This window comes from Macrotis lagotis, chromosome 2 (genome assembly GCF_037893015.1).
Source record: "Macrotis lagotis isolate mMagLag1 chromosome 2, bilby.v1.9.chrom.fasta, whole genome shotgun sequence".
Lineage (NCBI taxonomy): Eukaryota > Metazoa > Chordata > Mammalia > Peramelemorphia > Peramelidae > Macrotis > Macrotis lagotis.
The window spans coordinates 231,074,603-231,218,781 of NC_133659.1; the positions used below are offsets into that span (position 1 = coordinate 231,074,603).

At 35.4% G+C, this 144,179-nt stretch overlaps 3 protein-coding genes and 2 pseudogenes across 9 annotated transcripts; 3 read left to right on the forward strand and 2 right to left on the reverse strand.

Annotated features, from left to right (window-relative positions):
- Positions 1-16,484: 16,484 nt before the first annotated feature.
- On the forward strand, positions 16,485-18,925 carry LOC141511477 (ribonucleoside-diphosphate reductase large subunit pseudogene; annotated as a pseudogene).
- A 17,514-nt stretch (positions 18,926-36,439) lies between these two features.
- Positions 36,440-36,553, forward strand: LOC141515691 (U6 spliceosomal RNA; annotated as a pseudogene).
- A 13,384-nt stretch (positions 36,554-49,937) lies between these two features.
- SCO1 (synthesis of cytochrome C oxidase 1) lies at positions 49,938-76,534 on the reverse strand. Its single transcript, XM_074225127.1, has 6 exons — positions 76,147-76,534; positions 73,806-73,896; positions 71,540-71,737; positions 67,584-67,676; positions 61,628-61,743; positions 49,938-54,562 (listed from the first exon to the last, which is right to left on the reverse strand). Exons 1-6 carry the CDS (start codon positions 76,435-76,437, stop codon positions 54,428-54,430), a joined length of 924 nt encoding a protein of 307 aa, XP_074081228.1. The 5' UTR covers positions 76,438-76,534; the 3' UTR covers positions 49,938-54,427.
- Positions 75,710-113,419, forward strand: ADPRM (ADP-ribose/CDP-alcohol diphosphatase, manganese dependent). 7 transcript variants are annotated; one of them, XM_074225120.1, is made up of 6 exons: positions 75,710-75,842; positions 84,250-84,899; positions 85,222-85,338; positions 91,543-91,668; positions 100,656-100,808; positions 108,215-109,333. In XM_074225120.1, exons 1-6 carry the CDS (start codon positions 75,775-75,777, stop codon positions 108,337-108,339), a joined length of 1,239 nt encoding a protein of 412 aa, XP_074081221.1. In that variant the 5' UTR covers positions 75,710-75,774; the 3' UTR covers positions 108,340-109,333. The 7 variants fall into 7 exon arrangements, with proteins under 7 accessions (XP_074081221.1, XP_074081225.1, XP_074081227.1 ...); XM_074225124.1 differs by lacking the exon at positions 108,215-109,333 and adding an exon at positions 109,372-113,417 and having other exon boundaries at positions 75,711-75,842; XM_074225122.1 differs by lacking the exon at positions 75,710-75,842 and adding an exon at positions 75,863-76,638 and having other exon boundaries at positions 108,215-108,788.
- Positions 96,311-115,734, reverse strand: TMEM220 (transmembrane protein 220). The gene is made up of 6 exons (XM_074225128.1): positions 115,575-115,734; positions 114,249-114,278; positions 109,727-109,787; positions 100,102-100,225; positions 97,132-97,191; positions 96,311-96,855 (listed from the first exon to the last, which is right to left on the reverse strand). The coding sequence occupies exons 1-6, from the start codon at positions 115,662-115,664 to the stop codon at positions 96,720-96,722; spliced, it is 501 nt and encodes a 166-aa protein (XP_074081229.1). The 5' UTR covers positions 115,665-115,734; the 3' UTR covers positions 96,311-96,719.
- Positions 115,735-144,179: the final 28,445 nt, after the last annotated feature.

Sequence of the window (144,179 nt, forward strand, 5' to 3'; positions counted from 1 at the left end):
TTGCCCAAGGCCACACAGTTAAGTAATTATTAAATATCTGAAGCTGGATTTGAACTCAGGTACTCCTGACTTCAGAGCTGGTGCTCTATCCACTGTGCCACCTGGCCCCCCCCCCCCCCCGCCCCGATCTACTTAATTCTACCTTGTTCATAGAGCTCAGCATTTGCTCTGATGAGAGCACTCTATGCTGGTGGGTGCTGTGCCAGTGTCACTCTTGTCTTAAAATTAATTCTAAAGTTCTTAAGAGAAACCTTCAGGATACTCAGAATACTTAGAGGATCTCTATATAATTAAATCAGAAGTGACTTTACTTTACCAGATACCAAGAGGTTTGTAACACAATAGGAGCAGAGGGTGGGAGTATACTTAGAAGGGATAAACATAAAAAGATTAGGAAGTGATCTTCTCTTAATCCATAGTTTAGTTAACTAGGGATTTAGTACCTTGTCTGAGGTACTGAAGGGACAGTGGGAAAGATTGTACCTAATACTTTTATTGGGGAGGGCTATAGCTCTATGGATGGAATACTCTAGAGAATGAGGGAGAGAGTATACTTAGAAGGATTGGACTGAAAACATCATGAAGGGGGTTTTCAGTGAGGAGCCAAGATGGTGGTGTGAAGCCAACAGGCTCCTGGAGCTTTTCTCTATCAAAAACAAATGAAGCCTCTTCTTTGGCATTCAAACTACAGATTCCACCAAGAAAAGGAGAATATTCAAAGAAGTTTTCAATTGTAGACTTTGTGGAGGATCTTCTGTGAAAGGGGGAAAAGTGGAAGTAAAGTCCAGGAGACAGGAGAGCAGGAAAGTCAGCAGAGAGTGTTTAGCCAAGTGCAATCTAAATTCCCACAGTTTAACAACAGCAGAAGTCCTGGTAGCTAGATAGTAAGCCAGCAGGGAGGACTCCACCCCCAAATAAAGTCTGAACCCTGAGTACACTGGGGTAAAGGTTGGGAGCAAACCACTGTTAAATCAGAACCTGAACATTAAGGAATTAAAAAATAAAACCTCTGCAAAGGCAAGGCCTGGACTGCCCAGGTAAAATCTCGGCCAATGGCAAGCCAGGATCAGAACCCAGCCCCAGGAGAAAAAAAAAACAACTTGGATCTATACTTCCTGTACCCTAGGATAAGAGAAAAGATGAATGAAAAAGCTAAAAGAGTGCTCATTATAGAAAACTACAGACAAAGATGACAGCTCATTGAAGAGTTTAAAAAAGAATTTAAAAAAACCAAAGAAGAGAGGAAGAAGAAAAGAAAAAAAGAAATGAAAATCATGGAGGAAAATTATGAAAAACTGACCAAAGAAATCAACTCTATTAAAAGTAAAACTAACCAACTGGAAAAGGAAAAACAGACGATAATAGAAGGAAATAAAACCATAAAAATTAGAATTGATCAAATAGAAAGCAAAGAAACTACAAGACTACAAAATTCCATCAAACAAAATAAAAAACTGAAAAAAATTGAAGAAAATGTAGAGTACCTTTAAGGGAAAATGAATGCCCTAAAAAGTAGATCCAGGGGAGACAATGCATGAATCATTGGACCCAGAAAGCCTGGATTAAGAAAAGAACTTAAAGGGGCAGCTAGGTGGCAGTGGATAAAGCACTGGCCCTGGAGTCAGGAGTACCTGGGTTCAAATCTGGTCTCAGACACTTAATAATTACTTAGCTGTGTAGCCTTGGGCAAGCCACTTAACCCCATTGCCTTGCAAAAAACCTAAAAATAAAGAAAGAGAGAAAGAAAGAGAAGAATTTAGAAAACATCTTGCAGAAAATTTAAGGGAAAACTGTCCAAATCTACCAGAACAGGATAACAATATAACCATTGAAAGAAGCCACAAAACCCCTCCAGAAAGAGAATTTAGGATAAGAACTCCAAGGGCTCTAATACCCAAATTCCAGAACTTTCAAATAAAGGAGAGAATATTGCAAACAGCAAAAAGAAAACAATTCAAATATAAATAATTAAGACTTCCACAAAACCTATCAGCCTCAACACTGAAGGATAGGAAGACCTGAAATTGCACATTTACAAGATTAAAGACTTGGGATTACAATTCAGAATGTACTACCCTACAAAATTCAGCATATATTTTCAGTTAAAAAAGATGGCTGTTCGATGAAATAGAAGTCTTCCAGAATATTCTGACACAAAGACCAGAACTGAACAGCGAAATTCAATCACCAAATACACAACTCAAGAGTTCCATTAAAAAAAGGTAAAGGAAAAGTGGAAGGAAAAAACAAACAAAACAAAACAAAACAAATGTTGGTCAAGACTATCAAATTGTATACAACTCTAAAAGGGAAGATATAACACTTTCTTTTTTCGTTAGCAATTAAACAACAACTTCTATTAGATTACCATTATGAACTAGGCAATACAGTAGGCATAAGAGAATCAAATAACTAAAGGAAACAAACCCTGGGCTCAAGGGACTTGCATTTTTTTATCATGAAAATCAATGGAATATGAATGAAATAGAAATTAATGAAATTAACCAAACTTCCTTACTCACTGAACTTAAAGAGAAAACCAGATTATTAAAACTCAGAGATATTAATTTAAGTCTCAAATATTCTTTTTTTTCAAGGAGATGCCACTAAACAAGGAAATAAATAATCTGAATGGACAGCAGAGAAAGGGACTGGCTAAGCAACCAGAGAATTCATTATTATTTTTTATTTTTTCCTTTTAGTTCCAAATTCTTATCCTCCCTCCCTCCTTTTTTCCTTATCTATTGAGGAAGCAAGGAATAACTATACTTATTATTAGATATGTGACATCATGTAAGAGAACTTTCCATATTGGCTATACTGGGAAGAAAAAGAAAAACAAAGTGAAAAAATCTTCAAACTGCACCCAATCTTTGTCAGTTCTCTCTCTAGGTAGAGAGCATTTGTCATCATTTTTCATCCTAATAATTTGGAATATTTGTTTTTATCAGAGTAACTGTTTGTTTGGGTTTTTTTTTTTAGTTTTTTTCAAGGCAAATGGGGTTAAATGGTTTGCCCACAGCCACACAGCTAGGCAATTTTAAGTGTCTGAGGCTGGATTTGAACTCAGGTACTCCTGACTCCAGGGCTGGTGCTCTCTCCATTGTGCCACCTAGCCACCCCAGAATAACTGTCTTTTACAATTGATCATTGTTACATTATTACAAAGTTTATGCTCAATTGAGTTTATATTAATTCATGTGAATCTTCCCAGGTTTTTCTGAACCATCCTGCTCAGCATTTCTTATAGCACAGTAGTATACTATGCTTAGCATAAACCACCATTATTTCAGACATTCAAAGAATTCATTCTTTAAAAAATAAGACTTCCAAGTCTTCACAAATAGTCTATCTATGATTTGTCTCACTCTTGTCTTTACCCTGACTCTCTCTTCTCTCCTTGCCTACAATGTTCTTCCTCCTTCCTTCTTTCTCTTAGAACTAAACCTCCTCATCTCACTTACCTTTTTTTAGGTTATTTATTTTTTTTTGCAAGGCAAATGGAGTTAAGTGACTTGCCCAAGGCCTCACAGCTAGATAATTATTAAGGGTCTGAGCCCAGATTTGAACTCAGATACTCCTGACTCCAGGGCCAGTGCTCTATCCACTGTGTCACCTAGCTGCCCCTCACCTACCTTTTTTTAAAAAAAATAAAAGAAATATTTTATTTAGAGTTTTACAATTTTTCCCTTAATCTTGCTCCCCGCCCCCAAACACAGAAGGCAGTCTGTTAGTCTTTACATTGTTTCTATGGTATACATTGATCTAAACAATGTAATGAGAGAAATCATAATCTTAAGGAAAAATAAAAGCATTCAAGAGATAGCAAAATTGCATAACGAGATAATGGTTTATTTTTTTTTTAATTAAAGGTAATAGTCTTTGGTCTTTGTTCAAACTCCACAATTCTCTCTCTCTGGATACAGATGGTATTCTCCATTGCAGATACCCCAAAATTGTGGCCGATTGTTGCACTAATGGAATGAGCAAGTCCATTAAGGTTGATCATCAATCCCCATGTTGCTGTTAGGGTGTACAATGTTCTTCTGGTTCTGCTCATCTCTCTCAGCACCAGTTCATGCAAATCCTTCCAGGCTTCCCTGAATTGCCATCCCTCCTGGTTTCTAATAGAACAGTGGTGTTCCATGACTTACATAAACCACAATTTGTTAAACCAATCCTCAATTGAAGGACATTCACTTAATTTCCAATTCTTTGCCACCAAAAACAGGGCTGATATGAGTATTTTTGTACAAGTGATGTTTTTACCCTTTTTCATAATGTCTTTAAGGTATAAATCCAGTAGTGGTATTGCTATATCAAAGCTTATGCATATTTTTGCTGCCCTTTGGGCATAATTCCAAATTGCTCTCCAGAAAGGTTGGATGAGTTCACAGCTCCACCAATAATGTACCAGTGTCCCAAATTTTCCACATCCCTACCAACACTAAACATTGCCCTTTATGACCATATTGGCCAGTCTGAGAAGTATGAGGTGGTACCTCAGAGATGCTTTAATCTGCATTTCTCTAATAAGTAATGATTTAAAGCAATTTTTCATGCGACTATGGATGGCTTTGATTTCCTCATCTGTAAATTGCCTTTGAATATCCTTTGACAATTTGTCAATTGGTGAATGGCTTGTTTTTTTTTAGATCTGACTCAGTTCTCTGTATATTTTAGAAATGAGTCCTTTGTCAGAAATACTACTTGTAAAAATATTTCCTAATTTACAACATTTCTTATGATCTTGGTTACAGTGGTTTTGTCTGTGCAAAAGCTTTTTAATTTGATGTAATCAATTTAATGTTTGTTTTTTAATGATGTCTTCCATCTTTTCCTTGGTTATAAACTGCTTCCCTTTCCACAGATCTGACAAGTAAACATCCTTGATCTTCTAGTTTGTTTATAATATTATATAATATAATTATAATTATGTAATATAATATAATTATAATATTGTTTTTTATTTCTAAATCCAATATCCATTTTGATCTTATCTTGGTATAGGGTATGAGATGTTGGTCTAATACAAGTTTCTTCCATACTAACTTCCAATTTCCCAAACAGATTTTATCGAAGAGAGAGTTTTTATACCAAAATCTGGACTCTTTGGGTTTATCAAACAGCAGATTACTATAATCATTTTCTGCAATTCTATTCCACTGATCCACCATTCTAATGCTTAGCCAATACCATACAATTTTGATGACTGATGCTGACGGATATAATTTTAGGTCTGGTAAGGCTAAGCCACTTTCTTTTGCATTTTTTTCATTGAATCCCTGGAAATTCTTGACTTTTTTGTCTCCATATGAATTTACTTACAATTTTTTCCAACTCATTGAAGTAATTTTCTGGAATTTTGATTGGCAGGGCACTAAACAAGTAGTTTAATTTTGGTAGAACTGTAATTTTTATTATATTAGCTCAACCTATCCATGAGCAGTTGATATTTGCCCAGTTAATTAAATCTGATTATATTTGTGTGAGAAGTTTTTGAGTTTTCCTTGACAGGTAGACTCACAGGTATTTTATATTGTCTAAGGTTACTTTGAATGGGAGTTCTCTTTCTAGCTCTTTCTGTTGCATCTTGCTAGTCATATATAGAAATGTTGAGTATTTATGAGGGTTTATTTTATATCCTGCAACTTTGCTATGCTAATTATTTCTAGTTTTTAGATGATTTTTTTCGATTCTCTAGGTATGCCATCATATCATCTGCAAAGAGTAAGAGTTTTGTCTCTTCCTTCCCAATTCAAATTCCTTTGATTTATTTTTCTTCTCTTCTTGCTGAAATTAACATTTCTAATATGATACTGAATAGTAGTGGTGATAATGGAATCCTTGTTTCACCCCTATCTTATTAGGAAAGACTCTAGCCTATCCCCATTGCATATAATGTTTATTGATGGTTTCAGATAGATACTGCTTATTATTCTAAGGAAGAATCAATTTATTCCTATACTCTCTAGTGTTTTTAGTAGGAATGGGTGCTGTATTTTGTCAGCATTTATTGATATAATCATATTATTTCTGATATGTTTGTTATTGATATAATTAAATATACTAACAATTATCCAAATATTAAGCCAACCCTGCATTCCTGGGATAAAATCTACTTGGTCAAAATGTATTATCCTAGTGATAACTTATTGTAATCATTTTGCTAAAATTTTATTTAAGATTTTTGCATCTATATTCATCAGGGAGATAGGTCTATACTTTTCTTTCTCTGTTTTAACTCTTTCTGGTTTAGGTATCAGCACAATACTGGTGTCAGAGTTCCATCTTCACCTATTTTTCGAAAGAGTTTATGCAGAATTGGAACCAATTGTTCCTTAAATGCTTGATAGAATTCATTTGTGACTCCATCAGGCCCTGGAGAGTTTTCCTTAGGGAAGTCAATAATGGCTTGTTAAATTTCTTTTAATAAGATAGGGTTATTTAGGTATTTAATTTCCTTTTCATTTAACCTGGGCAACTTATGTTTTTGAAAATTTTCATCCATTTATTTTAGATTATCAAATTTATTGGCATAGAGTTGGGCAAAATAATTCTAAATTATTACTTTAATTTCATCCTCATTGGTGATGAGTTCACCTTTTTCATTTATGATACTAGCAATTTGGTTTTCTTCTTTTTTAAATCAAACTGACCAGAAATTTATCAATTTTATTGGTTTTTTCATAAATCCAACTCTTGGTTTTATTTATGAGTTCAATAATTTTCTTTCTTTCAATTTTATTAATTGTTCATTTAATTTTTAGAATTTCTAATTTGGTATTTTATTCTTTCTCTAATTTTTTTTAGTTGCATATTGAGTTCATTGATTTCCTCTTTCTCTAATTTGTTCATGTAAGCATTTAAAGATATAATATATCCCCTGACAGCAGCCTTGAGTGAATCCAATAGGTTCTGGTATGTTGTTTCATTACTGTCAATATCTAGGATAAATTAACTAATTCTTTCTATAATTTGTGGTTCGATCCACTTATTCTTTAAAATTGGGTTATTTAGTTTCAAATTAGTTTAGTGTCTATATCTCCCTGGCCCAATATTGCATATGATTCTTATTTCATTATCATCTAAGAAAGATGTATTCATTATTTCCGCCTTTCTGCAAATGATCATTAGGTTTTTATGCCCTTGGACATGGTCAATTTTTGTGTAAGTGTCATGTACTGCAGAAAACAAGTATATTCCTTTCTATACCCATTCAGTTTCCTCCATAAGTCTATCATACCTAGGTTTTCTAACAATCTACTTACCTCCTTAACTTCCCTCTTGTTTATCTCATGATTAGATTTAAATAAATCTGAAAGCAGGAGGTTGAGGTCTTCCACCAGTAAAGTTTTGCTGTCTATATTTTCCTGTAACTCCTTCAACTTCTCCTCTAATAATTTGGATACTATGCCATAGGGTACATATATTTAGTATTGAAATTACTTTTATTGTCTATAGTGCCTTTTAGGAGCATATAGTTTCCTTCCTTATTTCTTTTAAGGATATCTATTTTTGCAGCTGCTTTCTCTGAGATAAGGATTGCTACCCCTGCTTTTTTCACTTCAGCAGAAGCAAAATATATTTTGTTCCAACCTTTTACCTTTACTCTATATGTATCTCTCTGCTTCAAATGAGTTTCTTGTAAGCAACATATTGTATGATTCTGTTTTTTAATCCACTCTGCTATTCACTTATGTTTTAAGGGAGACTTCATCCCATTCACATTCAAAGTTATAATTACTGGGGCAGTTAGGTGGCACAGTGGATAGAGCACTGGCCCTGGAGTCAGGAGTACCTGGGTTCAAATCTGGCCTCAGACATTTAATAATTACCTAGCTGTGTGGCCTTGGACAAGCCACTTAGCCCCATTGCCTTGCAAAAACTAAAACTAATAAAATTATAATTACTAACTCTTTATTGCCCTCCATGCTATCTTCCTTCTGTTTGTATTTTCCCTCTTTTTTCACTTTATCCATATTCCCCAGTATTTTATTTCTGAATACCACCACCACCTTCAGTATGTTTTGCCCTCCTATATCTAGCCCCCTCCCCTTTTGTTCCCCTTTCCCTTTTCCCCTTCTTCCTTCCCTTGCTTCTCTTAGTTCCCCTTTTTTCTCTCCCCCCTCCCCTTTCCCCCTTTTAATATTTGAAAGGTAAAGTAAGTTTCTTAACTTAACTTAGTGTGTGTGTGTGTGTGTGTGTGTGTGTGTTAACTTTTAAGCCAAACTTGATAACATTAAGATTCAGACAGTTCTCAGCTCCTCCCTTCTTCCCCTCTATTGCAATAGTTCCTTTGTACCTCTTAATGTAATGAGATTTACCCCATTCAATCTCCTCCCTCCTCCCATCTCCTTACTGTCCCCCTTTTAAAGGAGGTATTGTTTATAAATCACTCTATCTGAGTCACAGAAAAGTAATGAGTGTCCAGCACTTCTGGCTAAGCATATTCTCTCTAATAGAGTTACAATTCTCAAGAGTTATGAGAATCTTTCTCCCAGGTGGGGATATATTGCCAACAATAACTCTGTGTGGATCTGAACATTGAAGACAGTCAGGTTGAATAGAGATGCTCAACACAAAAGGTCATGATACAAACTTTATTGCTTTATTCTTGGTTACTCAAACTTTTACCAATGCCAGGGTTACAGGATATATATAAATTTTCTTCTTAAATAACAAAAACTAAGGAAGCTACTTTGATCTTACATATAAATATTTCATTTAAAAAACCCTAGGTGCAAGAGTACAGCTTTTCAAAATCTCTCTGGGCCAAAAGATCTTGAAAGATATAAGCTGTTTTCTTATAACAAATCTTTATTTTTAGGTTTTTGTAAGGCAAATGGGGTTAAGTGGCTTGCCCAAGACCACACAGCTAGGTCATTATTAAATTTCTGAGGCCTAATTTGAATTCAGATACTCCTGACTCCAGGGCCAGTGCTGTATCCACTGCGCCACCTAGCGGCCACCTCTTATAACAAATTTTAAAGGTGATGGATGACACTTCAATGCATTTGTTATTTGTTATTGTAACACAATTTTAAATTTTCAAATTAATTGTTTGAATCTGTTCTTATACACAGTTTATTAATTATATGTAACACATTTCAATTTAATGTATATTCTCTTTACTCCCTAAAAACTCTGCAATACATAAAAAATTCTTGAGATCAGATTTTTTTTGTTGGGATCTAGATTTATTTATTTTGTACTATTATAATATTTTTGTTATAAGAGTAAACATAAACACCCCCAAGAATATGAGAAACAACACAAAGAGTGAGAGAATAAAAGAAAAAAATGTACTTCAGTCTGTGTTCAGATTCCAATGGCTCTGTCTCTGGAGTGAATTGCTTTCATTATCATAAGTCCACCAAAGAAGTTGCATCAATATTTTATCCACAGTTGCTATTACTAGCTGTATTTCCCTCCATTCTATTCTTCCCCACTCTCATTTATTATATTCTCTTTCTCCTCTCATCCTGATCCTATCCAAAAGTGTGTTATATCTGAGTATACTCCCCCTCAATCTTCCCTCTCTTCTATCACCTATTCCCCCCCTCCCCTCCTCTCATGCCCCCTTATCCCATCCCTTTCTTTTCATGTTTCTCTAGGGTAAGATAGATTTCTCTACCCTATTAAGTGTATATGTTATTTCTTCTCTGAGCCATTTCTGATGAGAATGAAAGCTCACTCATTCCCCCTTGCCTTCCCCCAGTCCATTCCACTGAAAAAGATTTTTCTTGACTCTTATGTGAAATTTCTTAGCTTCTTATTCATCTCCTTTCCCTTCCTCCCAGTACTTTCCTTTATCATCCATTGACTCGATCTTTTTACTTTATTATACCATTATATTCTGCTCCTTCCTGTGCCCTGTCTATATATGTTCCTTCTAACAGTTCTTATAAATGAGAAAGTTCATATGAGTTATCAATATCTTCTTTCCATGCAGGAATACAAACAGTTCAATATCATTAAGTTCCTCATAGTTAGTCCTTCTCTTCCACCCCCCTCTATGGTTCACCAAAGTCCTGTACTTGGAGATCAAATTTTCTGTTCAGCTCTGGTTGTTTCAATAGGAAAGTATGAAAGTCCCCTTTTTCACTGGAAGTCTATTTTTTTTTCCCTGAAAGAGGATGTTCAGTGTTGATGGGTAATTGATTTTCAGTTGTAAACCAAGATCTTTTGCCTTCCAGAATATCATATTCCAATCCCTATGAGCCCTTAATGTAGATGCTGCCAGATCCTGTATAATCCTGACTATGGAGCCTCAGTAGTTGTATTGTTTGTTTCTGGCACCTTTTAGAATTTTCTCTTTGATTTGGAAGTTTTGAAATTTGGCTATAATATTCCTGGAAGTTTTTCTTTTGGGATTTCTTTCAGGAAGTGATCAGTAAATTCCCTCAATTTCCATGTTATCCTCTTCTTCTAGGATCCCAGGGCAATTTTTCTGTATCATTTCTTTTTTGGGTTTTTTTTTTTTTGGAAAGGCAAATGGGGTTAAGTGGCTTGCCCAAGGCCACACAGCTAGGAATTATTAAGTGTCTGAGACCAAATTTGAACCCAGGTACTCCTGACTCCAGGGCCAGTGCTTTAGCCACTGAGCCACCTAGCCGCCCCTTGTATTATTTCTTGAAAAATGAAGTCCAGGCTGTTTTCCTGGTCATGACTTTTAGGTAGCCCAATAATTTTTAAATTATTTCTTCTGGATCTGTTTTCAAAGTTGGTTGTTTTTCCAATGAGATATTTCACATTTTCTTCTAATTTTTGGCTTTTTTTGAGAGAGTTTTATTTCTTCCTGATTTCTTGCAAAGTCATCGGCTTCCTTTAGTTCCATTCTGCATTTGAAGGAGTTATTTTCTTCAGAGTTTTTTTATCTCCTTTTCCAGTTGGCCAATTCTTCTTTTTAAGGTATTCTCATTTGCCTTTTGTTTTGCTTTTTCCATTTGTCCTAAACTAGTTTTTAACATTATTTTCTTCAGTATTTTTTTTTTGTATTTCTTTCACCAAGCTGCTGATTTGGTTTTCATGATTTTTCTGCATTGCTCTCGTTTCTCTTCCCAATTTCTCCTCCACCTCCTTTAATTGCTTTTCGAAGTCTTTTTTTTAGCTTATCCATAGTCTGAGCCCATTTTCTATTTCTCTTGGAGGTTTTGGATATGGAAACTTCGATTTTGTCATCATATGAGTATGTATTTTGATCTTCCATGGAACTAAAATAATTTTCTATGGTCAGATTCTTCTTTTTCTGTTGTTTACTGTCTTCCTCAGCCCAAGATAAGTTTACACCACTTCCAAGGCTTTGGGTTTTATTTTGTTTTGGGGGACACCCCACTGGGACCTTTATTCCTCCAAGGTCTTAGGCTCTCTTTCCTGTGTTTTGATATGTAGCTAACCACAGCATTCCCCTCTGCCCTGGAGTTATAAGAAGGGTCCCTGCTCTGGTATCTTAGTATGGAAGAGCAAACTGCAACCTGGATCTAAGTGTGGGCAAACAACAGAGTACTGCCCCCAGGAAGAGCAGAGATTTCTGCTCTGACTCTCCTGATCCCATTACGATGTGTGGGCTGTGCTCTGAAGGTGCAGGCTGATTCCTCCCCACCCCCACCCCTATTTGTGCTGTAGGTTCTGCAGCCTGTGCTCCTAACTCCACACTTATTCTGATGTAGCAGAATTCTCTCACTGCTCCTTCAAAATGTTCCTGGGCTGTGCTGCAACTGGAGCTTTTTCTAACTCCTGGTCCTGGTGAAACACACCTTTCCCATAGAACTTCTAAGTTATCTTAGACTGGGAAAATGTATCACTCAGTCTTTCTGTGGGTTATACCTCTCTAAATTTTCACTAGGGTCATAATTTGATGGTTTCTTAGAGCTTTGGGGGGAAGGAGTTCCCAGGAAATGCTACCTTCATGCTGCCATCTTGGCTCTACCCCACCCCAAGACCAGATGTTTCTAAAATCCTTTTTTTATGATTACAAGATTTTCTTTATAGTTCTCTTAATAATCTTGTAAATTCCAAACTCATATTCAAAATTACCTTAAATTATTTTCCTTTTCAAAATATAAAGATTTGCAAATTCTTATTTGTATCAGTGCTATTTTAACTTCTCAATACTCTAATTTATAAGAGCTTTTTATCATCACTGACACATTTTGAGATATCAAAGTAGTATGCACTAATTATTTACCATTACTGTATCTCATTCCTTGCTCACCCCCAATTTTTATCTATTTATTTTTATAATATATATGAACTAAAGCATATAAGTATATTTTGAATCTTTATAAAAATTATTTCCTCCCTTTTTAGAAAATGTAAAGCCTGATTAAGAGCACTTAACTCAGAAGTCTATGCTGACAATGGTTTTGGCAGACTCCCAGTCTCGATCTGCCCTTATCTATTTTAGCATATCATTCATACTTTTTGTTTTTAGTTTTGTTTTTAAAACTCTGGAGGAGCCATAAAAATTATAAGAAAAAACCCTCTTTTTTAAAATATGCTTATTATGACTAGTCCAAAAAATAATTTTAGAGACAATTTCAGTTTCTTCTAGGTCCCTCATAAGTATAATTTGCCAAATCAGTAAATAAAACTCTGTTAGTCAATCAGACCAGAAAAGAAGCAATAGAAAATAAAAGAAAATAATATAACCCCTAGGGGCAGCTAGGTGGCATAGTGGATAAAGCACTGGCCCTGGAGTCAGGAGTACCTAGGTTCAAATCCAGCCTCAGACACTTAATAATTACTTAGCTGTGTGGCTTTGGGCAAGCCACTTAACCCCATTTGCCTTGCAAAAAACCTAAAAAAAAAAATAATACAACCCCTTCTCCTCCCAAAACAACATGAATTCAGGAAAATTTCCCTTTTTTGCGCTAAATCATGAGTTTTTGGGAAAAAATAAGATTTAATTTTGAAAAGGGAGACTAGAAAGAAGATTGGCCAATCAGATGACAGAGAATAGCAGGCCTGACCATATAGAAACAGCTGAGAGCTTCCCTCTGCTTGTATTTTAAAACAAGCACATAAACAAAATTGGAGCATTTAGAACCAGCGAGGCCCCCAAAATCCAGGAAAACCCCACCTTGCTCTCACACTAGAGGATTCTCTAACCATTACACAAAGACAAAAGACAACAGGATACAAGATAAACACACAAGCTTCAGCTGGAAAACAAAAACAAACGCCACCAAAGGTGACAAATCTCCAAGAAACTGGAGGAAAAATGCAGAGAACATTCCATCTTTCACAATATGTTTTTCCATTCAAAGGTTTTAGTATTTAACACTTGTTAATTTTTAACTATAAATTACTATAACTTTTGAGAAGACAGTCACTCAAAAATCCCTAAGCCTAATTGGAGTATCCCCTGTCCCCCTTCAGTTTAGAGTAAAACCAAATAACTTCTTTTTGGGAACATCCCTAAATCTTTTCTGAGAGGGGAGCCTTCTGTTTTTAAATCCTCAGTTGTCCCATTATTTTCTGTAACAATCAAATCTTGTACTTCAAAATGGACCTGATTATCTTCTCTTCCTGAAATTTACTTCTTCAAAACTTTCTTCATGTCAAATAACATTTCTTTGGTGATTGTTTTTTTTAAACACATACCTTTCTCATCTGAGAATACTCACCGTCACTTTTCTGTTTCTACAACTTCAAATAAATTCCCTTTTTAACATTTTTTAACATTTTATTTTATCAAGTCTTCATGAAACAATTCTCCTTCTCCTAGCTAGTGCTTTTTCTTAATTCCTCTCTCAGTTAATTTCAAGATCTAGATAAATCAGTCATGAGCAAACAAGCTGTCTGATCTCTCACACCCCTTTGAACTGCCTGCTGCAGTATAGCAAGAAATTGTGAATTTTCTGGTGGAAGAGCAGTTTTTGTTATCATAGTCTAATTTTCTGAGGCTAATATTTTTCTGGCTAATATTTCTATCATAGTTAAAATGTATGGGCTAATATTGCTACATGTGCTTGTTGCTGATTTTAATTCTTTAAATGTTTTGAAATTTTTTTTACATTACCGTATTCTCTCAAAAAAATCCCTGGAATCTGTGTATCAGGTCTTTCAAGCATGGAAAAAGAGAACAATAAGTCTTTTATGTGCCATGGAATCTTCTCTCCTTTATTGCTTTTTTGAACAACTTTTTGAAAAACATTCATATGCCCTTTATCTTTGTTGACATTTTCTTCTTTAGATCATAAAGGAACAGAAGGTGGGTTGCTAAGGTTAGAAGGAGGTGGCATTGGAGGTAAAAGACACCATTCTTCTTCTATTCTTTTTTACTCTTATCTTCCTGCTGAATAGTTTGAACATCTACATCAACCTTTTTTAATATACTCTGAGTCAAAGAAACATCTTCAGGTGGAGTCAGACACATTTTTAAAATATTCCACAATGAAAAGACTCCTATAGAAAATGCCTCATGACCTTCCTGTTTAAAATGTTCACTCATCTGCTTCCCCACAGTTTCCCATTTGTCAGTACTTAGTACTCCTTCTCCTGGAATCCAAGGACAACATTTTTGTACACATTCAATAAATTTTTCCAGTTATTTTGTTGCTATTAACAACTTTAACTATCTGCTTTAGCACTTTCAAATAATGTCCTCTTACTTAGACTGTCCCTGTCCCATATTAATGCTCTCTGTTTTAGACCTGATAAAAATAAATAAAAATTACCTCCAATACCTGCTGTCTATGGAGAGTGCTCTTTCTTTGATCCACAGGATGTCCAGACAGTTTCTTTCCTTTCAAGACTGATTCCTCTCCAGACTATCCCTGCTTTGGGTTCCAGTTATTGCCTGCAATAATTCTGTGTGGATCTGAACACTGATAAGAGTCAGGCTGAATAGAGATGCCCATCATAAATGATCATGATAACAATTCTATTGCTTTATTCTTGGATACTAAGACTTTATTTTTAGGGGGATTTTTTTGCAAGGCAAATGGGGTTAAGTGACTTTCTCAAGGCCACACAGCTAGGTAATTATTAAATTTTGAGGCCAGATTTGAACTCAGGTACTCCTGACTCCTGGGCTGGTGCTCTATCCACTGCACCACCTAGCAACCCCAATACTAACACTTTTGGGTTTTTTTAGGTTTTTTTGCAAGGCAAATGGGGATAAGTAGCTTGTCCAAGGCCACACAGCTAGGTAATTATTAAGTGTCTGAGACCGGATTTGAACCCAGGTACTCCCGACTGGAAGGCCGGTGCTTTATCCACTACGCCACCTAGCCACCCCAATACTAAGACTTTTAAAACAAAACTTATCTCAGACATGACAGGTCTGCATAGCTTCCTCGATTGAATTTACAATATTTGTCCTTTGAAGTCTATAGATTTCCTTATCAGAAAGTTTCCTACACACCTCCAGCTCCTCAGATGTTTAGGTCAGGGTTCACTGGTGAGCCAACAAATCCATTTAATGAGTAAGACATGCATATCTCTGGTGGCCAAGGTCACCAAAAATATGTGTATATCACTCTTAGGAGGTGTCGCTTGACAGGAATATAACCCGTTTCATCTTATTGGATAGCAGTTTTTTCCTTTACCTTTTTTTTACCTTTTCAAGTGTCTCTCGAGTCTCTTGTTTGATGTCCAAATTTTCTATTTAGCTCTTGTATTTTCATCAGGAAACGTTGAAAGTCTCCCATTTCATTAAATGTCCATCTTTTTCCCTGGAAGAGAAGTCTTGCTTTGCTGGATGGTGGATTTTGGGCTGAATTCCAAGCTCCCTTGCTCTTCAGAATATCTCATTTCAGGCCCTTTGATCCTTTAATGTTGATGTATCCAGGTCCTGCATAATACTTACTGTGGCTCATGGTATTTAAATTGTTTCTTTCTGGCTGATTGCAGGATTTTCTCTTTTACCTAATAGTTCTGGGATTTGGCCACAACATTCCTTGGTGTTTTCATTTTGGGATCCCTTTCCAGAGGGGATCAATATATTCTTTCGATAGTTATTTTGCTATCTGGTTCCATGATATCAGGAAAGTTTTCAATCACTAAATCCTATAATATTAAGTCCAAGCTTTTTTCCCCTTCAATGTTTTCAAGAAGAGCAGTAATTCTTAGGTTATACCTCCTTCATCAATTCTCAAGGTCAGTGGTTTTGCTGATGTGGTATTTTACATTTTTTTCAATTTTTGATCTTTTATTGTTTTAACAGATTCTTGTTGTCTCATGAAGTCATCAGTTTCCACAGATTCCATTCTTTTTTGTAAGAGAAGAATTGGAAGAGGATTCGGATCCGTTGTCCCGCAGTGGCCTCAGCTGCTCCTGCTGCGCCCTGAAGCTTTCAGCTGCCCCAGCCCTGAGTCTCCGTCCTGCCCTGGCCCCGGCCCCGGCCAGGCCTGACCCCGCAGCCCAGCTCGCTCGCTGCCACACCCGGTCGGCACTGCGCGCCTCACTGCTTGGACTCTGCAGCCTAAGATTCCCTCCCGAGACTGCGCCCGGCCCTGGCAGCCGCCGCCACTGCCATGCACGTCATTAAGCGAGATGGCCGACAGGAGCAGGTCATGTTTGACAAGATTACTTCTAGGATCCAGAAACTTTGCTATGGACTCAACATGGAATTTGTTGATCCTGCCCAAATCACCATGAAAGTTATCCAAGGATTATACAGTGGGGTGACCACAGTGGAATTAGATACTTTGGCTGCTGAAACGGCTTCAACCTTGACCACCAAGCACCCAGACTATGCCATTTTAGCAGCCAGGATTACTGTTTCTAATTTGCATAAAGAAACAAAGAAAGTGTTCAGTGATGTGATGGAAGATCTTTATAACTATGTAAATCCTTCTAATGACAGGCATTCTCCAATGGTGGCAAAAACAACCCTAGACATTGTATTAGCCAATAAAGATTGACTCAACTCTGCCATTATTTATGATTGAGATTTTTCTTATAATTACTTTGGCTTTAAGACCTTAGAATGTTCCTATTTGTTGAAGATCAATGGAAAGGTGGCTGAACGACCTCAGCACATGCTAATGAGAGTGTCTGTGGGGATTCACAAAGAAGATATTGATGCTGCAATTGAAACCTACAATCTTCTCTCTGAGAGATGGTTCACTCATGCTTCTCCCACCCTCTTTAACGCAGGCACCAACCGTCCCCAGCTTTCTAGTTGCTTCCTTCTGAGTATGAAAGATGATAGTATTGAAGGCATTTATGATACTCTAAAGCAGTGTGCACTGATTTCCAAGTCAGCTGGTGGCATTGGAGCTGCTGTGAGTTGTATCAGAGCTACTGGAAGTTACATTGCTGGGACAAATGGAAATTCTAATGGCCTTGTTCCAATGCTTAGAGTGTACAACAATACAGCTCGCTATGTGGATCAAGGGGGTAACAAGTGGCCAGGGGCATTGCCATCTACTTGGAGCCTTGGCACTTAGACATATTTGAATTCCTTGATTTGAAGAAGAACACTGGGAAGGAAGAGCAGCGAGCCAGGGATCTTTTCTTTGCCCTCTGGATCCCAGATCTCCTTATGAAATGTGTGGAAAGCAATCAGGACTGGTCCCTAATGTGTCCTAATGAATGTCCTGGTTTGGATGAAGTTTGGGGAGAAGAATTTGAGAAGTTATATGAAAGTTATGAGAAACAAGGTCGTGTCTGTAGAGTTATAAAAGCCCAGAAGCTATGGTATGCCATCATTGAGTCTCAGACGGAGACAGGGACCCCTTATATGCTCTACAAAGACAGATGTAATCGGAAAAGTAATCAGCAGAACCTGGGGACCATCAAATGCAGCAATCTGTGCACAGAGATAGTAGAGTACACTAGTAAAGATGAGGTTGCAGTCTGTAACTTGGCTTCTTTGGTTGTGAATATGTTTGTCACTTTGGAGCACACATATGACTTCAAGAAACTGGCAGAGGTTACCAAAGTCATTGTTCGCAACTTAAATAAAATTATTGACATCAACTATTACCCAGTCCCAGAGGCAAGTTTATCAAATAAACATCATTGCCCCATTGGTATTGGAGTGCAGGGTCTAGCTGATGCTTTTATCCTGATGAGATACCCTTTTGAGAGTCCAGAGGCCCAGTTATTGAATAAACAGATCTTTGAAACCATTTATTATGGAGCCTTGGAAGCCAGCTGTGACTTGGCCAAGGAGTATGGCCCATATGAAACATATGAAGGCTCCCCAGTCAGCAAAGGAATTCTTCAGTATGATATGTGGAATGTCACTCCTACAGACCTGTGGGACTGGAAAGTTCTTAAGGAGAAGATTGAAAAGTATGGCATCAGAAATAGTTTACTGCTTGCCTCAATGCCAACTACCTCTACTGCTCAGATTTTGGGGAATAATGAATCCATTGAACCTTACACTAGCAACATTTATACTTGGAGAGTTCTATCAGGAGAATTTCAGATTGTCAATCCACACTGCTAAAAGATCTGACAGAGCGAAGCCTATGGAATGAAGAGATGAAAAACCAGATCATTGCATGTAACGGCTCTATCCAGAGTATCCCTGAAATTCCCGAAGACCTGAAGCAGCTCTATAAAACTGTGTGGGAAATCTCACAGAAAACTGTTCTCAAGATGGCAGCTGATAGAGGGGCATTCATTGATCAGAGTCAGTCTTTGAACATCCACATTGCTGAGCAAACTTACCAGTATGCACTTCTATGGTTGGAAGCAGGGCCTGAAGACTGGCATGTATTATTTGAGGACAAGACCAGCAGCTAACCCCATTCAGTTCACTCTGAATAAGGAAAAACTGAAGGAGAAGGAATGGTGTTGAAGGAAGAGGAAAAGGAGAGGAACACAGCAGCTATGGTTTGCTCTTTAGAAAACAGAGATGAGTGCCTGATGTGTGGATCCTGAGAAGGAAGATTCAGAAGAGGAGGCCAGCACTTCTTTGGAAGCCACACTGTCTCTTTCAGCATAGATAGATGTAGAGAATTTGCTTGAAGAGGTGAGGCTTTGCTGGACTTTAGTACAAGGAAATAAATGATCAATGCATATCAAATACTGTATCAATGCTGGATGAAAATATTTTTCTTCTGGTGTCTTGGGAGTGAAGAAGTCATCTTGGACTCAGTGAATGAGTAGGAAAGAGAAAGTGGGTACATGAGGCTTAGTTACTTTCCTGGGCCCTACCTTGACTGAATAGCCTCTGCAGATTGTCATCTCGCTAGACTGAGAGATCTCTTATTAGGCTGGTATGTCACCACTAGAGGTAAAACAGATTGCTATCTCATGAGAACTGTTGGTATACCCACCTCCACTGGCTAGCTTGGGTTTCTCTGCCTTATCAGTATTTAGCACTAAGCCACCCAGAAATGATTCTTTCTAAGATGTTTTGGATCTTATCCCTCTTCTGATTTGCTGTGGGATCATCATGTGGATTTGGGGCTGAAATAAAGATGCACACTTCTCTTAAAAAAAAAAGAAGAATTGTCTTCACTTACTATTGCAACTCCTTTTTCAGTTAGTCAGTTCTGTTTTTGAAGGAGTTTTCCATCTGCCCAAGTGTAGTTTTGAGAGTATTGATTTCTTTGCATTTGCTCAATTGAGGATCTGAGACAATTATTCTCATTTTGTATTTGTCCAATTGTATTTTCCAAGGATTCATTTGCTTGTTGAGAGATGTTAATTTTCTCTTGCAACATGTTAGTTTTCTCTTGAGTTTCTTTTCCCAATTTTTCCAATTGATTTTTAAATTCCCTCCTGATTTCTTCACGGAAGTCTTTCTGGGATGGAGACTAATTCATATTCTCCTCAGAAGTTCTAGATCTCTCTGGGTTAGGAACTATTACTTCTAAGTATTTCTCCATGGACCCCCCTTTCTACTGGCCTTTCTTCATTTTCCTAGGACCTTGTGTTGGAGGTGGGGCTGGCTCTCAGAGGTTTGCTTTTGAATACCCTAGAGACTTTGTTCACTTGGCTTAGTAGCTAGTAGGGGTTACTGGTTGCTTTGTCTGGAGTATTTGAGTCCCTCAGCAGCAGGGTCTGAATTGTCCTTGAACAATGGGCTGGGCCCTGAGGGAAGCTAGTTAATCTCCCTTTCAGTTGAGGGAGCTCTGCTGTCCACACCTGAGCCTGAAGGGGTGGAGGAGAAGCTGTTACTGTGTTTGTTCTGGGAAGAGGGCTGTGCTAAACATATGGAACTCAGGCCCCCAGCACCATGTCAATGCCTAGCCATGCTCTACAGTTCTCTGCACTGGAACTCACATTCCAGTCTGGCTGAGACTCACCCACTCCCCCAGCCAAAGTTTCCATGACTAAAGTTGGTCCTTGCACTGCCATGCACCAAAGCCTCCTCAGATAAGGTTGATCCTCTGCCTTCACCCCAACCCCTCCAACTCTGTTCTCCATTCCCGGTTCACCCATGGTGCCTTGAGACAGAACTTGAGGTAGATGTTCTTCTCCTAGCTTCTTTTTCTGGGTTTTGTCAATTGAATTTCTGTTAAAAGGTTTCTTTCATGTTGGTTTTGAGGGTAAACCAGAAGACCTTAGCATAGTGCCTGTTTTCCCTCTGTCATCTTGGCTCAAAGTCCTCCTCTAACACTTCTAATTCTTTAGAACTTTGCTTCTTTAAGAATAGATGGTAAAATATAATTGAAGAGAATGAACCTAAAGGATATGAGTTTAATTGGGTTTTATCTCTCAATTGAAGAGGTCCAAGATGACATCACTATGTTTTAGACAAAAAGACCTTAAAAAAAGCAGGGGCATTAACTTTAAACTCAAGTGTCTCATTATCCTTTGACTCACCTTAATTACCTGATGTTTAGCATCTCGTCTAATGAGCGCATCATAAATTGCAAGGACCTGACTCAATGTCTCTGTAACTTACAATGATTTGTGAAGTTCACAGGTGAGACTTCTAGAGCCTCCCAGTACTTAGAGATCTTTAAGATTCTTATAGTTAGTTAGATTAAGTACCTTGGGTGGGGAAGTGGGGAGGCAAAGTGAGAGAAAATAGTTCTTGCTTGATGTAAACTGGAGTTAAGTACCCTGGATGGGGAGGGGCGGGGAGGTAAAATGGAAGAGAAAATAGTTCTTGCTTCATTTAACAAGGAGTTAAGTACCCTGGGCTGGGGGGGAAGTGTGGAGGAAAATAGGTCTGGGGGGAGGGGCACAAATAGTTCAAGAAATAATAAGACTATGGATGATATTATAGCTCCTAAGGAGAATTGTGTGTACTTGAAAGATACTTGAAAAGAGGGTAAGGTTAAAAAAATGATTAAAATTATAATTTGATGCAATTTGAATCAATGCTGCTTATCAAGCAATCAAGTAAACAATCTATGATCATATCTTGATAACAATAGTAGCATATCAAGCAATCAAATAATCAAATTGTGATTGACGATGCATGATTTTTTTCTTAAATTTTTTCATATTTTAAGTTTTACAATTTTTCCCCTAATCTAAATTTCCTCCACAAAGGCAATTTGCCAATCTTTACATTGCTTCCAAGGTATACATTGATCCAAACTGAATGTGATGAGAGAGAAATCATATCTTTAAGGAATAAATAATAAAGTATAAGAAGAGATAGCAAGATCAGATAATAAGATAACAGCCTTCTTTTTTGTAAATTGAAGTTAACAGTTCTTGGTCTTTGATCAAACTCCACAGTTCTTTCTCTGGATACAGAAGGTATTCTCCATTGCAGACAGCCCCAAATTGTCCATGATTGTTGCACTGATGGAATGAGTCAGTCCATCAAGGTTGATCATCTCCCCCATGTTGCTCTTAGGGTGTACAGTGTTTTTCTAGCTTTGCTCATCTCACTCAGCATCAGTTCATGCAAATCCGTCCAGGCTTCCTTGAATTCCCATCCTTCCTGGTTTCTAATAGAATAGTGTTCCATGACATACCTATATCAGAATTTGCTAAGCCATTCCCCATTTGAAGGACATTTACTTGATTTCCAATCCTTTGCCACCACAAACAGGGCTGCTATGAATATTTATGTACAAGTGATATTTTTACCCTGTTTTATCATATCTTCAGGATATAGACCCAGTAGTGGTATTGCTGGATCAAAGGGTATGCACATTTTTGCTGCCCATTGGCAGCAAATTTCTCTCCAGAAAGGATGAATGAGTTCACAGCTCCACCAACAATGTAATAGTGTCCCAGATTTCCCAAAACCCTTCCAACAATGACCATTATCCTTTTTGGTCATATTGGTCGGTCTGAGAGGTGTGAGGTGGTACCTCAGAGAAGCTTTAATTTGCATTTCCAAAATAAGTAATAATTTAGAGCAATTTTTCACATGACCATGGATTGCTTTGATCTTGTCTGTAAATTGCCTTTGCATATCCTTTGACCATTTGTCAATTAAGGAATGAGTTTTTTAAAAACAAATTTGACTCAGTTCTCTGTATATTTTAGAAATGAGTCCTTTGTCAGAAACATTGGTTGTAAAGATTGTTTCCCAGTTGACTACATTTCTTTTGATCTTGATTACAGTGGTTTTGTCTGTGCAAAAACTTTTTAATTTAATGTAATCAAAATCATCTAGTTTGTTTTTTAGTGATGTTCTCCATCTCTTCCTTAGTCATAAACTGCTTCCCTTTCCATAGATCTGACAAGGAAACGAGTCCTTGATCTTCTAGATTGCTTATAGTATTGTTTTTTATTTCTAAATCCTGTATCCATTTGGATCTTATCTTATTATTGGGTGTGAGGTGTTGGTCTAATCTAAGTTTCCTACATACTAACTTCCAATTTTCCCACAGTTTTGATTGAAGAGAGTTTTATCCCAATAGCTGGTCTTTTGGGGTATATCAAACAGCAGATTACTATTAATCATTTCCTGCTATTGCATCTAGTCTATTCCACTGGTCCACCACTGTATTTCTTAACCAATACCAGACAGTTTTGATGACTGATACTTTATAAAGCAATTTTAGATCAGGTAGGAATAAGCCACCTTCTTTTGCACTTTTTTTCATTGAATTCCTAGAAATTCTTGACTTTTTACTTCTCCATATGAATTTACTTACAACTTTTTCTAACTCATTAAAGTGATTTTTTGGAATTTTGGGCACTAAACAGATAGTTTAATTTGGGTAGAATTGTCATTTTTATTATATAAGCTCAACCTATCCATGAGCAGTTCATGTTTGCTGAGTTATTTAAATTTAATTTAATTTGTGTGAGAAGTGTTTTGTAATTATTTTCAAAATGTTTCTGAGTCTGCCTTGACAAATAGACTCCCAGGTATTTTATATTGTCTGAGGTTACTTTGAAGGGGATTTCTCTTTATAGCTCTTCCTGTTGTATCTTGCTAGTCATGTGTAGAAAAGTTGAGCATTTATGAGGGCTTATTTTATATCCTGCAACTTTGCTAAAATTGCTAATTGTTTCCAGTAGTTTTTGGATGATTTCCTGTGATTCTCTAGGGATACCATCATGTCATCTGCAAAGAATGAGAGTTTAGTTTCTTCTTTCCCAATTCTAATTCCTTCAATTTCTTTTTCTTCTCTAATTGCTGGAGCTAACATTTCTAATATGATATTGAATAGAAGTGGTGATAATGAGCATACTTGTTTCACCCCTGATCTTATTGGGAATGCCTCTAGCCTCTCCCCTTTGAATATAATGCTTGTTGATGGTTTCAGATACATTCTGCTTATTATTCTAAGGAACAGTCCATTTATTCCTACACTCTCTAGTGTTTTTAGTAGAAATGGATGCTGTATTTTGTCAAAAGTTTTTTCAGCATCTATGGATATAATCATATAGTTTCTGATAGGTTTGTGGTTGATCTAATTAATTATACTAACAGTATTCCTAATATTGAACCAACCCTGCATTCCTGGGATAAAGTTTGCTTGGTCAAAATGTATTATCCTAGTGATAACTTGTTGCAATCATTTTGCTAAGACTTTATTTAAGATTTTTGCATCTATATTCATCAGGAAGATAAGTCTATAATTTTCTTTCTCTGTTTTTAACTCTTCTTGGTTTAGGTATCAGCACCATATTGGTGTCATAGAAAGAGTTAGGTCGAGTTCCATCTTCACCTATTTTTCCAAAGAGTTTATATAGAATTGGAAACAATTGTTCCTTAAATGTTTGATAGAATTTACTTGTGAATCCATCAGACCCTGGAGAGGTTTTCTTAGGGAGTTCAAAGATGGCTTGTTGAATTTCTTTTTTTTCCTGAGATAGGGTTGTTTAGGTATTTAATCTCCTCTTCATTTACCCTGGGCAACTTATATTTTGTAAATATTCATCCATTTCACTTTAGATTGTCAAATTTATTGGCATAGAGTTCAGCAAAATAATTTTGAATTATTACTTCAATTTCCTCCTCATTAGTGGTGAGTTCACCTTTTTCATTTATGATACTAGCAATTTGGTTTTCTTTCTTTTTTATAATAAAATTGACCACAGGTTTATCTATTTTAGTGTTTTTTTTTTTCATAAAACCAACTCTTGGTTTTATTTATTAAATCAATAATTTTTTAATTTCAGTTTTATTAATTTCTCCTTTAATTTTTAGAATATTTAATTTGGTATTTAATTGGGGGAATATGTTCTTTTTTAGTTGCATATTTGGTTCATTGATTTCCTCTTTCACTAATTTATTCATATAAGCATTTTTTTCAGGTTTTTGCAAGGCAAATGGGGTTAAGTGGCTTGCCCAAGGCCACACAGCTAGGTAATTATTAAGTGTCTGAGACCAGATTTGAACCCAGGTACTCCTGACTCCAGGGCCAGTGCTTTATCCACTATGCTACCTAGCCGCCCCTTATATAAGCATTTAAAAATATAATATATTCCCTGACAGCCATTTTGAGTAAATCCCATAGGTTTTGGTATGTTGTTTTATTATTTTCATTATCTAGGATAAAATAATTATTTCCTTCCATAATTTGTTGTTTGATCCACTCATTCTTTAAAATGAAGTTATTCAGTTTCTGATTAGTTCTCGGTCTATATCTCCCTGCCGAATATTGCACGTGATTTTTATTGCATTGTGACTGAGAAAGATGTATTCACTATTTCTGCTTTACCACAACTTATTATTAGGTTTTTATGCCCTAGTATATGGTCAATTTTTGTATAAGTGTCATGTACTGCCAAGAAAAAGGTATATTCCATTCTATCCTCATTCAATTTCCTCCATACATCTATTATATCTAGGTTTTTTTTAACAGTCTATTTACTCCCTTAACTTCTTTCTTGTTTATTTTATGATTTGATTTATCTAAATCTGAGAGCATTAGATTGAGGTCTCCCACTAATAGAGTTTTGATGTCTATGTCTTCCTGTAGTTCTTTCAGCTTTTCCTCTAAAAATTTGGATACTATCCTATTAGATGCATATATGTGTTCAGGATTGAAATCACTTTATTGTCCATGGTACCTTATAGGAGAATATATAGTTTCCTTCTTTATCTCTTTTAATGCTAGCTATCTATTTTTGCATCTGCTTTGTCTGAGATAAGGATTGCTACCCCTGCTTTTTTTACTTCAGCTGAAGCAAAATATATTTTACTCCAACTGCCCCTACTCTATATGTATCTCTCTGCTTCAGATGAGTTTCTTGTAAGCAGCATATTGTAGAAATCTGGTTTTTAATCCACTCTGCTATTTGCCTTCATTTTAAGGGAGAGTTCATCCTTTTCACATTCAAAGTTATAATTACTAACTTTTTAATGCCCTCCATGGTATCTTCCCTCTGTATTTTTCCCCTTTTTCCCATTTATCCATATTCACCAGTATTTTGTTTCTGAATACCATCCCCTTCAGAGTGTTTGCCCTCCTATGCCCACCTCCCTCCCCTTTCTTTCCCCCTTCCCTTTTTCCCTTTTCCCTTCACTTCCTTCTGTTAGTTCCCCTTTTACTCCCCCACTCTGTGCTCCACCTCCCCTTTTAATATTTTAAAGGTAAGATGTTTTTTAAGTTAACTGAGTGTGTGTGTAAGTTAACTTTAACCCAATCTGATGAGAGGAAGATTCAGGTGTTTCTCATCGTCTCCCTTCTTCCCCTCTATTACCATAGATTTTTTTGTACCTCATACTGCAATGAAGTTTACCCCCATTCAATACCCTCCTTCCTCCCATTTCCTTCCTGTCCCTCTTTTTAAGGAGTAAGTGTTTTTAAATCATTATATCTGAGTCATAGAAAATTCTGAGTATCCATCATTTTGTATTTGTCCTGTTGAGGATCTGAGAGAATTATTCTCATTTTGTATTTGTCCAATTGCATTTTCCAATGATTTGTTTTCTTGTTGCACAGTGATAATCTTCTCTTGGGTTTCTCTTCCCAAATTTTCCAATTGATTTTTAAGCTCCTTCCTTATTTCAAGGAAGTCTTTCTGTGCTACAGACCAGATCATATTCTCCTCAGAGGCTTTAGGTATCTCAGAGTTAGGGGATTTTCCTTCCAAGAATTTTTCTATGGATCCACCTTTCTGCTGACCTTGCTTCATTTTGCTAAGACCTTGAGTTGGGGAGAGGCTGGTTCACATAGGTTTGGTGCTGGGATCCTTAGAGGCTTTACTCATTGAGTGTAATATCTCCAGCTGGCCAGTAGGAGGTGCTAGAGGATTTGCTCACTAAGTGCTATTTATCCAGCTGGTCAGTAGGGGGTGTTGGTTTCTTTCTCTGGAGTGTCTGTGAACTTGATTGAGTCCCTCTCCCTTGGCCTGAAGGGAGTGATTGAAGCTGTTAAATACTTTTTTCTTCAATCAGTGGTGGACTATAACATGGGGTGAGGTAATCTCTCTCCCTATCGTCAGCTAGTGTGGTAAACTGCTGAAACTGCTGCTCATGCACCTGTGCCTAGGACAGAAGATATGTAATTGTGTTTGTTCTGGGAAGAGGCTTCAGCTGAAATGGAGGCTTGGATTCAGCTCTACTGTGCTGGACCTCTACCCCTAGCCCTGTCAGCAAGTACCAGACTGTCAGTATCAACACAAATGCCTCTGCTCCCTAGTTGACCCAAGCCCCCATGTTTGACCAGGCTCTAGCCCCACTGCTGATCAAGCAGGTCCAGTTCTTTGGCCCTCAGGGTCCTGGGCTCCAACCTTGCCATTAATCAGGCTGATCCACTACTCTCTGTACCCAGACTCACCCATGACTATGGAAGACAAATTCTGAGGTAGATGTCCTTTCTCCAGGCTTTTATTTCTGGGTTTTGATGATCAGATTTCTGTTAAGAGGTTTGTTTCATATCATATATAGGGATAGATCAGGCGATTTTAGAACTGTGCCTATCTTCTCTCTGCCATCATGGCCAGAAGTGATGATACATGATTAAAAATATTAGAGCAATAAATAATGGCACAAAGATTTATAATTTTAGAGAGAATGGAGAATGTGAATGCTGAGTAAATTCTATTCAATACCCAGTGAGGAAATAAGATACATTCCTACTTGGGTTTAAAAATCTAACTTAATTTACGGGGGGGGGGACTGGGAAGGGATAAGGGAAGAAGGGACTGATAAAATGGAAGGAGAGGTATAAATGAAAATAAACTGAAAGTTAAATTTTTAAAAGACAAATGGGAAAGATAGTAAAATTTTGGGGAGGTGGTATAAGAGAAAAGGATAATTATAAATAGAGAAAGATAGCATGGGGGGAAATACAGAATTAGTAATCTTAACTGTAAATGTGACTAGAATGAGCTGTCCCATAAAACAGAAGTGTATAGCAGAAAACTAGCATCTTACAATATGCTGTTCACAAGAAACACATTTAAAGCAGAGAGATACACAAAGGATAAAGGTAAAAGGTTGGAGCAAAATACATTATGCCTCAGCTGAAGTAAAAAATCTGCTATAGTGGTCCTAATATCAGACAAAGTAAAAGCAAAAATCAATCTCATTAAAAGGGATAAGGAAGAAAACTACATCTTAAAAGGTGCCATCAGTAATGAAGCCATTTCAATATCAAACATGTATGCACCTAAAGGTATAGCATCCAAATTCCTAGAGGAAAAGCTGAATGAACTAAAAGGAGACATAGACAGCAAAATTTTAATAATGGAGGACCTCAACCTCCCTCTCTCAGAACTAGATAAATCTATCAACAAAATAAACAAGAAGGAAGTTAAGAAGATAAATGAAATCTTAGAAAGTTTAGATAAGATAGACCTCTGGATGAAACAGAATGGGGATAGAAAAGAATATACCTTTTTTCTCAGCAGTACATGCACCTTCACCAAAACTGACCATGTACTAGGGCACAAAAGCTTTATAATCAAATACAGAAAGGCAGAAACTATAAATACACATTTCTCAGATCATTGTACAATAAAAATTACATGTAATAAAGGGTCAGAGAGAGATGAACCAAGAACTAATTAGAAAACAAATAACTTTATCTTAAACAATAGGTGGATCAAACAAAAAATAATAGAAATAATCAATAATTATATCCAAGAAATTGATAATAATGAGACATCATACCAAAATTTATGGGATGCAGCCAAGGCAGTCTTGAGGGGAAACTTTATATCTCTAAATGCCTCTATGAATAAAATAGAGAAAGAGGATATCAATGAATCAGGTATGCAACTAAAAATACTAGAAAAAGAACAAATTAAACATCCCCAATTAAATATGAAATTAAAAATTCTGGAAATCAAGAGAGAGATTAATAAAATTGGAAGCAAGAAAATAATTGATCTCATAAATAAAATTAAGAGTTGGATTTATGAAAAGACCAATAAAATAGACAAGCCTTTGGTTAATCTGATTTAAAAAAAAAAAAGAAAGTAATCAAATTACCAGTGTCAAAAATGAAAAGGGTGAACTAATGACCAATGAGAAGGAAATAAGAATAAAGAGATAATTTGGAGCTACTTTGCCAAACTGTATGCCAATAAATTGGATAACTTGAGTGAAATGGTTGAATATTTCCAAAAAATACAAACTGCCCAGATTAACAGAAGAGGAAATGAATTACTTGAATAACCCCATTTCAGAAAAAGAAATTGAGGGGCAGCTAGGTGGCATAGTTGATAAAGCACTGGCCTTGGAGTCAGGAGTACCTGGGTTCAAATCCAGTCTCAGACACTTAATGATTACCTAGCTGTGTGGCCTTGGGCAAGCCACTTAACCCCATTTGCCTTGCAAAAATCTAAAAAAACAAAAACAAAAACAAAAAAAAGAAAAAGAAATTGAAGAAACCATCAATAAACTCCCTAAGAAAAAGTTTCCAGGAATACCATCTGTATCCAGAGAAAGAACTGTGGAGCTTGAACAAAGACCAAGGACTATTATCTTTAATTTAGGAAAAAACCTGATATCTTATTGTCTGATCTTGCTATTTCTTATACATTATGTTTCTTCCTTAAGGATATGATTTCTCTCTCTTCACATTCAATTTGGATCAATGTATAACATTGGAAACAATGTAAAGACTGGCAAATTGGTGCTGATATCTAAACCTGGAAGAACCAAAAAAAAAAAAAAGAAAATTATAAACCAATCTCCCCAATGTATATTGATGCAAGAATCTTTTATTTTAGTTTTTTTTTTTGAAAGGCAATGGGGTTAAATGGCTTGCCCAAGGCCACACAGCTAGGTAATCATTAAGTGTCTGAGGCCGGATTTGAACTCAGGTACTCCTGACTCCAGGGCTGGTGATCTATCCACTGCGCCACCTAGCCACCCCCAATGCAAGAATCTTAGTAAAAAAATTTTAGCAATGAGACCAATAATAGCAAGTTATTACCAGGATAATACACCATGAATAGGTTGGATTTACACCAGGCAGGCAGAGATGGTTCAACATTAGGAAAACACTTAACATAATTAAACATATTAATAGCAAAATCAACAGAAATCATATGATTATCTCAATAGATGCTGAAAAAGCCTTTGACAAAATACAACATCCATTTCTATTAAAAACACTAGAAAGTTTAGGAATAAATGTTTTCCTTAAAATAATAAATAGTATCTATCTAAAACCATCAACAAATATTATATGTAATGAGAATAAACTTGGAGCATGTCCAATAAAATCAGGGGTTAAAAAAGGATGCCCATTATCACAATTACTATTCAATGTAGTATTAGAAATGCTAGCAGTAGCAATAAGAGAAGGAATCATAATTCGCAATGAGGAAGCAAAACTTTCATTCTTTGCAGATGAGATGAGAGTATACCTAGAGAACCCAAGAAAATCATCTTAAAAAAACTCCTTGAAACAATTAAGAAATTCAGCAACATAGCGGGATATAAAATAGATCCACATAAATCATCATCATTTCTATATATGAACAACAAAACCCAAGAGCAAGAGAGAGAAATTCCATTTTTCAATAACTGTAGACAAAATTACTTACTTGCATATCTACCTCCCAAGACAAACTCAGAAATTGTATGAACATAATTACAAAGCACTTCTCACTCAAATAAAGTCAGATCTAAATTATTGAAAAAAATGTCAAATGCTCATGGTCAAGCTAATATAATAAAAACAACAATTCTACCCAAGTTAAATTACTTATTCAGTACCATATCAATCAAACTACCAAATAACTACTTTATTGAGCTAGAAAAAAATAGTAACAAAATTCATCTGGAAAGACAGAAGGGCAAGAATAGAAAGGGAACTGATGAAAAAAAGTGGTAAGGAAGGTGACCTAGCTCTACCAGATCTAAAACTATACTATAAAGCAGCAGTCATCAAAATTTCCTGGTACTAGGAGCAGCTAGGTGGCACAGTGAATAGAGCACTGGCGCTGGAGACAAGAGTACCTGAGTTCAAATCCGGCCTCAGATACTTAATGATTACCTAGCTGTGTAGCCTTGGGCAAGCCACTGAACTCCATTGCCTTGCAAAAACAAAACAAAATAAAACAACCTAAAAAAACTGCCTGGTACTCGTTAAGAAATAGAGTAATTGGGGGCAAATAGGTGGGCACCATGAATAGAGCCCAAGTGCAGTGGATAGAGCCTATGCCCAGGAGTCAGGAGGACCTGAGTTCAAATCCAGTCTTAGATACTTAATAATTTCCTAGCTGTGTGACCTTGGGCAAGTCACTTAACCCTATTGCCTTGCAAAAGAAATAGAATAATGGATTAGGATAGGTTCAAAAGAAACTGCAGTAAATGACTACAGCAATCTACTATTTGACAAACCCAAAGACATCAGTATCTGGGATAAGAACTCACTATTTGACAAAAATTGTTTGGAAAACTGGAAAATAGTATGGCAAAAACTAGGCACAGAACCACATCTCACACCATGTATCAAATTAAGGTCAAAATGGGTACAGGATTTAGACATAAAGAGCTATATCATAGCTTAAATTAATAGACTAAAAAATTATCTATCTGATCTATGGAAAGGGGATAAATTTATGACCAAATAAGAATTAGAGCAGATTTTTAAATTGCAAAGTAAATGATTTTGGCTATATTAAATTAAAAAGGTTTTGCACTAATAAAATCAATATTGCCAAAATTAGAAGGAAAGCAGAAAGCTGGGAAACAATCTCCACAACCAGGAGTTCTGGTAAAGGTCTCATTTCTTGGGGCAGCTAGGTGGTGTAGTGGATAAAGCACCCACCTTGGAGTCAGGAGTACCTGGGTTCAAATATGGTCTCAGACACTTAATAATTACCTAGCTGTGTGGCCTTGGGCAATCCACTTAACCCCATTTGCCTTGCAAAAAAAAAACAACCTAAAAAAACCCTAAAATATATAGAGAATTGCATCAAATTTATAAGATCATAAGTCATTCCCCAAATGATAAATGGTCAAAGGATTTGGACAGTTTTCAAAGGAAGAAATTAAAGCTATATATAATCCTATGAAAAAAATGCTCCAAATTAGAGAAATGCAAATTAAAACAACAATGAAATATCATCTCACATCTATTAGATTAGCCAAGAGGAGAAAAGGGGAAGATGATCAACATTGGAGAGGTTGTGGAAGGACTGGGACATTGTTGCATTGCTGGTGGAATTGTGAATGGATCCAACCATTCTGGAGAACAATATGAACTATGCCCAAAGAGTAATAAAACTGTTCATTGCCTTTGACTCAACAATTCCAGTTCTAAGTCTCTATATTCAGAAGAAATTATGAAAATTAGGAAAAGTCCTATGTGTTCCAAAATATTCATAGCAGCTCTTTTGTTGTGGCAAAGAATTGGAAATTGAGGGGATGTCTATCAATTGAGGAATGATTAAACAAGTTATAGTACATGAATGCTATGGAATACTATTGTTCTATAAGAAACCATAAAGGGTCGGACTCTAGAATAGCATGGAATGGCTTATGGGATCTGATGCTGAGCAAAGGGAGTAGAACCAAGAGAACAATGTACACACCAACAGCATTATGAGATGAACATCCTTGAGAAGCAGCTCTTCTCAGCAGCCCAGAGAGAGCTAGGATAACTGTATTTGACTGGTTATGGACTATATTATCACCAACCAGAGGAAGGAAAAACAAAACACAACAAAGCAAAATATGCAGAAAAAAACCCAACCCTTCCAAATCTGGGGAATACTTTATAAAAATTATCTGTTATATATCTCTTTCCCTTAATCCTAATTCCTCATGTCAAAAATTACTAATTTGTAAATATATTTAACAAAATATGTATGTAAAGTACTAACTTGACTGTTCTCTATTCAGGAGGGGGGGGGAAGGGAGGGTGGAGGGAAATTTTGTAACTTGGGAAAATACAAGTGGGGGAGGGGTAGAAAGGGAAAAAAGGGAAGACGGGACTGACAAAAAGGGAAGATAAAGTTAAAATTTAACAGAAAAGTTAAAGGGATGAGGAAGCAAAACATTGATGAGGAGGAATAAGAGGAAATGAAAAAGAAAAGTACAAACAGGAGAAGAAAGCATGGAGGGAAATAAGAATGAGCAATCTTAACTATAAACATGAATGGGATGAACTCTCCCATGAACCAGAATATGAATAGCAGAATGGATTAAAAACCAGAATCCTAAAATATTTGTTTATAAGGAAAACATTTGAAGCAAAGATAAACAAAGGGTAAAAGTAAAAGGCTGGAGCAAAATATATTATGTTTCAGCAGAAGTAAAAAATCAGGAGTAGTGATTCTGGTCTCAGATAAAGCAAAAGCAAAAATAGATCTCATTAAAAGGGATAAGGAAACTACATCTTTTTTAACATCTAAGGAGCAAAGAGCCTTCCACAATTTATTTTTTTTAACATTTTAAGATTTTAGTTGTTTTCCAATTATATACAATAGTAATATATAGCCATTATTTTTTTCAAGGCTCTGAATTCTACAATTTCCCCTCCCCCCTCCTCCCAAGGCTGTCTGACAATCTCTACATTCTTTCCATGCTATATATTGACATAAATTGAATGTTATAAGAGCAAACATAAGAATAAACATAAACCTCCTCCCCCTCCCCCAAGAAGATGAGAAACCTCAAGAATAGAGAGAGAGAGAAAAAAAAATTGTACTTCAGACTGTGTTCAGATTTCAATGGCTCTGTCTCTGGGGTGAGTTGCTTCAATATTTTTCCCTCAGTTACTATTACTAGCTGTATCTCCACTCTATTTCTCCCCACTCTCATTTATTCTGTTCTTTCTCTCCTTTCATCCTGGCCCTGTCCAAAAGTGTGTTGCATCTGAGTACCCTCTCCCTTGATCTTCCTTCTCTTCTATCACCTATTCCCCCCTTCCCTCCCCACATTCCCCCTCATCCCGTCCCTTTCCCCCCATGCTTCTCCAGGGCAAGATAGATTTCCTCATCCTATTAAGTGTGTATGTTGTTTCCTTCCCTGAGTCATTTCCTAAGAGAATGAAGGCTCATTCATTCCCCCTTGCCTTCCCCACCTCCAATCCACTGAAAAAGCTTTTTCTTGACTCTTATGTGAAATCTCTCAGCTGCTTCTTCATCTCCTTTTCCTTCCTCCCAGTACTTTCCCACATCACCCACTGACTCCATCCCTTTACCACATCATACCATTATATTCCGCTCCTTCCTATGTCCTCTCTATATATGCTCCTTCTAAGAGCTGTTATAAATGAGAAAGTACTTATGAGTTATCAATATCTTCTTCCCATGCAGGGATACAAACAGTTCAACATCATCATGTTCCTCATAGTTAGTCCCTCTCTTCCATTCCCTCTATGGTTCACCAGAGTCCTGTACTTGGAAATCAAACTTTTTTTTCAGCTCTTGTCGTCTCAATAGGAAAGTTTGAAAGTCCCCTGTTTCATTGAAAGTCCATCTTTTCCTCTGAAAGAGGATGTTCAGTTTTGCTGGGTAGTTGATTCTCAGTTGTAAACCAAGATCTTTTGCCTTCTGGAATATCATATTCCAATCCCTACAAACTCTTAATGTAGATGCTGCCAGATCCTGTATAATACTGATTATGGAGCTTCTGTAGTTGAATTGCTTGTTTCTGGCACCTTTTAGAATTTTCTCTTTGATTTGGGAGTTTTGGAATTTGGTTATAATATTACTGGAAGTTTTTCTTTTGGGATCTCTTTCAGGGGGTGACTGGGGAATTCTCTCTATTTCTATTTTAACCTCAGCTTCTAGGATCTCAGGACAATTTTGCTGTATTATTTCTTGAAAAATGAAGTCAAGGCTCTTCTTCTGGTCTTGGATTTCAGATAGCCCAATCATTTTAAAATTATTTTTTCTGATCTGTTTTTGAGGTCAGTTGTTTTTCCAATGAGATATTTCACATTTTCTTCTAATTTTTGGCTTTTTTTGCAAGAGTTTTATTTCTTTCTGATTTCTTGCAAAGTCAACAGTTTCCTTTAGTTTCATTCTGCATTTGAAGGAGTTATTTTCTTCAGAGAGCTTTTTTATCTCCTTTGCCAGATGGCCAGTTCTGCTTTTTTAAGGCATTCTTCTCCTCATTTACCTTTTGTTTTGCTTTTTTTCCATTAGGCTTAAACTGGTTTCTAATATAATATTTTCTTCAGTATTTTTTGTATATCTTTCACCAAGTTTTTGATTTGGTTTTCATGATTTTTCTGCATCACTCTCATTTCTCCTCCCAATTTTTCCTCACCTCCCTTAATTGCTTTTCAAAGTCTTTTTTGAGGTCATCCATAGTCTGAGCCCATTTTCTATTCCTCTTGGAGCTTTTGGATATGGAAACTTTAATTTTGGTCATCATCTGAGTATGTGTTTTGTTCTTCCATGAGACTAAAGTAATTCTCTATGGTCAGACTCTTCTTTTTCTGTTGTTTACTCATTTCCTCAGCCCAAGACTAATTACAGCACTTCCAAGGCTTTGGGGTTGTTGGTTTTCTTTTGGGCCACCTCACTGGGACCTTTATTCCTTGAAAGTCTTATGCTCTCTAGTCTGTGCTTTGATATGTAGATAGGCCCTGGACTTCCCCCTGCCCTGGGGCTATAAGGAGGGAATCCAGCTTGGTTCTTTAGTATGGAAGGCCAAACTACAACATGTGAGTGTAAGCAAACAACAGAGTCCTACCCCAGGGAGAGCAGAGAAACCTCTTCAAACTCCCCTTACTGTCTCTGGGGGTGCAGGCTGCTTTCTCCCCATTCTTGCTGCAGATTCTGTGGCTGTGCTCCTTACGCCACACTCACCCAGGTGCAGTAGAGTTCTCTCAACCATCCCTTCAAGCTGTTGCAGGTGATCTCTGGGCTAGGCTGGGCTGCACTGTGGCTTTTTTTCCAAAGCCTGATCCTGGTGAAACACACCTTTACTGTGGAACTTCTAAGTTATTTTGAACTGGGAAAATGTATCATTCAGTCTTTCTGTGGGTTCTGCCTCCTCTAAATTTTGGTTAGAGACATCTTTTGTTTTTTGTGGGGTTGTGGGGTTGGAGTTCCTGGGAAATGCTGTCTTCACACCACCATCTTGTCTCTGCCCCCAAACTAAATATTCTTAAAAGTCATTATAGTAAATGAAGTTGAAACATTATTAAACATATATCATCTAGTGGAATAACATCAAAATTCTAAAAGGAGACAAAGACAGAAAAACCATAATACAAGAGGACCTCAACCTCTCTCTCAGAATTAGATAAATCTAATAAAAAAATAAAAATAAACAAGAAGTAGGGCAGCTGGGTGGTGCAATGGATAGAGTACAAGGAGGACCTGAGTTCAAATCTGGCCTCAGACACTTAAATAATTGCCTAGCTGTGAGACCTTGGGCAAGTCACTTAACCCCATTGCCTTGCCAAAAAAAAAGAAAATAAACAAGATGCAAGTTAAGAAGGTGAATAAAATCTTAGAATACTTAGATATGCTGGGCCTCTGTAGAAAACTGAATGGGGATAGAAAAGAATATACATTTTTCTTTGCAGTACATGGCACCTATATCAAAATTGATCATGTACAAGGGCATAAAAATCTTACAATCAAATGCAGAAAGGCAGAAATAATAAATGCATACTTTGCAGATCATAATGCAGTAAAAATTACATGTAATAAAGGGTCATGGAAAGATAAACCAAAACTTAATTGGAAATTAAATAAAGTAATTTTAAAGAATGAGAGGATTGTGCTCGCTTCAGCAACACATATACTAAAATTGGAACAATACAGAGAAGATTAGTATGGCCTCTGGGCCAGGATGGCATGCAAATTCGTGAAGAATGAGAGGATCAAAAATTATCATGGAAATAATCAATCATTTCATCCAAGAAAATGATAACAATGAAACAACATAGAAAAATTTATGTGATACAGCCAAAGCAGTTTTTTTTATATAACTATATATGATAAAAACAGAGAAAGAAGTGATCAATGAATTGATGCAACCAAAAAAAGCTAGGAAAAGAACAAATCAAAGTTCCCTTATTTAAATTAGAAATTCTGAAAATCAAAAGAAAGATTAATAAAAGTGAAAGAACCATTGATCTAATCAATAAAGCTAAGAGTTGGTTTTATGAAAAAACTGTTTTACTCTGATTAAAAAAAAACAACTATTTTGCCCAATTATATGCCAAAAAATTAATAATCTGAGTGAAATAGATGAATATTTACAAAAAAATACAAACTACCCAGATTAACACAAGAGGAAATAACATACTTAATTAACTCCATTTCAAAAGAAGAAATTGAAGAAACCATCAATAAACTCCCTAAGAAAAATATCCAGGTTCAGATGAATTTACAAGTGAATTCTATCAAACATTTAAGGAACAATTAATTCAAATTCTCCATAAAGTATTTTAAAAATTGGCGAAAGAGTTCTGTCAAATTATTTTTTATGGCACCATATGGTTCTGATACCTAAACCAGGACAAGTCAAAATAGACAAAGAAAATAATAGAACAATCTCCCTAATGAACATTGAGGCAAAAATCTTAAATAATTTTTTTAATTTTTAATTTTTATTTATTTATTTTTATTCATTTTTATTTTATTTTTTTATTTTTCTTTATTTATTTTATTTTATTTATATTTATTTTATTTTTGTACACATGATTTTTTATACATTACTAAAATATTCTTGTTTAAGAGTAAACATAATACCCCTTCTCCCCCTAAAAATATAGACCCTCATGAGCAATAAAGTAAAGGAAAGAGGAAAAAATAAAAATAATAAAAATAATAACAACAACAACAACAACAACAACAACAACAATAATAATACTAATACTAATACTAATACTACTACTACTACTACTAATAATAATAATAATGGAGACAGCTAGGTGGAACAGTGGATGGTGCACCGAACCTGGAGTCAGGAGCAACTGAGCTTAAATCTGGCCCCAGACACCCAACAGTCACTCAACTGTGTGACCCTGGGCAAGCCACCCAACCACATCTGCCCTGCAATCTCCCCCCCCAAATAATAATAATAAATGCACGTCAGTCTGTGTTCCAATACCGCCAGCTCTGTCGTAGGTAGATCACATTCTTTTTTTTTTCAGTTTTTGCAAGGCAAATGGGGTTAAGTGACTTGCCCAAGGCCACACAGCTAGGTAATTATTAAGTGTCTGAGACCAGATTTGAACCCGGGTACTCCTGACTCCAGGGCCAGTGCTTTATCCACTGCGCCCACCTAGCCACCCTGGTAGATCACATTCTTTAGGATAAGTCCATTAAAAAAGCTACTTCCACATTTTTCTACTGTTGCTATTGTAATAAAAAAAATCTTATTATATGAAATATCTTAGCCTATTCCACCTCTCCTTTCTCTTACTCCCATTACATTTCCATTTTAGCCATTGACTCCAGTTTTACACTATACTGCATCTTCAAATTCAGCTCTCCTGTGCTTCATCTACAAAAGCTCCTTCTACTTGCTTTATTAAATGAAAACAGAACCAGAAGAGATCATTTAAAAATTATTGGACTACCTGAAATTCATGATGAGAAAAAAAGAGCCTAGACTTTATTTTTCAAGAAATAATACAGCAAAATTACCCTGAGATCCTAGAAGGAAAAGGTAAAATAGAAATTGAGGGAATTCACTGATCACCTCCTGGAAGAGATCCCAAAAGAAAAACTTCCAGGAATATTATAGCCAAATTCCAAAACTCCCAAGTCAAAGTGAAAATACTAAAAGCTGCCAGAAACAAACAATTCAACTACTGAGGCTCCATAGTCAGGATTACACAGGATCTGGCCATGTCTTCATTAAGGGCTTGTAGGGATTGGAATATGATATTCTGGAAGACAAAGGATCTTGGTTTACAATTGAGAATCAACTATCCCATAAAACTGAACATCCTCTTTCAGGGGAAAAGATGGACTTTCAATGAAATGGGGTACTTTCAAACTTTCTTATTGAAAGAATCAGAGCTGAACAGTAAGTTTGATCTCCAAGTACAGGACTCAGGTGAACCATAGTGCAGGTGGATGAGAAGTTCTAATTATGAGGAACTTAATGATGTTGAACTGTTTATATTCCTGCATGGGAAGAAGATACTGATAACTCATATGAACTTTGTTATTTATAAGAGCAGTTAGAAGGAGCATATGTGGACAAGGCACAGGAAGGAACTGAAAATAATAGTATAGTATTGTAAAAAGATGGAGTCAGTGGGTGATAAAGGAAAGTATTTGGAGGAAGAGAAAGGCAAGTCAAAAAATGTTTTGCAATGGAGTAGAACAGGGAAGGTAAGGGGGAATGAGTGAGTCTTCAATCTCATTAGAAATGGCTCAGAGAGGAAATAACACACATAGACACACACACACACACACACACACACACACACACACACACACACACACTTAATAGGGTATAGAAATCTATCTTACCCTAGAGAAAAATGAGAGAAAAGGGATGGAATAAGGGGGAATGGGAGAGGGAAGGGGGAAGTAGGTATAAAAGAGGGAAGACCATGGGAGAGGGAGATACAACACACTTCTGAACAGGGACAGAAAGAAAGGAGAGATAGAATGGAGTATATGAGAATGGGGAGGAATAGAGTGGAGGGAAATACATCTAGGGACAGCAACTGTGGGAAAAATATTGAAGCAACTTCTCTGGTGGCTATGATGGGGAAAGTAACTCATTCCACAGCCAAAGCCATTGGAATTTGAACACAGACTGAAGTACTTTTTTCTCTCTCTCACTATTCTTAAGATTTCTCATCTTTTTCATCACCATATTATTGTAATACTATAAAATAAATAAACAAAAAACAAAAAACATTGTTGGGAAAAAAAGAAATAGAAGAATGGGCAAGTGGATTAGGACAGGTACACAATAAACAGTAGTAAATAACTATAGTGGTCTACTATTTGACAAACCCAAAGACATAAACTTTTGAGATAAATATTCACTATTCAACAAAAATTTTTTAGAAGATTGGAAAACAGTATTCCCAAACTAGGTATAGATCCATACCTCTCACTCTGTACCAAAATAAGGTCCAAATAGTTACAGGATTTAGACATAAAGGGCAGAACCATAGACCAATTAAGAGATCGAGAAATACTCTATCGTTAGATCTAAGGAAAGGGGGGAAGCTTATGACCAAACAAGAAGTAGAGTATATTATAAATGGCAAAATAGATCTTTTTTGACTCTATTAAATTTAAAAGGTTTTGCACTAATAAAAACCAATGTAACCAAGATTAGAAGGAAAACAGAAATCTGGGAAACAATTTTCACAGGTAGGGGCTCTGATAAAGGTCTCATTTTTTTTTTGTAAGGCAACAGTGTTGAATGACTTACCCAAGGTCACACAGCAAGGTAATTATTAAATGTCTGAATTTGAATTTGAACTCAGGGCCTCTTGACTCCAGGGTCGATGCTTTATCCACTACACCATCTAGCTGCCCTTAAAGGTCTCATTTCTAAAATATATAGAGAATTGAATCAAATTTAGGTTACAAATCATTGCCAACTGATAAGTGGTCAAAGTATATAAGCACAAATTTTTTAAATGAAGAAATTAAAACTATATATAATCACATATAAAAATGCTCCAAATCATTACTCATTAAAGAAATATAAACTAAAACTACTCTGAGGTATCACCTCATACCTCTGAAATTGACCTAGATGACAAAAAAGGGTAAAAAATCAGTGTTGAGAGGTTATGGGAGGATTGGGACATTGGTGTACTGTTAGTGGAGTTGTGAACTAATCTAACCATCTGGGAAAGCAATATGGAACTATGCCTAAAGAGAAATAAAACATCATATGCTTTGCCCCAGCAATATTAATACTAGGTCTATATCCAGAAGAAATCATAAAAAGGGGGTAAGTCCCACATATTCTAAAATATTCATAGCTGCTCTTTTTGTAGTGGCAAAGAATAGGAAATTGAAGGGAAGCCAATAAATTGGGGAATGGTTGAACAAGTTATGGTATATGAATGTTATACTATTGTTCTATTACAAACCATGAATGGTTGGACTCCAGAGAAGCAGGAACAGATTTACAGGAACAAATGCTGAGCAAAGGGAGCAGAATCAAGAGAACAGTGGACACAGCAATAGCAAATTGTGAGTTAATCAACTTTGATGGATACAGCTCCTCTTGGTAGTTCAGAGAGCTAGGATAAGCCTGGGAGATCTGTTATGCATGATGCCATCCACATCCAGTTGAAGAAAACAAAACAAAAACCAAACTACAGAATTTGATTGAATATTAAGTTCACTTTTTAAAAATTACTCTTATGTTTTTCCTTCTATCCCATGGTTTTCTGTCTTTTCCCTTAGATCTAATTCCTCAAATGACTAATATGACTAATATGTAATGTTGGCTAGACTGTTCACTTACTGAGGGGAGGGAGTGGGTAGGGAGAGTGGAAGAAAATTGTATAACATAAACATGCAAGTGAATGATTGTTGAAAAACTTTTATAACATGTAATTGGTAAAATAAAATAAAATATCAATAAAAAATACTACAAAAAACTAGAAAAAACAACCAGTTTAATACTATGGAGCAACAGTTAGGTTGTTCTAAGATTTAGCAGCTTCTTCATTAAAAGACTGAAGGGCATGGAAATGAATCTGGGTAGCAATGTATCTGGGTTTACAACCAAGAATAATCTATCCAACAAAGCTCAGTGAAATACTGAATAGAAAAAAATGGATATTTAATTAATTAAAGGACTTTCAGGTATTTGAGAGGAAAAGAACAGAACTGAATGGGAATTTTCATCTAAAAGAAAGAGGAGAAACATAAGGAAGCAAACATGAAAGATCAATTATTAAGAGATTTAATAAGGTCAAGGGTAGTTTAATAATGTTTTGTTCCTTCATTTTCAAAGAAGACATGACATCAGGGGAAGTGATGCCATGACAAGAACATGAATTGGATTTGAGTTAGGGGGAATGTGCTAAGTCACCGGCCTCACTTTCTCCTCCAGAACCATTTGGATCTAGCCAATGTCCAGATATGAATCAGGACAATTGGAGATGACCCAGAATAAGAGGCAATCAGAGTTAAGTGATTTGTCCAAGGTCACACAGCTAGTACAAGTCAAATGTCTGAGGTCAAATTTGAACTCTTGTCCTCCTGACTCCAAGGCCCAGTGCTCTATCCACTGAATCACCTAGCTACATAGATAGAAGGTTTGGGGTTAAATTGAATGTGATGGTATGATTCTTAAAAAAATAAAATTGGGTAGGAACAGGAAAAATGGAGCAATTATCTCATACAAATGAAGTGTGAATAGAACTGTTACATGAGGGTGGAGGACTGGTAGTGTTAGAATATTATTCTCATCAGAAATGGATTAAAAAGAGAAAAACATTTCTAGAAGGTATAAAAATATTCTTTACCTTATCGAGAAATAGGAGGGAAAGGGGACTCACCCATAAAACAAAAAATAGATAAGCACAATGGATTAAAAACCAAAGTCTGACAATACACTGTTTACAAAGAAGGCATTTAAAGATGAAAGATAAATCAAAGAGCTAAAATAAAGGGCTCAAGTAAAATTTGTTATGCTTCAGCTAATGAAAAAAAGCAAAGGGTAGCAATCATTATCTAAAACAAAAGTTAAAATAGATTTAATTGAAAGAGTCAAACAGTGAAACTGCTTAATTATAAAAGATACCATAGAAAATGAAGCAATATCAATAATGAACACAGATAAATGAAATGCTATACCATCTATTTAAAAAAAAGTTAAATGAATTGCAGATAGGAATAGTCAGCAAAACTATAACAGTACAATACTTCAACCTTTCTCTCTCTGAACTGGATAAACCTAACCAAAAATAAGAAAGAAATAAAGATGAATAAAATCTTCGATAAAAGGGACAAAGAACAAGTCAGAGAAACAATAATTTTATTAAAGAAAATTATAACAATGAGGCAACATATCAAAACTAATGAGATGTATCAAAAGTAGTAACCAGAGGAAAATTCATATCTCTAAATGCTTTCATAGACAAACAAGACTAGATCAATAGATTGAGCATGTAATTAAAACAAATTACAAAACCAATCATATACCAAAATAGAAATCCTGAAAATTTAAAGCAAGATTAATAATACTGAATCAAGAAAGCCATTGAATTAATAAATAAAAACTATGAGTTGATGTTATAGGGAAAACAATAAAATGAACCTTTTAAAATTATTAAAAATGAAAAAAAGATTAATATTCCACTAATCTAAGAGGAAACATCATCACCAAATGAATTCTATCTGACACTTAAAAATCAACTAATACCAATATTAAATAAATTATTTTGCTTAATTGGTAAAATTGAATCTTACCAAACTCCTTTAATAAAAAAAAAATGATGCTGATACCTAAATCAGGAAAATAAAAAAGGAGAAAACAATTATAAATCAATTACATTGATGAATATGGATACAAAAGTTCTACATAAAATACTAGCTAGGAAATCACTATAATGTAGAACAAAGATAATGATCAAGTAGTATTTATCCCAGTAATAAAGGGATGGTTTAACATAAGAAAAACTATTAACATAGTAGATTGTATCAGATAAGAAAAGTAACAAAAATCATATGATCGTATGAGAAGATGCAGAAAAACATTTTGATAGAATACAATACTCATTCCTCTTAAAACAATAGTTGGAAACACAAATATAGTTTTTTCTATAAAATGATAACAGCCATCTACTTAAAACCATCAGAAAGTATTATTTGTAAATGATCAGGAGTGAAACTAGAATACCCATTTTACCAAAATTATTCAATATTATATCAGAAATTCAAGCAATAGCAATAAGAGAAGAAAAAGAAAACAAAGGAATCAGAATAGGCAATGAGTTAATAAAACTATCTCTTTTTACAGATGATATGATGACCTACTTGGGAAATTCTAGAGATTCACCTAAAAACTTAGTTTAAAAATAAATAATTTTATCAAAGTAGGAGGATATAATAAACCCACAAAAATCATCATCATTTCTAAGTATCACCAAAAAGCCCCTGCAAGAAGAGACAGTAAAAGATATCACATTTAAAGTTATTGTGCATTGTATAAAATACCTGGGAGCCCAGCTGCCAAGGCAAAGCCTTGAACAGAATTATAAAACAATTTTTATACAAATAAAATCAGAGTAAAATAATTGAAGAAATATTGTGCTCATGGGTAACCAGAATCAATAAAATAAAAATGACAGCTCTATCTAATCTAGTTATTCAGAGCTATCCTAGTTAAACTATCACAAAATTATTTTGTTGAACTAGAAAAATAATAATAAAATTCATTTGGTAGAACAAAAAGTCAAGAATATCAAATTAATTAATGAAAAATGTAAGGAAGAACATTTAGCAGTACTTTATTTTAAACCATATTTTAAAGCAGTAATTAATTAAAATCATTTGGCTTTTTGGTTTTTTTGGCTAAGAAATAAAAAGGTGGATCAATGACAGTAAGTGACTGTATTAATCTTATGTTTGACAAATGTAAAGGTTTTAGCTTTGGGGATAAAAATTCACTATTTAAAAAAATTATAGAGAAAATTGGGAAACTTGTTTGGCAGAAATTGGGTCTAGACCAATATCTTACATCATTTACCAAGATAAGGTCAAAATTGATACATGACATAGATATATAAGGAGAGATCATAAGAAAATTAGAAGAATATGGAACATATTTCCTATCAGACTTATGGATAAGAGAAGATTATGAATAAACAAGAGATAGGGAGTACTATGAGATGTAAAAGGGATAATTTTAATTACAATCAATTGAAACATGTTTTACAAATAAAACCAATGTTTCCAAGACTAGAAGGAAAGTGGATAACTTGGGGCAGGGGTGGTAGAATTTATGGACGGTTTGTCAAAAATGTTTTATATTTCAACTATATAGAAAATTTTGTCAAATTTATAAGAATATATAGGTTATTCCTCAGCTGATAAATGGACAAAGGCTATGATTAGGCAGTTTTTGAATGAATAGCCATCTATAGTCTTATGAAAAGATGCTCTCAATTACTATTGATCAGAGAAATATAAATTAAAACAACTTTGAGATATTTCCTCATACCTATCATATTGGCAAAAAAGATAGAAGGGGAAAATGATAAATGTTTCAGGAGATGTAGAAAAATTGAGACTCTATTATTTCAATGTTGATAGAACTATGAATTGAACTCATCAATCAGGAGAGAAATCAAGAATTATGCCCAAAGAATTTTAAATCTGTGCATACCCTTTGACTCAGCAATATCAATATGACTTGTTTCCCAAGTGATAAGGGAAAAAGGAAAGAAAAAATCCATATGTTCTAAAATATTTATAGTTGCTTTCTTTATGATTGCAAAGTACTGAAAATTGAGGGTATGGCAATCAATACGGGAATGGTTAAATAAGTTGTGGTATACAATTGTGAGAGAATATTTCTATGCTATAAGAAATTATGAGCTGGTTCATTTTAGAAAAACATGGAAAGACATGAAATAAAAAAGAAAGAAGTGAAAGAAATCAAGAGAACACTTTGTACAGTGATAGCAATATTATTCAAAGAATAACAGTGAATGACTAAGTTATTTTGAGTATTATAAATATTCAAATCAACTATAAATTACCTATTAAGGAAGATGCTATTCTTCTCTTGAGAAAGAACTGATAAATTCAAGTATGAGTTTACGTATTTGCATATGCACAGATATACTGATAGATATAAAACTAATTGAGTTTAAATATTCAGCAAAGCTGTAGGGATAGAATCAATTCAATAGCATTTCTGCATATTGCTAACAAAACCCAGCAGGAACAGATAGAGAGAATTTCTTTTTAAATAATTACAGACAGGGGGTGAAATGGATGAGCACCAGTCATGGAATCAGGAGGATCTGAGTTCAAATCCAACCTCAGACACTTCATAATTGCAAAGCCATATGACCTCGAGCAAGTCACTTAACCCCATTGCCTTAAATAAAAATGAAAAGATTAAAGAAAAATAATTACACAGTATAAAATAATTGAAAATCTACTTGCCAACACACTCAGAAATTATAGGGACCCAGGTCAAGATCTTAATGGACAATAAAAAAAATTCTAAGTTTGGGTTAATGGGTTTATTCCTGTTCATTGTATTTGCCTAGACAGGTCTGGGATGTGTTGATTCTATCTTTTGTCTTAACAAGTAATATGGAAATTGGGCCATGAACCCCCCAAGATCCTCATTTTACTATAGCCCATCTCCCATTGTGTTAACCAATGAAAAGTTAATTGTCATTCCTTGGGAATTACCTACTCTTCAAAGAACATATAAACTGTGAGTCCACTGCCATTATAAATCTTTGGTTTAAGAGAACTTTTCAAATGGTTAAATTTTATTAAGATACCAGTATTATTGATAAAATGATTAAATTACCCAGAAACTATGTCTTCTGTAATTTTTTAAAATTGTCACAAAGTGTCACAATATGTCAATTGGTTATTGAAAAGAATATTTGAATCTTCTGGGGAACTTTTTTTAAATTTAAGAGTGGGGTGTGGGTTAGAATTTAGAATCAGAAATAGATTTAGGGTTAGAAATGAACTTTAGATTTAGAAATGAATTCAGGGGCATGCTTGAAGGCAATAAGGGAAGAGAATAGTAGAGAAGGAAAGCTTAATGATGATTTGAATTTGATTTGAATTTCCTAGAGAAAATCGAAAGGGATGAAACAAAGAACACCTATAGAAGAATTGGTTTGGATAAGAACGGCCAACTCTTTGTTAGAAATTAGGTTATACTCTTAAGGGTAGATAGTGGAAGGGATTAGGTAATTCTTAAGAACCATGTTCTCAGACCCAACCTACTGAAAATATTTTGACTCTCAGAAACACATACACAGTATGTCTCCAATAGTGCTAATTTCCCTGAAATGTATGTGCAAGACATCTTTTCTCAGTCCTTATGTATTTTACCTTACATGTTAGATTGTTAATCACCTTCTGGATATTCTCTTCTCCCTGAGTTTTGGAGACAGTACTTTCTCCTAATTCTTTTCCTATAAGACTTAAATACTTAAACAAAATAGGTACTTAATAATTGTTGATTGATTCCTTTGCTTAATTGAATGCTACTTGTGTCTCCCCACAAGTACAACCCTAGGTAGAAAATGAAGAGCAGATCTAGGTGCAGAAATAATCTCAGAGCATAAGAACAGAAGCTGAGGATTCCAGTTCCAAAAATACAACTGGAACAAGAGACAACTTTTCTCTCAGACCTCATCAAAATACCAGTGATGCCTAGTTCAATTAAAGCTTTGGATCCTTTTATAGAACATATGACAATCAGGAGCAGTGTGTCCAGTCAAAGCCCTTTTTGGAGAAGTTGAACTCTGAGGAGTCCAGAAGTAACAAAGAATCCCTGAGCTCATCAAGGCATCTCTATCAAATAAACCTCTTCCTATTATAGTATTGATATGGAATCTTCTTACTCTCCTGCTAAGACCAAAGAACTGCTTATTTAGATTTATTTGTACTTATTTCCTCTCTAAATATTCTGTGTAAGATGTCCAACTGAGATGATTACTACAAGAGGAATACTAACAAGATTGCGGAATTGGATATCTGTTCAGAATTTTTTTTCCTAAATAGATGGAATTGATGGATACTTTATTTTTTTTAATTTTTTTTAAGCTTTTGCCAGGCAAATGGGGTTAAGTAGCTTGCCCAAGGCCACATAGCTAGGCAATTATTAAGTGTCTAAGACAGAAGAACCCAGGTACTCATGACTCTAGGGTCAGTGCTTTATCCACTGCTCCACCTAGCCGCTCTTGATGGATACTTTAAAAAGAAACTGATTAAGAGATCAGAGGACAGAGTACATTACAGCCTGAGTCCAAGGATAAATACAAAGACATAGAGTAAATATATTCCCAATGCCTAGCTAGTCTTTGTCTCAGATTCTCATATTAAGTTTCTTTCAAGAGTCTCAATGGGTTCAGGAGAGAAAATTTTCTATGATGGAGATAGATGCTAGTTCGATAAGGAGGTATAAATTCCATGAGACCAAAATGGGCTAAAAATGAATTACTTAACTGCAAGGGTATAGCTGGGCTGCCCAGATGAGTTCTTGGGCAATCATTCTTAAGATCAGTTGTTAAGTAAAAAGAAGTTCATGTGGGGACAAATAACATTTCCTTTTTTTAAAATTGTCTAATTTCTCATTGTACAAATATATATGAAAGCACACAAAGGTTTTTCAGATCATATCTCATATTTAGGGTTTACCCAACTGGGAGAGTAGATATTCTGCAAAGAAGTGAGGGAATGAAGTCAGAAAAAACTGATTATAGTTATTTTTATATATAAAGTTTATACCCAACTCATGAATGACTGAGCATATAAATGACTGGTCTGTTATGCAATGAAGGGGCTCCTCACTGATCCATTGAAAGGGAGCCATCATGTTCTCTTGGCCAAAATTACTACACTGGATAAGGCATTAATGATCATTTTTAAACCCTTATTACATTTTTCTACTAAAAATAATAACTGAAATGGTAATATTTATATGTGCTACATAGAATAATTGAAATAAATATTAAAATACCAATTGGATTATTGTAAGCAACTTTTTATTGTTTATCCTATAGTCATTTTGGTTACATTATTTCTTAGAATAAATGATGTCAGTCACTTCTGCAATCAAATTCTATCAGTTCAATGGAATTCTGTGAACTAATCTGGAACCTAATTCATTTTTATGTTGGGATCTGTTTGTAAAGAGAGCTGGAAGTCATGAATCAATCTCCCAGTGAGGTCTAGAGCAACTTTAATACCCCCCCCCCGAAATTGATGGTAACATTGCCTATGGAAACAGTGGTTCCATAAGTTTCAGCAGTAAAAAAGCAGAAATGATAAGAGATTCTGGATTTGGAAAAAGAATGAGTTCAAATCTCAGCTTTACTCCTTACTACTTTGATTTTAAGCCAGTTCTTCACTTTTCTATTATTTTGCAAAATTAGTAAATTCTTTGGGATGATATAGTGAAAAAGAACTTAATTGACATCAATCTGCTACATGATCTAAAGCCTTGGCAAATCACTTTATTTCGCTGGTGTATTTCCTCATGTGTAATATGAGGGGATTGGACTGAATAATCTCTAATGTCCTTTGGTTCTAACATTCTACAAATGTCACCTTTCAATCCCTTCAAACTTGATACTGGAATAGTTAAGGCAGAAGACTCCCCCCCCCCCAAAAAAAAGCTGCTGCATCCTTTTCAGGATGATTACCCAACACCTAACCTGCAACAGCTGAGAATGAATGTTCAAACTTATCAGCCCATACAACACACTTAGTGCAAACTGATCCAGGCAAATGTTTGATGACTTAAAACAGACAATCTTTTTTAATCTACTTGGCATTTCAGATTCAGTTAAGACCTCTCAAGTTACATGGAAATATTCTTTTAGTAAATTCTTTACCTTCTTGAGAAGATCCCACTGAGACAACTACCCTTTTTAATTTATAACTTTTTATAAGTAATACAGCTGCTTATTAAGGGAGCTGAAGAAGGATGACTATAAAGTTTACTGATTTATAAATTGTCTTGATATTGTTACATACCCAAATAGCAGTACCTTGCACACACTAAGTGCTGAATTGAAATTTTAAAGGAATTTTTCAATTTTTGAGAAAATCATATAAGAAAATAGCATTGACCAGAAGAACATTGTACAACCTAACAGCAACATGGGGACGATGATCAACCTTAATGGGCTTGCTCATTCCATCAGTGCAATAATAAGATACAATTTTAGGGTATCTGTGACAGAGAATACCATCTGTATCCTAAGAACTGTGGAGTTAAAAGACCAAAGACCTTCAATTTGTTTTAAAAGTTGTTTTATGTGCTATAATTTTGCTATCTTTAATATTTTGTCAAGGATATTTTTTTCCTCTCAAAACATTCAATTTTGATCAATGTATAACATGGAAACAATGTAAAGATTATCAGACTGCCTTATGTGGAGGACTGAGAGGCAGGAAGGGAGAGTGGGGAAAAAATTATAAAATTCAAAACCTTACCAAAAAATGAGAGAAACTACTATTGTATATACTTGGAAAACATAGTATTTTAAAAACAACAACAAAAAAGAAAATAGCATTGCTATGTCAATTAAATTATCAAGGTGATACGTTATATAACTTGATGAAATAATATGGGTATCTATGTGGTACAATGGATAGAGCACTGGCCTTGGAGTCAGGATGGGAAGAGTTTAAATTTGACCTCAAGACACTTGAAACATACTAGCTGTGTGACCTTGGGCAAGTCACTTAACCCATACTGCCTCGAATCCAGGGCCATTTCCAGTCCTCCTGATTCATATCTGGTCACTGGACCTAGCGGGTTGCAGAGGAGAAAGTTGAGGCTTATAGCATAGCACCCTCTCTTTCAAATCCAATTTACTTGCATGTCATGACATCACCTCCCTGAACCTATAATCCTAAAGAAGACAGTGAGACTTTCAAATTAGAAGAGTTGGACTAAATTCCAACAATTGGGAAAACAGGAAAGAATGGAGTGAATGAAGTTTAGGGTGAGCATGGAGCACTGGTTTAGGAATAAATCAGAGGGAGAGCTGGAGTAATGAGACTTTCGATGGAGATTTTGTTACTGGTTTGGGATATATGTATGACATGAGTGATAGTGGGATCAAGGGTATGACTGATAGCAACAAGGTGAGCCCAATTATATAGCTGAGGTATAGTGAAAATATAGGTCATAGAAACCACAGGCAGTGCTTAAGAGAACATTTATATGCTGAAATCTCCAAATATGAGGTTGAAAATTAGAATTACAGGGTGAAAAATGGAATAATTATGCAGCATCAACTATGTATTTAACAGTTGCTTAACCTCTCTGAGATACCACCTCACACGTTTCAGACTGGCCAGTATGACCAGAATGGACAATGATCAATGTTGAGAGGGATGTGGGAAATCTGGGACACTAATACATTGTTGGTGGAGCTGTGAACTCATCCAACCTTTCTGGAGAACAATTTGGAATTATGCCCAAAAGGCAACAAAAATGTGCATACCCTTTGATCCAGCTGAATACCACTACTGGGTCTATTTCCTCCAGAGATGATGAAAAAGGGGTAAAAACATCACTTATATATAAATATTCATAGTAGCTCTGCTTGTGGTGGTAAAGAATTGGAAATTAAGTGAATGTACTTCAATTGGGGAATGGCTTAACAAACTGTGGCATATGTATGCCATGGAACACTATTGTTCTATTAGAAACCAGGAGGGATGGGAATTCAGGGAAACCTGCAAGGATTTGCATGAACTGATACTGAGTGAGATGAGCAGGACCTGAAAAACATTGTACACCCTAATCTTGGGAGTCAGGGTCTCTAAGCTGTTTGACACAGTAGCAGCAAGACTCAAGGCAGTCACATTGCCTGATGGAACAACATTTCCTTCAATATATATAGGGATTCCATGTATACCTATATTTATAGGTCCATTATTGATTATAAAACTTACTCATCCTAATAGTGGAATGACTATAAAGGAAGAATTTCAGAGAAATTCCTTGAATAAAACAGATTGTGAACTCTGTCCAAATTTAACAGGACTGCCTCTCCCTGAGACATACAAAAGGCTTCAACATTATGAAATCTTTGGAAGATACAGCACTGGGAGTTCCAGGGAGATGTCAGAATATATACAGGGAAACCAGATAGAATTCCAGCGAAATTTAACAGTTTTGCCCCCCTTATCATACACAGGAATATATGATAAAGATGGAGGGAGAATAGTTAGTATAGATAATCAATATGTGAACTCTAACAGCCTTAGTTTATTGGGAAAGAATAAACCATAGAAACTGTAGCATCTACCAACAAGGGCTGAAAGGAAAATTAGTTATTGAAGGAGTCAATGGACAGGTGGACAAACATAACTACCCTCACTATAGGTTGTCAAGGGAGCATATCGAAAAACATTACATATGCCACACAAAAACGTAGATGCATTCCATTAAACAAATTATATCAAAGATTATTATAAGGAAAGTTCTGCTTAATTAATAACTTTACTATGCAGCAACAAACTAGGCAACAGGCAGGTTGAGGTCATCACGGTCTGAGCAGGGACAAGAAAATTAACTACATAATTGATAATCACACTTGTAACCACTACATGATCAAACTTGTAACCATATGAACTATGTGATTAATGATGAAAATTGTATACTTTTGTAACCAAGGAAATGATTTTAGTTTGCTTGTTTCATACGATTTTGAGACTATAAAAATAAATCTAAGCTGACAATCAGTCAACCGGCTCCTGCCTTTACCCACTTGTTGACTCAACTCATTTCGCCTACTCTATCCCTCCTGTCAGGTTCCACGAACCCCATGGAGGCTGGACCCCCGCACCCTAACAGCAACATGGGGGTGATGATCAACCTTGATGGACTTGCTCATTCCATCAGTGCAATAACCAGGGATAATTTTGGACTATCTGCAATGAAGAATACCATCTGTATCCAGAGAAAGAGTTTGAACAAAGACCAAAGACTATCACCTTCAATTTAGAAAAAAACCCTTCATCTTATTATGTAATTTTGCTCTTATATTTTATTTTTCTTCCTTAAGGATATGATTTATCTCTCATCACATTCAACTCAATGTATACCATGAAAACAATGTAAAGACTAACAGAATGCCTTCTATGGGGGGTGGGAAGCAAGAATGCAGGGGAAATTGTGAAACTCAAAATAAATAAAATCTTTCAAAAAAAAAAACCCCAGTTGCTTAAACACTGTGCTTAACACTTTAAAAATATTATTTCACATGGTACTCACAACCTGCAAGAGAGGTGATTGTCCCCAGAGGACTGTATCATGTACTAAATACTTTTAAAAATGCTAGGAAGTAACTCATGTTTGGTAGATAACTGCAACAATAATTTTGAGTACAATAACCAAATTAGAATGAATACCTTAGGTGAATTATTATGGTAATAGAGGATTTAAAACTGGCAAAGGGGCGCCAAGAAGCTTATTTATTTTTCCTTTTGGCCCAAAGCACTGGGAAAATAGGAGAAAGTGTGCCTTGTACTAGAAAGGATGGTGAAGAAGAATCTTCTGTGAGGAAGATAATTATATTTCCAGAAGTATCCGGAGATACAGAATGAAATTAAGAGGCCTAGGCTGAAGAAGCCACAGTGGGAGGGGAGGGTATATCAGGAGCTGAGGCATATTAAGAATGAGAAAACTATTACTGTCATCAGTTTTGCCAAGGTGCTTGAAAGATTAAAAGATTAAGAAAGAAAAGAGTTTACTAACAGTATTATTTGATTAAGGATCCTACCATTCAAAGTCCTAATAATGATGTAAGGATGTCATGATATTCAGGAAAATCAGATAAGGAATTGAATTAACAAATTCACGGTGAATAGGTTTTTCAGACATTATTGAACTCAAATAGTTCCTATGCCTCCTCCCAAGATGTTAGAGGATGTCTAGTATCTTGTTGTTCTATGAATGGGTGAGGAGCTGATGACTTGATAAATTAATGTCTTTTTTCCAAAATTAATGTCTTTAGAGGGTATTTTCATTATACCTTTTTTTTAAATTAGGAGATTTCATCAACATTCCCAAAAGATCTCTTGGAGATGAAAAGTAATTTGAGAGTGAAGTCTGAGGGCCCAGAAAAAAGTGAATTCTAGAAGTTCAGGCTAAAATTTAATTGTTCATATGATAAATTTAATTATTCAACCCTTAGGTTATGTTTGGCTCTGAATAGATTCAGTTGCATGAAAGTGAGGTTAAAATCTTCACATCTTCTTAATCCTAGTAACATAACCTGCTATCCCTAGAGCAGTATGTTGCCAATTTAGGCTCAAATATTTACCTACAAGAACTAAGACCGTGGTTCTTTTATAGAATTGAAAAAAAACCCCCCAAAACCTGAGCCTACAATACACAAAAAAGAAGTGAATATCTTTATTTTACACTCAATATAATTATACATGGCAAATCATTATTTACAATTATAACTCTATTTTATTTCTAACGAAAGAACCTAAGACATCATTCCCAACTAATGTGTGTGTGTTTGTGTGTGTGTAAACCTATCAGCTTTCCCTCCCTAGATCAATTGATATAGACCTGTTTTTAAAATACAAAAACTGCCTTTGCCCAATTATGGTCCCAGTAAAATTATTATTTTTTTTAACAACCACCAGAAATCAGAACTAGTACAATGAAGGTTAACATCTTTTTCTCTAGAAATAATTTTCCACAATTCTGAAGTGTCTGTGAAGCCGGGAGGTCAGCAAGAGGAAATATAGGGCTCTGATAGGGCCTCAAGTATCTGGGAATAAATTAAACCTATGATTTTAATCCATCACTAGTTGTTCCTTCAATCTCTCCATATACTTCAGGATTACAATGAAAAGTATTTCTTGAGATATTTCCTGTTTTAATTATTACAATTCAAAGAATTGAGCAAACTTGGCTTGCTCTTCTTCCTGCTTTGGAAAGGACGAAGTTCAATGTAGTCAGAGTATAGGATTTTGGAGGAGCTGAAAATCATATACACCATCTCCTAAGGGAGATAAAGTTCTCTTACTAGTAAGAAAATATCACTGCAACAAGAGTAGCATTATTTTAGTGTTTCTTCTTGTGATCCCTCATGTGTGCAGCAATTGAACCAGCTATTTCTGAATTCTTCTTGTTTTGGCCAAAATAATCCAGAAATTCACCATCTGGGCCAATTAAGTACATTATTATTGTATGATCCACCTGTAAAGAAAGAGGAAAATATAAACTGTGGGGTAAAGAATAGCTGTGGACAGAGAATAGCATAACTTTTACCAATGATTATTAAAAAATATTGTTAGATTATCAAGTGCCATATAATGGAAACAATGTAAAGACTAACAGACTGGCTTCTGTGGGGGCTGGGGGGAGGGAAGCAAAATTAGGGGAAAACCCGCAAAACACAAAAACAAACAAATAAATAAATAAATGGGCAAACAAGCAAACAAATAATAGCTAGCCAGATAAATAAATAAATAAATTTATTTTTAGAGAGTGCCATGTGAAATTTGGGCCAAATTACAGCAGTTTCCTAAGGCTTGACTAAATATTTATCTGTTACTAGAAGTTAGTGAATGAAATATTTCTTGATATATTGATTATATTCCTTGCTTCCTCTTAAATACCCTCACTTCCAGTGTCCAATCTTCAAAGAATAGACAAATACTTCATTCAGCTAAAAAAATTATTTTTTTTAAAGAAATCACTGACTTTGAGCAGGAGAGTCATCCTTTCTACCCCTACAGGCTTTAGTGTGGTTTGAGCATGTTACACATTCTTCCTTTCCACCCTGATTCTCCAAATACTGAGATTCTCCCAAGTTTCCTTCAGAAATCATCAATCATGCTAAAAGAATCAAATGAGTAGCTATGCCATTGAGAAAATGTTCTTGTCTTGTGCTAAATGTGAAGATTCTACTTATTCAATGAAACTATTTGGAAATGTTATTAAGAACATGTACATGATATGGAGAAAAGAGGGGAGGAAAGGTAGCAATAGTGATGCAAAAAAGAGAGGTACTGTAATTTTTTTTAACACACAGAAGAGAATGGAAAGAAGTCCAGAAGGATATACATAAATCCAGGATAATTTTAGAAAATTTATTACCTACTTTTAAAGAAAAGAAAAGGTATGAAATAGATATTCAGTTTCATATTCAAACCTCTTTTTGAATTCTGTTATGTTCAAGGAAATGCTCTTTTTTGTTTGTTAATTTATGAACAAAACATCTTATCCAATTTTTGAACTTTAGTATTTCTTTTTTTATATAGTTTAGGAAATAAAAGTATAAAATAGTATTAATAAGATTGTAACTTCTTCATGCTAAGTTTAAATCAAGCATAGCAACATTATTTGAATTGAACTGTCTGTTTACTATATAGACTGGAAGAAGTCAGGAAGTTAACAGAACAAAATCAGCAATCTCGTCTACAAATTTTAACACTGATTTAAGTAAGAACTGTTGCCAATATTTTCAAATGTTGAGAAATAGGGGGAGGGGGGATTATTTTATCTTCTCTTTCATAAATTTGATTTACCAGGTAATCCTATCTGATATAAAACTCCCCACATACTCCTAAAAAGGCAAATAAATGATACCCCTCTGAAGTCATTTTAAAGTCTATTATCCTTTTTTCTCCTTCTGGTAGAGTTTCTAAAAGTCTCGAATTTATTTTTCTCTAATTTAAGGCTGGCTTAGCTAGCTAATTTTAGCTAAATGTCTTCCAGAAAGCCCTATTTAAAAATTTCTTTTCTCTAATATAAGGTTAGATTATACACTAATTTTCTTTACTAAATGTCTTAGAAAGTTCTATTTTAAAAGGACACCTCTCAAGTGTTACATCTATCAAAAGAACATAATACTTAGTACAAGATGCCTTAGAATTAATAGGATATTTAGCAAGAAAGACTAGCATGCATACTGAATACTAAACTGGAGATATACATCCATAAAGACAAACATATATAAGGTTTCTTCCGTATATATTACACACACACACACACACACACACACACACACACACACACACACACGTGTATACAGAAAGAAACAGTGTCAAGTGTCAAAACTTTATTCATTATTCAGCAAGAAATTTATGCTGAGAATTAAAATAGCTAATGATTCTTTTGTCTCAGAATAACACAGTGGGGGAACTAAAATTGCATAAGGAGTCCTTGCCATGTATACTCAAATCAGAATATCTGTGTGTATTTACATATATGAAGTTTCAAAATCATTATCAAAATAAGTGCCTAGGAAACTAAGTGATGCAAGAAATAGAGTGCTGGACCTAGAGTTGGGAAGACCCGAGTTCCAGTCTGACTTCATATACTTACTACTTATGTAACCCTGGCAAGTCACTTAGTCTCTGCCTCAGTTTCCTCAACTGCAAAATGGGGATAATAGTTCCTACTCTGCAGGGTTGCTGTGAGCATCAAGTAAAATAATATTTGTAAAATGCTTAGCATTATCCCTGGCACACACTAAGTATAATATAATTTTTTATTCCTTTATTTTTATTCCCCTTCAAAAATTAAATGATATGCAATCTATTTCAATAGTTTATAAATGAAAATTTTTCAGTGACTTTCTTTAATCTGGTATGGGTTAAATGCAAACTCAAAACAAGAGTGAGATAACAAATCAAAAACAGTCAGCTGTCTGAAGTAGACACAGAATCTAAATAAAGCAGTCCTATGGATGAATTGGGCTCTGAGAGAATTCAAGCAACTTGCCTCAAATCACAAAGCAAGTAATTCTTACAATCAATATTTTGAGAAAAGTGATTATTTTCTTATTATATTAATAAAAATTCTTAAATTAGGACTGAGGTTTTTCTTTTCTGTTTCCTCATTCAGAGACTCAACCCCACCCCTTATTGGTCAGTCAATCTCTGAAGGGTTTTGCTGATAAATGAAACTGTTTAAATCATTTGGATATATGCTCTGCAATCTTGAGAGGATCCCACTGAACTAGAAGACCTTACAGAATCTAATCTAGGTGAATTCTTCCACTTGGGAAATGATTCCATGTCATGTTAAATCCTTCCATTAAGAGTCTAAAGGAATCAGCTTATGAACAATCAGAGTGGTCTGGATAGAGATGGATTCCTTTATAGAAATTGTTGGAGATGGCTGAGTCTCAAGATCAAGTCACTTCTCAGTAGGGGGAGCTGAAAGCTTTTAACCCATCTCTTCATTAATATGCACACCCTCATTAACTATTCACTAATCAAGGTTGATTTTCAGTTGTCAAAGGCACCTCCTTTTTCATTTAAGCATTCAGTGATTTCTCCACTGAGAGAAATCACTGACCAATTTATTATCAGTTAGTCTAATTAATAAACTGATTATCAGTTACCCAGAAACTCTCTTAGGCCTTCCATTCATTTCAATTTGAACCCAGATTTTCTGAGTGAAAATTCAACTCTTTCGTCCACCAGACCATACTACTTCCCAAAAGGCAAAGGGAAACCTCTCTGACTCTTTAATATTCTGTACAAGGGAATGCTAGGTACCAAGGATCAGGACTGTCATAAAGGTGAATCATTGCTTTAAGTGCCTGCTACCTTCCTCAGCAGTAGGGCCAAACACAAATCTAAGAAGGAAAAAGCTTGGAGGTGAGAAAAAGTAAGTGACACCTGTGGATCAACAACTATACTTATCCCTTATTCCATTCCCTACCAAATAGAACACATTTGCTGTGTTAATCATATTTTCATTGACTTTGATCTGAACTTTATATACTTATAGGGAACTAAATTTTATTATGTCATTTTAAAATGGAGGGAGGGGATAGGGGCAGCCAGGTGGCATTGTGGATAGAGCACTGGTCCTAGGGTCAGGAGATCCTGAGTTTGAATCTGTCTTCAGACAATAATTACTTAGCTTTTTGACCTTTGGCAAGTCATTTAATCCCACTGCCTTGCAAAAACAAAAAAAAATGGAAAGCGAAGTTTAGCCTCAATTTAGAAAACTGCCTTAAAATGACCTTGGCTTTTGTACCTCAACTTCTCTCCTGGGTTATTCCAGATACTGTAACTTCTGCAAGAGATGACTATTTAGGTGAAAGATTCAATGAAATGTAGAACTGACTGTTAAGGAGCAGAGAGAAGGATGTGGATAATATGTGGCTACTGTAATGATTCCATATTACTTTCTACTGAGAAAAAATATCATAGTTCAAAATCTTTCCCCCAATATTCTACTCACTAGAGATGCAATAGTTATAATGTTGGAATTTGCAGAGATTAGAGCCTCTGAACATTATACTTTAGGGTAAATTATTTTAAAATGGATAATTGAAACAATACTCAAGTGATATTCACATTCCTGGGAGAAGAGACTCAAATCAGCTTAAATCTAGGTAATTATGAAGATTGAAGAAAGATGCTATAAACGCAAGTCTTGGGGGGCACTAGGCTCTTAGAGATAGAAGTTGAGATAAGGAGATAAGATTTGGAGATGAGAGCATTAAAAAAAATATTTTTCAATTATTTCAAGGCATAGAATAGGAATCTGTAAATGGATCCCTAACTGCCACTTTCTTCTTCCTATTATTACTAATACAACAGCCTATTTTTCTTGTGGGATTCCTCTCTTTAAGAGGAAAGAGAATGATAGACACAATTATGAAGGTATGGAAGAGGAGCTTAGTAAGCTGTTTCAGTGGTAAGCAGTTTTTATTACATGCCCTATTTACGGGAACAACACATTTTAGAATATATCACATGTTGTAAATGCTCTCTGAAACATTAACTTTTCTGGAAGTGAATAGATTATTTGTTTTTCCAATTAATACTAGAATACAGATGTTTCTTTTCCAGAGGAATTATGAAGGTTTTGCATAAAGTTTTTAGGTATAGAGATTTTTAAACTTTATTGTTATGTGTTTTTTTTGTTCTTTTGCAAGGCAAACGGGTTTAAGTGGCTTGCCCAAGGCCACAAAGCTAGGTAATTATTAAGTGTCTGAGACTGGATTTGAACCCAGGTACTCCTGACTCCAAGGCTGGTGCTTTATCCACTATGCCACCTAGCCGCCCCAAGATTTTTAAACTTTAGATGGTGCTTAATTATTTTTCGAAACTATAAATGAGATAGTTGTTTAACATTTAAACTTGTATAGTAGCTTTACCTTTCTTCAGCAATTAAAGGCATCTTATTTCACAACTATATTTTAGTTTTTTTTAGGTTTTTGCAAGGCAATGGGGTTATGTGACTTGCCCAAGGTCACACAGCTAGGTAACTCAAGGTCCTCCTGACTCTAGGGTCATTTTGGTTTACTAATATTGAAACTTAAGCCACTAATTTCCAAAGACAAAATCACTCTTGGGAGTTTCTGGGAGTGATGGGGCAGGTAGTTGAGGAAACTTGTAGGAAGTCTAATGCTGGGCCACTTGGAGACTTATAGAAAGTGGTACAAGACTGGAAGCAGATTATTCTGTGCCTCATTAGCAGTGTTAAGGCTAGAAACCTTCCTGTGGATTCAAGCTCTTTTTCTGGGGGGGGGGGTAGACCACAACTTACAAATGAGTTCTACTCCAAAATTATGCCAGTAATCTCAATTCAAAGCATATTTGCCCATGGAAAAAAAAGCTTCATATGGGGAAATCAATTATCGAGTGTACCACCTAGCTGCCCCTATTTTTAGTTGTTTTTTTTTTAAAGACTCATTTCCTTATTTTACCAGGGCTGGAAGTATAGTGGCTACAGGATCTTGATCCCACTACTGATTAGCAGAAGACTTTCAATCTGTTCCTTTTCTTTAGAAACTTAAAGGGGCCCCTCTCCTTCAATCCTGTGGTTACTATATTGATGATGGACTTTGTATGGACATTTGATTAGCTTAGTCCACTGAAACAAAAAGTCTGGGTACTTCCATATAGCCTGCAGTTTAGATTCCTCAGTAAAAGGGATTACAGGAAGGATTACCATACTAGGTTAGAATTTCTGAAAAAGGAAATCATTGTGATACAAAGGAAGGTGCAATATTTTGTAATCACTGAAAACAAAGACTACCTCTGTAACATTATTGGAGAGACTGTAAGTCACTTTAACTTACCCAGACCTCAAGTTTCCTCATCTGTAAAATGAGGGATGATAACAGAGTACCTGAGGGTCAGACTAATTCTAAAATAACTATCCTTCAGTATTTACCTCCATGGACCACAAGATCTACCTTTATTATACTAGAAAAGTCTATGCCTACTCAAGGAACATAATTATATGCTCTAGCCAACAAAAACCTGAGGAACTGAATTATACCTCCCTCTGCTGGTCAATTTACCAATAACACTTTAATAAACCATTTGTTGGAATTCAGAGCTAAGAATTAAGAGGCCAGGTAAGTCATCCCCCTCATTTTACAGATGAGGAAATCGAGGTTCAGACAGGGAGAGAAATCACACCAGTAATTAGCAGAAGTATAAAATCAGAACCAAGTTCTTCTGGCTCAGATACATTGCTTTTCCCATACCATTCTGCCTTCACTTTAGTTTACTAATATTGAAACTTAAGCCACTAATTTCCAAAGACAAAAAATCACTCTTGGGAGTTTCTGGGAGTGATGGGGCAGGTAGTTGAGGAAGCTGATAGGAAGTCTAATGCTGGGCCACCTGGAGACTTATAGAAAGTGGTACAAGACTGGGAGCAGATTATTCTGTGCCTCATTAGAAGTGTTAAGGCTAGAAAACCTTCCTGTGGATTCAAGCTCTTTTTTTGGGGGGTAGACCACAACTTACAAATGAGTTCTACTCCAAAATTATACCAGCAATCTCAATTCAAAGCATATTTTCCCATGGAAAAAATGTTTCATATGGGGAAATCAAGTAATTTAAACAATGGAAATCTAAAGGTCACAAATGATTACTTCTTCCTTATGAAATGATCTGAAGATTGAACAGAGACCTATCACTGGCAAACTAATCACAAACTTGAAGTTTGGTAATTTATCCCTAATCCATTCTTATCTCTAAAGATACTTCCTTTTTTTTTGGCAAGGCAGTGAGGTTAAGTGACTTGCCCAAGGTCACACAGACAAATAATTAAGTGTTTGTGACTGCATTTGAACTCAGGTCGTCCTGACTCCAGGGTCAGTGCTCTATACACTGCGCTACCTAGTCACCCCAATAAAGATACTTCCTTAAGAAATTATGTGTAGCGGAGACAATTCTTTTATTTATTTACTTTTAATCTCTGAATCCAATGATATTCTACAGAAGTTATTATGACAATATAAGAAATTAGAGCTAGAACTGGGCATTTACTTACTATATAGTCTTCATCTTCGTCCTTGGGTCCTGGGCTGTAATAGACTCTGTAAGCTCTGGCAACTTGATCAATCTCTTTTGGACCACCTGTCAAGCCAATGAGCTTGGGAGAAAATTCTATAAAGGAAACCAACAAATCAGCAAAGTGCTGACATATCACATGTAAAAAAGTCTTCTCTAGTTGAGAAGCAGCATTGTCAGTTTTTAAGTGAAATATGTCAGTTTGGATATACTCTATGATTTTGCTTGACCTCAACTATTTCTAAGTTGCTAAAGTGCTAAGAATTTCACCTGGAAAGGTCAAGAAAATTAGTCTAATACAAACTCTTTAATGGTAACTACCACTACAAAGCCAGCATACATTTATTTTAAAGACATATTGAATGTTAAACAGGAAGGGATATCCGAAATTATCTAATCTAACTCTTCATTTTACCAGTGAGATAAAGCCAAGTTATGTAACATGCTCAAGGATGGGGTAAATATAGAATCTCTTCCCATCATTTCTTTTTATTTAAATAAGTTTTGGGGATTAACAAAGATTTTAAATTAAAATACCTAAGTAAAGATTTCATTTAGGAATTACAGATCAAAAAATTACCAAAGAATAGAACTATTTTATAACTCTATAGAGATAATTATGCAATCTTTTAAAGAAAAATATCCTAAGTAATTCATAGCAAGTTATTGACTATCTTCAGGTAATTTACTTATTAACACATTTGATGTTTAGTATCTATGTCAATCCCCAACTGATAGTTGGCTATGTTTGGGTCAACTTTCAACAAAAAATATAATAAATGTCCTGGCTAAGATTAAACCATTCAAGGTTGATGAAGTTTTAAAGAAATTCAAATTAGTGAAATGGTAGAAGAAATTTCACCTAGATTCATTAAGACAATACCAAAAGTGCCTTTTACAGGTGTAGAAAATGTATTTTCTTTTTTTGGACTAATTCATTTAGCTATTCAGGGATCAAAAAAAATAAGGCAGCTTATTTTTCTTTTCATTCTACTTAGGAAAAGAAAGGTGAAGATGTTTAGTTTTATATATATATATCCATCCATATTTTTTAGTTTCTTACTGACATGCTAAAATAAGATTAATTTTTGCTACTAAAAAACTCTTCATTTCAAATAACTGAGAAATTTAATATTTAAAACATACAGGTAAAATTTGTTAATGTTATATTTATCTGTTGAATCAAAAAATAGTTGTAATATGTAAGGTGGGTGCTTCAGTAAAACAATTAATATCAAGTTTTTTATGATGGCTGTAGCTGAAATCACAGGCATGGAGAATAGTAATGTAAAAATGTTGCGTCTGAGATAAAACAAAAGTGCAGTATGGCAGGATCAGAATGTGTAGAAGGGCAAAAAAATCTAAGAAAATTGAAAAGACAAGTGGGAGATAGGTTGTAAAAAGTTTTACATGTAGAACAAAGGACTTTATATTTAATCTTGAAGGAAACAGTTTATTCAGAGTGGAAGGGTATGGGAAGAGGCAACAAGCTCACCTACTTTAGGAAAACCATTCAGTTTTTAACATTTTATCTCTTCCCCAAATCACCATTATTCATACCAGAAAACTGAATGCATTCTTTAGATCATTTTTTTAATATATAAGAAATTACACACACAAACATAAAATGTGAGCAGAGTTGCATAGATACAGGGTGACAGAATGATCGACAATGGTTCTTTCCTTCTGAGTTAATATACCTTTGTTTCATGGAGCAGTCAGATGAACAGTTCATCTGTGTTAAAGGCTTAAAATCAGTTCCTCATGCAAAGTAGGGAATGAGAAAAATGAATTAAGTTTCACTAGCTGATAGAACTAAGCTCTAGTTTACCAAGGACTAAAGTAGGTCTACAATTATAGGCCCTGACCCATTCTGTTTTGAGTGGTGTCTAGATCTTAGAACAGTCTCCCTTTTTTTCAATCTTTCATATTCTTACTCAGCACTAAGGACTATTTTATCTTGTCAAGATACTGGAGGATCAGGAGTTTTTTCATTCTTTGAGAATATTTGGCCAGCAGATTTTCATGGGTAGTCTTGAAACCTGAAGAGTTTCATGGAAGTCTCATAGTTCATGGGAGCTGCTCTATTAAGTATAAAAGTATGATTGCTTCCAGGAAATCCTGATTTGGCTAATAGAGACAGATGGTGATCCTGAAGATCTGGAGATAAGGCAGGTTCAAAATGTGAGACAAGTCTAGGGTTCTGAGTAGGGGAGGTCAAGTGGAAGGATCAGATCCCAAATGCTCTGGCTAAGCTGCTTTATCAGTTAGTTTAGAGTCTACTGTGTTGGGCCAGTCATCTTGGGTATCTGGGTGATGCCAAACAAATAACTAATTTAAAATGTATTGTGTATCTGTTATAAAAGTAAAACCCAAATCTAAGTAGGAAAGTTATTATGACAATATTTAGAATCTGGAAGTGTTCTTAGAAATTATCTAATCACCTTCATTTTATACATGAAGAAACTGAAGTTTAGAATGGCTAAGTTACTTGATAATCATTATCAAAGTACTGAAGTTGACTTATTGATTTATCCAAGGTCCTACAGTATATTTTATGCTACATTCAGTGCAATGAAATAAGCAAGCTTTTGGACATATGGTCAAAATGCTTCATTTTAAAATGGAGCCTTAGTCTCTGTTAGTAACAGTAAGTGAAGAATCTTGATGAAGTCAGGAATGAAAGAACCACTAAGAAATTTTCATTTTCTGAAAATGTAAAGGATTATTATGAATCTGAATTACTAATTTTGTGGTGACAGATAGGTCTCTGAGAAGATCTTTGAATATTCAGTCTAAAGATTTGATAAGGAAAAGGAAAATATTGCATGGGGATGAACTACACTTTGATTTTTTAAGGTCCCTTTTTAAAGATTCCTTTTAACTTTCAATTTATTCCTTTGGCTAAATAGCTTTTAGCAAGTTAGTCTTGGAACCTAACCACCAAATATGTAGCACATTGTTCTGAGGGGAAAATTAACTGATAGTGGAACTCATTTGTAATTGGGGTCTTCCTATAAAGGAAACTGGAGGTCAAGACATTAATAGTCTTAACCCAAAAAAGGAAGTGAAGTACAGAACAGTTCAGTTTTACATTATTTAATTAGGATCAAATAAGATAGCACCTATAACATAATGGCTTTACAAATCATAAAGTGATAGTGTTGTTGTTATTATTATAAAATGCTAGCTATTATGTTACATAACTTCATCTATTGCTAGGTAATCTTATTATACCTCCCTTATCAACTCACTATCCCACTCTCCACAAGGACTCTTAAAATCTTTTCATCCCTCCTCAAATTCCTATGGTTTCCCCTCTCCTACTCTGGTCTCATCTGAGAATCATGCCTCACATTTAACAGAAAACACTTGAGACTATCTGCAATGAACTTCCTCTTCTCCCATGTTCCTCCTCTTATCATTCAGATGCCTTCTGTTTATTTTCTCTTCCTTCCCCACTGTCTCACATGATGAAGGTGCCATCTCACTACTTATTCCAATGATCCCATTCAAACCTGTCTCCGCCAACAGATTACTATCCATTCTGTCATCCCAACTTTCAATCATTTTCAATCTCTCCCTCTCTACCTGTTCATTTCCTAATGATTGCAAACATGCCTCACTTGATTCTTACATCCCAGCTAATTATTGTTCTTCTGCCCCTTATAGTTAACTCTTTAAAAGGCCATATACGGTAAGTGCCTCCACTTTCTCTCCTCTCACTCTTTTCTTACTCTTGGACTATCTGGCTTCTTCTCTTATTCCACCAAAACTTCTGCTTTACAAAGTTACTAATGATCTGTTAGTTGCCAAATCCAATGGTCTTTTATCATTATTTTTCTTGACCTCTCTGCAACCTTTAACATTGTTGATCTGTCTCTCATTGTTACTCTCTTCTAGGACATCACTTTTTTCAGGACACCACTCTCTCCTGGTTCTTTTTTTTACCTATTTGACCACTCTTCCTCTGTCTCCTTTGCTGGATCCTCCTCTAGATCATGTCCTCTTATAGGTTCTCTAATATTTTTTTTTAGGTTTTTGCAAGGCAAACAATCTATCTATCCAAACTCTGTGCTGTTCTCCATTTTCTCAAATCTCCAATTGCCTCTCAGATATCTCAAACTGGATGTCCAGTAGACATGTTAAATTCAGGAATTCATTATCTTTTTCTCCTACCTTCTCTATTACTAGAGAGGGCAGCATGATTCTTCCAATTTCACAGGGTAATAACCTCAGAATCAACCTAAATATTATCTCTTACTTCCTCCCTACTCACCTCTCATCCAAGAATTGCTAAAGTTTGATGATTTTACCTTTGCAACATAACTTGAATATTTTCCCTTCTCTCCCCCCAATGTTCTAGGGCAGGTTCTCATCACCCCATGCTCTCCTCACTCCATTCCACTCCCTTCTGTAATCCAACCTCCATTTAGCCAATAAAGTTATTTTCATAAAGCACAGGTCTGATTATGCTATTCCTTCTTAATAAACTCCAGTGGTGGGGTGGCTAGGTGGCATAGTGGATAAAGCACCTGCCTTGGAGTCAGGAGTACCTGGTTTCAAATCCGGTCTCAGACACTTAATAATTACCTAGCTGTATAGCCTTGGGCAAGCCACTTAACCCCATTTGCCTTGCAAAAACCTAAAAAAACAAAACAAACAAACAAAAAAACTCCAGTGGTTTTCCTTTGCCACTAGGAAAAATACAAAATACTCTAGCTTTCAAAGTTCTTCATAACTTAGTTCCCTCATACTTTCCAGTGTTATTACTTCCCAACATATACTTTGATTCAGTGATACTAGGCCCCCTGGATATTCCAATAAGATATCCCAACTCTCAGTTCTGGACTGTTCTCCCATACCTCAAATACTTTCCCCTCTCACCTCTGACTACTGACCTCTCTAGTTACTTCTAGGTCCCAACTAAAATCCCATTTGCCTTCTTCAACCTCTTTTAATTTCAGTGTTTTCTTGCTTTTAATTATTTCCTATTTTTTCTACATAAAGCTCACTTTGTCTCCCTTGTAAGACTAAGTTCTTGGAAGATAGAGACTGTCTTTTGCCTCTTTTTGTATCTAATACCAATATGTAGCAGTGCCTGGTACAAAATAGGTTATTTGATAAATGTTTAATGATTGATTATAATTATTCTATAGCCCCACACAAATATTTGACCCAGAACACGCATTTGGTCAAGGATCTCTACTTATCCCAGTGGCTTTGCAAATAGTGGCTTTAGAAGTTACAGTGCTATGAGACAGGGAAAAGGTGTATGGGTGTAATGGGAAAAGCACTGGACTAGGAATCAAGACTCTGGTTGACATCATAACCTGTGAGAGCCTGAACAAATCATTTAATCTCGGTTTTCTCACCTACAAAATAAATTAAACACAATGGACAGGTTTCAAAATCTTTTGATAATAATGTTATTACCATAATGACTACTCCCTTATATATGTTGTATTTCCTCATTAGAATGTTTTTTTTTCAGGGCAGGGACTGTGTTGTTTGTATAAGTCCTTAATGAATGCTTTCCCACAATATATAACTCTTGCTTAAATTTCAGCACTTTCACAATTTAAAAAATGAAAACACTAAGTCACAGAACTAGAATTCAGATCTCTCCTAGTCTAGACTCTTCATGATCTAATTTAAGTCTACTGTTATACTGCTGGAAAAAGAAAAACAAAAACATTAGAGAAGGTATTGTCAGAAAAATAGGTTTCTAGTCTTTAAGTCACTTAAGCTACCTCAGCCTTAGTTTTGTCTTCTGAAAAAGGTGTCATAAATGCCTTCACTTACTTAGAGTAGCTGCCTCAAATGAAACAATACATATGAAAGCACTTTGAAAAGACTATAAAAATAATACAAATGGAAAGTATCACTATTATAACCATTAATGAAAATTAAAAAATAAAATTAGTATATCTTACCTTTCACATATCTTGCAACAGCTTCTCTGTTGTCTCTCTCTGGGTCAATAGTGATGAAAAGTGGTATTAAATTTGGTAGAGTTGGAATACTATCTGAAAGAAAGTTTTTATTAGTAAAGATCAATACAATTCACTACTAGGCTAATTTCAAAGAACAGATTAGCCCTAAAGAACAGACTGAGGATTTATGAGAAATTATCATTCTAACTTGGTCAACTCCTAAAAAGAAAGCATCCAACAGTACAGTGAGAATTCTATTCCAGTTTATTAAAAAAAATGTAAACACTATTTCTGGTCATTTTGTAGAAGGAATGACTTACAGCTTCAGAAGAGGCATATCAACATAGGTATTCTGAATTCTACTCTAGTATTTTTTTACACTGCACCCAAGCTGCTTTATAAAATTTATCAAACATATACAATAAGATTAATGAATCTTGCATACAAATAATGTTGCATACATAATATTGCATGCAAAATTTTGAAAACATACTGTTTCATACCCTTTATTAATACCTCTGAGATATATTCATTTATAATAGTAATAATAGACTCTGCTCCAGTGAAAAAATGGCATTTCCCTAAGCTCTGCACTGGATGTCTTAAAAATAGTGATTTTATATGACATCTACTCATATACATGGACAATTGAAAGGACTGGAGAGTTGGGTCATAGTCAAGCACCCAACTTCTGAGGCTCATTACAGTCAACAAGATAAAGACCAGAGGATAGAGTGAGGGAAGAATTAAAGTAAGGAGCAGAAAAAAGAACTAATCAAAAGGCCGAGAAAAACACTGCCCACATCCCTTTTTTATGAATTTCTATGCTAATATTAGTAACAATTTCTTCCTATAACAATGCATCATTGGATGTGACCAACCATGTTTCCTTTTCAAAAGTTCATTATACTGCTTTTCTTCAAAGACTATTTTTTCATTCATCTTTTAATTACTTTTGATTACTTGATACTTGTGATTTCACTAATAGAACATAGCAAGGAAATGCCTTCAAACCAATACAGATCAGCAAACTGCTATTAAATTCTTAAGCTAAAGCTGGTTATCCATGATGCCTTTTTATATTTTTTTCCTTAGGTCTTATTCCCTATAAATGTAGATTGAATATTTTTTTTCTGTATCATTATCCACTTTAAAATTTTGAAAATGTAAATTTATTATTTTAGCATTTTTAAAGTCAAGTTTCTTTGAGAATTTTTGCTAACAAATTGCCACAAGCTATTGAAAGTTATGGAATATTACTTTATTAATCAGTCTGTTCAACATCTAATAGTGTGAACCCACTATACTTAATGTGTTTTCAGAAATTTAAAATTTTTTGATAGAAATACCAAGTATATTAAGGAATTTCATTTAAGTCTTAAAGATGACATACTTCAGATTTAAAATTTTAACTTGATTTCAGCTAGCCTAAAAACAAACTCAACTGAAGCAAACATCTTAGCCTAAAAGAATCATTCCAGAATAGGATAAAATTAATGCTGACACATGCTTATATCCACTATTTACTGTAGGCAGTCCAGATTTCAAATCTTGCTAAGCATTTGTTTAAAAAAAAGTTATTTATACACCCAAAGGGCGTTAAAAACATACATACCCTTTGATCCAGCAATATTACACTGGGTCTATACCCTGAAAAGATCATGAAAAAGGGTAAAAAAACATCATGTTTACAAAAATATTCATGGAAGCCCTGTTTGTGGTGGCAAAGAATTGGAAATTGAGTGAATATCCATTAATTGGGGAATGGCTTAGCAAACTGTAGTATATGTATGTTATGGAACACTATTGTTCTATTAGAAACCAGGAGGGATGAGAAGCCTGGAAGGATTTGCATGGACTGATGCTGAGCGAGATGAGCAGAACCAGAAGAACATTATACACAGCAACATGGGGGTAATGATCAACCTTAATGGACCTGCTCATTTCATCAGTGCAACAATCAGAGACAATTTTAGGGTATTGTGATGGGTATTCAAAGAAAGAATTGTGGAATTTAAACAAAGACCAAAGACTATTATTACCTTTAATTTTAAAAAAGATAACTATGTAATTTTACCATCTCTTATATTTTATTTTTTTCCCCTTAAGGATATGATTTCTCTCTCAACACATTCAATTTTGTTCAATATATAGCATGGAAACAATGTAAAGACTGTTAACAGACTCTGTGGTGGTGGTGGTGGGAACAAGATTGGGGGGAAAATTTTTAAATTGTAAAATTCAAAAAACAATAAAAATAAAAGTTAATTAGAAAGGCTTGCAAAAGTAATATTGTTCTAGTGATCCTGCATGGCTATGGAATCACATAGATTCTGAAGGCTTAAACATGAGGGTTACCTAAAAAGCAATGTAGAGGTACATGGATGGTATGAGTGGATTGCAACATATTATCAACCAAGAAATAGAAGAAAGCAAAATAAAGGCTGTCATTTGAGACAATTATTGTAAAAGGTATGCCAATCATATGGCAAGATTGAGGAAAAATACTTGGTAGAACATGTGCTCTGGTATTCATGCAATATCAGGAAATTTAGAGAAACAATAGCAATGTGTTTGGAATAAGGGAGTTCAGGAGACAATATCCACTTCTTTGAGACCACAGCCAAATCACAAGATTGAAAGAAAGCCTAACCATTTAGTAATAAATTCTTTGGCCAAATAATCCATAAACCAAAGAAAATACAAATAGCTCTCAGGTACATGCATCCCCTTTTTTGCTATAGTGATAGTGGCAGAGAAGCAAAAAAGAAAACAAAGGGTCTGAGCATCAGACTGCGTAGATTGTCTACGAAAATGAACGAAGTCATAAATATGAGAATAACACTTGTGATTTCTTGTCTAGAACAATAAGAGGGCATATTATTAGGCAAAGAAAATTATATAAATCATGACATCTTTGCTATAAAAGAAATTGATATGTTGAACGGAATCCATAGTTTCCCTTTGGAGATGTAAATAAAGGTGGAATTGGTTTTATGAGGTACTCCAAGATAACAAAGAAACAACATTTCATGGGAATTTTGCTTATTTTTCATTATACTGCTGTATGAGTTATATGCTAATATATATTTTGTATGCATTATGTGCTAATATATATCTGAAAGAAAGGAGACATAGATAAATTCTATAAAGAATTTGTTAAAACCTTTCAAATTAAATAAATACTTGGTGGCATCAATGCAAAGATAGATATAAGGAAAGACAGTGATAAAAACCAGGAAAATATGATTTTGGATTAAGAAAATGACATCAAAGGTTTGTAAAACTTTTGGAAGTTGAAGCTTATACTTCATGAATATTTTGAGAAATCAGTAGGCCCAGGATGTAGTGAAAAGATACTAAAAAAATTAAAATTAGTTCCATTTTTAAAAGACAGAAAATGATTTTTTCCTATGTATAAAGGAAGTTTGAAAATTAGATTTTTCTAATCTTAAAGTTAAAATTACAGGATTATCTAATAACCTCCCAATTCATCTTTTGGTTTAGAAGCAGCTAGGTATCTCACTGGATACAGCACCAGATAGACCTAGCATTAGAAAGACCTGTGTTCAAATTCTGCCGCAGATACTTAGCTGTGGACCCTGTGCAAGTCATAGTTAACCTTGTTTGCCTCAATTTCCTTATCTATAAAATGAACTGGAAAAGGAAATGGCAAACTACTCCAGTATCTTTGCCAAGAAAATCCCAAATGGGGTCATAAATACTTGGATATGATTGAAACAAATGAACAAAAACAAATCATCTTTTATAAGGCTGAAAATCAACTTTCTAAGTAGATTCACCAAAGCAATGGATTAATTTGATGTTGACAATATTCCTATAAGACTAATTTAAATTTCCAATAAGATATTACAAAACAATAGTAAGAAATGTAAAATGGGAAAATATAGACTAGAATATTACAGGTATTTTATTCATATAAAATGATTTCTTACCAATTTCATCCACTACAGCTATCATTTTTTCCAGTTCCTCTGGACAAATATCAGGACAATGAGTGAAACCAAAGTAAATTAGTATCCATTGTCCCAGGTAGTCTTTATCTGTTTTGGGTTCTCCATTGTGATCCATGAGTGAGAAAGGTCCTCCAAGTAAAGGTTTTCCTATGGCTCGCTTCCGTTCCTTCTCTAACTCTAAAACAAAATATTAAATAATAAGTACCTACTAGCTTTGCCAGTTGAGGAATATAGTTAATCAGGGAAGTAGAAATAAAATAGGACATGATTTCTGCCTGTAATACTCTGAAACAAGGTGACAATAAAATTGAAAGTGAAAATCATTTAGTTTAGAAGTTAGGCGTTATAACTTAATTGATTTAAAAACTGGAAAACTGCATTCAATTCAACAAACATATATGGCACTGTTAACTCAAAGACAGAATGAAATAGATATTGTCTTCAAGAGTGTACAATCTATTGAGAGGAAACATCATTATATATGTACCAAATATATACCAAAAATAAAGTAATTTGAGAGCTTGTACTATTAAGGAAAGTCCACATAGAGGAGTAACAATACAGCTCAGACTTAGCATGGAGTCAGGAATTCCAAGAGACAGAGGTGGGGGAAGAACATTCCAGACAAGGACAATTTGTCTTTCAAAGGCATGCATGTGGTCCTGGGGAAAAAGCAAGTAGGTCAGTTTGGCTGAAGAACTGATTATGTGAGGGAATGAAAGGAAAATCATTCTAGAAAGATGGGTTGGAGTTAGATTGTGAAGGACTTTAAACAGAAATTTATATTTTATTTAGAAAGAAAGAATGAACCAAACTAAAGATTTCTGAGCAGCCAAATAAGACCTGTACTATAGGAATATCAATTTGGCAGATTTGTGGAAGAAAGATTCAAAAAGGAAGGGACTATAGACAGGAAGACCAATTAGGAGGTTATCACAATATTCCAGGGGAGAGATCATAAGCCCTGAATTAGAACAGTAGCTGTATAATTGGAGAAAAGAATGGATATAAGAGATATTGTGGAGACAGAATTGACAAAGCTAGTCAATCAATGGAATATAAGAGAGAGTGAAGAGATACAAATGAATTCAAGATAGTAAACCTGAGCCTGGAATGATGGTGGTATCATTAGTAGAAATAGAGAATTCAGGAATAAGGGACAGTTAGGAAGAAGGAAAATTAGTTCCATTAAGGAAATGTTAAATTTGAGATGCCTATGAGACATACAGGTGAAGAGAACTGAAGTCAAGGCATATAGATTTTAGAATCATCAGTAAAGAAATGAAACTTGACAACAAGGGACAAATATATCATCAAGGAGAGGAAGCTATTCCTGATAGAGTCCCCAGAGTATACACAGGACAGTCTAAGATGAAACAATCAGATAGGTAGGAGGAAAGCAATATCACAACACCCCAGGGAGTAGAAAGAATCCAAGAGGACAGTGAAGAGTAGAAAACATTGCAGAAGTCAAGGACTAAGAAAAGGATGTTGAATTTAGCAATTAAGATATTGCTGGTAACCTGGAAATTCCAGTTTCAATTGAGTGGTAGAGTAAGAAGTTAGCTAGAGGTATGAAATGAGAGCGGGAAGTGAGAAAGCAAAACCACTAAGTATAGACAGATGGCTTTTCTAGAAGTTTGGCAAGGAAAAAGACAAGAACTGTAGGATGACAGCTTTAAGAAATGGCAGGGTCAAGTGAAGATTATTATGGATGGGCAAATTTTTTCAATGAAGGAGCCAGTGGCTAAAGAAAAACAGTAGATTATAAAAAGATTGGGAATGATAGAAGTAATCATGGGACCAAAAATATGAATAAAGGGGGCTGATCCTGGCAAAATAGATCCCTTCTTTCTCAAAGGGTGAAGCAAAGAAGCTCATAATGGATGGCTTTGATTTTTGTGGTGAAGTACTATAGTGAGGTATCCTCATCTGAGAAGGAGAGGGCAGGGAGCAGGATAGATGACATGAAGCGGAAAGAGATTTGGCACAGAGTATAAGGAATGTAAATAACCAAGGGTTGAAACTTACATATTCTGGTTTCCAGATTAAAAAAAAAAAACACAACAAAGTTATAATAACCTAGAATGAGTACCCAAACAGATTTAGGAAACATCTTAAAATGCTACAGGATATTTTAAAAAATCTAAAGCACAGAAAAGTAAATTTCCTAGGAACAAGTTCTAAGCAGTCCTGATAATAGTGTTATAAAATGCTCAAAGACCATCACGGGACATATACATACTCTCTGCCTTTTCTTTCTTGAGGTACTTCATTCCAGCCAATAAAGCTCCACCAATAGCAAATGTGAATGCCAGGGACTTCCAGGAAACGGGCTACTAGGACAGAAATTTCAACATTAAAAATAATTTTAAAATGCAATAATGTATCCTACTGGCTTTACTATCTATAATGAAACTGGAGTAAAATCTATATTGATTCCAATATATCTAAGTCCCAAAAGTCAACCAAGCTATTTGGTACAATGTATTTGAACTCACACAAGTGTCCATTTTGTTTTTGATGTTGAAATGCAAAGAATACTTACACAGAATCACATACCATACCCTGATATAATCGGAAATAAACTGAAGAATTATAGAATTTGATATAATAAAAATGATATAGGGCATCTCCAACTCTAATATTATTACCGCTTCTCATTTCCAGTGTTTGCCAGTACTAGTATTTGTGATCATACTGATTTCTCATTCAAGAAATAATTCTTGCCCATGTTTATTTGCTAGGGTTATCTGAAATTTTAAATTACTTAAAATATAATCCTTAAAATTGTAGGAAAAATCAAGTCGAGTCTCTCCTTCCAGATAAAGGCTATGATTTTCTCCTAGGAAGAATTCTTCTGGTCTAGAAGACATTTAATTCTCCTATAAAAGATACTAAATGCTAAATATGGAAAGAGAACATTCTGAAGTTCAGACATAGGTTTAAATCAAATATGTGCAAGGATATTTCTAATTTACTGGATATGATTTTGACTGTCTTACAGTTCAGAAGATTTAGAATTGGAAAGGATCTTAGCAATCATGGCATCTAAACTTCTTATTTTTAAGCAGTAAACCAGCTCTTCATACCCTATGCAGGTTTCTTAAATTGAATTTTTCCCCTCATCCATAAAGTGACCTCAAAAGACTGTCATAGGTTAAAATTGTGAGGGGCAAAAAATGTTGACTTTTCAGAAAAAGAGTGGTAAATTAGTCTAAGCCATAGGCTTCAGTTTCTATTTCTCAAGAATCAGGAGAGCATGAGAACCCTGATCTCCTGCTAGAAAAATCATGTCACCCTAACCATATAAGGTGTAAACAAAGACAGACTCTCCTGGGAAAGCTTAGGTCCATTCCCCTTCTCTTTGGACCATCAAGTTTGACCAACTGTTGCAAGGGTCAACAGAAAAGAGGAGGGGGAATGGGTTGTGGTTTTTTAACCCTGCTTCAGCTTCTATAATTCGGCTTTTCCTGCTCTCTCTCTCTCTCTCTCTGTTAGAAACTGCCCCGCTTCTTGCAAGAATCGAAATAAATTTTAACTCTTTGCTGCCACTTTGAGAAGACTTCGAGTACTTATTCTGGGTTAGGGTCTCAATACCCCGCACAAAATGAACTACACTTTGTGAATACAAGGGATTACATGACAGTTGTGTGGTTTAAAACACAAAACAAAACTCTATTTTAGTCTAAGGCTAAAGGTAGTGCGGAATAGAGAACAGAAAGTCAACAATGGAGTTAGTTCAAGACCTAACTCTAACACAAGCTGTGTGACTGATAGAGGGAATTTCCTACACCAATGAAATCACAGGCCCCTAACCAACAGAAGAAAAAAAAAGACTAAAGTATTTATGCAAGTAAGAAACTTTGTAAACTAAGGTACTATAAACAAGTAGTCATTACGGCAAGTTAAAAAGTATTTATTAATAAAGATATATTCCTAAAAGCTGAGGGATACAAAGAAAGGCAAAAGACTTTCCTTGCTCTCAGGGAGCCCACTGTCACACGCGGGAACAACTATTTTTTTTTAATGTTTTTGCAGGGCAAATGGGGTTAAGTGGCTTGCCCAAGGTCACACAGCTAGGTAATTATTACGTGTCTGAGACCGCATTTGAACCCAGGTCCTCCTGACTCCAGGGCCGGTGCTCTATCTACTGCGTCACCTAGCCGCCCCAAGGAACAACTATTTAAAAAAAACCCTCCATACTAGATAAAATGGAAATAATCCTCGGAGAGGAGTCATTAATAACGGCGGGGGGCAGAAAAGGCTTGCCACACGTGGAGTAAGGATACTGATGACAACTGGGGAGCTAAGGGCCGGCTCCTCCCTGGGCTCCTGTTTACAAACGCGGATGTTGGGGCGGGGGCGCCGCGGGCACCACACCGGCTCGAGCCTCGGGCACCACACCGGCTCGAGCCTCGGGCACCACACAGGCTCGAGCCTGGGGCACGGCCCTCTGGGGCACCCTGGGCTAGTTGCCAGGAACCGGAAACCACTGGGCGGGTTCTGAGCCGGAGCGCTGCGGGGAAATGGGAGGGATGGGGACGCGAAAGCTGGGCGGGGGTCCCGGGCCCAGGCTTACTTACCCCGGACGCGCGGGGGCCGCTCGGGCCCTTAGTCCCTCGAGGCAGTGGCCCCGCCGTGGAGAAGGGCCGGCTCCCGCGGAGCCCACCCGCGGGCGGCCACCAGGTCTGCTCCCCCCGGGGCCGTGGCCCCGAAGTGCCCCCTCCTCTTGCATCAGCCGGTGTCAGGAGGCCTCCCTTGCTGCCCAGAGTCGGGCTTCGGCTCCACAATTCTCGCAGTGGCGGCCCCACAGGGCGCCTTAGAGAGGCCAAAAGGGGCCCGCGGGGCCACGGCGCCAGCAGGGAGAACGCCATTGGCGGAGAAGGAAGGACCGGCAGAGACCCCTTCCGAGGGATTTAACTTCCGGTTGAAAAGAGAGCCCGCTCCGGCCAGCGCCGGGGTTCATTCGAGGCTTCCGCCAGAAGTGAGACTCGTCTTCCGGGTCATTAGGGGGAGGCTCGCCTTTCGGGGATAGGAAGCGGTAAGTTAGCCTGTGTAGAGCGCTTGGGTGTGAGGTAGGTCTCTCTTTGGTACCTACGGCCTCAGTTTCCCCTTCCCAAGTCTTTATATCAATCAGGAGAATTTCTTAAAGGTGAAGGATTGGTAGAAAGAGGGCGAGAAAGAAGAGGCTGAGCGGCTCCCTGGGAATCGCCCTCCCGCCGGCTGGGGAGCGAGGATGAGCGGGAGATGTGCCAGGGCCCTCTTCAGCCCTTCTGGCCACCTGTGCGGTGCTTTGGGAGGCGAGGCCCGATGAGGAGTCGCGCCGAGGGATCCTTGCGACCCCGGGCTCGGGTAGACATTGTGAGGCCTCTGAGACTGTCACCAGTTGAACTAGGGCCGTTCAACTGTCGTTGTAGATGAGTGTGGGAGAAAGAACACCGAATTCGGAGTCAGAAAAGTTAATTTCAAATCTCTCTAAGTCCTTTTGGACTTACTTGATTTCCTTATCTGTAAAATGAAGGGGTTGTTTGATTTGTAAGGTTGATTCCGGTTATGATTATTCTGCCTTAACCTGGACCTCATTTAGCTCTGTAAAAGTAGGAAGAACTAGACTAAGATGATTCATTTATTCAACAAATCCTTCCCCCCCATAATAATCATGTTATGAAAGTAAACATAGGCCTCCCTTGCTTCCCCTAGAAAAGAGACCTCAAGAAAAATAAAATAATAGAAAGTACGAATAAAGTTTTTTTTTTAAGTATGAACAATATGTTGTGGTGACTTCTTGGCTAAGCAGTGAGGAAGGAGAGGAAGGGCTGCCCTGTTGTTAACAGTTTGAGGAGACAAATTGCTTTCCTTAGAGAACTTTTTAGGTGTAGGGCTAATAAGATGTTACACAAGATTTTGCAGAGATAATAATGTTGGGCATTTGGACAGTATATCAAAAATGTCATAAAAGTTTAACAAGAGTGCTTCAGATTATTAGAGAATGTAGCTACTTTACATCTTGGTCCTCAGTTAACCTTCACAGTAAAGCAAAGTAGTTGGAATAGATACTAAAGTGATTCCATAATCATTTATTAAGTACCCGTTATTTTCAAAACATTGTATTGGATGATGAGAAGAAGGATAAAGAATATTAAGAAGGCCTCCTGCCCTTCCAAAACTTGATTTCCAAACTTTAATCATAAAAACAAATAAACCAAAAACCTTTGTAAACTGTTTACATAAATGTAATCTTATATATTCCTTCTGTCACCTTTGGGTTGCAAAAAATCACTGGGTAGGAGTGGGGAGTAAATTGGCTTCATAGTTTGTAATTTGGATATTAGGAAAAATTAACAGAATTTCAATTGAGGTGAAGAGACTTGGAGTTGAATTTGAAGCATTCACTTCTGGCACGAAGCAGAGTATATAGCCTATTTTGTTTGAAAACTGAATAAGTGAAGGAAGGTCTTGGCCCACATTCTGTTAGAATTCAGACTTCTTGAGAGTAAGAACTGTCTTTTACTATTCTTTGGATCCCCCCTCACTTAGTACAGTGTCCTGGGACATTATAGGCACTGAATAAATGTTTATTGTCTAGTTTCCCTTATAGAATCACATACAGAATTTCAGGGTTCCTTTATCGGTGTACTTTATCATCCAGCAAAACATCTATATATATAACATCACATTCTCCCTTGTCCATGTTTTGGCATGTGCATTGTTCTGTCTCTCATTGTCTGGAATACACTCCTCTTAGAACTTCTAGTTTGCATCAAAACTTAGCTCAAGCTTCACGTTCTACATGAATGAAGTCTTTTGATCACTCTCAACTCCTAAGTCCCTATCCAAAATTACTTTGTATTTTCTAAATATTTCTACATAAGTAAATGATTTATCTCCATTGAAATAACATAAGCCACATTAAGGGAATATGATTTTTTTCTTTTTATCCTCAGCACCTAGCACAGTAGAGGCTTAAATAGTTGCTTTTTGATTGATTGTTAGAATGTCACATGCAAAAATAATGCTCTTGACCTACAGTCAGGCATGCAGTTTAGTTTTGCTTTAATATTAGCAGATTCCTAAAAAAGTCATAGGTGGTTTACTGGGTGGCACAAGATAAAGAATGAAGTCTTTGGTAGTAGAATTCCAGTTCTCAGTTCTTTTATTTTTTCCCCCTAAACTGTTCCTAAACCATATTTCATGCCATCCATCATGGGCAGGGGGCATTTGCCATATGTCTTGCCACCGTGCATCTCTGGTACGAGACAATTTAAGTTGATTCAATATCAGGATTAGAACTAAATGAAGGGCAGCTAGGAGGCATAGTGTATAGAGCACTGACCCTGGAGTCAGGAGGACCTGAGTTCAAATGTGGCCTCAGACACTTAATTACCTAGCTGTATGACCTTGGGCAAGTCACTTAACCTCATTGTCTTGCAAAAACAAACAACAAAAAAGAACTAATAAGAGGCTCTGAGAAAGTATATTTATCACAAAAGGATGTTGACTTAGTAGTATGGAAAATATATTCACAAAAAAATAATGTTAGATCAGTCTGCCAGAGTTTGCCCCAAATTGGGTCAGAAAAATATATTGATTCATAGTACATGAGTGATAAGGTCAAACCTTGATCTGATGGCACCCTGTGTTCAGTTTTGATACAGAGATGAAATGAAGTCCTAGCAAGTCATCAACAATTTAAAACAGATGCTAGAGCACAGAAAGGATAGATAGCTTGGAGAAATAGCCATGCCCACACCCCTATCTCTGTTTTTCAGATGTCTGTTAGAATAGGGTGTGGTAAAACTGACCCAACTTGGATATCCCTTAAGGGACCAGAAAGTCATGCCAATCCACCAGAGGCTATACTATCCAAGAAAAACACCCTGAACCTTGATCCTCCCTAAGGTAATCAAGTCTTGGTAAAAGTTTTTGTTGCTATTTTAGGGAAAGCAGGGAGCCCTGGTCCAGTCATGTAATATCTCATGGTGACCAGGTCCTAAACATAGAGGACTTTCTACCATTTAAATTCTTGTAGGAATTTTATTGGGACAGCCCCCCCTATCATCATCAGTCTTAAGGAGGAAGAAACAATTTTTTTAAAAAGCAAAAAAACAAAAGCAGACCACAGAATAATTATAATGAAAACTTTTAACAATCTTCCAACATCTTCATTATAAAGGAATCCCTATAAAAGAAAAAAGGATTAAGTCTCAGAACTAAACAATCTGATCAGTAGGAGTGGTCTGTGACACCTAAGTAGAAGCCTGTCCCTAGCACATACATATAGCAGCAGTTTTAGGACCTCTCAGCTCTGAGACTATAAGGTTAAATAACTGGTCAGAAGACATTACAAGGGGAGCCTTTGCTGGCCCTGGGTGTAGCTAGTGCTGATTGGCAACTCTATTCTCAGTTCTGGGTGCAGTTCACTTCCAACAGAGCTATTATTCTGACTTATTGAGATTCTTTTCAATTTTGATAGCCTGGTATTTCTCTGCTTTGTTGACAGAAAGCAAGCCATTTCCAAAGGATCGTTCCTTCCTTAGCATTCTTTATATCGCCAAACTCCCAATTTACCATTGTCATAGCTTGGCAACAATACAGAGCAACCAGTCATTTCCAAATCGCAGTCAACAGAAGGCTATGCTTGGCCCACCTTTGTCACTATATGTGTTTGAGTTCAGTCTGCAGGGATCTGTGTTTTAGTGTGATGTAGCTTCCACCACCACTGCAATCCCCCAAATGGATACATTTGTCTGTATCCCCAGTTACAGAGAGGTCTCAAGATTCTTAAGGAAAATTGAGCACTCTTCTTTCAATTGCCTTGTTTTAAAGAGTCACATTTCACTTGCTCAATTCCCAGGAGATTCAAATGCCACCTAAAAAGTTCCAAGCAGTTCTTTTCAGTGCAGTTTTTTTTAGATAATCCAAAATTACAGGATTATAGTCAGGGACTCAACAAGCTGGTCATTTCTATATCCAACTATAGGACAGCTAGGCCTAATCATTTAAAATTGGTGGGGTCTGATACCCTTTTATGCAATGTATTATCTACCTTTGTAGACTCTCATGCCACCCTCAACTGAAAACTCCTAGTTCAATTACATTTACATTTCTACAAAGGTTTTCAAAACCAGAGTTATTTTCTTATTCAAGGCATTTCCTTTTAAATTATCAAGATACCTTAGTGTCAGGTTTATATTTCACATGACTTCCCCAAAGCAGTTAAGTGAAAACCATTAGCAGTGCAAATTCTATCCTAGTTGGGGCATAGAAAACATTGCTGTTTTTCAACTAGGGGAAGAACAACCAGCTTTCCATTCCCAAAACTCAAATCTTTTTTCTTTTTATTTTAAAAATAAATCTAGTTCTCAGAAAATCTTTTAGAAGAATTTGGAGGAGATTTAAATTACTAAACTGGAAGCACATACCTAAACTTCCTGAGAGAGCCTGGAGATCACTACTAACTGAAAATACAAAAACTGCAAATTCAATGAATAGTACACTTTCAGGGTACATTTCCTTAGACATGAAATTTTTACAGTCCTTCTCTAGTTGTTGAATGACTGCAGACAGTCCTTTGCAGGTGATGGGGGAAGCCTTTCCTAAGTGACTATCCTTTCTAGAGGTATCACCAGGAGCATGGAGGATACAATGAACTCACCTCCTCCTGGGCTGGTCTCCTGAGCTCAAGAAGATCATTCCATTCCCAATGCTGGTTATGCCAGTTGTGGTGGACCAGAATTAAGCTAGTATGGTGGCTCACCTAACCCACTTGTTTCATTCTGATCTAATAGCAAAAAGGTTTACTTAACAAATGCAAAGGAAGAATCAAGATTAGAAATGATCCACAGATTCCTGATTTTGGTCATTCTTATGTTTAAAGTTTGTCCTTACTGGAACAGGATCTTCATGACTTTTGTGTCCTCAGGCAATGAAAAAACTGCTTCAGCTACCCAAGTTGGCTTTAATATCTTGAACTAATAAAACCTCCTTTTATGGAACTTATTATGATTAAGGTGGGATGAAGAGGGAAGATATATACATACATACAAAGGTGAATAAATAAAAAATAATTTTATGAGAGTGAGGAAAATACTGAAGGTTTTTCTTGGAAATCAGGAAAAAAGCACTACCTGTAGAGTCAGAAGCTTTGTGTTCAAATTCTACATCTATATAATCTCCTGGGAAACATTTAGCTCCCTGGGCCTTACCCCTGTGTAATTGCCTCTGGAATGCCTAAGGAGTTCTAAATCTGTGATTCAAATGAGGGAAGGGTTTTTGAGGTAGTACTGGAGGTGATCCTTGAAGAAAGCTAGAGGACCTGGTAAAAGTATTCTATACATAGAGGTTAGTTTGTATAAGGGTTATAAGCTAATTTACCACATTTTCAGAAGCGAAGTAAGAATAAAACCATTCTGCTGGGGTGGCTAGGTGGTGCAGTGGCCCTGGAGTTAGGAGTACTTGAATTCAAATCTGGAGTCAGACACTTAATTACCTAGCTGTGTGGCCTTGGGCAAGCCACTTAACCCCATTTGCCTTGCAAAAACAAAACAAAACAAAACAAAACAAAACCAAAAAACCCATTCTGCTATTGTGGTAAGTAGGAATATGGAAAGGGACAGGACCTGTGATTTCATTGGTATAGGGGAGACCACCTCAATGAGCCCCTAACAAATGCAGTTTGGCAGCTTCTTTGGAAGTTCCTGTTCTAGTAATGTATCCACAGCACTTGAGGTGTGAAATGACTTGCCCAGCTTCACTGAATGTCAGATGTAGGATTTGAAACCAGGTCCTTTTGATTCTATCTACTGGAATCTTGGGAGTGGATATATCAATTACCACCTTTTAAGAGAACAGGAACTAGATAAAATATTTAATTAGATATACGAAAGATAACTTTTTCTTTTTGGTATTGAGCTATGTGTGGGTGTGAGTTGTGAACACTGGTGTGTGGTGTACAGGAAAGCTATTGAATGAATGATTATTAGCTGATGTTAGGAAGCTTTACCTTCCTTTACCTTTAATTACATTTGTGGCTCTCACTGCTAGGGATTGGTCATAATAACTGACGCATCTACAGGTTAGTCAGCAAATTAAATTATTAAACACACTGAGAATACAAATACAACTAAGAAACGTCTTTATCCTAAAGGAACTTAAAATTCTAATTTGGGAAGACAACATATAAATAAATAACATTCAAGATATAGATAGAATCTCCAATGGGGAACACTAGCTCCAGGAGGCACTGCCAATGGCAACCAGGCAATTTGAGACTTCAGTCCTGAATGAAGTCAGGGAAGCTAAGAGGCAGAAATCATTGGACAGACCATTGCAGATAAAAGAGAAAGCCAGCACATGGAGATGGGAGTTAGGGAGTGGGCTTCAAGAAACAGCAAGTGGATCAGTGTAGCTGGATCATAGAGTGGGGAGGGAAGATTGTAAAGGAAGGAGAGGGCCTAGTTGTGAAGATCTTTCAATGCTGAACAGTTTATAATTGAGTCTAACAGTAATAAGTACCCATGAGAACTGATTGAGTAGGCTTTCATGTTGTCTTCAGTACAAATGCCAGGCATTGTGAACTCCACGTATAAGATAACTATCTTATTAAATACAAAAATTATTCAAGTTCAAATATTTTTAGCATCACATCATTTTCCCTCAAATCCTTACTTTTCCCCTCTAACTTTTGCCCCTTAGAGAATATTGCAAATCGAATAAGAAGACACGTATGAGAAAACTGATGAGTACTTAAAATGTTTACTTATTTTAAATAAATCTCTACTTCTTTAATACTTCTTAAATTAAATTAATACAACTTGAAATTCAAGTCTCTACTTCCATCCCTACCCCTCCCTTCCATGTTACTACTTTTCCAAGGAAAGCAGCCTTGATTGATCCCTTAGTCTGGAAGGTAAAAAGAGATTAAACAATGCTTCAGTTTGCACCAGGAGCCAGTTATTGCCATGAGCTTTGAAAAAAAAAATCCCTCTGGTATTTTGTTTTCTAGGACTGCTGGTTTATCTTATTCACCAAAAAGGATATTTGGTTTGCAAATAAAGCAAGACAAAAATCAAAATATAATCTTTTTTGGTTAAGATTTTTATAAAAAAATAGATATACTAATTTAGAACAGTTAACTAATTTAGAACAGTTGAGATTTTAGTCTCCAAAGCAATTACATCATCCTTATAGTTTTTTCTGCCTTTATAGATAGAAAGGATTTTTAAATCAGAGGAGCTGCTTTGTAAACTTGGACATATCACTTAACCTCTTTGAACCTCAGTTTCCTCATCTGTGAAATGAAGAAATTGTGCTAAAGATCCTCTGCTCTGTCCCTTTCAGATTTAGAACTATAATTCTAATATGACACATCATTCAAGATTCTCTTGAAGTTATAGCCTTAGAAGTAGTTGTTTTGCTTGGTTTTCCTCAATAGGTCACCTCTAAGAAATTACACTAATTATTATGTACTTAACCCCCTATTTATATGCTACAAGTAAATTCTAAATGAAACTGAATAGAGGTTTGTAAATATTAAAAATAACTAATAAATTTAAGACCAATAACTTAATCATTATCAAAAGTACATGTAAAGTCATTTCAGCATTTTATCCAGTCTTAATGAATTGTCAGTCCTTAATTAGAAAATTATTATTTTGAAATTGAGTTGTCTTTTTCATATAATTTAGTTTTCAGGAAACCATTTTAAAAGTTATGGATACACACCCCAGTCTGAAAGCCAGAGATGGAAACTCAGAAAACAATTCACATGGGATCTCAGAACCGTGCTTCAGTTTTGGAGTTATATCAGATATTCAATATGCAGATTTAGAAGATGGCTATAATTTCCAAAGAACCAGAATGAGATACTACCGTTACAGTCTTCGTCATCTTCAAGGGGCTGTTGAAGAGTGGAATAAAGAAAGCAGTCCACTCCTTTTTGTATTGCAACTTGGTGATATCATTGATGGGTTTAATGCACAGCATAAAATGTCAGAAAATTCACTAAAAACTGTCCTGAAGGAATTTAAAAACCTCAGAGTCCCTGTTCATCATACATGGGGAAACCATGAATTCTACAACTTCAGCAGGGACCTTTTAAGAAACTCTAAGCTTAACACAAAGTTTTTAGAAGACCAGATTTCACATTGTCCTAAGACTTCTGCTTCAGAAAACTATTATGCCTATCACTTTGTACCTTTCCCTAAGTTTCGGTTCATTTTACTTGATACTTATGATCTAAGTGTCCTTGGAATGGATCAGTCTTCTCCAAAATATCAAGATTGTATGAAGATGCTGAAGGAGAAGAATCCAAATAAGGAACTGAATAGCCCTCAAGGTGAATTATTCCTTTGAGCTGAGAATCTAATACATTTTCTTAAAATTCTTCAGATACTTTTTATTCAGCAGGAAGATGAACAATTAAGGTAAAACTATAATGTTACTGTTCAGGGTCAGGATTCAATGACAGACATAAATGTCACATAACTTATTTGCCTCAGATCATGACTGGTTTATGTTTTTTAACACTGAAAAAATCTAGTGATTTTCCCATGTTATATCCTTTTAAGCAAAATATATTCTTTTTCAAATTCTAAGATAAAACAGAATATTCAGATGATCAAAGACATATATTTTTGACCTGCTTTTATTTGTTACAGGACTTTCTGAACCTCAATTTGTCCAGTATAATGGAGGATTCAGCCAGGACCAATTGGACTGGTTTGAAGCAGTTCTTACTTTCTGTGACACAAACCAAGAAAAGGTGGTGGTTGTGGGTAGGTTTTTAACTTTATGCCTTTTTGAATTACTTATTACATGAATACTTTAGGAAATGGGAGAATTTTTCTTTTCCAAAAAGAAAAGTTATTCTGTTTTGTTATTCCAATTTTATAAAATGGATGATTTGTTTCACTTTTTTATTGGTAAATACATTAATTTTATTAATTTTCCAGGATAAGTCAAGAAGTGGCCGTCTGTAAAATAACAATATTTTATAAACTTTAAAACCCTATATTTTCATTTGAACTTTTCACTCAATTAGGGTAAGGAGCTTCTTGTGAGAAAACTCACTCAATTAGTACAGGTTGGTAGCTGCTCTACAATTTATAGTCTTAGTCATTAGAAAAAATGTGCTCCACTGGTGATGCAGACATAAATGATAGATATTGCTTTTTCTTCTTCTGTTTTTTCTGCCACCATGTATTGAATCATCTAAATCCACATTTAAAATTTTGAAAGTCTCCCTCAAAACAGGAATAACATATCAAATATAAAATGAAATTAATTCCACAATCTCAAACAAAATCATACAAAGCATCTTACTTTTGAAAATTGACGAAGCAGAAGTGAGGAAGCTCCTTGCTTTCCCAGAGAAAAGTCAGTACATTCTGATGGCTAATATAACATGTAAACAAAACAGACCATGATACAATATACAGAATAGATGGAAGGTAGACAAGTAAGACACAGTCAGTACTGAGTACTTTGCCTACTTACATACAAATTTCAAATAGAATTTCAGTTTTGATAAGATTTTGTTTTAGTGTTTGAGGATATGGGGATTTAGCCATGAATATAGGAAACTAGAAGCACCTGGAAACCAAACTTGTCACTCTTTTTTCAAATCTGTAAAATAAACATAAATAAACTGAGTGAGGCCTTCAAGTTCTTTCCTAAAAGTAAAGTGCAATTAAAATCATATTTTTTCATTACTTCTCTGATGTATAACACAACAAATATATAACTATAACAGATTATCTAGTACCTACAATCTACAATATATCTTGTAGCCAAGTACTATATTGTGTGAACTCTTACTGTCTGTATATCCTCCTCCTTCCCTGCATTTTCTTTTTGTTCCCCTTTGTTTTCTTTTTTAACTTACAGTATTTCCTCCAATTATATGTCACTTTAGTTTTTAACATTTTTTTTAAGATTTTGATTTCCAAATTTTTCTCCCTCCCTCCATTTCCTTTCCTCTTTCTTCTCTCTCTCATGATGGAAACAATCTGGCAAAAGTTATACATGTACAAATATGTTAAATATATATCTATATTAGTCATGGTGTGAAAGAAGAATCAGAACAAAAGGAAAAGCCCACAAGAAAGAAAAAAACAAATTTAAAAAAGTGAAAATAATATGCTTTCATCTGCATTCAGTCTCCATAGTTCTTTTTCTGGATGGCATTTTCCAACACAAATAACAAGTCTTTTAGCATTATCTTTGATCACTCTGTCTCTGAGAAGAGCTAAGTCTAACATAGTTGACTATCACACAATGTTGTTGTTGTTTTTTTTGTTTTTGTTTTTGTTCTTGTTTTTTAGTTTTTGCCAGGCAATGGGGTTAAGTGGCTTGCCCAAGGCCACAGGGCTAGGTAATTATTAAGTGTCTGAGGCCTGATTTGAACTCAGGTACTCCTGACTCCAGGGCTAGTGTTCTGTCCACTGTGCCACCTAGCCGCCCCCACACAATGTTGTTGTTAATGTGTACAATGTTCTTGTTCTACTCATGTCACTCAGCATCAGTTCATGTAAGTCTTTAGCGATTTTTCTGAAGTCTTCAAAAAAATCTGAAAAGGTTTGCATAAACTGATGCTGAGTGAGATGAGCAAAACCTGAAGCACATTATATACCTTAATAACAACATGGGGTGATAATCAACCTTGATGGACATGTTCATTCCATCAGTGCAATGATCAGAGACAATTTTAGGGTATCTGTGACAGTGAATACCATCTGCATCCAGAGAAGGAACCATGGAGTTTAAACAAAGACCAAAGTTATTATCTTCAGTTATTAAAAAGTTGTCTTATATATTACATAATTTTGCTATCTCTAATATTTCCTTTCTTCCTTATGGATGTTTTTTTCTATCAACACATTCAGTTTTGATCTATGAATATCATGGAAAATGTAAAGCATATCAGATTGCCTTCTGTTGGGGGAGAGGGGGAAAGGAAGGATTTCAAAACCTTGCAGAAAAAATGATTGGTAGAAACTACTATCAAATAATTTGAAAACAAATAAAATATTTATATAACTTAAAAAAAGATTTTTCTGAAATGTGCTGGCTCATCATTTCTTATAGAACAGCAGTATTCTATTATATTCATATATTACAACTTGTTCAGCCTTCCCCAATTGAATTCAATTTCCAATTCTTTACCATCACAAAAAGAACTGGTATAAATCTGATAGTGTTATTTACTGGATGAAAAAGCATGAACAGTTTGTTTATATGCCCTTTGGGCATAGTTCCAAATTGCTCTCCAGAATTGGTTGGTTCATTTCACAATTCTACCAGCAGTGAATTAGTGCCCTAATTTCCCCACATCTCCTCCATTTATCATTTTCCTTTTCTATCATATTAGCCAGATAAGTGAAGAGGTATCTCAGCATTGTTGTTATTTGCATTTCTCTAATCAGTAATGATTTAGAGCAATTTTTCATTTTCTTATTTTTCCAATTATATATAATTTTTAACATTCATTTTTGGTAAATTTTCTGTCTTCTATCTTTCCCTCCTCCCACCCTAAGATAGCAGGTAATCTGATTTAGGTTTTATTTGTAAATTGCATTACATATATTTCCATATTAGTCATGCTATGAAAGAACCAGAATAAAAAGGGAAAAACCTTGAAAAGGAATTTAAATTTAAAAAGATGAAAATAGTAGAACATCTTTTCATGAGTAAGATAGCTTTAATTTCCCCTCTGAAAACTGCCTATTCATATTTTTTGATGCACTTATCAATTGGGTTATGAATTGTATTCTTATAAATTTCCCTCAGTTCTCTATATATTTTAGAAATGAGGCCTTTACGAGGGCTATAAAAATTGTTTTCCAGCTTTGTTTTCCTTCTAATCTTGTTCACATTGGTTTTGTTTGTTCATGTAATCAAAATTATCCATTTTGCATTTTATAATGATCTCTAGCTCTTTTTGGTTATAAATTCTTCCCCACTCCATATATCTGACAGGTAAACTAATCCTTGCTCTCCTTTTTCACTTATGCTATCACCCTTTATGTTTAAATCATGTACCCCTCTTGAAATAGGATGTGAGATGTTGGTCTGTGTCTAGTTTCTGCTGTACTGTTTTGTAGTTTTCTTAGCAGTTTTTGTCAGATAATGAGTTTTTATTCCAGAAACTGGAATCTTTGGGTTTATCAAACAGTGGATTATTATAGTCATTTACTAATTCTTTTGTAACTAATCTATCCTAATGATCTACTACTCTATTTTTTTATCTAGTACCAAATCATTTTGGTGATTGCTGTTTTATAACATAGTTTTAGGCTTGGTACAGCCAAAGTACCTTCCTTTGCATTTTTTTCATTATTTCTTGATACTCTTGACCTTTTGTTCTTCCAAATGAATTTTGTTTTCCTGAATAAGATTAATTTATGTAGACTTGTCATTTTTATTATATTAGCTCAGCCCATGAGTAGTAGATATTTTCCCATTTGTTTAGATCTGACTTCATTTGTGTGAAAAGAGTTTTGTAATTTTGGTCATATAGTTTCTGGATTTGTCTTGGCAGGTAGACTCTCAAGTATAGTTTCTATAGTTATTTTAAATAGAATTTATCTTTTTGCTGCTGGATTTTGTTGGGTATATATAGAAATGCTGATGATTTTTGTGAATATATTTTATATCCTGCATCTTTGCTAAAGTTGTTAATTCTTTCAAATAGTTTTTTAGTTTATTCTCTAGGATTCTCTGAGGATATCATTATATCATCTGCAAAAAAGTGAATTTTGTTTCTTCATTTACCTAGTCTCATTCCTTTGAATTCTTTTTCTTCTCATTGCTAAAGCTAACATTTCTAGTACAATATTGAGTAATAGCGATGATAACAGGCATCCTTGTTTCACCCCTTATTCTTTTTGTGACAGCTTCCAACTGATCCCCATTATATATAATGCTTGATGATGGTTTTACCATTTTAAGGAAAACCCCATTTATTCCTATGCTTTCTAGTGGTTTTCATATGGGAATGGGTACTATTTTGTCAAAAGCTTTTCAGCATCATTTGAGATATGAGTTCTGTTAATTTCCTTACTGATATGGACAATGTTGAACCAGCCCTACATTTGCACTATATGTTTCAATCCACCTTAGCAAAGAATCTCCAGATAAAACATTGCAATTATTTTATATAAAATAGAATTTTTTAATGAATTATATAATATAAATTGAAATAGAAGCACAGAGCTCAAAAGACAAACATAAAGTAGGAGAGAGGAAAGGAAGTAGGAAAAAAGGTGTCATTTATTTCAGATGCTTTAGCTGCAAGTCTCTGTAGCTTTATGGAGTAGGACTTGTTAGTTGATTTATGCTATTGGCATACACCCCCCAGGAGCCTAGAGGTTCCCTCCTCCCACTTCCCCCAGTGCATGATGAGGTATCGCTTCAGTGAAGGTTCATGCTGCTATTTATCACTACAACAGTTAAAAAGGCCTTAGTATAGTTTTCAGGCAGCTGAAAAATTCTGTCCTTGGGAGGTTTTTGTTGTTTCAGAAATATCTAATGCATCTCTTTATTGGACTCTTTCTTTTACCCTCATCTTTGTCAGACTTCTATGGGAAGAGCAAAAGGGCTATCTGGAATCCATAGATTATTAGGATTTTATGACTGAAAGGAATCATAAGAAATTATCCTTCTCCATCATTTGGCAAATGAGGAAACTGAGTTCTAGAGAGGTGAATAAATACACAGATATGGACACATTCTTTACATTTTAAGAACCACTTAAATGGTTCTCATATGATTGTCCTTTATACTCATTCAGCTAAATAAGTTATCTCATCTTTTTATCTCTTTAAATTCCTTTAGAATACAATGGACACCTGAATTTGTATTCCTGTTTTTTACATTGTTGCCTTTTGATTGCTTAGCAAAGCAAAAAAGATTTATGGAAGAACTTAAGTTTGTTACCAAAACTGGAATATAATAATTAAATCATGAAAAAGTAGTGATGTGATGGCAGTAGAAGGACTTGTAGCAGGGCTTCTAGCTGTAAAGTAAATTAGATGATAGTGAAGTAATGTCCTGTCTAGAATTCAGGAACTCGTGGTTTTTTCCTAGCTCTACTTAAGACACTCAAGACTGGGATACAGAGGATATATTTTCCTTTTTCCAGTGATTTTATTATTTGTAAAGTACTTCAGAGGAATGTCGTGAAGAAAAACAATTAAAAAGAAACAATTTTGAGGTGATATGTGCATACATGAACCATACCCTTTGGATTCAATCTTTTAGATGTAAACTATTTAGATTTAAGTGCAAAATGCCAGCTTATTCATCCTAACCACACATGTATAAACCTATTCCTTTTTTTTTTAAGATTTCCTTTTCTTACTAGCTTGCAAAAGAGGCATCTCTCTACTTCCTCAGACCAAGGCAACGTGCTTAGTGAGATTATGCACATGCCAACAGTCGAATTGTATCAAATTATAAAGGAGGGTGTTTTTGTCACTGTATAAATTGGCCAATGGACCCAAATGACTCCAGAGGAGAAAATTAGGCTAGTGACTTAGCACAGCTTCCCCTCACTCAAATACAATTCACATACATGTCATGGCATTACCTCACTTATGTCATGGTCTTCTTCAAGAACGAAGGACAAACATTAGGAGTAGCTGGTTGGCACAGTGGATAGGGCCTTGAAGTCAGGAGGACCTGAGTTCAAATGCAACCTGAAGACTGGGCAAGTCACTTAATCCTGATTGCCTCAGCCCCCCCCCCAAAGGGGGAGAAAATTTTCCTGCGCCACTTTGCTATAAAGGAGGACAATATTAAAACATTTTACTAGATTATTTGAATTTTTATCTGGATCATGCCTCATTAATCAGTCTGAATATCAAGGTAATCTTTCACATTACTGCCAAGTAATAGTTCTCAGCTGCCAGTAATTTTGATGGAAAAATGTGACAATATTCTTGAACTAGTTCATATTGTATTTTCTTTTTGAATTACAGGTCATGTTCCTATTCATCCAGACTCCTCTGACAATGTGTGTCTTGCCTGGAATTACAAAGATGCTCTCTCAATCATTTGGTCTCATAAATGTGTGGTGTGTTTCCTTGCTGGTCACACTCATGATGGTGGGTATTGCTTAGATGGTCATGGTGTGCACCATATCACACTGGAAGGAGTTATTGAAACAGCACCAGAGAGCCAGGCTTTTGGTACAATATATGTTTATCCTGATAAAATGTTGTTGAAAGGAAGAGGCAGAGTTCCAGATAGGATGATGTATTATAAGAGAGATTGAAAAGGGAAATTCTGTTCCTTGAATGAACTTTCTTTCTTGTTAATTTTAAGAAATATGATAGAAATTACTTTTTTGTTCATAATCAACAGTCCCCATTTGACATGTGTAATACATATAATAAACTATATATTTTTTACATTAGCATGTTCATTATATATTTTAGAAGTTCTGTTTTGGATAAAAAGGTATTTGTTTGGTGCTTAGAAATAACCATTATCTTCCTATTACCCTTCATAGAGCTTATAACGACAGCAGCAACTACCACAATAAAGCATTAACATAGGACTTAAAGGAGGTTTGTAAAGTCCTTTAAAAATGTTCTTATTTTATCCTCACAACAATCTTAAGGAGGTAGATGCTTGTATTATTCTTTCCTCTGAAAGCTATTTAATTTGGTTACTGATGAATAAGAAAGGGAATCATTTCATAGATTCATATACATTCATAAGAATGTATAAAGGTTATTTAGCACCATGTGAGGACCTTTTAGTAAAGTCTTAATTATCGTCATAACCATAACTGTGATTCAGGTACCAGATACAATAACCTGGTATACTGAAATCACCAGCTAGAGAGCCAGACTGGTATGAAGGAGCTGAACTTGGAATCCAGGACTGTGTTCGAGTCCTGCCTCTGAACTGTAATTGCAGTGTGACTACAGGCAAGTTGCTGAACTTTCCAGTACCTCAGGCAAGGAGAGAAATTGCTGATCTCCATTGGTGAAAGGAATCTCCATACTCTTAAGTTTCCCAAATCAATGAATTCACAAGTCTAGATCAAGAAAATCCTTGTATCATATTTTTGTATTTTTGTAGTAATAATGCTAATAATTCATGTGTCCTATTTAAGGCTATAGTTTCCAAACTTTATGTAGTAATGGTTACCCTTATAAAATACTGTTAGAGCTTCAAAATGTTATGAAATTGTTAGCTTATATGTCATTCAAATAAAATTAAGAATTTCTTAAAATTTTTATAACACTTTTCATAAGGGACCTCAATAACCAATTAATCCAACCAACCTCTTCATTTTACAAATAAAGAAACTGAGTCCCAAGGAGATTATGATGCCCAAAGTTATATATAGGTAATATTCAACATATAATTAATGTTCTCATACAGACTTTAGATGATAAAATCCTTTACAATGTTCAAATTTTAATTTATTAAAATATAAATCAGCAAGCATTAAGCACTTATATTCTAGGCACTGTATTAGACAATGGAAAGATAATGAGAAAATAAAAATGTCTTTTACTATAAAGATTACATTCTTGAGGTATCATTTTTATGAAGAGTAGGCTTGTCTTTGGTGCAGAGTATCACAAATCATAGAGTGTCATTGATGATGTTGTTAAATGTAATTTTTTGTCTGCCAGTCAGTCATTCAGTCAGATAAACATTTTTTAAAACATCTATTAAATTTCAAGATGAGGACTGATAAAGATCTTTAGATTTGTCAATTAAGATATCATTAGTAATTTTGGCAAGAGCAGTTTTGGTTGAATGATGAGGTTAGAACCAGACTATAGAGTTAAGAAGAAAGAGAGTGAGAGACAAGGGAGTGATATCCCTCAATAAGGAGGGATTTGGGAAAAATACCAGTGAGCATGAATGGATATAGTAAGGATGAAGGAGATAGAGTCATGTTAGTAGGCATACCTTTTTAAAAGGAATACCTTAGTAGAGAGGGAAGGCACAGAAAAATTGACTTTACCCAAATAAGATGTTACAAATTAATAGTAAAATATTTACCACATTTAAAAGCAGAGAATACTTTATTAGCCAAAGCATATTTTAAAAATATTATGTCTTCCAAAGCATCCCTTTCTATCCATGGCTGTGATTCCATTTCTCTACTATTCCATCATCCATAACACTTTGTTCAGGCATAGGCCAAAAGAATGCATTATTTCCTCTGCCAGGATGAAGTGGTCCCACTGTAGCTCCCAATAGACAAAGAAGCTGGTCTGCCTTATCCCAGAACATGAAGAAGCAGAGATACCTGCCCATTGGGTTTAGCTATGACTGAAGATTTGTCAGAAGTCCTTGGTCAAGTGGTTCACCTCTACTGTAGCCATGGTAGCATTTTCTAAAACAGTCCATTTTGGAAGGGTAAGAGTAAAGGAAGTTTGCTATGTTGGGGCAAATCAGGAAATGGGGAAAGAATTGTCCAATACACTAAAAGAGAAAAAAGACCAAAGCGACCATAAGTTTTTTTTAAGAAAAATAAAGGAGATAATGATGCAGCTTTTTAAGACCTTTTAAATAGGATTACTAACAAATTAAAACTTTTTAGTCTTTAGTCTTTAAGATTTAAGAACTCTTTAAGATTGACTTACTATAATATAATCTTAGACTAGATAGAAATGCGAAATCATTGGAAACTTTTTCTAAAAAGGAAAATTCTATGATATAATGGAAATAACACTAAACTAAGCCATGGGATTTGACTGCTATTCTGCGTCATTATTTACTGTGAGACAGGTTGTTTATCGTCCTTGAGTCTATTTCATTTTTTTTTTTAGGTTTTTGCAAGGCAAATGGGGTTAAATCACAAATTTTGAAGAAAGCTTTTTGGAAACAGTAAAGTATCTTAAAACACAGGTTTTGACTCTTGCTTTAAAGCATTTTCCTTAAAATCTGAGACTTGTAGTAAGTATGCTGGATTGGTAATTGAGGATCTGGGTTGGAATCTGGCTCTGCTACTTTCTCCATGGGCTTTGAGCAAGTCACTTAACTTCATTGGGCCTCAGTCTCCTAAATAAAATCAGACTAAAATCAACTTGTTTTCCAGTTCTAAATCTATTACCTGATTATTTCCATCCTGCAGATTACTGGCTGACCCTGTTTTTTTTTTAAGTGATTTGAATCCAGGACTTCTGATTCTAACTTTAGTGCTAGTTCCACTCCATGTTATCATGGTCTAAGTACCTTGAGGGCAGGAACACTCAATCTCAATCTCAATCTCTCTCACCATATATATTTATATATATATGTGTATAATGTACATTTATATATGTGTACATATTGTTTCCATTGTAGAAATGAATTTTCTATTCACTATTATACTCTACTTAGAAAAATGTTGAGTGTTTTAGGCAAATTGACATATATTAAGAACGCTGAAATTTACCTCTGCAATTTGGCAAATGAACCTGTCCCAGGGCAACAAATCACTTGAGACTTTCTTTTTAAAATTAGGAATACCTTATTGATTTAAAGTCTTACTTTTTTCACACAGAGTAGGCTTTAAAAGGTAATTTCAATGTTTGGTCAAATTCTATTTGCCAGTTTGCAAAAGGCTATTTTTCATGTCAGTTGTAACAAACTAAATCATATGTGTTCAATGAAATAAGTGCTGTTCATATGAATATCATAGCCATTGGTGTCACATAATTTCATTAAAAGATCAATAAATATTTGATTACTCAGGGCCTCATAAAATGTAGTTTATTGCTTCATTTGGCAGCTTGCTCATGAAACTTATAGACTTAGCTATCAAGTTAATCGTTTCTTTTTTAATATGCAAATCTACTATTAAAATTATAGAAGACATTCTTTCATGTTCATTCAGCAAATGTTTCCTGGAAATATGCTAAGCACAAGAGTCCTATATTTTCCTCTCTTCTTGACAGTAAAAAAAAAAGTAAACAGTTAGGAAATATGCTCACTGACTCATTCTCCAAGACAGTCCAACTGCTTGAATGATTTTCTTAAAAGCCTACATTCATAACTGAAGTTTAATATTTGCCAAAAATATAATACAAAAGATAGGTTTTGTTATCAAGGACCCTTAAAATAATATTTCTTCTATCATATAAATCAATCTTATCTACTGATCCTTTGAACTTAAACATCTAAAATTTCCTTTAAAGCAGTTAAATAAAATGCTTCAGGCTTATGGAAAGATATATAATAGCAGTTATTCTACATTCTAAATGTCTTACTTAATTTGTTAGTAATGCTATTTAACAAGTCTTAAAAAGCTGCATCATCTCATTCTAAACAAAAACTTATGGTCACTTTGGTCTTTTTCTCTTTTAGAGTGTATTGGACAATTCTTTCCCCACTTCCTGATTTGCCCCAACGTAGCAAACTTCCTTTTACTCTTACCTTTCCAAAACAGACATTCCTTTGTGTTTTTTTCACCTTTAAGATTAAAATGAATACTTGAGATCCCCTTATCTTATACTAATTCAGCATGGTGAACCATTCATGGATTTGACTATTTCTTTTCCTGGAGATATATTTGAGCCATTTTCCCTTAAGTTACCCTGACCTTGTGAAGAGCTTTTATACATTTTGAATTTTTACATGTTCTTACTTTAATCATCAAAATAATGTTATGAGGTAGGTAGGTGAGATATTTCCATTTTTAGGTGAGGAAATGAGAAGTTGACCAGCTGCCCAGGTTACACAGTAGTACTGTTCTGGGCACCAGGAATACAAAAACCAAATTACACAGTAACCCATGTTTTAAGATACTTTACTGTTTTCAAGAGCTTTCTTCAAACTTTGTGATTTTGTGAATAGTATATACAACGTTTTTGCCATTTTACAAATGAAGAAATAGACTCAAGGACGATAAACGACCTGTCTCACAGTAAATAATGATAACTCAGAGTAGCAGTCAAATCCCACGGCTTAGTTCAGTGTTATTTCCATTACATCATAGAACTTTCCTTTTTTAGAAAAAGGCTTCCAATGATTTTGCACTTCTATCTAGTCTAAGATTATATTATAGTAAATCAATCTTAAAGAGTTCTTGGGTCAAAAACCTTTACTAGTCTATCTTAAAGTACTTAAATTAACTAGGTCATAATCGTTTAATGTGACAGTTATGAAAATATTCATTTTATGAAAAGGATGGCAAAGTTATTTAAATAACTGTCTTGCAATGTGTTGGCCAAGTGGAACGCATTTCTTTGTTTACATATATGTAGAACCATGTGATAAATGGGCAAAGAGAAATAGCAATGGCAACCACCAGTTGAACTCTTCTACCAACCAGATTTCTAAAAAAAACAAAAACAAAAAACAAAAAGATTAGTGTTGTTATTTTAATTAGAAATTATTCCATTAAAAATGCTAATAATTGTGCAACTTCTTATAACATAACTGGGATAGAAAAACAGCCTGATTAGTAGAATTAAGTCATAAAACCAACTAGCAATAGCTTTCTCTGAAAAAGTAGGTGGATTCAGAATCTTTCTCTCATTAGCTTTTTCATCAACAGTACTTTTGTTTTGCTAGTCTTGAAGTTCCTTAATTTTAAAGAAATGGAAACTTACTTTGTTGAGATGTGACAAAGACTCAGCCATATTATAATAATCCCAAGTCCAAACAGTTCCCTAAGAGAAAAAGTATAGCATTTTTATATCTTTTAAGAGGTTAGCAAAATGAAAAACCCATTAAATTACTCTAAGATTCCTCTAATACTAATTTCTGATTAGATAATTACCCTCAATCTACATAAACTTCTAAGGATGTTTCCCATCTTAATGATGATGATTCATCAGTCATTTCATTCAAAAGTTACAAAACCTAATATAAGAGACAGTGACTCTACTGTGAGAAAGAAACAGAAGAGCAACTGGTGATATCACAAAGAACATTGCTCTTTTAGATAGGACTTATATATAGTGTAAGTTATGATCAATTGTGTTTCATAACTTTTACATTAGGAAATAGATTACTTAAAGCCAAAGTTAGTGAGTTAGGTACAGGGCTTGACAAAGCTAGGGGTCATTCCATTTTGTTAGGTTTCCATTCATGACTCCATATTTCATGCAATTTGCTCACTGGCACCTTATATACTATATTTAATAGTTTATTTTCAGATTCATCAATGAAGCAGTCACTTTTTTAGCTTGTAGCAGTTTAAAAGTTGATTTGCGCTGGACAGGATTGGATCTGAAGGCAGAAGTAGAAACTAGTGTGTAAAATGTACCTTTAAAGTTTGTGAATTTCAACAGATGGCAAGTAGACTAGTTAAGATGTGAGCCACAGATAGGGATTATGGGAATAAGAGTAGAATATTAGCTACTGAGATTGATGGAAGGTGAGATAAGTAAGTAGAGTGGAGCATGTACAAATAGGCATTAGAAATGGCTGATGGGAGTAGACTATGAATAGCATAGTGACATAAACCAAGGAAATTTCACTAGTGTTAGGCCTCAAGTGTTACTACCCAATTGATTACATTAAGATATTATTGAAAATTTAGCTTGAACCCAAACTAAAACAATGCTGAAAGAACCACTGAAATAGCATACAGACAACTCAAAATGCTGTGAATCATTTATGATTCTTTCCATCAGAATCAATTTAAGGATTAGCTGAGCTCTTGGGATTACATTTTACTAGAGTGATGAATTTTTCTGCTTGTCATTGGAGAGATGTGATTTAGGTCCCTGATGATGCAGTGATTACTCTGGAATTCATCAAGGTTGAAAGATCTCTAGAATCACAACACCTGGATTTGAGTACCAGTTTCATTAGCTGTTCATTTTCATTATAATAAAACCTATCATGCTTATTTGTCTATGGGGATATCGTGGGAATCACATGTAATAATGTAAAAATGTCTTGAAAATTAAAGATCTAAACAACGGTAAGAAGGCATATATCATTGTATTGTTAGTGGAGCTATGACTCAGTAATCATTCTGGAAAACAATTGAGAACTGTTTCCCCAAAAGCTTCTAAACTGTGTATACCCACTGACTTAGTAATATTCTTTTTAGGTCTATATCCCAAAGAGATAAAAGAATGAGTGTACAAAATGTACATAAATATTTATAGCAGCTTTTTTTTTGTAGAAAAAGAACTATTATGAGGTTGTCCAATTTTTAAGGAATGTACAACTAAACAAATTATGGTATATGAATATAATGGAATACTATTGTGCAGTAAGATACAATGAAAGAGCATTTTCCCCCAACTGATATTTTATTTTTTCTGTTCCATGTTATGAAAGATTTTCAACATTCATCCACAAGCATATTCATATTTATAAGTTACATAATTTCCCCTCTGGTGAACATTGTACATATACATTTGTGTTTAACATGTTTACAGATTAGTCATTTTCTAAAAGAAATTAGGACTAAGGGAAAAGAAAGAAAACCATGAGATTGGAAAGAAAAAATAAATTTTTTCAAGTGAATGTAGTGTTCATTCAGATTCTATAGGGTTTGTGTTTTGTTTTGTTTTTCTTCTTCTGGATGTGGATACTGTTTGTCCAAAACAGGTCTCCTAGGGTTATCCCAGCTCTCTGAACTGCTGAGAGTTGCTGCATCCATCAGGGTTGTTCAACTCACAATGTTGTTAATGTGCACATTGTTCTCTTGGTTCTGTTCCCTTAGCTCAGCATCAATTCCTATAATTCATTCCATGCTTTTCTAGAGTCTAATCATTTATGGTTTCTTATCGAACAATAGTACTCCATAACATTCATATACCATTAACTTGTTCAGCTGAAAGAAAATATTCAATGTATAAACTATATTAGGTTACTCGCTGTCAAGGGAGAGGGGATAGAAGGAGGGGGCAGAAGGAAGGGAGGGAGAAAAACATGGAACTTAAAAACCTTAAAAAAAAGAATGTTGAAAATTATCTTTTGATGTAGTTGGAAATTATATATAAAAAGAAAAAACAGATTCAGAGAAACTTGCAAAGACTCGGAAAGAACTGATGTGGTATAAAGTGAGCAGAATTAGAACAATGTATACAGTAACAAAAAAGTGGTAAAGCCATCCTTGAAAGATCAAAGAAATATTATCAGTGCAATGATCAACCATGATTACTAAAATTCAATTCTGAAGCAGGTTACCCACCTTCTGACAAAGTTCTGATATGCTCAGGATGTAGAATGAATCATGACCAATGTGGGAATTTGCTGCCTGACTGTAGTTTGTAACAAGGGTTTAAAAATTTTTTGTTGTTTTTGCAAGGCAATGGGATTAAATGACTTGCCCAAGGTCACACAGCTAGGTAATTATTAAGTGTCTGAGACAAGATTTGAACTCGGGTCCTCCTGACTCCAGGACAGGTATACTATCCACTGCACCACCTAACTGCCCCACAAGGGTTTGATTATTTGTTTGGACCATATGGAGGGGGGGGAGGGGGAAGGAGAGAAAATGCATTTTTTGTTCATTGAAAAATAGTTGATTTAAAAACAAAAATTAAGGCATTTCATTAAACTATTAAAGATTTAATTCTCTACCTAAAGTAAATATACCAAAAATCATTGCTCACCTGCCTTCCTCCTCATGTAAGATTTTCCTTTCTGTATGAAGGAAGAGGTAGTTGCCCAAGTTAAGAATGCCCAGAGCACAAAGAAATAAGTGCAGCTTGGTAAAGTTCTTCCAGATAAAGTTACCTAGGACAAACAATGCTAAGGTATTAATCATGACTACATATTTTAAGGAAGGGCTTTCCATAAGGAGAAAATCTATAGTATAGATTTTGTGTCAGTTGCCTTAAGAACTTTATTAAAACAATAATGCCAGGTATTCAAGGCAATCTTATAGTTGGGTGCTGCATTCGTACAATCCATGTTTTGTAGAAGAAGCATACTAGTCAATGAAAAAAAGACTGCCAGCATGGAGAAAAAAATGGCAAGAAGTCATTGCACTTGTTAGATGACAAAACTTCTCTACCAGGATGGACTATATCACTTCTCTAATATTTATTATGAAAAAATAGAAGATAATCTCTATGTAGAGTGTAATTTATTTGGGGTATATAAAAAGATACATAAAAAAGAAATGGCTAGAAAATAATTTTATTTTTTTATTTTTATTTTTTAGAAAATAATTTTAAAGCAACAATCAAATGTATCGTAAATATAAGCATCAGAGAATGTCATAATGATATACTTAATGGAGTTGAAATAAACCTGGAAAGGATGGGGTTTCAAAGGAAAAACAGAACAAGAAATAGTTGTACATCTTCCTTCAAAGGTGTGTCCTCCCTGCCTCAAATCTCTTACTACTGCAATTAATTTTACATGCTTGCTGACAAAGTAATTTCCCTTTACAGTGGATCTGACCATGTAATTTATTTACTGAATCAACTCTAACAGCTTCCTATTGCCCCTGTTTAGCTTTTAAAACTATTCACAATCTATTTGCAACCTACTTTTCTGCCTTGAATCCACATTATTCCCTTCCCTATACTCTTTGATCCAGTCAAATTAATCTTCTCACAACTGCTCACTCATGGCCATCCTCCCATGCCTGGAATTTGTTCTTAGCTCCCTCAAAATTTCTCTTTAAAATGGAGCTCAAGTACCATTTTCTTCAAGAAGCCCTTCCTGATTTCAGTTGTTACTGTACCTTGAATTAATTTTACTGTATCTTGTATTTAACCAACTTTATACTGTTACTTGTCTTCCCCATTTAACAATTCATTTTTTATAAAGAATTCTTTTGGCATAATAACTGGTACATAGTTGAAACTTAAAATGTTTTTACTGATATTTTCCTGCTCTTGAGTAAGAAATAAACATTAATAAATAATCAGTATATTCAGTATATAGCTTACTTGACCTGAAAGAAACCTATGACTTTGGCTTTAATAACATATTCTAACTATCTCCGCTACCAGTTAAAGATTGGTTGATGGGAAAAAAATTACATTGTGTAATCTTTACCCTACCTCTAGTTCATGAAGTTATAAATTTTTGTAAATGTTCTAGGCCCATTTCTCTGAAACCTATCTAGGTGCAGAGAAATACTTAAACTATTGCAAACATTAGGCTCATTAACAAAGAACTGAACTGAGTAAAATAAAATTCTGCCTAAATTTGTTGTATTTCCTTCTCTCTGTGTTGCCTTTAACATGGTGGATCACCCGTTTCTCAATATTCTCTTCTCTTTAGGATTTTGTAACACTGCTCTCTCCTGATTCTCCTCTTACCTCTCTGACTGCTCCTTAACAATTTCCTTTGCTGAATTTTCTTCCAGGTCAGGTCTGTTAACCACGAGTATCTTCCAAGCTTCCGTTCTGGGTTGTCTTTGCCTTTTCCTTTATACTGTTTCAATTGGTGATCTCATTTCATGGTTTCAACTGTCATTTCTATGCAGTTAGGTGGCACAATGGATAAAGATTAAGACCCGAAATCAGGAAGACCTGAGTTCAAATCCAGACTCTGACATATAACAGTTGTGTGCCCCTAATCTTCTGATTCAGCTTCCTCAGTGAGGAAACTCCCTCATGGACTGGTTGGGGGGTGGGGAAGCAAAGTGGCAATAGTGATACATAAAAACATTGATTTAATTGGACAAAATAGAACAAAAGGACATACAGAAATAAGGACAAAGAAGCAAAGCAATTTTGAGAATAATATACTGGATATATATGTTAAAAGGATATTTGGACTTCTAGAGGCAGAGCCATTATAGATGGAATAAAAGAAGCTGCCCATTTCTCCTAACATTCCTCTCCAACAATTTTGAAATAATGCCTCAAAAAGAATCCTGGAGTTTCAGAGCGAGCAAAAGGTTGGGGTGGAACATTTTTCCAATCCAAACATTAGGAGGTTGGAGGGAGAGATCTGGGATAATGGAGTGGGATCCAGCCCAGAGTAATACTAGCTGTAGACCTGTGAAGCAACCACAACAAGCAGCAGCTTTGAAGTTCCCAGGTCAGAGACAGTAAAGGAAGCAGATAGCTGGATAGAAAGAGATGCGATGGTGGTTAACAAAAGACACAGGAGCAGATACTATTTGGGCAATTCCACTGCTTATCCCACTGCCAGGTGGCATATTCAGGTGCACTTTCCACCATGAGATAAAGGGCCCTGAGGAACAATATAACTTACAGCTGCAAGGGATCAAGGACCCTTTCTGGGTAAAAGCATAGACCAGTAGAAGAGGAGAAGCCCTCTGGATCACACAATCTTGGAAACACAGCAAACTTACAAACCCTGGAAATTCACCTCCAGATGGAGTCTGAATGCAGATTAAACCATACTCTTTTATGCTATTATTCTTGGGGGGGGGGGGGTTGTCTGTTTTCAACATGGCTAATATGGAAATATTTTGCAGGATTGCACATGTCTAAGCTATATCATATTTCCTTTTCAAGGATCAAGGGAAGAAGGGAGAAAGTTTGGAATTCAAATTTAAAAAAAAACAACTTCATTTACATGTAATTAAGATATTCATTTTAAAAAGTTTAAATAGATAAAATACAGGACTGGAGCAGTCTATTATATTTTAGGTGAAGAAAAAAGCCTATTATAATCTTAGAAAAAAACCTAAAAATCGACCTAATTAGAAGATATAAGCAGGGAAGCTACTTCTTGCTAAAAAGGTAACAGACAATGAAGAGCAATACTATATATGCACTAAATGGCATAGAATCCAAGTTCTTAAAGAAAACATTAAACGAATTACAGGAGAAAATAGGAAAATAAAATAGGAAATATGGGGAAATCTCAACTTTTCCCTCTTGGAGCTAGATAAATCTGAGGAGAAAAAAAGTAAAGAATATGAAAGAAAAGTCCGATATGATAGACCTCTTAAGAAAACTGAGCTGAAATATAAAAGTACTTTTTCTCAGCTGTACATGGTGCCTTCAAAAAAATGGCCATGTGTTTAGGCATGAAAAACCTGTAAATACAGAAAAAGCAGAAATAGTAAATGCAACCCTTTCACACCATAATAAAATAAAGCACTATGGAAACAAAAATTAAAAATTCATTGAAACCTAAATAATATAATTTGGAAGAATGAGCAAAGGACAAAATACAGAAACAATTTAGAGAATGACCACAATGAGACAACATTCCAAAATTTCTGGTATGCAGGCAAAGCAATATTTAAGAGATAATGTATATCTTAGCATAAGAACATCAATAAAAGAACAGCTCAATAAATTAGTCATGCAATTTAAAAGAAAAAAAAAGAACAAAAACCCAATTAAATACCAAAATGAGAATCCTGAATAAAATTGAAGGTAAAGAAAAGCCAATTAAATAAAACAAAGAGTTAATTTTATTTTAAAAAATTTAAAATAGGCAAACCAAAAAAAAGAAAACCAAATTACCAACATGGAAAATGAAAAGGGTGACTATACCCCCAATGAAGATAAAACAATTAGAAGTTATTTTCCCCAATTATGTGCCAGTAATAAGTGAAATGTATAAATATTTACAAAAATAAATTGCTTAGCTTAAACAGATGAGGAAATAGAATAGTTATATTACTCATCTTAGGAAAAAAAAATGAATCAATAAATTCCCTAACCAAAAATCCCCAGTGCCAGATGAATTCACAAGTGAATTCTAGTAAACATGTAAAGAACAATTAATTATGACTATAAATTATTTGGAAAAATCAAAGAGTTCTACCAAGTTACCTTTATGATACAAAAATGGTGCCGATACTTGAACCAGGAAGAACAAAAACAGAAGAAAATATATATATAAATATATATATATATATAAATTGATTTCCCTACTGAATATTGCTGCAAAGTTTTTAAATAAAATGCTAGCAAGGAGATTATAGCAATATATCACAAGGATCATACACAATAATGAAGTAGGATTTATTCTAGGATTGTGGACTTGGCTCTCAATATTAGGAAAACTATTAGCATAATTGACCATATCATTTAAAAAAAACCAGAAATCATTATGATTATTTCAACACATGCAGAAAAGCTTTTGAAAAAATACAACACCCATTTCTATTAAAAATACTTGAGAACATAGGGACAAATAAAAACTGTGGGGGAAAATGCTCTTAAATCACTAGTGATTAGAGAAAGGCAAATTAAAACACCTTTGACTTACCACTTCACACCTATCAGATTGGTTAATATGATAGAAAAGTAGTCAAATGTTGGAGGGTTTGTAGGAAAATTGGAACACTAATGTACTATTTTTAGAGTTGTGAACTGATCAGACTATTCTGGAAAGCAATTTAGAATTATGCCCAAAGGGCAATCAAACTGCACATTCATTTGATCCAGCAATACCACTACTAGGTTTCTATCCCAAAGAGACTAAAAAAATTTTTTTAAAGAGGAAAATGACCTACTGAACAAAATATGTTTTTTTTTTTTGTTGTGGCAAAGAATTGAAAATTGAGAGGATGCCTATCAATTAGAGATTGTAATGGAATATTATCAGGCTATAAGATATGATGAGCAGAATGATTTCAGAAAAACTTGGAAAGAATTATATAAACTGATATAAAATGAAGTGATCAGAACCAAGAGAACACTGTAGATACAGTTACAGCAATACTGTACAATGATCAATTGTGAAAGACTTAGTTACTATGATCAATATAATGATGCAAGACAATTCCAAAAGACTCATCATGAAAAATGCTATCCACATACTGAGAAAGAACTGATAGAATCTGAATGTAGATCAAAACATACTATTTTTCACTTTGTTTTTTTGTGGGGGTTTTTTTGCTCTGTGACTTCTTTTGCAACATGACTAATAAAAAAAATATGTTTTAAATGATGGCACATGTATAACCTATATTAAACTGCAGAAGGAAGGAGGCAGAGAATTAAGTTAAAATTTTTAAAAATGAATGTCAAAAACCATTTTTACATGTAATTGAGAAAAATAAAATATTAAAAAACAAATCATGGGAATAAATAAATAGATAACAGATAGTTATCTAAAAATCACCATTATGTAATTTGGATAAATTAGAAGAGTGCTTTTCAGTAAGAGTAAGGCAAGAATGCCTATTATCACAATTGTTATTTGGTAAAGTACTAGAAATATTAGCAGCAAAATAAATTGAAAAATAGGTAAATATATCTAGGGAAATAGAAATCAAAATTGTTAATTTTTGCAGATGACAGTCTGCTTAAGTAACACTACAGAATTAATTAAAAATTAAAAGAAACAATAATTTCACCAAAGTAGGATGTAAAACAAACCTAAACAAATTATCGGTTTTTCTATATATTACTAACAAAACCCAGCATGAAAAAATCAAAGAGAGAAATTCTATTAAAATATATGTAAAATGTTTAAAATACTTAGGAATCTAGGTAAAAAGACAAACAGGAGCTACAAATATAGATAAATACTCTTTATATAAATGAAGACAGACCTAAATGACTGGAGAGATAGATATTCACTGTTTATATTTGAGATGTGCCAATAAAATAAAAATGACACTATCACCTAATTTGATCTACCAATACAATGTCATACTTATCAACTCCCAACGTATCAATTTATAAAGTTAGGGAAAAAATTCATTTGAAAGAACAAAAAGTTCAAGCACCTCCAGGGAAAGAATGAAAAGAAAATGTAGGAAGGAAGGTAGCCTAATAGTATCAAATATCTCGCTATATACTACAATGTACTAACCATCAAAACTATTTAGTGGACACTTTTTATTAAGAGAGGTAAGTCAGTAGAAAAGACTAAGTATATAACATACAGAAATAAATGAACTTAGTAGCCCATTAAACCCCAAAACTTCAATGACTGGTCTAAGGATTCACTATTAAACAAAAACTTGTGTAAAAAATTAGAACATAATATAACAAAAATTAGATTTAGATAAATATCTAACACCATAAAGAAAGTTAAGTTCAAAATGGAGCTATGACTTAACACATAGTTAAATATATGGTTAAGTTAGAGGAGCAATGAAGGAAATAACAATTCACAGCTATGAGTAGGAAAGAATTCATTGATCAGACAAGAGTTAGAAAAGATAAGAGAAAAAAATCAATTTTTTATACAGTTTTTTTTGACATGATTTTGTGAATTGATTTATGCAGTTAAAAGCAAAAATGAAACAAGCTACACTGAGGGAAAAAATCTTTGCACTAAGTTTCTGTGATAGGGAGCTTGCATATGCAATATGACATACAAAATATATAAATGATGTTTGTCCTTTGTTCTTTTTTAAAATATTTTTATTTATTTAGGACAATAGGCAATTAGGCAATTACGTGTCTGAGGCCACATTTGAACTCAAGTTCTCCTGGCTCCAGGGCTGGTGCTCTATCTACTGTGCTACCTAGCTGCCTCCTGTCCTGTGTTCTTGAAGACCATGACATTAGGGAAGTATTACCATGACAAGCACATGAACTGGATTTGAGTGAGGAGGTGCTGTGCTAAGTCACCAGTCTCATTTTCTCCTCCAGAGTCATCTGGGTCCATTGACCACAGATGAACTGGATGCCAGGCCATCAGGGTTAAATGACTTCCCCAAGGTCATACAGCTAGTAAATGTCAAGTGTCTGAGGTCAGGTTCAAACTCTGGTCCCCCTGACCCTAAGGCCAGGACCCTATCCATGTCGCCACCTAGCTGCTATGTAAGAAAAAGAACTTTTCCTAATGGAAATAGTCAAATAAAAATAGGCAATGTCAAAGAGGGGAAAAAAATGTAAGCTAACAATAGCCATATCAAAAATGCTCCAAATTACTAAGAATTAGAGAAACTAATGAAACAGAAATTAAAACAATTCTGAGGTTCCATTGATTTGGCAAAGATGACCAAAAAAAATGAAGATTGTTGAAAGAACTCAGGGGAAAACAGTACACTACTGGGTAGAGCTATGATTAATCTAATCATTCTGGAAAACAGTTTGGTGCTATACTCCAAAAATTCACCAAACTATATGACTTTTGACCCAATGCTACTATTTCTAAGACTATACCCTAAAAGGGGGAGGAAAGGGAGCCATAGATCTAATTACTTTTATTTTTGTGGTTCAGTCACTTTGTGTCTGACTCTTAATTGTGTCTGACTCTTCATTGTGTCTGACTCTTCATGACTCCATTCCGGATTTTCTTGGCAAAGATCCTGATATGGTTTCCCATTTCATTCTCTAGTTCATTTTACAGATGAGGAAACTGAGGCAAACAGGGTTAAGTGATTTGTCCAGGGTCACTCAGCTAGTCTAAGGCCAGATATGAACTCACCAAGAGATGTCTTCCTGACTCTGCCACCTAGCTGCCCTATAATATTTATAGGAATTCATTAGTATAGCAAAACTGCCAATTTATGGGGGTCCTTGTCAGCTGGGGAACTGCTAAATAATCTGTGGTATATTAATGTAATAGAATATTATGGCACCATATGGAATGACAGATAATTTCAGAGATTTCAAATCTTAAAAGATTTGTGTGAACAATATCAACAGTACTCTAATGAAAAATGACTTTGAAAGACTTAAAAACTAAGTTCACTGCAGTGACCAACAATGACTAAAAGGAAAAGGTAATGAAGCATCCTACCCACCCTCCTGAAAGAGAAGTGATGAACTCAAGGTTCAGAATGAGACTTCTGGACATGGTAAATGTGGAGATTTGTTTTGTTTGACTACCTATATTACTTACAAGAGTATTGTTTTATTTTTTAAGGGAGGAGAGAGTTAAGAAGAGGGCTATCAATAAGATTTCCAAGAAGAAAAGAAAACAAGAGTGTCATTGAAATATTTTTTAAAATTCACAGAAAAAAAGATAATGAAAGTCAATTGGAAACATAGCTAATTCAAGTCAACAACAACCTAAGCACGATGTGCCAGATAGTGGGCTAGGCACATGAGTATCAGGACAACTTTGAAATTTACATCATGTTTGTTTTCTTTAAAAGATCTTCTGCTTGTCTGTGTGCTAATAGGGATTTGTGTTTTTAAATCTGTGTGCGAATGGGGATTTGTGTTTTTAAATAGCTTTTTTTCTGTTCTACTTTGGATATGGAAAAAACATACATTTATGATAACTGTTAAGTTCTGAATTAAAAAAAATTAGTAAAGAAACAGCTAGCATTTGGTTAGATGGCCCTATTGGTCTTACTTTCAAGACAGAAGAACAATGAAAATGTCATTCAGGGTTAAGTTGATATACATTTTGACTCTGAAAGTGGTGTCAGTGGATATGTGGGAAGGGTTCAGTATCTCAAAACACAAAGGATATAATTTTATGTGTATTTAACCTAAAATCTTTAGGAATCAATTTAAAATTACCCTTTTCAAAATTACAATAAACAGTTTTGCTATTCAGAGTATAAAATATTTCCTTAATTGTCTTAAAACAGCTTCTTTCATTAAGACTCACAGGTTATCCTCTGATTCTAGTATGGTATTTATAAACAATTAGTTATTCATGAGCCCTTTATGATGTCATTGATTTTGACCATATTCTCTCTTACTATCCTCTTTGTAAGTTAAGGGAATTAATTATCTAAATTATTGGTGATAGTAATCCTACAAAGATCAACAGACAAACAACCCAGAGGAATCAACTACTCATGAAATACTTCTTAAAGAATAACCCCCAAACTCATTTAGTTTGTGAGCTTTTCATCAGTGAACAATAAAATGTCTGGCAGACTGAGACCCACTAGATAAATGTATAATTTGCTTGAGAAAAGCATTTGATGATCACTGTCAAGGACTTGGATTAATAGAGGAAATTTTTAGGTCAATAACAATGTACAAACCTATCAAAAATGACTTCTATAAATTTAGCATATACAGTCATCTTTAGTGTCCTTAATGATATGAATATCATTTCAGAATGGAGGACTTGTAGGAGAAATTGAAAGAAGAAACTAATGGAGAATCAGAAATTATGAAAGTTTTGGAATTATGAAAACCAGAGAATGCATTTGTGAAGATGAAATTTGAAAGTACTTGAGAAATTGAAAGAAAAGAAAGACTAGATCTAGAGAAGAACTTTAGAAGATCCAGAAAGTTTCCAGGAGAATGTAAGAAGGACTCAAGAAGGAGAACTTAGAGGAAAAAAGCTTGCAAGATAAATTATAATGAACAGATTGTCTCCTTTCTTCTCATGAGTTAAGCAGGGGTGACTCATTTTTTTCAATGAAGGTGATAAAACTGTTTTAGTTCAGTTCAAAAGATAATTTCATACCTGTGATCAGAGGGTTAAGTCCAACAAGTAGAGTAAGGACAGCAGGTATCGTGTAAATAACCTGTTAGCAAAACAGAATATCCCCAGTATCACAAAATTGCAGAATTATTAAGCATAGGGAACGGACCCCAGAGTACAAATCATTCAAAGGACATAGAATATAAATAAAATAGAATCATTGGATTTCATTGGCCATAATTAAGTCTGAATAACTTTTCTGAACTTTTACATTTTGAGATCATGGATAGAGTGTAAATTAGAGGTCATTTAGTCTAAGCCATTCATTTTATAGTCTAGCAAACCTGAAGATACAACAGATTTAGTTTTTTTAGTCCATGATGACAAAGGAGTATGGCAGAACCTGGTCCTTTGATGGCTTCAAATCCAGGGTTCTTTCTCCACTGTACTATATTACCTCATATAATCATTAAAATCCAGTTTTCCAGTTTGAAACTATTAGTTTGCTTAATAAAAGGATCACCACAGGGGCAGCTAGGTGGCACAGTGGCTAAAGCACCGGCCCTGGAGTCAGGAGTACTTGAGTTCAAATGTGGCCTCAGACACTTAATAACTACCTAGCTGTGTGGCCTTGGGCAAGCCACTTAACCCCATTTGCCTTGCAAAAACCCTAAAAAAAACAACAAAAAAACCCCAACAAAAAATATAAAAGGATCACCACAAATATAACTATGACATTTATCCTCAATAGATTTAGGCTTCCAAAGTCATCCTGAAGCCTAAGTTGCTAAATTCGAGAAATTTTTAATAGCAAGATTTATAGCAAAACAAACCTCCAGGCTAGATACCTACTTGAAAATTTAATTAATACCTTTTGTTTTATGAAATCTTGACTTATCCACCTTAAGCTAAAGTTTTCTCTTGGTCATAATATTTTATCTTATTTTGGGGGGGATTAAGTGATTTGGCCAGTAAGTAAAGGCCACATTTGAACTCAGGTCTTCCTCACTTTAAGGCTGGTGTGCTAGCCACCATACCACCTAGCTGCCCTAAATCATAGTATTTTAGACACAAGAGGATCTTAGAGTTCATCCATGTATGTTATTTACATAGCTCATGGTAGCTTAGCTTACCACTTACTTCAGACGAATCTAGATGTTTATTAAAATTAAAACCTGAAGAGCCTTGTTAAGCCTTGAAGTGTCCATCCAGTCTCTGACAATCTAATCTTCTTAGTGCCTTTTAATTCCTATCTTTTCACTCAGTTTTATGCCTTATTTCCCCTAGCAGCTATAGCAAAAGAAGGTTAGAAAATGCAAGCAGTATGGTTTACTCCATAATGATCTTTTGAGACGAAAAGTTATTTTGCAACTCTGCTCATAAGTCACTATACTCCTTTCAGGTGTGATTCCCCTTTCCCTCCTCTCCCCTCCTCCCCCAAATCAATGCCTGATTGCTGAAAAAGTATTCTTTTCTAAAACAGGTTTTTTTCCTACCTGTTCAAAAATAACTAAAACTTTTAGGAAAGAAAAAGTGTTTGGCTTCTTTAAGAAACAAGCAGTTCGGGGCAGCTAGGTGGCACTGTGGATAGAGCATTGGCCCTGGAGTCAGGAGTTCAAATCCGACCTCAGACACTTAATGATTGCCTAGCTGTGTGACCTTGGGCAAGTCACTTAACCCATACATTAAATAAATAAAAAAATTTAAAAAAAATAAAAACAAAGAAACAAGCAGTTCCTAACAAGTCTAATTATAATTGCACAAAAGACATTTTGAAAAGGAAACATCTCCGTGCTGGAAGTAAAAAAGCTTTGGTTCTAGTTTCAGTTCTGCAACTACCTTTGATCTTGGGCAAGGTTCATCTTTGGTCTAGAGTTTCCTCATTTGTAAAATGAGGGGACTGCATAAATAGGTTTTTCTGTTTTGTTTTTGTTTTTTTGCAAGGCAATGGGTTTAAGTGACTTTCCCAAGATCACACAGCTACGTAATTAAGTGTCTGAGGCCAAATTTGTACTCAGGTCCTCCTGACTCCAGGGTCCATGCTCTATCCACTGTACCACCTAGCTGCCCGACCTGGATAGTTTTTAAAATCTGTTCTCTTCCTCTAATACTTTTAACCCTATAGAAATAAGCACAATTTTAAAACTTTTGCAATTATTTTCTCACTGTCATACTGAAAACAGGTTATTAGGTCCTCATTTAAATCTTAAAACAATGTATTTATTCATCTTGAATGAATAGTAAACTTCAGGGCAGGGATTCTTAAATTTATTCCTGCAAATCTGTCCAATAGTACTTGGAAAAACGATGTGAGCACTCAATAAATACAGCAAAATCTATTTGTAATGTTAATACTAGGATAGTTTGGGGAGTGGTTTCATAAGGTAAACAAGGTATTCAGGGATTTTATTTGCATCTATACTGAATCTGAATAAATAACAAGTACTGAAGTGTCAGAGACTAAGAACTGAGAATACAAACCAAAAAGAAAGAGTCCCTGCCTTCAAGGAACTTGAGATGAAACATAAAAGAAAGCTAAAAACTGAAGGGAAAATGACTGATGATAAGGAGCAGGGAAGGTACCTAAGGGAAGCCTGATTAGAGAGGAATTGGCCAAAGTTAGGAATTGTAAAGGCAGAAGAGTTTTAGTTCTTCTAAAAAGGCTCACATTTGAATAGTTTTCAAATACTCTCTACTTTAAGATCAATCAAGATCACAGTCACCTTTTGGGATCTTTCTACTGCCTCAACCTTGGTAGGAAGAGGGGACAGGCCAGAAACTTAGAAATCTCTTTTGCACAAAAATCTGCTTCTTCTGCCAATTCAATAATGGTAATTCATAAAAGAAATATGAATGTCTAAAAGAAATAGACATCTCCAAGTCTCCATATTTTTATATTTTAGAAGATCTATGATTTCATTGACAGGCTAGGCTACAACCAACACTGACAACGATCACCAGTCCACCACAGAGAGATGTACACACACACACACACACACACACACACACACACAAATATATATATATATATATATATATATATATATATATATATAAAATTATGTCATGTAACAGAATAATATAAGGATTATTGTAATAAGATTCTGCTTAATCAGTAAACTGAATTAAATTTGATAATCTAAAGCATAAGAGATTTGGGGCTGTCTTCAATGGAGAATACCATCTGTATCCAGAAAAAGAACTGTGGAGTTGGAACAAAGACCAAGGACTATTACCTTTAATTTAGAAAAAAAAACCCTGATTATCTTATTGATCTTGCTATTTCTTATACTCTATGTTTCTTCCTTAAGGATATGATTTTTCTCTCATCACATTCAATTTGGGTCAATGTATACCATGGAAACAATGTAAAGACTGACAAATTGCCTTCTGTGGAGGGGGGGAAGTAAGATTTGGAGAAAAATTGTAAAACTCAAAATAAATAAAATCCGTAAGTACAAAAAAAAAATAAAGTATATGGGAACTGATCAAAATAAAAGTAAATCATTGGCTAGTATTTCTACACAATTCAAAACAATACTAAAGTCTGGGAATTTTTATGTTGAAAATGCAATACAACTAATAAAATCTAGATATGTAAATTCCAGATAGTCCATAATAGTATAATACTACCTATTCAATACTATACAGTGCATTAAGATTTAAACATTTTAACATCCTTATGAGGTAGTGGGTGAGAATTATACTGTTTTATGTGATTTGGACAAGTCACAACTTTCTTAGTGCTCTCTGTAAAGCTACAGAATCATTACTATTCTATATTGATAGAGGGAGTTGTTTTACTGGATATCAATGAAAACACAGAAAACTACTTGCCTCCAAATGATCAGAAAATTGAGGCTTAAAGAAAAGGTGACTGAACTGCCAATGGCCATATATCTACTGTCAGAAATAAGAATCAAACAGATCTCAAAGCTCATTTAATCACTATATCATTCAGTCAAAGGAAAGACTTCACAATTCCTAATCAAGTACTGCAAATTAAAGTGTTTAGATGAATTTGAGTATTTTAATTATAGTTTACTTTGATTTTTTTGGTAATTATCCTATATAGATAGTCAAACCCTGGTTCATGTGATTTCCTAATCAAAATTCACAGAATAAATCTTTCAGTTAACTAGATAGTTCCTGCAGGTTTAGAGGTTAAAATGAACACAATATGAATGGTTGTTGGTCGGAGACTTAGAATTCTCTTTTTTGTATAAAAATTTGCTACTTCTGCCAATTCAATAATGAAAGAATAAAAGAAATAGAGAACTCTAAGTCTCCATATTTTTATATTTTAGAAGATCTGTGATTTCAATAATGAAGTATTCAGCTAATGTTGCATATTTAGCCTTCTTGATAAGTTAAGTAGTAACCACTTCCTAAATCCCCAGTAAATGCTTGATTTATATTCAAGAAAGTATGCCTCCTTGCATACTTCCCTCCCTTCACAAAGAAAGGCTATAAAGAATCTGAAATGCAAGTAAATTCAGAGGTTTTAAAGAATCAGAGAGACAAGACTATAGTGTGTCATATATTAAATATAATTTATACTCACCATCCAAAGTTCTGCATCTGGGTCATTTATCTATAAGAAGAAAACACGTCCTGAATGGTAGATACTAAGCTCCCAACTGTCACACTCCATACCAGATTTAGTCTCCTATGATAGTTAAATATGCTGTTTTATTAAAGAAAATTCTCATTTCAGCTAAAACCAAAGGATGGCTTTATTTACAAGAAGTACCTCAGGCCTCTAAAGGCCTAGAAGAGGGTCTCTGATGGATATGGGATAAGAAAAAGTGCTTGGAGATGGCAATATAGAAGTAATGAGAAAATAAGATGCTATAAAGCAAAAAAAGGCATCAAGGGGGGAGGGAATGATGGGATTTAAAGCTAAGAAGACTTCATGGATCACCTATCTAGTACAACCTCTCACTTTACAGGTGAAGAAACGAAATAGGGGCCATTACACCTCTTTAGTCTGCCTCATCCCTGGCAGGAGACAGGCATGAAATATAAACTTATTTATTGACAGCAGGGCCAGCCCTTCCCACAGCCTTCACCTGTGGGATTTAGTCATGCTGCAGGCATATAGGGTCTAGGGTTTCCAGTCAATGCACAGCTACATAAATAAAAGTCAGGGGTCATCGCTGACCACTGGATTTATCTGACAGAGTTACCAGTTACCCACGAGCAGACCATGGGATCAGAGTTGGCCCCGCCAGGTCATGCTACAGCTGAGGACACCAGTGGCGGGTGTTCTCCTGGGGAGTGAGGTGCAGGGAAAATTCTGGATTTGGAGTAAAGCCTTCGCAGTGGAGCTAGAGTGTTAATTCTCTTTTGAGACTGAGAAATTACTTTTCTTCATAATAATAATAATAAATGATGATGATGATAATAATAATCATCTTCATGTATACAGGCTTTGAATAAATGATAATGATAATAATAATAATAATAATAATAATAAATCTTCATGTATACAGGGCTTTGCAAAGCACTCATATCTCATGTAATCCTCCCAACAACCAGGAGAGGCAGGGGCTATCTTTAATTCCCATTTTACAGATAAGGAAACTGAAACAGAATGACTTGCCCAAGGTCACCCTGCCAGTGCCAGGCGCAGGACAGAACTCTGGGCTTCAGGACTCTTGGGGCCAGGCTTCTCCCTCAGGCCTCTGCTCCGGGGCTTCTTCTGAGAGGCCTCTCCCCCTCCCCTCCCCTCCCCCTCGGAGCCTCTCCCCCACCACTTCCGCTCTCCCCCCCCACTTCCGCTCTCTCCCACCAACCACAACCAGGGCACGCAGGCCGACCTCGGAACCTACGCCCGCATCCGGGATTTAGTCTGTCGGGGCCGGGGCCGGCCCGGGCCTGAGCTGACCTGCACGTAGGCCGCCAGCGCGAAGAACGCGGCCATGACGAAGTTGCACGTCCTCCACAAGGTCTCTGTCGGGCCACTCGCGAGCGCCATCTCCCCCTCTGCGGAGCGCAGAGCTCCCTAGTCCGCCCGCCCCGCCCCCGCTGAGCGTGGCGGGGGCGGGGCCGGATCTGGCTCCGCCCCCGCCCCGCCTCCTCTCCCGTGGTGCTCTTCGCCCTATGCCTCTCGGCTCGGCTCTTCCGGGCTGAACCCTGTGCCGGGCGGGGCGGGGAGAGTGGGAGCGCGGCAGCCCGCCCTGACCTCGTAGGCTAGGATTTGGTTCCGGGTCAGCCACGGTATTTTGCGTGTAAGGATTTAGAGGCAAGCCTGTGTGTGGCAAAGCCATTCCGTTCTCTAACCGCCTTTCCTCCACGATTCAGCACATTTAAGTGTAGTTCGCATTACTAACATTTGTTCCCATCGCTTCTTAAGCTTATCGAACCAACAAAACAATCAATCAAGCCCCGATTCGTTTGTTTTCAAGGTTGGGGGCTCATGCTGAAATTTCTCCATCAGCTCGTGTAAACCGGTAAGGGCAGCCGAGTCTAGCAATCCGAAGACGGCGAAGCCTTCCAATGACCGCTGACAATTACAAAAGCGCTTTACAGTTTGCAACAACTATATGAAATATTTGTTATTGTTGTCCCTATTTTTCAGGAGAAACTGGCTGAGAGCCTTATCCCAGGGCATATACCTAAGACGGCGCTTGAGGCAGGATTCTGATCCAAGGTTTCCATAATTCCCATCAACAGACTTTTTTCACTAGGCCACCCAGCTTCCTAGAGCAGACACCGGCCAAAAGAAATAAGGGTACAGTGCTTATATGGATAACATTTAATTAAAAAAAAAATTGCACTCCAAGTATTTTTGGGAACTCCAGAATCTTCATAGAAAAATGATGAAAAGAGAATGATGAAAAAATTGTGACTTAGTAGATATTTGGGATATTGATTTTTCTCAGAGGTGGACTCCAGTCTTTCTCAGTACAGACTAATTTTTAAAAAATAAATTGTTACATATAATATGCATGCATATATATATATACGTATTTTGCTATTAAACTTTTGAAAATAGATGTCCCTTAGCTCTCCTTAACTCAATTTACAAACTGAACCTATAACTAAAATTTAATTGAAATAACTCAGCAAATGAGTGAGATGAGCAGAACCAGAAAAACACTGTACACCCTAACAGCAACATGGGGGGTGATGTTCAACCTTGATGGACTTGCTCATTCCATCAGTGCAACAATCAGGGACAATTTGGGGCTGTCTGCAATAGAGAATACCATCTGTATCCAGAGAAAGAACCGTGGAGTTTGAACAAAGTTCAAGGACTATTCCCTTTAATTTAGAAAAAAAACCAGATGTCTTATTGTCTGATCTTTTTATCTCTAAGACTTTTTGTTTCTTCCTTAAGGATATGATTTCTCTCTCCTCACACTCAATTTGGGTCAATGTACAACATGGAAACAAAGTAAAGACCAACAAATTGCTTTCCTTGGGGGGGGGGGTTGGGGGGAGGGAAGCAAGATGGGGGAAAATTGTAAAACTCAAAATCTTTAAAAAAAAAAAGAAAATTCACTACCTTCTCTTCTTTGTGGAGGTGAAGGGGCCGGTGTGAGCACAGAACAATATATAAATTCTCATACTTAATTGATGTATTGGTTAGTTTTATTGAACTGCCTTTGTTCCCTGCTATCTTTTTATTTTTTTCAAGGGATGACTCTGGGGAGGAGGGGGGAAGAATATATTTACAAATTCAGATAATATAAAAACAAAATATATCAATTTTTAAAAGTCAAATCTAACTTACCATCTCTTAGTATTGTTGAGGTCCCTTATAGATCATATCTGGAAAAATCAAAATCTGACTTGTTCATTAAAAAAAGAAGAAATAATTCAGCAAAGTTCTACAATGTAAAATAAATCCATAGAAATCATTAACATGTTTGTATATTACCAACACAACCCAGCATAAAAATAAATTCTACTTAAAATAAGTGCAGAATATATTAAATTCTTAATATACCTGTCAAGCCATATATAGTATCCTTATTAATAGAATTATAAAATGTTCTTTATACAAATACAGATATAAATAATTGGAGAAATATTAATTGCTTGTGTATAGGCTGTACCTATTTAGCAAAAATGATATCAAATTAATCTATTCTGTGCCATTCCAATTATATTGCCAAAGAATTATCTTAAGGAATTAGAAAAATTGATCTGGATGAACCAAAGATCTCATGAATGTCACAAGAAATAATGGAGAAACAATAGTAAGGAAAGGAACATAGCAGTATCTGATTTCAACTATGTTAGCAGTAATTCTCAAAATGATTCAGTTAAGAAATTAACTAAATTAAGTTAAAAAAGAAAAAGATTAATAAAAAATCAATCATTGGAATACATTAGATATACAATGTTACAGAAGCATGTAAGCACAGTGGCCTAGTACTTGTTAAACCTAAAGCTCTGAGCTACTGGGTAAAGATCTCACTATTTGACCAAAATTGCTGGGAAAACTGGAAAGCATTATGGCATAAATTAGCTATTAATCAACACCTCAGGCTATATGTCAAGATTAGCTCAAAATGGATATATGACATACACATCAAACAGGGTGGCTTCACAAATAAACTGTTTAACAAGGAAAACAATGCCTATCAGATTTATGATCAGAGGAATAGTTCAAGATCAAATGAGGGATAAGAGAGAAATAAGGCAATCAAATAAGGCAAAATGGATTTTTTTTGATTACATAAAAATGTTTTTGTATAAACAAAGCCTGTTGAAAACATCTAGGGAAAAAATCTTAGTTTCTCAATTCTAGGCTATACATATATATGTATACATGTATGAGAGTGTAATTGGAGACATAGGAGTCAAGATGAATAGCCTTTTGTACTCCAGGAGTAGTCATTGGGGGAAATATTAATGTAGCTGGCTAATGTGGTGGTATAGATGAAAATATAGTGCATTTTTGAAGTAAAGAATAGGTAGAAGCACCACATGATTTAAACTGGGGTAATCTGATAAATTCTTCTTTTCTTAGACATTTGAGATTATTAATGAAATGTGAGCCTGATGAAAAACATGTATAGAAGAGTAGAGTCTGATGTCACCCTCTGAGGTGGGGTGTGAAGGAGGGTATAGAATGAAATCTATAAAGCTATATTTTGTCTCTTGAGTGCTCTTAATATCTTTTTGAAATGGCAGGTGGACTCTTGATTTCTTCATATCTTTCAGGTAATCCAGTGATTCTTATTTTGTCTCTTTGAGCCATCTCTTCTAGTTTTTCATCTTTGCTTGTAATGTCATCAAGCAGTTCTTTCTCCCAGTTGAGCTGACCTTTGCTCTTTGTTGCATTTTCTACTACTTCTACCAATCAGCTTTGTAGCCTGTGAATTGCTTTCTTTTTTTTTTTATTGATTCCTTTAACTCATACATCCTATTGCTTTTTTTTTTCAGCTTGGTGACATTTTTATCTGTTTATATTATATTGTTCTATTTTTCTTATGATAGATCTCTCATTACTGATGTCAAACGTCCTTTCTGATACCATATCTTTCTTTAATAATATTAGATCCTACTTAATTTTCTCTAAAGTGTTTATTATTCAGTTTGATGTAACTTCTATTAAATCTATCTTCATTTCCTGAGATGTTGTTGACATTAATTTGCTTCTCATTTTTCTTCTTCATAGAGGTGTTTTTGCCCCCTGCTGTTTTCTTATTTCTTTGCCTCATCCTTCCCATTTTCTAAGCAATCATTCCCTCTTGATGTTCTTTGGCGGTTCCTCTTTCTTCTTTTCTCCCTATTATTCTTCTTATTTTTCACTTATTGGAAGGTGTTTTATTCATGTGTGTGGTATACAGGCTTGCTCTGTCATTTTGCTCAAATTTTCATCCTTTAAAAGTCTTTTCCATTGATATTTTTTCCTTTTCTTATGCATATTTGTACTGCGTTTGGGGATGCTTATTCTCTACCTAGAAACCCTCCTCTCTCAATTACCTTTTTATGTTCCCCTATAAATTGGTACCTCATTCTGATAAAAATCTCTGTTTTCTCATATTCATAAACCAAAGCATTTCTTTTATACTTTCAAAGTTGAATCTTTTTTTTATTCTTCTCCCTTTCCTTATAATAAGATTTAATAAATTCTTTTCAGAGGCAAGATGATGTAGTCCATAGAGTAGAACTGTAGGCAAGTCATATAAAGACTCTCAGACTCAGTTTCTTCATCTGTAAAATGGAAATAATAGTTCAGGTAGTCCCAATTCTTGCATGATTGTTACAAGGCTTGGTTGACATAATACAGAACCTTGCAAGTTTTAAAATCCTAATATTAATAATGTTTTTCAATAAGAGAAGGTATAATAGGAGTTGTAGCTGCAGCAGTTGTTATAACGTCCATTTTTTCCTCTCCCATAATCTTTATGAACTGGTTGCAAAAGTCTTTTATTTACTTTTTAGGTTTGTTTTTTTTTATTTTTGCAAAGCAAATGGGGTTAAATGGCTTCCCCAAGACCACACAGCTAGGTAATTATTAAGTGTCTGAGACCGGATTTGAACCCAGGTACTCCTGACTCCAGGGCTTGTGCTTTATCCACTCTGCCACCTAGATGCCCCTAAAAGTCTTTTATTATGTCACAATCAGAAATTTTATCTTGGTGGTATTTTGTCTTCTCTCCACATCTTTCTTGTTGAACTGCATAGTATTCTTATGGAATATTCAGGAAGTTATATTATTTTGCACCTGGGAAGGGGTGGCATAGATTTAAGGATTTTCATCATTTTGTTGCTCTTCTCTATACAATCTTCAGCTTATTTATCTTTCCTAAAATATGGTTCACAGAACTAAGCATATTATTCCAGGTGAAGTCTGACCAAGGCAGACTATTGCTACCTTATTTTATTATTATCGCCACCTCTCCTAATTCAGACCAAAATCTCATTAACTTTTTGGACTTCTTTCATACTGATTCATATTGAGTTAGCCCACCACTAAAACCTCAGTTTTTTCTCAGAAAATTTTCTTTCTAACCAGGTTCCTGACATCTTGTATTTTTGATATCAATTTCTTTAACACAAGTATAATATTTTACATTTACCATGTTCCCATCTCATTTTCTATGCAGTGAAGACCATTTTGGAAACTGACATCCATTTTGTTAGCTATTTCTCTCAGACTGGTTTCTACAAGTCTGAGAAGATACTGTCTATGCTTCAGCCAAGTTAATTGGTGAAAATTTACAACAATATAGGACCAAGAACAGGTCCATGTAAAACTTTCCCAGGGACTTTCTAAGTTGGAATTCACTGGCAATGGAACTGGCCATTATACCAATTCTAAATTCAACTAATTATAACATCATTTAGTCCATATTCATCAATCTTTTCCACAAGCTTTAATTAATACACCTAAAATTTAGGTAATCTATATTTGCAGTGTTCTCATCTACCAGTCAAAGAAGATGACCTGTTGTTGATGAAATAATGCTAGTACTTTGTGATCATCACTTCCTTTTTGACATGATCACTGAGCATCCCTTTAATAATATGCTCTGGACTTTTCCCAGTAATCAAAACCAAGTCTCCTAGTCTCAACTTGAAGGTTCCATTCTCTTCTTTTTTTGGAAATTGAAATATTTTTGGAAATATTTTTGGAAATTGAAATATTCTCCAATTCTAAAGTACCTTTTCCCTTTTCCACAATATTTCAACTTGCACTATCATTGACTCGGCTATCATATATGGTGCTTCTTTCAGTAAGAAAAAGTGCAATTCAAAGCACATATTTTGTAATTCTTGTTATGTATAGTCAGATTGCTAGATCTATTTTATAGGTTTAAATGACTTATTAACACTTAAGAAGTACAGCAGTGGTAGACCTGGAAATAGCTTCTTTTGAATAGGTTTCATGTAAACAAAAACAGTATTTTTACTACTCCTTATAATTATAGGCCTGGTTCTTCCTCTTTCATTGCCACTTATATAAAATTGAACTGGTATAAATTGGCACAGGGAAGCTGACTGAAGATTTCCATTGAGGATAGGCAAATCTGGAGTACAAGAGCAATTTCACACATGAGTTGGTCATTTTGCAGACCTATGAGTGTGTTCTGTTTTGGCATCATCAGCAAGCAGTGGGAGGTCTTTTAAGCTAAGGTCTTTAACAGATCTTAGTTTGGGACAATACCCACTTAGTGATTAAGGCTAGGTTAAGAAATGAAGCAAAAGATTTTACCTACTCTAAAAAAAAATCAATATGGGAAGGGAAAACACTCAGGGTTTTTGACCAGAACAGGAAGAATTGCTATTTACACTCACTCTGAACCCTCAAAACCCAACACTGACCAACAGTAGCTTGTTGGTAGCAACTTATTGCCCAATCAGGGGGAGCCAGAGTGATTTGTTTTAAGGCATACTCAAGTTCAAGTGCATGATTCCCCATGAGCACAGAGGAAGGAAGGAAAGAAGATAGAAAGGTACTGGTCAGTTGGGTCCCCAGTGGGGCAGCTACTACTCTACTCACATATTGTTATTTTTGTTTTGGAAGAAGACCAATGACATCAGGAAAGTGATATCTTGACTTGTAAGTGAATTGGATTTAAGTGAGGCAACACTGCAAATTCACCAGCCTCAATCTCTGGAGCAAGGGAAAGGGTGAGAAAGAAGAGTCATTAGATGCAAGAACATTCCCATCAGATTGAAGAACTTTTACAAAAGTTCAGGTAGAGAAATAAGGAATATATGTTAGCATGTAGTAGCCACTCAATAAATATTTATTGAAGTGTGTTGAATTTATCGAGAGAATTTATCCAAATAGGTATGAGATGCACTAAAGGAGGACAATCTGATCAGAGTGAGAGACTTATGTTGTAAAGCAGACATCTACAAAATCAAGGTCCAGAATGCAAAGTAATAGTCTCACTATACACTCCTTGCATCGGACCACATACATTTTCAGTGACTACTCTCCCATGTCCAGAATGATCCTCAACTCTAGTCATTGACTTTTCTGGCTTCCTTCAAAGTTTAGCTAAAATTTCACCTTCTGGAAGGAATCTTTCTTGGTCCTTCTTTGTGTTATAAATACCTTTTTTCCAAGTTTACCTCATATTTATCCTGTATATACCTTGTTTGTAAATAGTTGTCATGGGGCGGCTAGGTGGCGTAGTGGATAAAGCACCAGCCTTGGAGTCAGGAGTACCTGGGTTCAAATTCGGTCTCAGACATTTAATAATTACCTAGCTGTGTGGCCTTGGGCAAGCCACTTAACCCCATTTAATAATTACCTAGCTGTGTGGCCTTGGACAAGCCACTTAACCCCATTTGCCTTGCAAAAAAAAAACCATAAATAGTTGTCAGTGTGTTATGAACTCCCTGAGGAGTTGGTTTTTTCCCCATTTCTTTGTATCTCTAGCATAGTAAACATTCACTAAATGCTTTTTTTAAATTTTTGTTAGTTCTGGATACCACAGTTTAAGAAGAAAATTAACAAGTTGGAATGCTTCTAAGGGAGGGGATCAGGAAAAAAATGGAGATTATATCATATAAGGGTCATGAGACTAGGGATAGCTAGTCTGGAAAAGAAGTTTTGAGGGAGGGGTAGAAAAGAAGATAGTCTTTTCAAAAATATTTGAAAAGATGTCACTTGGAAGACTTTTCCAATTTGGCCCCCAGAGGACAGAATGAAACTTCAAAGGTTTTTCCATAAAAATTAGAGAATTTCTGCAGCCCTTTTATGAGAATGCCTATTTGACTTTGGTCATGTACAAGTGCTTGAGGATCATGTGTGTCTTCTCCTTGGGAATATAGCTCTTAGAGACTTTTAAGATAAGATAAAAACCACACTCTTACCACTAAACTATATGGAGGCTAAAAATGGACAGCATAAATTTCATAGATCCCTCCTTTAATCCAATGGTTTTTATGGCTGAGACCTACACTGTTCTCATTTCTCTAATCTTTCCTGTTTTTAAAGAAATGTTTCATTTGGCCACAAGGTGGCAGAAAGCTTCCAGAAATTACCCTCTACTGGGTCTTTTATTTTATAACTAGTCAATGAAGAAGGAATAAAAAAGGGAAGGGAGGTGATTGGGGAGATTTGAAATGAAATACCAGATCAATCTGAACTTTGTCTACTCTCAGCCATGTGATGGTAGGGGGACTAGGATGCCTAAGCACATGGAAGTTCTAGAAAAATAGCCACAGGAGTCTAAAAAATGCCATTGTGAGAGTGTGGGAGAATGATCCCAGCAGATAGTGGTATAAATAAGATGATGCCTTTATTTGTCCTTCTGTGTAGTCTGAAAGCAGGTGACACAAATAAAGGCAACTTCTAGACTTTATACACCAGATTTTACAGTGGAGAAGCTTTAATGTGAAATTGGTTACTGGGACTAAAGGGAAGTGAGAAAAATTAAGCAGTATGGGTTCAGTAGTTGGGAAGTAGCTAATACAAATGTTCCCTTGTCTTACATCTGACCTCCTCTATCCCCTGTGAGAACTAAACAACCAGAATACCTTTATCCTCAGTCATATCCTTGGGTATGTTCTTTTGAGAGTGTATTGTAACAAATAACCTCCTTTTCTAGTCATATGTATATTCTAAGTGTAACCTTATTGATAAACAATATTTTTGAATCATAATAATAATAGCTGACATCTATATAATGCTTTAAGGTTCGCAAAGGATGTTCCATATCTGTCTATAAATTAAATTTTCATTTATTCATTCAATTAACATGTATTAAGCACGTACTATGTATACTCTGATGGGAACTATGAAAGTAATGATTTTTTTATGTTTTGAATTTTATAGTCTGTCTTCCATAGAACTCAGTAGAGAGACTTCTTAGAACTACTTGAGAAAGACAAAATGTAGGTCTCTGCTGGTACAGCTTGCCAATATGGCCATCCAGATTACAGAATCATGTGTCTCCTGTATCTACTTGTATATTCTATTTTGGACACTATAGATATGAAACAAAAATTTCAAAATAGTCTATTATTACTTGAGAAAAGTCTATGAACAGATAATAAATTGAGGACAAACTGCCTAAGAGAACTTTGATCTGGAAAAAATTTCAGCTCTTTGAAATGATTAACTTTAACTCTAAGGTAAATAATGAAGTAATTTTTAGAGATGATAGAGACTTTAGGGATCCTCATGGAACAGTAGATAGAACAACTGACTTTGGAGTCAGGAGGATGTGAGTTTGAATGTGACCTCAGACACTTGACTCCTACCAGCAGTGTGACCTTGGGCAAGTCACTTAATTAACCCTCATTGCCTCACATCCAGGGCCATCTCCAGTCATCCTGATTCATAAGTAACCACTGGCTCCAGATGGTTCTGGAAGAGAAAGTGAAGCTGGTGACTTAGCATAGTATCCCCCCCCCCCATTCAAATCCAATTCATGTGCTTGTCATGGCATCACTTCCCTGATATGGTGGTCTTCTTCTTCAAAATGAAGGACAAACATTATTTCACAGATGGGAAGGGGAGGATCTAAAAGGTTGTTATGAGAACCTAAGTTACACATCCAACTTTTTTGCTTCCTGGGAGGTGAGGTGAAACATAGCTAAATCAAATCTGTACGGTTAATGGTTAAGGATTATTGATTAAGGTTTATTTACCACATATAGATGCTGGAGATTCTTGGTCCCCACCCCCCCATATCATTTGCCAGTTATCTTTTCTATGTCATCTACAACTAGTTGATATATCTTCAATATCATTGATTCCATTTTCATTTAACCAATTAAAATCAATTTGCTTTTACAATAGGGATATTTACTAAGAAGATATAGCAAAAAACAGAAGTATGATCACATCAGGCTTCTGGAGTAAGGACAAGTAAAGAACTACCTGGTCCCTGAGAAGGTTGGGCTCAAACTCAACATGATTGCTACAAAGCATTCACTACAAAGTTCATTTCTGAATGTGGCATAGCTGAAAATGAAGTTATCTCCTGGAGGAGGCCAGGTGGGAAAGTGGATAGAGAACTGAAGTGAGTTCAAATCCATATCAAACACTTGATACTTACTAGGTGTGTGACTTTGGACAAGTCACTTAACCCCATTGCTCCACAAAAAAGAAGAAGAACAAGAAGAAGAAGAAGAAGAAGAACAAGAACAAGAACAAGAACAAGAACAAGAAGAACAAGAAGAAGAAAAGAAAAACATTATCTCCTGGGCAGGGTCAATTAGGCTTCACTCCTTACTAGGTATGATGGCCTTCAAAGTCTGCATGGTCTCTACCCTTGGACCCCACCCCCACCCCCGGATCTTTTGGACCTTAAAAGGTTACTGAAATTACCGACCTTTCTCAGACAGTAAAGAGATTGAGTTGCCTTTGTGGAAACATTTTGTATATAAACCCAATTCTGGCTCAGCAGTCATTCTAAAAGACAATGCAGTAAGCAGATTGGAAACAGTCATGGAATAGCTAATCCCTGCAGGGCTTCCAGACAAGGTGGAACTGTCCCTGAAAGGGTTTAAACCTGGGATCAACTGGCAAATATTCCCTCTCTCTCAAGTGAGAAACCAAAGTGATTTGATCTGATTAGACAGATCTCTGGCCCTGAGGCCCTACCCACATATTTCAAGGAAGGAATTTGATGGGAAGGAGTTGTTTTATTATAGCAAAGTGGAGATTTGGGTGGAGAGGAGATGAGATCTGGGTCTAAAAGCAGTTTTGAGATCACCAAGAAACAGCCCAATTAGCAGGAGTGAGCTTTTTGTCCCATTTGCAAAGTATAATTATTAAAGCAACTTGAAGAGGTTTTATACTTCACAGAATACAACCTAGAATTTCCCCCTCTTGATTTAGTGGTATGGGAAACCATCTGTAGATGTGTTTTATGAATGATTTAATTCTATATATTTCATAGTTGTCCTCCCAAGGGAACAAGTGGAATGGAAATTTAAGGGTTTTTCCCCCCAGCTCTCCTCATCCCTATCCCCGCATACCCATTTGCCCCTTGAGACCTAGCTTTCATTTACATCAGTTATATTCTCTCAGTATGGCTCTCTGTCTGGAGGACACATAAGAGGAGTCTAGTTAATTCATTTCCCACCAATCTAAGGAGACAGAAAGGGAAGGGAGAAGACTAGATGAAAAAGTCCTGCTCTGCATATAGGTGACTGGTATCTGGTATCTGTCTGCCAGCAGATCGCATCAGGTCATTCTGTAACTAGTTTGCCCATTTCTCAGTGGTTCCAAACTTCTTATAAGCCCCCCCAAAATCTCATTCCCTTTCAATTCAAACTATCTCACAGTCCCATAAAATCACCCCTTTCTCCATGATACTGTTAAATTTCTTGAAGGTGTTTTTTGGAGGGGGATGCATTCCAAGGTATTTGTTGACTTTCTTAACTTTCTCTTTAGGAGTGTTCACCTCTTTCTCTAATATCTCTAATCTTTGCTCATTTCCATCAGACAATGTGTTGGGTTTTTTTTTTTTACTGTACACCCTGACCACTTTTGTTCAATGATACAGAAGACAAACTCTTGAGCAGTTCCCCATTATTAGACACCACCCACTCTTGACATAGACTCTTCTTTTATCTAATTGAAGAATATTTTCTCCTGCTCACTTATCTGGCTTAGTGTGTGGGGAGCTAATTGTGGGAAGTAAGATGACTCCTTCCTCCCTGGGCTCCAGAGCACTCCAGAAGAAAAGCATTAGCAAATACTCTAATTGCTTGGAAAGATTCTTAATGTCCTATTAAGGAAAGACAGCAGCTGAGTCTCTGATTCACCTTTCATTTCCTACAGTAATGCCAACTGAGGCAGATGCCCTTCCGAAAAGAAGTGGCAGAGTGAAAAGAACACTTGATTTGGACCCAAATGATTGAATATGTCTTTTGAACTATACAATTTAAATGTCACTTCATCTCATTGTTGTCCCACCTCAGTTTTTATATTTTGCATTTATTACAAACCTGGTTTGTTTTTTTGGTTCAGTTACACAGGCAAAAGAACCCTTCTACTAATATAGATTAACAACTTTCACTTAGATAGTTGCCTGGAGATACTAAGATGTTAAGAGTCAATATGTAGCCAGTATATGTCAGATATGGGACCTGAATATAGATTTTCCTGACTTTGAAGCAAAGGCTTACCCTTTTTTCACTACCTCAGGTTGCCTCTCTTTCTATTTTGAGTAGCTATTAATAAAAACTAACATTCAGATAATTATAAGATATTATCATTTCTAAACAGTTTGGTTGTCAATAGAGTTAGAAAAAGAGCTTTTGTGTATTAAAAAAACCTGATAAAATCTGTCTGCCAAAATACACAATTGCTCTGATAAAGTATGAGGAGACACTAGGTCTATTTAGGAAGATGGAATAGTGAGCTGCCCCTCAAATGAATAAACTTGAGAGGACCTCTTTACGGAGAGGGAAATTACTAAGACTGCAGGACATTGAGGTATCTTGGCTCTATTGCATGTGCCTATTTATAGAACTGACAAAATTTAAATCAAATAACCACTTGGGACCATGGGAAAATTAAATAAGGGCTATTGGTTTCATAACTTTAAAAAGGTTAGATTTCATGAGTTTTATCTCATAAGGGAAAGCTGAATGATTGATCCTCAAGAACCTATTTTGAGACAGTGAGAACAGAAGGAAAAAAAAAGAAGGAAGGAAAAAAGAAAAGTTGTAAAGGTGCCAAAGAAAGGGAAAAAAGGGGGAAAGACAGATTTTGCAGTTGCTTTGTTGCAAGAAGATAGTTAAAGCAAATCCTATTGCAGTTTTGCTGGGAACTCTGATTTACTATAAGATGCTATAATAAAATTATTGGACAATTAAGAATCTTGTTTGGTGAAGTGAAGAGGTGGATAGACTGGTGATCACACTGAGGAGCTTTGTAATTCTCCTTGATGATGCAGAGAACCCTGGGCATGGGACATTATTCCAGTGTAGCAAAAGGACAACAGCAGAGATTTGCTTTATCTTTTCAAATTATTCCTAAAGGACCATGGATATTAAGGTTTACTATCCAGATTTGTGAGTTATTCTGAGCAACTTGTACTTCCCTCCTAGGTTTCTATAAGCATGTGCTGGCTTTTCCCCACAGATTCTGTATGCATTGGTGGGAAAATGTAAACCACATTCATGACTGAATTGTGATGTTAATTATTCCTTTATTTGCTCCTATGCCAAACAAAAACATCATGACAGAATGTTGCTTAAACTCTAAACATAAATATTTACTTAAAAGTCACAACACAGTTAATCTATATAAAACAAATAGACATTCCTGTATTCCCTAAAAATACAATACCTCTAGAATCCAAGAAAGTTGACTTAACATTGAGTAGTGATGAACCTTCTCTGAGAAGCCCAAACCTGACAGTAGATTGGATGACTGAGTCAATCCAATGAGGGAAAATGGGGGCCATGCTGCATATAGTACTATTCAAGCACAAATGTTTTAAAATGATCATGAAACTATAAACCCCATTACATACAGTTTATTTTAAAAATATGTACATTAACCATAAGGAGGGCTTGGACCTGGGCCATCAGACAGGCATATAGGATGAGGAATACCACCTCTTTCCAGGGTTGCTAAGTGCTTTTTTAAATTTACATGGACCTAGAGATAGCTTTCTACTTTTAAGGCGTCAGTAGGAACTTCACTGAGAAGAACATCCAATATTCCCTCTTCCTCAGAGACTATACCAATCAACACATCCTCTACTCTTACTCTTTCATTATGCCTATAATCATGCTAACTGGGCACACAAAATAATTGCTGATATTTTGTTAAAGCTGTTAAGATCTTAATTTTCTTATTAACCATTCTCACATCTCAATGAGACACATACACACACACACACACACACACACACACACATATATATATATATATATATATATATATATATATATAGAGAGAGAGAGAGAGAGAGAGAGAGAGAGAGAGAGAGAGAGAGAGAGAGAGAGAGAAAGAGAAAGAATTAATACTAGTTATTTTGGTGTTGGAAATATTCCCTCAAGGAGGTTACATTCTAATGAGGGAAAACAATACATAAAAGGAAACTGAAAAGGTAAATGGGAAAGGTGTAGGAAGCAACCCATACAGAGGCAAGGTGAAATAGTCCAGGGAGTCATTGACTGAGTTGGGTTTAAAGTGAGCATAATTGGAGTGGAATTTCCTCAAATTCCAGAAATGAATTTTCCAATTGACAAAGAAGGAGATACTCTCAATTATTCTCTGATAGATTATAGAGAATCAATTCCTTTCAACTCTACCACTGAAAGAAAGCACTAGGAAATGCCCTTAGCAATACTGAAGGAGACAATTAGGAATTGCTATTGCAGGTCCATCTTCCTCACATAAAGGTAATAAGATAATATCAAAAGATTCTATTTTAGCTTATATTCCTTTACTAGTCATGTGACCCTGGACAAGTCATTTGCCCTATCTGCCTCAGATCCTCAATTCTAACATTGGGAATACATCAGAGAAAGAATGGCAAATCACCCCTAGTATCCTTGCCATGAAACTCCCAAGTCTATGGTATTACAAAGAGTTAGACATAAGGGAACAACAATTCTTCTAAATATTTTTCTTTTTTTATTTCTTGAGATTTTGTTTGTTTTGTTTTTTACATAGTCATGTGGTCTGTGGGTATGTCATTTTGATTCTGTCTTCTTAACTTAGCATTACTTTGTGTATCATTCTTTATTGTTGATATTCTTCATATTTGTAATCTTTTCTGCCACAAAAGTATTTCATTATATTCATATATTACAATTTGTTTATTTCTTATTTGTTGGATACAAGTGGCTTAAGGCTTTTTGATTATACAGATAATGCTACTAGAAAGAATTTGATAAGTCCAAGTGGATTTTAGTCCCAATGAGATCACTAAAACAAAGGTTATAAACACTTTTGTAACTCTTATTTAAGTCACTATATTGTCTTCTAGAAAAACTATACCAATTGACTGTTGCATCAATAGTATAATGTACCCTTTTCTCTTTAAACAGGTTCACATCGAATTTGTCACTGTAGTGGTTATGATGAATCACAAAATGGATAGACAATGGGCCTTTGAGATCAGAAGACCTGGGTTCAGATTCTGCCTTTGGCACATATTGAATTGTGACCTTGATAAGTCACAGCCTCTCCTTATTTGCCCTTCATTCTGAAAGAAGACTTACTTACATGTAAAGTAAGTGAATGAAAAAGGGGTATGCAAAATAGCCAGCCTCACTTTCTCTTCCAGAAACTTGTGGGCCCTGTGGCCAAATATGGATCAGAACTTCTAGAGTTGATCCTACAGTTTTTCAGTGCTCTTGGCAAGCTTTGCAAGACTGTAAATTACAGTGGATGTTCAGAACTGCATTGGTAAAGGGAGTGTCCTCAAGGGGAACTCTCTATTCTGGTGAAATTATATGTCCAGGGGGAAATATATGGTATTTCAGGCTTGTTTTGTTTTTCACTTATTATAGAATTAAAGTAATTTTAGTTGGTCATTGATAATTTCTTTCCTCTTCTTGAGATTTATTTGTCCATATACTTAGTCTATTTTTTTATTTTGGCTCTCAATATTTTCGTCTGTAAAATATCTGCACTACTTGTCCAATACCATTATTGTAAACTAAGATAATACATCTGAAAGCATTTTGTAAACTAGAAAGATCTATAGAAGCACTGTTATATAAAAGTCCTCTTGAATGTTCTGTTCATGATGTGTCTCTCCCCTCAGGTCTGGTGAGAGACAGCTCTATAAAGTGAGAGGCCTGAGAGACTTTTTCTCTCTTAGGTCATGTGATCCTATGAAAGTGCCTTCGATTTTGGCCTCAGCAATTGTCTTTAATGTTTAGGTGAAGAATATTGATATGGAGACTAGGAGAGGGGGACCATGAAATCCAGAGGTTGAAGACCAAGCTGGGTTTTGTAGCCAGAGAAGCATTTCTAGAGTCTTGGGAGTGATGTTCAGGACCCAGGCTAGGTAACAGATAGTAAAAAAGTTTTGAGGCATCTGAATATAAACTTGGTGAGACCAATATCATATAAGTTTTGTATTAACAATGAACCTACTCTCCCTAGAGACTGAGATGATGTAGGAGAGAGTATACTCACAAGCTTTGTGGGTGGAAATGTTTGTACTTGTGTACTTAATAAATATCCTTTTGTAAAAAAGCTTTTAAAACCTCTTTATAAGAATTCCCTCTTAGCAGTGTAGAAACCTGCTTAGCTCTTCTCCTATTTTCTATTGATTATTCATACTTAAAAGCATAAGACCCCACTCTTTTTTTCAAATAGGTATGTCCTGAAGATCTTTGAACTAATCAGTGGAGTTAACTGAGTACCTATTATGTATTCAGTCAAGCTTGTTATACATATTTTTGATAACCTTATTTTTATTCATGTTTTATTTTTAAGTTGTATTATATTTGTGAGTATATTCCTTTCTCCTCTCCTACCCATTGAACTATACTTTACAATTTTTTTCAGAAGAAAAATTTTATCAAAATATAGCATGTCAGCTATGCCTCACCTTCTCTGTTAGGTGTCAAATATAAATATAAAGATGTTTAAATTAAATATAAAAAGTTTAAATTGAAAAATTTCTAGATTACCTGGAGAGACATTCATGAGAAACAATTATTAATTGTTCAAATGTGTCCAATTATTCTTGATCCCATGGACCATAGCAAGCTAATGATGAGTATGGGGGTTTTCTTGTCAAAGGTAGTGGAGTGAATTAAAGTGAACAGAGGTTAAGTGACTTGCCCAGAGATGAATTTGAACTCAGATCTTCCTGACTCCAGACTCAATAAATACTCCAGACCCTATCCACTGAGCCATCTAACTTGTCTTTTTTTTTTTTTAAAGCATAGAATAGTGCAAATCATAATAGAGTACATTGTTTGGAACAGATAGAAAATGCAAATAAATTTAGAGCCAAGTGTACTTTAGAGTAATTAGGAAAGGCTCCATGAAGGAGGTAGAAATTGATTGGGATTTTTTGGAGGAGACATTTCCAGGGTCAAATAGCTATTAAGTGTCTAAAGTTGAATTTGAACTTAGATCCTCCTGATTCATACCTAGCTGCCCAAGTGATTGGAATTTTGAGACATTTAGAAATTTGAATGTGGAAAATGGAGAAGAGCATTGTGGGGGCTGGAGCAGTAGTTAGCCTGGCATATTGAGAAACAGAGAAAGTTGGGCTAAATAGAGAGGAGAGTTGGGAATATATATAAATATATATATATATATATATATACATATATATATATATATGTAGTGTATGGGTCACATAATAGAGAATTTTAATGCTATGCTGAAAAAGAATAATATAATGAAAACAGAATTTTAAGAAAATGACTTTTCAGAGGGACTACACAGGAAATAGGAGTCAGATAAGCACAATCTTGCAGTAATCCCAGAGGAGGAATTAAGTGTGGTGTTTCTGAGGAAAGTAGACTCATAAAATGATTTGCCTCATCTGAGAAAAGAAAGGTACCAGTCCCTAGGACTTGTTTCTTTGGCTTTTGGAAGAGCTGTCACTCTTTCCATTATTTGAATTAATTTCCATTAATTGTTGTGGAGAATTAAATTAGTTGCTTTGTTAATGTTAGACCATGGTCTTCAGCTTCAGGTCTCCCAGTGTTTTAAAAGATACGGTCAAATGTGAGGGAATTTAGGGCTTCAAGATCTTAGAAATCATCACTTTTAGATAAGGAAACAGAAACCCAAAAAAAAAGAAAAATTTGAACCCAGGTCATCTGACTCAAAATCTAGTGTACTTCTCATTTTAGTCCTGCTTTTCTGTAACAGCAGCTTTCGCCAGATGAGATCAGGTACTGTGGGAGAAGGCTTGGCCAATGAGCAGAGTTATTTTCTGCTCTCTCTAGCTTCTAGCATCTAAGGAAAAAGGACCAGCCAACAAAACAAAAGGTGTCAGAGTCCCAACCTGAGGTACTCAGTGTGCATTCTGAGAAAGGTGGTTAAGTAATGCCAATAACCTCTTCCACTCCCACCCTCACATTCCCACCTTCTCCCCCATCCCCCCCCATCCCTTGAGAATGTCTGCTGTTCCTAAGCCTCTGAGGCTAATGCAGTTTGGGAAGAAAATTAGTCACATATAACCTTTTCCTAATGACAGTCTGAGTTAAGATCTAATTTCTAATAAAATTACATTATTATTAAAGCTGGCATTTGTTTAGGGCTCAGAGAAAAGCAAATGAAACCGACAAGGGGAAGAAAATGGAAAATAAAAGAGGGGGGAGAGAGACACAGAAGAAAATATTTCTGTGTTACAGAATATATGGAATTGAAGTAAGAAGAAACGAGGTAAACATCATAAGAGAGTGCTAGAGCTTTCATCTGCAAGAAGGAAATGGAGCTTCACAAGAGGTTGAGAACATTGTGAATGGACATAGCTTCTTATAAACTATAATGGAGCTTATAATCATGAATTGTAATCTTTTTGTCCATGCCAGAATTGCAAATCAAGTCTGATTAAGAAAGGACAAACATAGGCTTGTGGGTATTGTGTGTAGTCATATGAATGCTAAAATTATGCCTGGAATAATTTCTTATAGCATGGGTGTAATAGCCAAAAGGAACAGGTTCCAAATAGAAAAGCTGAGTCCAAAAGAATAGAAAAAAATTAGAAGGAAAAAAGAGAATTCAAGGTCTATGGGTTGAAATCAGTATTCTAAAGACCAGACTAAGAGAGCACAGGGAAGGATTGTGGGTTCTCAACAAGAGGTGCCAGATAGACAATATCTTATACTGAAGAGAGTGTCTTAGGGATCAAGACCAGAGGATAGATGCTAACTGGTGCCCTGGTCCTTTGTAATGTAAAAAAAAAAGCTACCCCTAAGAGAAAATCTATTTATTCAAAGTAAAGATGTGTGTCTGTTTCCTAGTTTCTAATTTGCATAGGACTGATTTGAAGGCAATATCTCAGAAAACTTGATTCATAGTACTATTTTGTGAATATGGTTCAAATGCATATTGCCTAGTAATGTGGTAGTTTGCAAGTTACTTAGAAAAGTTTTGTGGTCTACTGAGTGTGGTCTATTTTGCTGATTCCAAAGACTATACTTTTAATATGAGCTAGAAATTCATCTCTCTTTTTTCTACTTTTGGTATGTTTCTAACCCAGATATCTCATTTTTTTCTTCCCCAGGAGAACTTGTGTCCTTTCCTGAGAAAAGTCTTAACCTAGGTCTATGGTTCCACTCTGATAAGCTATGAGAAAGTAAATCACTACAAGTCCAACACCTCTATTTTTTCTAAAATTCTATTCATATTTTCAACCTCTTTCTTGTTTATTTTTCTTTTAATCCAGCTCTGAAAGGTTTATATTGAGGATTTCAACTATGATAGTTTTGCTTTCTGCTTTTCCATATATACTGATTCACTTTTATTTTAGTTTTTTTTTTGCAAGACAGTGGGGTTAAGTGGCTTGCCCTACTGATTCACTTTTAAGTACTTAGGTGTAATGCTATTTAGTACATATATATTAAAAAATGAAATTGTTTCATTGCCTTTAATCATGCTGTGATTACCATATTTCTCTTAACCATGTCTATTTTTACTTTAGTCCAGTTCAGATAAGAGATATAAGTTCATGGGATTCCTGCTCAATTTATTTTATGTATATAAAATCTTGCACACTAATTTTACATTCATCAGTCTTGCACACATCAATTTTGTTCCCATTTTAGATCTTTGCTAGCATGAGTTTGGTTGAATTGAGCTCTTCTGTTAGCTTTCAAGCAACCATATTAACCAATTCAGAATCAAATAAGTTTGCCTTTGAATCGATTACCTAGCATTTAATTTTGTTTTTTGCTTTTCTTCTCTAGATTATTATCTTGCCTCCAAGTCTTCTTGCAGCATCAACATTGCAGATGTCTCTGAATCTTATACTTTTCTGCTTCCACTAGCTTTGACTTTATGGCCAAATCAGTTAGAGGATCAAAATTGGAAAGATCCTTAGATGTTATCTACTTCAGCTCCTTGCCCTATGCAAAACATATCTTCAACCTTCAGAGATGAGCATCTTCTCTCTCATGACCTTGAATACATTGCATATATTTCACTGTTCCCAAGATAGCTTCTTAAATATATATAGGACTGCTTTGCCTCTCCCCATCCCTACCTGGACTTTGCCTTTGATTTCCTTGGGGTTGGCACCTCTGCCCCCAATCAGATATAACTTCTAGTCTGGCAGAGTTGCCTGAGATTGAAATATTTACTGGCTTACCCAGGCTCAGATAACTAGAAAGGGCTATAAGTAAAGTTTAAACTCAAGTCTTCCTAACTCTCTCTTATGTTCTATCTACTTCACTAAAATATACCTTGTACATAATAAATGATTAGTTGAATCAAAGAGAATTAGCTTCTAAAGCAGTCATATGATTCCTGAAACATCTTGTTTCCAATCCATGTTGTTACAAACAGTTCATAGGCAGTGAACCTGGGAAATGGAGTAGGAAAGTAGGAACCCAGAATCCATACATTTATATAGGTGGAAGAGCAAAGTGACCACTATTTATCCCTTTTTCTCTTTTCTTTTTATTCACTAACATGGTTCTATAGCAACAGCACAAAACCCTGTTGGAAGAATATAATTCTGACAAAGGGTTCTTCTAACAAAAGCCTTTTCTTATTTACAACCAGGCATTTTGTTTCTGTGTGTGTATGTATGTGTGTGTGTGTGCTATGTCATTTCTGCAGTCCCTACAAATATGGCATAGCTTGGTTTGGTGAATAGAAAGACATGCATTTTTACTTTGTCCAGCTAGTCTTGGAAATTAGTAAAGGAAGTCTCCAAGTGCCATTGTAGATGTGAGGAAGGGAGTTAGGGAAAAGAATAAGACGAATCTGCTCTCAAACCTAGAATGGAGATACCATTAAAGAAAAGACACTAGAAATCTCCATTCATGAACAAATAGTTACTGAGAACCTATAGTCTCTTGTTTTGGGGACTTGGTGCATCCAAGGGACTGGCAAGATAAGAAATATAAGATTGACCTCAAAGAAGTTTCATTCTAGTATGGCAGAGATAATATAAAAAATAATGCTAAGCATTATATGATGCATTAAGGTTTGTAAAGCACTTTAGACATATTTATCCACAATAGACCTAAGAGTTGGGTGTTATTATCCCCCATTTTACAGCCAAGGAAACTGAGACAGAGATTAAGTGACTTGTCTAGCATTTGAACTCAAGTCTCCTTGACTATAGGTCCATACCCTAGTTACTTTTTCACCTAGGTATCTGTCATACAACATATGAAGTTATATGCAAGATGGGCCTTAGAATATGTATGTTGCATGAGTCTCTTTCTGAAAATGCCTAATAACAGAATGGAGGGGCTGGCTTTTCATCTTAGAGAATACATAGGAGTTCTGTGACCTTTCTAGTCAGCTTGCTGCATCCTTATATGATTGGCTACTGAACCAGAATCAGTTTTGGATCCAAAAGACTGATGGGGGCAATTCAGCTATCTTTCCTGCTGACTAGTTCAAGTGAGGAAGACATGTTGTGAAGGGAAAAGCTGTGACTTTGTGAGCTTCAAAAGGTTGGGAGAGCAAGATGCCAGGTGTCTGCAAGTTGGAGTCCATGCCAGATTTTACAGACAACTGAGCCCAGTGAGGAGCAAAGTCCTGATCCACCTGCTTGACCCAGCCTAGCAATGACTAAGAGGGCCCAGGAGCCACAGTGACTTTGACTGACTCATCCATTATCATTCAGAATATGGATTGAATCCTTTGTAGCAATTGCTTTAAGATGGATATTTCTCTTCTCAAAGTCTGAGGTATACTTTCCCTTTGGAAGAAATGCTTTGCAACTTCTGCTAAGTTTGAGAATTGACTTCCCCTCTCCCCAAGCCCACCAACCTCAAACCTGTATATTGAGTGAGAGTGTGTCTTGGCACAGGGGAATGATTTGTACTTAGGCTTTTTATATATTCTCAATAAATATCCTTGCAAGTGGAAATTGGGATAAGGGTACTGTTTTATATAAAGTTACAAATAATAAAGTGAGACTAATAACAGGAGGACACAGTTAGTCTATATTTAGTGTCAGAAGATTGGTCCAGACTGTTGTAGTTATAAGATTCAGGGCAGTGATCAACTGAGAAGACATCTCGAAGGAAATTGGAATGATCATAACCTCTCAAAACTCTCCAAAATAACAATTGTATGCAAGAGGTAAAGTAATTATAGTTGTCTCCACAGGCTAAGACACCAAGGAATCTAAGAAGGATAAGTAAACTAACATCAGAGAAGGTTACTCTCTAATACCAAATATTCTCATTTAGCACCAACCTCTCTCACCAACTACTAAATTATGGCAGTTACACAATAGGACTATGGGCTGGATGCTCTGTGCTCCACTCCACAATTTTTTTTACTGCTACTACAACCTCTGACAGAATAATTATGGTAGAGGTTTGGAAAAGCAGTATACCCTCCGTGGAGAAGAATGTACAAAACTGTATCACAGGGGCGGCTAGGTGGCACAGCGGATAGAGCACTTGCCTTTGAGTCAGGAGTATCTGAGTTCAAATCCAGTCTCAGACCCTAAATAATTATCTAGCTGTGTGGCCTTGGGCAAGCCAATTAACCCCATTGCCTTGCAAAAAAAAACCTAAAAAAAAACTGTATCACATCAGAGTTCAACTGAATAAATTTAGTCCCAAGTATGTGTATGGGCCTTTACCAGACTCAAGAGAAAGGAGAATCTAGTTCTATCCCTACAGAAGTTATTTGGAGCAAGGCATGAATTTGGTTAAAAGTGAATTCCCCAATATGGGAAGAGCCTGAGATAGCTCTGTTTGAGATACAAACCTTGGGCCATCTACCATCAGAGGAGGAGTTAAAAAGTGAGTGATAGCAGTATATAAGAAAAAAAAAAGACAGAACTTACGAAAGATCTCAGGAGGAGGAAAACAGATTAAAACCTTGAACTCAAGCAGTTAAATAAATAGCAGAAGGAAAAGTGGTTCTGGAATATCTAAATTAAGCCAAAAATTTCTGAATAAATATTGCAACACAAAGTAAAATATATTATCAATTGTTTAAGCTTAAGATTCTATAGATTCCAAAGAAAGTAAGATGTTTCTGAATGGTTCAAAGAGAAATACAAATCATGATCACATAATTTGTGGCCTAGACTGCAAAAATAATTGTCTGAAAAGAAAAATCTGAATCTATAGTAACAAATCTCTCCTAAGAAATTAAAAAAGAGAATTGCAGTTCATGAAGGGCAACATGAATGAAGAGAAGCAAGAAGCAACCTCTCTATGTAGGTACATTAAGTGCTGGGTATATAAAGAAAGGCAAAAAATGGTCCTACTTGCAAGGAATTCACAGATTAATAGAAGAGACAGCATGTAAATAACCTTATACAAAGAAGATGTTTATATAAAATAGAGGGTGAAGCACAGATTAAGGAGGCCTAAGAAAGGCTTCTTGTAGGAGCTTTAGTTGAGACTTGAAGGAATCCAAGAAAAAAAGGAGGGAGAGGTAATCCAAGTATAGAATCTTTGAGAATCCATGGATTCAGGAGATGTAATTTTATGTGTGAGGAACAATCAGAACCTTAGATTGCAGAGTATATGGAAGAGAGTAAAGTTTAAGAAGCCTGGAAAAACAAGAAGGAGTCAGACTAAAAAGGATTTTAAAAGCAAACCAAAGATCTTCTAATTCGCTTCTGCAGGAAATAGGGAGCCACTGGAGGTGATTAAATGGGGGAGGGTAATATCATCAGAACTTCATTTTAGGAAGATAAATTTGACACTGAGTGTAGGATAGAGTGGAATAAGGAGAAACTTGGTGCAAGAATATCCTCCAGTAGGCTATTGCAATAACCCAGGTATAAGATGATGAGATCTTGCACCAGTGTTGACAATGTCCAGAGTAGAGAACATAATAAAAGAGATATTGCAAAGATGGAAATAACAAGACTTGACAACTGATTGGATATGGAGGGTGAGATTTAGGGGGTCAAGGATTTGAATAACTTGCAAACTTGGGTTACTGGAAGCATTATGGTATGCTCAAAAGTGATAGAAAAGTTAGGAAGAAGGAAGAGTTTTGAGAGAAAGATCATAAATTTGGTGCTGGACATGATTAGTTTAAGATGTTTATGGGATATCCATTTAAAGAGGTGTAATAACTGGAGATATGGGACTGTGGTTCTGGAGAGAAGTTTAGGTTTAGCTAAGAAAATCTAAGAGTCATCTTCATAGAGATGATGATTGAAACTGGAGATGATGAGATTACTAAGTGGAATAGTATAGAAGAAGGGAAGAGGGTCCAAGACAGAATATTGGGGGATATCCATGGTTAACAGATGTGACCTAGGTACTGAGAAGGAACAATCAGACAGAGAGGATGAATGTATTAAGAAGAGAATGGTCATCATTATCAAGAGAAGTCAAGAAGTCTGAAGACTGAGAAAAGGCCATTTGATTTGGCTATTTGGAGATCATTAACAGCTTCACAAAGAGCAGTTTCAGTTTAATAATTAAATGGGAAGTCAAGTTCTAGAGTTAAGAAGTGAGTGAGAGGAAAGGAATTAGAAGTACTTAATACTGATAGATTAGCTGCAAAGGTAGGTTTATTTGGCAGTGTCCTTTCCAGGGAGGTATGCATTGATAATGAGGTTGACACATACATTGCCAGAACTTGTTCAATTTTGGGGAGACTTTAAAAGAAAGTGTGGGGGAGAAGAGTGGTAGATTGACAACCAAGGTGAAGATCTACAGATCTGTTTTGCTGATTTCATTGGTGTATGCCTGTGAAAACTGGGCAGTCTACCAGCTCCATGTCAGGAAACTGAATCATTTCCTTTTAAATTGTCTTAGGAAGACTCTGAAGAGAACCCAGCTGGAGAAGATATCAGATAGCTAGCTAAACTGCCAAACATTGAAAAGTTACTGCAATGGGCTGGCCATGTTGTTAGTATGCCAAACTTGCCAAAAAAAACTATTTTATGGAGAACTTACATGGGGCAAGTGACCCCAGGTCAGCCCATCTTCTCCAGCAAATTGTCCCCTTCTACCACTCCCACTCTATCTCAAGTATGGAAGAAGAGGGACATAGAATTTGAGAATCTTATTAGTTCTTGTAGTTGAAATCAGAAGAGGCACTTGAAGGGTTTTTAAAAATTATTTTTATCAGCATTTTCCTCTTCTTCCTGCTGTTCCCCCCAATTAAATAATAACAAAAAATCTTATTTGCAAAAAAATTCAAAAAAATAAAATCTTTCTAACAAATACTGAGTTCATCAAAACAAATGCTCACATTGGATTTTTTTTCACTTTAAAGCCATCCCTCTCTGGCAGAAGATGGTAGTATCTTCAGATGTCTGCATTCATGGATTATCTTTACATAAAATAGAGTTCTTAAGTCTTTCAAAAGCATTTTATTATGGTGTTAAAGTAATACTATAAATTATTTTCTTCATTCTACTCATTTAACTCTTTATCAGTTCTTCCTAGGTTTTTTCTGAAACTGTCCAATTTGTCATTTCTTATGGAATACTAATATTTTATCACCTTCATAAACCATAATTTGTCCTCAATTGGAGGATACTCTCAAACCCATAGTTTCCAGTTTTTGCTATTTTATTTTATTTTTTTAAATTTATTTTTTATTCTCATTTTGTACAAATGTTTTTCTTTACATTAATAAAATATACTTGTTTACAAGTAAACAAAATACCCCTCCCCCCATGAATATAGATAGACTTACTTGGGCAAAAAAGTAAAGGGGGGAGAAAAAAATTAAAATAAAAAGATAATAGTAATAATTGTAGGTATGGCCAGGTGGTGCAATGGACGAAGCACCAGCCCTGGAGCCATGAGCACCTGAGTCCATATCCAGCCTCGTAAACCCAATAATCACCCAGCCATGTGACATGCAAACCACCCGATCCCCACTGCCCTGCAAAAACCAAAAAGAAGAAAAAAAAAGACCCCAAATAAAATAAAATAGTAATAATAGTAGGGGTGCAGTTTTTGCTATTTTAAAAAGAGTACCATACTTTTCTTTTCTTCCTTTTTTTAAGGCAGCTGCCTATAGAGGCCCATAGAGTGCTAGACCTTGAGTCAGACAGACCTGAATTCCATATGCCTCACTTTTGAAATCTGTAAAAAAGGAATAACAATAGCACCTATCCCACAGGATTGTTGAAAGGATAAAATGTGATATTTGTTAAGCACTTTGTAAACCTATCTAAATTGTTATATAAATGTGCAACACAAATTATAGCTATTGTCATTTGTTCATGTAGGTCCTGTTTCTTCTTGATTTTTTGGAGTTATATAGGTTTAATAGTAGTAGTAGTGCAACTAGGTCAAAGAATATTTAAAATTTAAAAATGGGGACATAATTCTAAATTGCTTTCTATAATGACTGGACCCATTCACAGCTTCACCATTGGTGCAGTAGTGTGTTTGTTTTCTGTTTTTTTTTTCTATTTTTCTTAAGGCAATGGGGTTAATTGACTTGCCTAAGGTCATACAGTTAGGTCATTATTATTCAGTGTCTGAAGTAGGATTTGAACTCAGGTCCTCCTGACTCCAGAGTGGATGCTCCATCCACTGTGCCACCTAGCTGCTTTATATGTGCTTGTTTTCTCATAATCTTTCTGATATTTCTCATTTTCATCTTTTGTCATCTTGCTAATATGATAGAAGCTCAGAAGTCCTTTATCTTTTCCTCAATATTAGTTATTTAGAAGACTTAAAATATGCACTTCTAAATTTACAGCACTCTAAATCAGCTGTAAGTTAACTTATGCTTCTATTTTGCTAGAAACCATGAGGGTTATAAACAAACACTGATTCTTGACATCCTTTATCATGAAATTTAGTTGTGAGGAAATGGAAAACTGCATGAAAAATGCTTCTTTTTAGGATTGGCTAAGTGTATTTGAATAGAGTATAGAAAGTAGTACAGGATTTTCAACCCAAGAGACTCATGAAGTGTGACCTAGCCAAACTAGACTAATTAATATTCTCTGAAAATGGCATTTCATTACTTGACTCATTTTATTTTTTCCTTTCATTTTTTTTTCAAGTAAAGATTTACGCTCTCTCTTCACCTACCTTTGTCCCCAATCAGAAAGCAAGAAAAACAAAATTCCCTGAGGCCAACACTTTCTTTATCAGGTAGCCCTGTCGTCTTGAGGCTTCTGAAAATGTAACTTGTCATTGTTTTTCCTCAGAATTCCCAAGCCTTTAAAAAAATGTGTTTTTAGTATTGTTGTTGTCACACAAATTGTTCTTTTGTTTCTATTTACCTTACTCTATCTCAATTCATACAAATCTTTCCAAGTTTCTCAGAAACCAAGTCCTTCATAGTTTTTTTTAACAGCATTTTAGTATTTCATTGCATTCATATAGTATAACTTGCAGTCATTTCCCAGTTGATGGACACCCCATTAATTTTCAGTTCTTTGTCATTACAAATAGAATTGCTACAAATATTTTTGTACATATGGATCCTTTTTCTCTTTTGTTGATCTCTTTGTGTTAAAGATCTAGTGGTGGTATTGCTGGATCAAAGGATATGCACAGTTTAATGACTTTTTGGGCAAAATTCAAAATTGCTTTCCAGAATGGTTAGAACAATTCACAGTTCCATCAACATATTACATTTTACCAAATCCCCTCCAAATTTGCCATTCTCTTTTTCTGTCAACTTTGCCATTTTGATGGGTATGAAGGAGAACCTCGGAGTGATTTATTTATGTATAAATGTTTAAAGTGTGTGTAATCAAAACTGCTAGTTTGTTATCTTTGACCCTCTCTATCTCTTGGGTCACAAATCCTTCTTCTATTCATATATCTGACAGATTATTTCTTCTTCACTTTTTTGATTTGTTTATGATGTTGCCCTATCTGTCAGGGAGGAGGAATGTCCAATCCAGTCTATTGGTCTTGTGTTGCCAAGGCAACCACAAACAGGACTTGAAATTCAACAAATCTACAGCTTTTTAGGGATGAATTAAATGTGTGACCAAATACAGCCTGCAAATGATGTTATAAATATCCAATAGTCCTTGACAGAAAAAAGGTTCCCCACGCCAATGGTGGTCTCTATCTGGTTTCCTCCAGATGCTTTCCAGTTTTCCAAACAATTTTTGTCAAATAGTGACTTCTTATCTAGTAGCTGGTATCTTTTAATTGATCAAATACAAGCCTATAGTGGTCATTTACTTCTGCAAATTGTGCATTTATTTTATTCCACTGATCAACATTGCTATTTTTTTAAAATCATACCAAAGTGTTTAATGATTACTGACTTCTAGTATAGTCTATGGTCTGGTACAACTAGGTCTCATTCCTTCCCATTTTTTCCCATTGATTCTCTTGATATTATTTACTTTTTACACTGTCAGATGAATTTTTTGGTTAGCTTTTTCTCACTTTATATAATTATTTTATGATAGTTTGGTTAGTGTGACACTGATTAGATAAAATAATTTAGGTACTATTGTCATTTTCATTACATTGGTTTGGCTTACCAATGAATGAATAAATG

What these genes read in the sequence shown, in the direction of transcription:
- TMEM220 (XM_074225128.1), bottom strand. Translation starts at nt 115,664, where the DNA reads ATGGCGCTCGCGAGTGGCCCGACAGAGACCTTGTGGAGGACGTGCAAC. An exon ending in CGCTGGCGGCCTACGTGCAG is followed by an intron (nt 114,279 to 115,574) that starts GTCAGCTCAGGC and finishes TTCTTCTTATAG; the next exon opens with ATAAATGACCCAGATGCAGA. An exon ending in ACTTAACCCTCTGATCACAG is followed by an intron (nt 100,226 to 109,726) that starts GTATGAAATTAT and finishes TGTTTGTCCTAG; the next exon opens with GTAACTTTATCTGGAAGAAC.
- SCO1 (XM_074225127.1), bottom strand. Translation starts at nt 76,437, where the DNA reads ATGGCGTTCTCCCTGCTGGCGCCGTGGCCCCGCGGGCCCCTTTTGGCC. An exon ending in GCGGCCCCCGCGCGTCCGGG is followed by an intron (nt 73,897 to 76,146) that starts GTAAGTAAGCCT and finishes CTGTCCTAGTAG; the next exon opens with CCCGTTTCCTGGAAGTCCCT. An exon ending in TGTTGCAAGATATGTGAAAG is followed by an intron (nt 61,744 to 67,583) that starts GTAAGATATACT and finishes TTTCCTTTATAG; the next exon opens with AATTTTCTCCCAAGCTCATT.
- ADPRM (XM_074225120.1), top strand. Translation starts at nt 75,775, where the DNA reads ATGGAAATAATCCTCGGAGAGGAGTCATTAATAACGGCGGGGGGCAGA. An exon ending in TGCTGGTCACACTCATGATG is followed by an intron (nt 91,669 to 100,655) that starts GTGGGTATTGCT and finishes TTTATTTTTTAG; the next exon opens with AAAATAATTTTAAAGCAACA. An exon ending in TTGTACATCTTCCTTCAAAG is followed by an intron (nt 100,809 to 108,214) that starts GTGTGTCCTCCC and finishes TTATTTTTTAAG; the next exon opens with GGAGGAGAGAGTTAAGAAGA.